The 144179-nt window shown below is 39.7% G+C and overlaps 7 protein-coding genes across 18 annotated transcripts in view; 5 read left to right on the top strand and 2 right to left on the bottom strand.

Moving 5' to 3' along the window:
- The window catches only part of znf628 (zinc finger protein 628), a 27173-nt gene extending 26018 nt beyond the window's left edge, over window positions 1–1155 (top strand). The window contains 1 exon segment of the mRNA XM_061915351.1: window positions 1–1155. This exon segment is cut by the window's left edge and continues 613 nt beyond it. Coding sequence (XP_061771335.1) covers window positions 1–875 — 875 coding nt within the window. The 3' untranslated portion in view covers window positions 876–1155.
- A 1762-nt stretch (window positions 1156–2917) lies between these two features.
- On the top strand, window positions 2918–11125 carry nat14 (N-acetyltransferase 14 (GCN5-related, putative)). Its single transcript, XM_061915350.1, has 3 exons — window positions 2918–3276; window positions 9038–9139; window positions 9206–11125. Exons 2-3 carry the CDS (start codon window positions 9059–9061, stop codon window positions 9905–9907), a joined length of 783 nt encoding a protein of 260 aa, XP_061771334.1. The 5' UTR covers window positions 2918–3276; window positions 9038–9058; the 3' UTR covers window positions 9908–11125.
- A 12830-nt stretch (window positions 11126–23955) lies between these two features.
- Window positions 23956–42524, top strand: aicda (activation-induced cytidine deaminase). Of its 2 annotated transcripts, none has more exons than XM_061915349.1 (5): window positions 23956–24180; window positions 32507–32672; window positions 32739–33021; window positions 36582–36677; window positions 42298–42524. In XM_061915349.1, exons 1-5 carry the CDS (start codon window positions 24035–24037, stop codon window positions 42303–42305), a joined length of 699 nt encoding a protein of 232 aa, XP_061771333.1. In that variant the 5' UTR covers window positions 23956–24034; the 3' UTR covers window positions 42306–42524. The 2 variants fall into 2 exon arrangements, with proteins under 2 accessions (XP_061771333.1, XP_061771332.1); XM_061915348.1 differs by having other exon boundaries at window positions 23979–24180; window positions 36562–36677.
- A 3058-nt stretch (window positions 42525–45582) lies between these two features.
- Window positions 45583–65722, top strand: necap1 (NECAP endocytosis associated 1). 4 transcript variants are annotated; one of them, XM_061915346.1, is made up of 8 exons: window positions 45583–45731; window positions 52750–52850; window positions 56752–56856; window positions 56922–57003; window positions 57095–57203; window positions 62204–62357; window positions 64309–64424; window positions 65565–65722. In XM_061915346.1, exons 1-7 carry the CDS (start codon window positions 45631–45633, stop codon window positions 64416–64418), a joined length of 762 nt encoding a protein of 253 aa, XP_061771330.1. In that variant the 5' UTR covers window positions 45583–45630; the 3' UTR covers window positions 64419–64424; window positions 65565–65722. The 4 variants fall into 4 exon arrangements, with proteins under 4 accessions (XP_061771330.1, XP_061771328.1, XP_061771329.1 ...); XM_061915344.1 differs by having other exon boundaries at window positions 64306–64424; XM_061915345.1 differs by having other exon boundaries at window positions 64309–65722.
- Window positions 65721–85169, bottom strand: mfap5 (microfibril associated protein 5). The gene is made up of 7 exons (XM_061915347.1): window positions 85075–85169; window positions 77509–77571; window positions 77414–77437; window positions 75717–75752; window positions 74701–74788; window positions 66482–66555; window positions 65721–66408 (listed from the first exon to the last, which is right to left on the bottom strand). Exons 2-7 carry the CDS (start codon window positions 77549–77551, stop codon window positions 66305–66307), a joined length of 369 nt encoding a protein of 122 aa, XP_061771331.1. The 5' UTR covers window positions 77552–77571; window positions 85075–85169; the 3' UTR covers window positions 65721–66304.
- Window positions 85170–98693: 13524 nt separating this feature from the next.
- On the bottom strand, window positions 98694–110497 carry sbk3 (SH3 domain binding kinase family, member 3). 2 transcript variants are annotated; one of them, XM_061915342.1, is made up of 4 exons: window positions 110109–110250; window positions 105196–105343; window positions 101239–101441; window positions 98698–99889 (listed from the first exon to the last, which is right to left on the bottom strand). In XM_061915342.1, the coding sequence occupies exons 1-4, from the start codon at window positions 110112–110114 to the stop codon at window positions 99137–99139; spliced, it is 1110 nt and encodes a 369-aa protein (XP_061771326.1). In that variant the 5' UTR covers window positions 110115–110250; the 3' UTR covers window positions 98698–99136. The 2 variants fall into 2 exon arrangements, with proteins under 2 accessions (XP_061771325.1, XP_061771326.1); XM_061915341.1 differs by lacking the exon at window positions 105196–105343 and having other exon boundaries at window positions 98694–99889; window positions 110109–110497.
- A 21374-nt stretch (window positions 110498–131871) lies between these two features.
- Window positions 131872–144179, top strand: part of epn1a (epsin 1a) — a 40669-nt gene continuing 28361 nt past the window's right edge. For 6 of the 7 annotated variants that reach the window (XM_061915331.1, XM_061915328.1, XM_061915329.1 and 3 more), the window contains exon 1: window positions 132033–132269. The gene's annotated coding sequence lies outside the window, so the exon portion shown is untranslated. The other variant, XM_061915326.1, reaches the window with a different exon arrangement.

Here is a 144179-nt window from a genome sequence, read left to right as displayed (position 1 = left end):
CAACGCACAGCATCCCGGCCAACTCGCTACTGCGCCGGCCCATATTGGGGAAGCGCAAGCACATAGCGAGAGGGCGGCGCGGGCGCAAGGCGAAATCGGCGCTTCAGAAAAGCGCGGTGGAGAGCGTGCCTCCGGCGGCTCCGCCCGAGAACACGGCGCAGGCGGTGCCGGCGAGGACCGAGAAGCAGTTCGTGTTGTGCTTTGAAAAGGAAAGACGCGCAAAAGAGGGGGCGGACGTCGGCGAGGGAGGCCAGTCGTACGTGCTGCGCTTCCAGGAAGACCACGCCTCCTCGGAGGCGGCGGCGGCGGAGGACGGGAAGCTGGTGCTGCAGTTCGAGGCCGACGCCCAGGAATGTGCGGCGGACAAGGCCTCGGGAGGCAAAGAAGGCGTGATGTCGCTCCTGCAAGAGTGGGGCGGGGACAAGCCGGCCGAGGACCACGCGGGCGAGGCGGAGGGCGGGTCCTTCGTCTTGCATTTCCACGCCGAGGACCAGGAGAGCGACCGCTCGCCGGGCGCCTTCCCCCCGGACGGCGGCGCGGAGAGCCAGGGCGTGATGTTCCAGGTGGGCGACGAGAGCAAGGACGCCGAGGAGGGCCTCCGGATGATCGCCCTGATAGAGCGCGAAGGCGACGCCGAGGACGAGGACGCGGCGGGCGGCGACGCCGGCGCCAGGAGCATCTTCCAACTGGAAGGCGGGGAGGAAATAGTCATCATCGAAGTCAGCACCAGCGGCTTGATGGAGAGAGCCGCCGACGCCTCACAGAGCGATCTCCCAGACGATGTTAAGGAGAAGTCGGCGAAGGAAAAGGACGACTCGGAGGAGCGCACAGGAAGTGAAGCTTTACCTCAAACATGCACTTCTCTTACCAACTGAAATGTCCTCGCTATCGTGGGCTGTGAGTGTTGGCACTTTACTTTCACTTTCACATTCTGATGCACGCATGCAGTCGGAACACAACTCTTGGAATGCCTCGGCGCCACATTTTAGAATGTTATACATTCAAGGAGGCGGGGCTTGAACGTTTTCAACAGGCGCTGATATTAGATGACATGACACGGTGTATGAATAAATATGCTTTTGTCAGTACGTCAATGGTCAGATGTGTTCATATTTGTTTAAATTAGCATATTAAATCGCATTGATTACTGTTTTATTTTGTTGTCACTGCTGGATTCATTTCCGCATGCGTCAAAAAGCAACGGTTGTTTTCTCTTTGACGGTAGTTTTAACCAAATCTATTTTTTTACACAACAGTTTGCCAGTAAAAAAAAAAGTGTTATAAAAAACATAAAATATCGTTTATCCGTCCACATCTATCATTCACATTTTTAGGCCACTGTTTATAATCTTTACTTGGCACCCACAATGCATTGCGAAACAAGTCCATTGTAACGCACGTAATAAAAACTAGTCCATTCTTCAAAAAAAAAATGTATATTAAGGTATTCTTGTAAAAAAAAAAATGGATTCAATGGTCAGATGTGTTCGTATTAGCATAATAAATCGTGTTGATTACTGTTTTATTTTGTCACTGCTGGATTCCTTCTGCGCATGCGTCAAAAAGCAGCGGCTTTTACCTTTTTGACGGCAGTTTTAACATAATCTATTTTTTACACAACAGTTTGCTAATAAAAAACATTAAATAAAATGTATCCATCCACATCGATCAATATTCACATTTTTAAGCCGCTGTTTATCATTTTTACTTGGCACCCACAATGCGAAACAAGTCCATTGTCGTAACGCACATAATAAAAACTACTCCATTCTTCAAAAAAAAAAAATATATTATGTTATTCTTGTAAAAAAAAATGGACTCAATGGTCAGATTTGTTCTTATTAGCATAATAAATCTCAACGGTTCCTGTTTTGTTGACATTGCTGTATCCTTTTGATCATGCGGCAAAAGGACAAGCACCTTGATGGCAGTTTTAACAAAATATATTTTTTACTCAACAATTTGACAATAAACTGAAGTATTTAAAACATAAAATAAAATGTATCAATCCACATCGTTCATTATTCCAATTTTAAGCCGCTTTTTATCATCTTTAATTGGCACCCACAATGCATTGCGAAACACCAGTCGACGTAATTAAATAAACTTGCTTTTCAAGCACATAATTAAAAGTACTCCATTTTTCATGTATGATTTGTTTCATCATGGTATTTATCCAAATGAAAAATGGACTCAATGGTCTGAATGTGCTTATATTTGTTCATAATAGCGTAATAAATCTCAATGATTTTATGGTCTGTTATTTTGTCGTCACTGCTGGATCCATGTGCGCACGCGCAAAAAAGCAGTGGCTTTCACGTCACAGTTTTTACAATAAACATATTTTTTACACAACAGTTTGCCAATAAACTGAAGTATATAAAAAACATAGAATAACATTCATCCACCCACATTGTTCATTATTACATATTTTAAGCAGCGCTTTATAATCTTTAATTGGCACCCACAATGCATTGCGAAACACGAGTCGATTGACGTAACTCAATAAATTTGCTTTTCACGCACGTAATTAAAAGTACTCCATTTTTCCAAAAATAATTTTTAATATGTAGTTTTGTAAAAAAAATGAAATCATGTTCATATTTGTTCATATTAACGTAATAAATCTCAATGATTTTATCGTCTTCCGTTATTTTGTAGTCACTGCTGGATCCATGCACGCATGCGCAAAAAAGCAGTGGCTTCTACGTAACAGTTTTAACGAAAAATATATTTTTTTACACAACAGTTCACCAATAAACTGAAGTATATAAAAACATAAAATAACATTTATCCATCCACTCCGTTCATTATTCGTTTTGTTAAGCTGCCCTTTATATTTTTAACTTGGCACCCACAATGCATTGCGAAACACAAGTCCATTGAGGTAACGAAATAAACTTACTTTTCACGCACGTAATTAAAAGTATTCAATTTTTCACTCATGATTTTTCATCATTATGTTATTTTTCTTAGAAGATAAAAATAAAATAAAAATCGCACTCAAGAGACGTAAAAGTGTTATGTTTGCGCATGCGTACAGATCAGGCAGCCCGGTAAATCGGGCAGCGCGAGCTATTCCCGTACCGAGTTGTGCGTAAAACACGTACCAAACCTGCCGTAGGCCGCTATGTGCTCGGAGTAAACTGCGTAGTTCGTACCAAGAATAGCTCATTTACGGCCGAACAACTGCGGCCGTGTAATCGAACGTGCCGAGCCAAAAAGCCAACATTTGAACATTTTGTCGACATATCTCACGGTGTCACGGCGAAGCGGGTAAGCATGTTCACTCTGGGTAATGACGGTCATGTGAGCGACGTTTCTGGCGTTAGATTTGGACTTGTTTGCTTCTTGTTCACCAGCTCTGATTCATGTGTGATAACAATGAATATTTTCAGCGCATTAATTCGTCTTATCATTAATAGTTCGATACAGTACCGATTGCCGATGCCCGGGAATTGGCACCTGCACTCGACGGTACCGACTTTCGCCAATTTTGTGTGTGGTGACAAATAGTGCTGGTTTTCATGGCCAATTTCCCCAAATCGATTCTACGTTTAAATTGTGAAAATATGTTACAAAATATTAAAGTACACAATTTTTACATTCATTATAAAAATATATATTTTTTTATTTTATTGTGAAAGCTATTTAATTTATATTATGCATCTGGGATCTGTTTTGCCAGAAATTAAGATATTGGTCGTTATTAAAAAGTGTTAATTGTTTATTAATAAAATCACATTTCGTTTGAAATGTTAATGTTTGTACTTATTGCAACGCACGGCAAGTAAACATTGTTTACGTTAGACAACAAGTAAACATTGTTTATGTTAGACAACAAGTAAACATTGTTTATGTTAGACAACAAGTAAACATTGTTTATGTTAGACAACAAGCACAAATTTTGTCCATGGTAAACAAACATTGTGTCTTGCAAAAAGTAAACATTGTGTTTATGTTTAACAACAAGTAAACAGTGTTTATGTTAGACAAGAAGTAAACATTGTTTATGATAGACAACAAGTAAACATTGTTTGTGTTAGACAACAAGTCCATGTAAGCAAGTCAACATTGTGTCTAAGAACAAGTAAACATTATGTTTATGTTTAACAACAAATAAAATATTGTTTATATTAGACAACAAGTAAACATGGTGCCAATGGTAAACAAGTAAACATTGTGTCTAACAAGAAGTAAACATTTTGTTTATGTTAGACAACAAGTAAACATTGTTTATGATAGACAACAAGTAAACACTGTTTATGTTAGACAACAAGTAAACATTTGGCCCCTGGTAAACAGGTCAACATTGTGTCTAACAACAAGTAAACATGTTTATGTTTAACAACAAGTAAACATTGTTTATGTTAGACAACAAGTAAACATTTTGTCCATGGTAAACAAGTAAACATTGTGTCTACCAACAAGTAAACAATATGTTAATGTTTAACAACAAGTAAACATTGTTTAAGTTAGACAACAAGTAAACATTTTGTCCATGGTAAACAAGTAAACTCTGTGTATAACAACAAGTAAACATTATGTTTATGTTTAACAACAAGTAAGCATTGTTTATATTAGACAACAAGTAAACATGGTGTCCATGGTAAACAAGTAAACATTGTGTCTAACAAGAAGTAAACATTGTGTTTATGTTAGACAAAAAGTAAACATTGTTTATGATAGACAACAAGTAAACAATGTTTATGTTAGACAACAAGTAAACATTTGGCCCCTAGTAAACAGGTCAACATTGTGTCTAACAACAAGTAAATATTATGTTTCTGTTCAACAACAAGTAAACATTGTTTATGTTAGACAACAAGTAAACATTTTGTCCATGGTAAACAAGTAAACATTGTGTCTAACAACAAGTAAACATTATGTTTATATTTAACAAGTAAACATTGTTTATGTAAGACAACAAGTAAACATTTTGTCCATGGTAAACAAGTAAACGTTGTGTCTAACAACAAGTAAACATTATGTTTATGTTCAACAACAAGTAAACATTGTTTATGTTAGACAACAAGTAAACATTTTGTCCATGGTAAACAAGTAAACATTGTGTCTAACAACAAGTAAACATTATGTTTATGTTTAACAAGTAAACATTGTTTATGTAAGACAACAAGTAAACATTTTGTCCATGGTAAACAAGTAAACATTGTGTCTAACAACAAGTAAACATTATGTTTATGTAAGACAACAAGTAAACATTTTGTCCATGGTAAACAAGTAAACGTTGTGTCTAACAACAAGTAAACATTATGTTTATGTTTAACAATAAGTAAACAGTGTTTATGTTAGACAAGAAGTAAACATTGTTTATGATAGACAACAAGTAAACATTGTTTGTGTTAGACAACAAGTAAACATGTCCATGTAAACAAGTCAACATTGTGTCTAAGAACAAGTAAACATTATGTTTATGTTTAACAACAAATAAAATATTGTTTATATTAGACAACAAGTAAATATGGTGCCCATGGTAAACAAGTAAACATTGTGTCTAACAAGAAGTAAACATTTTGTTTATGTTAGACAACAAGTAAACATTGTTTATGATAGACAACAAGTAAACACTGTTTATGTTAGACAACAAGTAAACATTTGGCCCCTGGTAAACAGGTCAACATTGTGTCCAACAACAAGTAAACATGTTTATGTTTAACAACAAGTAAACATTGTTTATGTTAGACAACAAGTAAACATTTTGTCCATGGTAAACAAGTAAACATTGTGTCTACCATCAAGTAAACAATATGTTAATGTTTAACAACAAGTAAACATTGTTTATGTTAGGCAACAAGTAAACATTTTGTCCATGGTAAACAAGTAAACTCTGTGTATAACAACAAGTAAACAAAGTGTTTATGTTTAACAACAAGTAAGCATTGTTTATATTAGACAACAAGTAAACATGGTGTCCATGGTAAACAAGTAAACATTGTGTCTAACAAGAAGTAAACATTGTGTTTATGTTAGACAAAAAGTAAACCTTGTTTATGATAGACAACAAGTAAACAATGTTTATGTTAGACAACAAGTAAACATTTGGCCCCTAGTAAACAGGTCAACATTGTGTCTAACAACAAGTAAATATTATGTTTATGTTCAACAACAAGTAAACATTGTTTATGTTAGACAACAAGTAAACATTTTGTCCATGGTAAACAAGTAAACATTGTGTCTAACAACAAGTAAACATTATGTTTATGTTTAACAAGTAAACATTGTTTATGTAAGACAACAAGTAAACATTTGGTCCATGGTAAACAAGTAAACATTGTGTCTAACAACAAGTAAACAATATGTTTATGTTTAACAACAAGTAAACAGTGTTTATGTTAGACAACAAGTAAACATTTTGTCCTTGGTAAACAAGTAAACTTTGTGTATAACAACAAGTAAACATTATGTTTTTGTTTGACAACAAATAAACTTGTTTATGTTAGACAACAAGTAAACATTGTTTATGTTAGAAAACAATTAAACATTGTGTTTTTGTAAACAACAAGTAAACATTGTGTTCATAGTAAACATTGTCTAACGACAAGTGAACATTGTTTTTGTTTAACAACCAGCAAACATTGTGTCTAACAACAAGTAAACATTGTGTTCATAGTAAACATTGTCTAACAACAAGTAAACATTGTGTTCATAGTAAACATTGTTTAACAACAAGTAAACAGTGTGTTTTTGTTAAACAACAAGTAAACATTGTGTCTAACAACAAGTAAACATTGTGTTTATGGTAAACAACAAGTAAACATTGTTTATGTTGGACAACAAGTAAACATTGTTTATGTTTGACAACAAGTAAACATTGGGTCTAACAACAAGTAAACATTGTGTTTATGTTAAACAACAAGTAAACATTTTGTCCATGGTAAACAAGTAAACATTGTGTTAATGTTAAACAAGTAAACATTTTTTATGTTAGACAACAAGTAAACATTGTGTCTAACAACAATTAAATATTGTGTGTATGTTAAACAACAAATAAACATTGTTTATATTGGACAACAAGTAAACATTTTGTCCATGGTAAACAAGTAAACATTGTGTTCATAGTAAACATTGTTAACAACAAGTAAACACCGTGTTTTTGTTAAACAACAAGTAAACATTGTGTTCATGGTAAACAACTAGTCAACATTGTTTATCTTAGACAAAGAGAAAACATTGTGTTTATGTTAAACAACAAATAAACATTGTGTTTATGTTAGTTATGATGTTCTTTACAAGTGTATGTACACTTTTGACCACGACTGTACACCACGGACCGCAGTATCCGGCAGTCCCACAGACTGGGGAGCTCCCTGTCAGACCAGTCTCTGTGATCCAGGAGACAATGGATGAACTGGTAGCTCATCTCGGATGGCGACGGGTTCGCCTACAGGAGAGAGGTTGACCGGCAGCCTCAAAAACATGGCACTGAACGCCCAGAAAACAGTGGAGATGATCATGGACTTCAGGAAAGTCAAAGCCCTACCCTGATTGACTGTCCCACCCCCATTTCCATTGTGGACTTCATCCGTTTCTTGGGTACCACCAACACCCAGGACCTCAAGTGGGAGCCGACCATCAGCTCCCTCATTAGAAGGCCCAGCAGAGGATGTACTTCCTGCGGAAGCTGAAGAAACTGAAGGTGCTGACCGAGATGCTGGTGCGGTTCTACTCGGCCATCATCGAGGAGGCCCAGCAGAGGATGTACTTCCTGCGGTAGCTGAAAAAACCGAAGGTGCCGACCGAAATGCTGGTGCATATCGGTCGGCACCTTCGGTTTCCTCAGCTGGTGCAGTTCTACTCAGCCATCATCGAGGAGGCCCAGCAGAGGATGTACTTCCTGCGGTAGCTGAAAAAACCGAAGGTGCCGACCGAAATGCTGGTGCGGTTCTACTCGGCCATCATCGAGTCCCTCATCAAGAAGGCCCAGCAGACCAAGATGCTGGTGCACTTCTACTCGGCCATTATCGAGTCCCTCATCAAGAAGGGCCAGCAGAGGATGTACTTCCTGCGGTAGCTGAAGAAACTGAAGGTGCCGACCGAGATGCTGGCGCAGTTCTACTTGGCCATCATAGAGTCCCTCACCGAGGAGGTCCAGCAGAGGCTGTACTTCCTGCGGTAGCTAAAGAAACTGAAGATGCCCATCAAGATGCTTGCGCAATTCTACTCGGCCATCATCAAGTCCCTCATCAAGAAGGCCCAGCAGAGGATGTACTTCCTGTGGTAGCTGAAGAAACTGAAGGTGCCGACCGAGATGCTGGTGCGGTTCTACTCGGCCATCATCGAGTCCCTCATCCAGGAGGCCCAGCAGAGGATGTACTCCCTGCGGTAGCTGAAGAAACTGAAGGTGGCGACCGAGATGCTGGCGCAATTCTACTCGGCCATCATCGAGTCCCTCATCAAGAAGGCCCAGCAGAGGATGTACTTCCTGCGGCAGCTGAAGAAACCGAAGGTGCCGACCAGGATGCTGGCGCAATTTTACTCGGCCATCATCGAGTCCCTCATCGAGGAGGCCCAGCAGAGGATGTAATTCCTGCGGTAGTTGAAGAAACTGAAGGTGCCGACCGAGATGCTGGTGCGGTTCTACTCAGCCATCATCGAGTCCCTCATCGAGGAGGCCCAGCAGAGGATGTACTTCCTGCGGTAGCTGAAGAAACTGAAAGTGCCGACCGAGATGCTGGTGCAGTTCTACTCGGCCAACATCCTCACCTCCTCCATCGCAGTGTGGTTCCCCGGCGCCACAGTCCGGGACAAGCATCGACTGCAGCGCATCGTACGAGCTTCTGAGTCCTCCAGGACTTGTTCTCCTCCAAGTCCAGGAGGCGTTGAGTCGGATCACAGCTGACTCTTCTCACCCTGGAAACAAACTATCCTCCCCTCTCCCCTCAGGCAGGAGACTACGGTCCATCCAGACCCACACCTCCCGCCACCTGAACCGTTTTTTCCCCCTCGGCCATCAGACACATGTAAATAAACCTCTTCTGATTCTGAAGTAAACAACAATTGTGTTGATGTTGTCCAGGTGTTGCTGGACAACATCAAGATGGGGAAGCTGGACCCGGAGGAAGTGACGCTTAGGAGGATGAAGGAGGACGACATCGAGACGGTGAAAGCTCTCGTCAAGGTGAGTGCGACAAGACGAGGCTGCACGAGTGCCGCCTGCGGGGATGTCACGGTGTTGTTTGTGCAGGAAGGCTGTGAAGGTTCCGAGAACCGCCTCATCCTTCACGTACTCACCCGGCCGCTCTGCCTCTTCCTCCTGGCCGTGCTCTCCTCCGCCCTGCGCTGCCTGCTCCACTCCTTCATCCTGGCCCTTAGCACACCCGTGCTGCTGCTCACCATCTACCTGAAGATCACCCTGCCACGCTCCACGGGGGTTCTGGGCAGCAGCCGCCCCTCCTGGGACTACGTGGGCAGCAGCTTCCGGGGCACGCACGAGGAGTCGCTGCTCCGTCCTACTGGCGGGGCGAGGCGCAGGGTCGCGCCCGCAGACCAGGACGCATCGGCGGGTAGCATGGGCCCGGAGAGGCGGCGGGCGGCCGGCCAGGTGTGGTTGGCGGAGGCGGACGGCGAGATCCTGGGCTGCCTCTTCAGGGAGAGCGAGAAGCGCCCGGGTGTCAGGAGGTTCTGCCGGCTGGTGACGGGGAGCTGGCACCGGCGGGAGGGTCTGGCTCGCCTCCTGGTCCACAGTCTGGAACGCAAGGAGAAGGAGGAGGGGGTGCGGCGGGTGTACGCGCACGTTCCTTACCTCTCCCAGGTGGGCCAGGCGGTCTTCAAGAAACTGGGGTATCAGCCGCTCGGTGAGGGCGAGCAGGAGGAAGAACAGCCGGAGGCTCCAGAAAAAGGATTTCTGGGATACCCCGTCACTAAAGTCTTCTACAAAGACTTGTGATGCAGGACCCGTTTATTGGGAGAGTGGCATTGCCAGCAACCGGAGGGTTCCTGGTTCGATCCCCACCTTCTACCAATCTCGTCATGTCCGTTGTGTCCTTGAACAAGACACGTCACCCTTGCTCCTGATGGGCGGTGGTTAGGGACCCCCCGCCATCAATGGGTGAATGTGTGTGTGAATGTGTGAGTGAATGTGTGTGTGTGTGTGTCCGTTGTGTCTTTGAGCAAGACACATCACCCTTGCTCCTGATGGGTGGTGGTGAATGTGTGTGTGTGTGTGTGTGTGTGTGTGTGTGTGTGTGTGTGTGTGTGTGTGTGTGTGTGTGTGTGTGTGTGTGTGTGTGTGTGTGTGTGTGTGTGTGTGTGTGTGTGAAAATGGGTGAATTTGTGTGTGAATGTGTGAGTAAATGGATATGTGTGTGTGGGTGGGTGTGTGTGTGTGTGTGTGTGTGTGTGTGTGTGTGTGTGTGTGTGTGTGTGTGTGTGTGTGTGTGTGTGTGTGTGTGTGAATGGGTGAATTTGTGTGTGTGTGAATGGATGAGTGTGTGAATGGGTGAATTTGTGTGTGTGTGTGTGTGTGAATGGGTGAATTTGTGTGTGTGTGAATGGGTGAATTTGTGTGTGTGTGTGTGTGTGTGTGTGTGTGTGTGTGTGTGTGTGTGTGTGTGTGTGTGTGTGTGTGAATGGGTGAATTTGTGTGTGAATGTGTGTGTGTGTGTGTGAGAGAGAGTGAGTGAATGGGTCAATGTGTGTGTGAATGGGTAAATTTGTGTGTGTGCGTGTGTGTGTGTGTGTGTGTGTGAAAGGGTGAATTTGTGTGTGAATGTGTGAGTAAATGGATGTGTGTGTGAATGGGTGAATTTGTGTGTGTGTGAAAGGGTGAATTTGTGTGTGAATGTGTGAGTAAATGGATGTGTGTGTGTGTGTGTGTGTGTGTGTGTGTGTGTGTGTGTGTATGTGTGTGTGTGTGTGTGTGTGTGTGTGTGTGTGTGTGTGTGTGTGTGTGTGTGTGAGAGAGAGAATGGGTGAACGTGGAAATAGTGTCAAAGCGCTTTGAGTACCTTAAAGGTAGAAAAGTATAACCCATTTACCATTTGATCATCATTTCATAACATTCTGTGGGCACCGATCCAGTCGATGTGAACCGATTCAGAATCGATTTTCAATTCAAACCCATTACAGCTATCTATTATTTGGTGTAATTAGGCTCCGGCACACACCCTGTGACCCCAAAAAAGGGGACAAGCAGTAGAAAATGGATGGATGGATTATGACACTTTTTCATAAGGGATTAAAAAGCTCCTTCTGCTTGCATGGAGATCTAAAATGTCTTTTTAAAAATGTATTTTTGCATAAAAAAAATTTAAAAGTATTTAAAAAATATATATTTATATATTTATTCACTTACCGTAATTTTGATTTAAAAAAATGATGAATTGAATAAGAGAAGTATTTTGAGTGTGAATGTTTTTTTTTTAGTTTAGCAGCCCTACTATTTATCAGCAAGCAGAGTATTTATGTTTACATATTTATTTCTGGTTGTCTCTAAACATGTTTGATTCCTCATTTTCACAGGGAGTTCCAAATTAAAATTTTTCTAAGTGACACCAAACTTTGAAAAAAATCTGATTCACAATCATTTATTTTTTTTCACTTTCGTACATTTTCACAAATTTTGGGGATTATTTAATATATTATTATTTCATAGTATTTTATTATTTTTATTTATTTGTTATATTAATAATGTATTGTTATTTAATAATGGTGTTATATTTTATATATTATTTCATATTTATCATATTAATATTTTATAAATTCTATATTGTATTTGTATATTAATATATGTTCCTTTAATTTTATTGCTATACCATATTTAATATATTATTGTTATTATTTGTTATATTAGTATTTATATTGTTTTATGCATGATATAATTTATTCTTATTTTAATATACTTAATCTTTTTAAAACGAATAAACAATAAAAAAAGTGAATGTCTCATATATATATATATATATATATATATATGTATATATATATATACATATATATATATATATATATATATATATATATATATATATATATATATATATATATATATATATATATCGGTCCAATATCCACAAAAAAGTATGTGATGATAAATGCTTGCATGTAAATTGTGTGATATCATGTGTGATACAAGTAATCGTGCAGTGTTTACTTGTATGTTATATCATGTGTGATACAAGCAGTCCTGCAGTGTTTTTTACTTGTGTGTGATACCATGTGCGATCCAAGGAGTCGTGCAAAGTGTTTACTTGTGTGTGATACCACATGCGATGCAAGCAGCCCTGCATAGTGTTTAATTTTGTGTGATACCATGTGCGATCCAAGGAGTCGTGCAAAGTGTTTACTTGTGTGTGATACCACATGCGATACAAGCAGCCCTGCATAGTGTTTAATTTTGTGTGATATCATGTGCAATACAAATAGTCCTGCAGAGGGTTTACTTGTGTGTGATATCTTGTGCGATACAGGCAGTCCTGCAGCGTGTTTACTTGCGTGTGATATACACAATTTCTTCTATTTTACCAAAGTCATATACAAAAGGTAAAAAGGCTTTGCTGTAGGCTACTAGGAGCTAGCAGCTACACAACAGCCAAGCACACAGTAGCACACAAGCAAGACATAGGTAATAATCACTGAACAATAAAACGTGACATTTGTCAATATAAACAATTATCAAATAGATCAGGGGTGTCCAAACTTTTTCCACTGAGGGCCGCACACGGAAAAATAAACAATGCGGGGGCCATTTTGCTTTTTAAAATTTTCAAACCATAACAAAATACTGTATATGGATTTTATTTTATTTTTTATTTTAATTTTTTTTTTTTTTACTTTTAAGGCTCCCGGGGACCATACAGGGTCTCAGTCATTAAAATGTTTAAAACAAGTCAAATTATCATTTTTAGTTTTATTTAACGTTTACACTAAATCAACTTCAGGTTGATATAAAGTTTAAAAAATATATATGCCTTTTCTGTCTTTGACAGAAAAGGCAGTTTTTTATAGTAAAACTGAAATATGCAGTATTTCCCCCACCGCCCAAAACATTCAGAAAGCAATATTTGATGTGAAGTAATTGAAGCCCTAAAAATACATTAATGCAGGAAACCATCGATTTTAATTATTATTTTTGAGTAATAACAGAGAAAAGATAAATAAAATCCCACTAAATATATTTGGGATCCAAATGGTCCCTCCATTCATTAATTGATACATTTGTAGTATTTTTATTTTTTACTTTCAACACTTAGGTTATGAGATCAACTGTCTATTTTACATTTGAACTGTTTGTTTTATGCTGTTTTTGTCAAAGAAAACATTGTATTTACAGTGTTTCCTAGCGGTGGTGTGGTCGGGTGAGGGGGGGGGGGCAGCGGCGATGACCAAGAAGAACGCGGAGTTGGAATATAATTACAACACTTTATGTCCATATTTATATAATATTTACATATTTATATAATATGTAACTACAAGCTCCATTCACAGTCAGAGTCCCATTGCTTTTATGAGCGGTCGAGCGAGTCAAAAGCCGGAAAAAAAAAAAAAAACGTATTTATTTTTTTTTTTTTCAAATTTTTTATTTGTGGCGGCCGTAATTCTTTCGTGGCGGGCCGCCACAAATAAATGAATGTGTGGGAAACCCTGATTTATATGGCAAACACACAATATATCCAATATTTTGCACATAAAACATTTCCAAGCGAAATATTTGAAGTAAATGAAGGTTTGAATAGGTCAATAATTCATTATAACACACATTTGTTAAAATTTTTTTTTTTTTTTTTTGCAATGGCAAAAAAGTTAAGATAAAGATAGACAAAACAAATACACTTTGTGTGGAAAATAATAGCAACTTTTTCTAGTTAGATTTCACCTCATTCCACTTTTTTTTTTATATGTCTTTTTTTATTTTTGCAATAAAATTTCCAGAATGTGTGGCAGGCCGGTAAACAATTATCTGCGGGCCGCAAATGGCCCCCGGGCCTCACTTTGGACACCCCTGAAATGGATATATTAGCATCTTACTCACACATGCTGTACAAAGTCTCCAAAGCAGAATAGAAAGAATCCAGTAATAAACGAGTCCGCATCGTTCAACTTACTTCGTCATGAGCATGACGTCATGAATCATTGTGGCCACTAGGTGTTGCCAAAAACAAGTTGTCAAATGTATATTGGCTGAGTCTGTGGAACATAAACATTTCTAAAAAAAAAAAAAGACTGTTTTGGATTTGTGAAAGCATCAATATTTGTGTGAAAACATAATGCTCACATATTCACCCTATTTTGGGATGTGCAGGCCCACATGTTCTATAACTTGAGTTTTTTTTTAACATTCAGGGTCTGCAGGACAATTGAATCCAAAGTTTTTGTGTGTTTAGTAGTCTGGTGTGATGTGGTCTACGTGCTTAGAAGAGCGTCATCAATTTAAATGTAAAATGTTTACAAATCAGACATTTTCTTATGTGTTCATATTTAATTCCATCTTTGTTGTTTTTTTGGACTGCAAGTAACAATCGTGACGAATGGCTTTTGTGTTTGTATTTATTTGTTGTTTATTTTGTGTCATAAAACATACAGTTGTAGATTATGATTATGATGTGTGTGTGTGTGTGTGTGTGTGTGTGTGTGTGTGTGTGTGTGTGTGTGTGTGTGTGTGTGTGTGTGTGTGTGTGTGTGTGTGTGTGTGTGTGTGTGCACTGTACATATGCATTGTGTGTACATAAAGTGATGCGTGACACTCTATGCTGTGTAGGAAGTTTGTTGTGGTTTTAATGAATGTGCAGATTCAGTTTCATCTTCATCAACCACATCTCACCTGCATCCACCTACTGTACTTTGACAGTAATGTACAGTACAGCAGCTTATATATATATATATATATATATATATATATATATATATATATAGATGGATGGATGGATATATATATATATATAAACACATAAATACAGCATATATATACACACACATACTTATATACAGTATACATACACACATACTGTATAAACAAACATACATGTATATATGTGCACACACATATACAGTATGTGTACACACATTCATGTACACACATAAACACAGTCACACACATATATTTATGTACACACACATATACAGTATATGTACACGCACATACACACACATATTTACATACATATATTTATATATATATACTCACATATATACATATATGCATACACACACGTATACAGCATCTATATACACACACAAATACATATATACAATATATATACATATACACACATTTTGTGTGTACACACACATATATAAATACACATTCTGTATATATATACACACACACATAAATATTCATACATATATACAGTACACACATACTGTATATACACACAAATATATATGCACATATATATGTACACATACATTTATATATACACAGTATACGGCACATATATAAACACATATAGATACATATATACACACATCTATATATACACACTCATATACTGTATACATGTATATATACACCCACACATATACAGTACTGTACATATAGATACACACATCTATATATATATATATATATATATATATATATATATATATATATATATACACACACACATATTGGACATATATTTACATATATTTATATATATACACAAATGTATATATATACACACTTGTATACAGCATCTATATACACACACAAATACAGTATATGTACATATACATTTACACACATTTTGTATGTACACACACATTTATAAATACACATACTGAATATATATACACACACATAAATATTCATACATATATACAGTATACACATACTGTATATACCCACAAATATATATGCACATATACATACATACACATATATATATACACATATACACACATCTATATATACACACTCATATACTGTATATACTGTATGTATATACACATATATACACCCACACATATACAGTACTGTACATATATACACACATATAGATACACACACATACATATATATATATATATATATATATATATATATATATATACTGTGTGTACACAGCCTGTCCCCCAGCGGAATTGTTTTAACCCAATGTGGCCCTTGAGTCAAAAAGTTTGGGGACCCCTGCATTAATGCATTTTATTCTTATTATTTGTGGATAGTTTTGTTTTTTTCCATCCCGACACTGTTAAAACGCTGCAGATGTCTTCAGGCGCGGGTGTTGTTGTCACAGCATGGACATAAGGCTTGTTTTACCACAACACCCATAAAATGAGTAGTAATGGTGTAACTGAAATGATTCAGATCCACGTCTTATCTTACAACTAATTGTTCTTAGATGGTTTAAAAAATATAAAAAGGAGACAGTCTTTTAAACGGCTCTTTGAAAGGAACGACTCCCTAAAGTCGGGCTCTCTAAGTTCCAAGAGCCATAAATGCATTTTCTCTCTGTCGCGGTGACTTTTTTTCTTTTTGTGTTGTTTTTGGACATTTTTTCTGCATGACTGCCGGAGAGCAGACACCTGCTCGCTGGTAACAGATGTGCGTTCACACGCTGGAAAGAAAAAAGGGTGTTTGCTACCGCTGTGCTGGTGCGCGTCTGCACGCCACCGACGTGCACGAGTGTGCGCGGGGCGGTTTTTTGTTTTTTTTGTTGTTGTTATTTAAATCGGAAAGTATGACTCGGCATGTCTGGTCTGAATATTGTGCAGCGCCGCTGGGTCACGTGACGCTGGAAAGTGACCCTGGCGGAAGTGCGGTCGCCTGGCAAGCATCAAAGGAACACCTATAAGGAATGATGTCATGTGAAGTGAATAAGACAATAACAGGATGCATTGTGGGAAATGCTTCCAGTTGCATGTCCATTGCACACACACACACACACACACACTTGTATTTCTGACCTTCTGGGGACCTGAGAAAAACGCCTCCCTCTTTCGGACCAGCCTTTCCAGATATATACAAATGTGTATTTACAACATTAATAATGTATACATACTATGCAAGTTAGTTTGATTTTCCCAAGAAAAAGGTCATAATTTCACCCCTCAAAAAATTTTACACAAAAAAAATCCTGACTTTGGAGCATTGTTCATGGACTCTGGTATTTGTCTTTCTATTAGATGCAATGGTTTTCAGTATTGGGACCATGATTTATGTCCTCACTTGTTCACACCTCCTCATATGGAAGCTACTTTTACTTGTTGATGTCTCAAAACAGGTAGCAATACAAGAACACACACACACACACACTCTTTTATTTCTGACCTTCTTAAGACCTGAGAAAAATTCCTCCCTCTTTAGGACCAGCCTTTCTAGATATATAAAGATGTGTCTTTACATCATTAATAATATGTACATACTATGCAAATTACTTAGATTTTCACAAGAAAAAGGTCCCAATTTCACAAGAAAAACTTTTTTTGCACAAAAAAATCCTGACTTTGGAGCAATGTTCACGGCCTCTGGTATTTGTCTCTCTATTAGATGCAATAGTTTTCAGTATTGGGGCCGTGATTTATGTCCTAACTTGTTCACACCTCCTCATATGGAAGCTACTTGTCCTTGTTGATGTCTAGAAATGAATAGCAATACGAGAACCCACACACACACACACACACACACACACACACACACACACACACACTTGTGTATTCCGTACCTTCTTGAGACCCGAGAAAAATGCCTCCCTCTTTAGGACCAGTCTTTCCAGATATATAAAAATTTGTATTTAAAAAATTAATATTTTATACATATTATGAAATCAGTTAGATTTTCCCAAGAAAAAGGTCACAATTTCACCCCAAAAAAAAAATTTGCACAAAAAAAATCCTGACTTTGGAGCAATGTTCACGGACTCTGGTATTTGTCTCTCTAGTAGATGCAATGGTTTTCAGTATTGGGACCATGATTTAGGTCCTCACTTGTTCACACCTCCTTATATGGAAGCTACTTTTCCTTGTTGATGTCTCAAGACGGGCAGCAATACGAGAACTCACACAATTGTGTATTTCGTACCTTCTTGAGACCCGAGAAAAATGCCTCTCTCTTTAGGACCAGCCTTTCCAGATATATAAAAATGTGTATTTTTAACATTAATAATATATTCATACTATGCAAATTAGTTTGATTTTCCCAAGAAAAAGGTCACAATCTCACAAAACAAAACAAAAATTTTGCACAAAAAAAATCCTGACTTTGGAGCAATGTTCACAGACTCTGGTATTTGTCTCTCTATTAGATGCAATGGTTTTAAGTATTGGGACCATGATTTATGTCCTAACTTGTTCACACCTCCTCATATGGAAGCTACTTGTCCTTGTTGGTGTCTAGAAACGAATAGCAATACAAGAACACACACACTTGTGTATTTCGTACCTTCTTGAGACCTGAGAAAACAGCTTCCCTCTTTAGGACCAGTCTTTCCAGATGTATAAAAATTTGTATTTAAAACATTAATAATTTATACATATTATGAAATCAGTTTGATTTTCCCAAGAAAAAGGTCACAATTTCACAAGAAAAACTTTTTTCACACAAAAAAAATCCTGACTTTGGAGCAATGTTCACAGACTCTGGTATTTGTCTCTCTATTAAATGCAATGGTTTTCAGAATTGGGACCGTGATTTATGTCCTCACTTGTTCACACCTCCTCATATGGAAGCTACTTTTCCTTGTTGATGTCTCAAAATGGGTAGCAATACAAGAACACATACACACATTTGTGTATTTCTGACCTTCTTGAGACCTGAGAAAAATGCCTCCCTCTTTCTGACCAGCCTTTCTAGATATATAAAGATGTGTCTTTACATCATTAATAATATATACATACCATGCAAATTAGTTTGATTTTCCCAAGAAAAATGTCACAAATTCACAGGAAAAACTTTTTTTGCACAAAAAGATCCTGACTTTGGAGCAATGTTCATGGACTCTGGTATTTGTCTCTCTATTAGATGCAATGGTTTTCAGTATTGGGACCATGATTTATGTCCTCACTTGTTCACGCCTCCTCATATGGAAGCTACTTTTCCTTGTTGATGTCTCAAGATGGGTAGCAATACAAGAACACACACTTTTGTGTATTTCTGACCTTCTTGAGACCTGAGAAAAATGCCTCCCTCTTTCGGACCAGCCTTTATAGATATATAAAATTGTGTATTTACAACATTAAAAATATATACAGTACATACTATGCAAATTAGTTGGATTTCCCCATGAAAAAGGTCACAATTTCACATGAAAAAACTTTTTTTACCACATAAAAATCCTGACTTTGGAGCAATGTTCACGGACTCTGGTATTAGTCTCTCTATTAGATGCAATGGTTTTCAGTATTGGGACCATGATTTATGTCCTCACTTGTTCAGACCTCCTCATATGGAAGCTACTTTTCCTTGTTGATGTCTCAAGACGGATAGCAATACAAGAATACACACACACTTTTGTATTTCTGACCTTCTGGAGACCTGAGAAAAATGCCTCTCTCTTTCGGACCAGCCTTTCCAGATATATAAAAATGTGTATTTAAAAAATTAATAATATATACATACTATTCAAATTAGTTAGATTTTCCCAAGAAAAAGGTCAAAATTTTACAAGAAAAACTTTTTTCGGACAAAAAAATCCTGACTTTGGAGCAATGTTCACGGACTCTGGTATTTGTCTCTCTATTATATGCAATGGTTTTCAGTAGTGTGACCGTGATTTATGTCCTAACTTGTTCACACCTCCTCATATGGAAGCTACTTTTCCATATTGATGTCTCAAGATGGGTAGCAATACAAGAACACACACACACATTTGTGTATTTCTGACCTTCTGGGGACCTGAGAAAAATGTTACAAAAAAAACTGAACATTTGTGCAATATTATGATAAAAGTTGGATTTTTACTCAATAACAGTTTAAATTTTACAAGAAATATTTTTTTAAAGATTCGTAATTTTACATGACAAAAGTCACAATTTTACAAGAAAACTTAAAAATGTTGGCAATGCTTTAATAATATTCAGGCTTTTACTTCCCAAAATAATGACAAAAGTCATCATCTTACTCCAAAAAATGTAAATATTTTGCAAGAACAACAAAACAAATTGTCAATATTGCGACAAAAGTCTGAATTTTAGACGACAAAAGTCACCATTTTGCAATAAAAAGTAATACTTATACATAAAATAAGTGATAATTTTACGAGAAAATATTGCAATATTACAGAAATGGAAAGAATATGACAAATTGTTCCCAATTTTATAAGAAAAAAGTTGACACATTCTGAGAAAAAGTCTGCTTTTAGTTATATTAGTTTTATTTTTTTTGTAATTGTTTTTAATCTTCTTTATTCACTTCGCGTTATTACAGTATGTCTCTATATAAAAAAAAAATCATTAATTTTGGCCAAAGGTGGAGCACTTCAACTGTTTACACACACTTGTTATTTCATATGTTGGCCTGAGGGGAACACTTTTAAAAGTCAATTTGAAAAATCCCTCCTTTTTTGGGGACCACCCTCATTATGATAGATTTCACCAGATCAAATCAGCTAAAAAATAAAACCAGCCGGGGATGAATTGGGAAGTCCTTCTTTAGCTGCCGTCTTGTTTCATCACATATTGCTGCCTTTGCACCTGTCAATGTTTAATTTTGTACGCACTTAAAATCAACAAAAAAAATCCTGACTTTGGAGCAATGTTCACGGACTCTAGTATTTGGCTCTCTATACGATGCAATGGTTTTCCGTATTGGGACCATGATTTACGTCCTAACTTGTTCACACCTTCTTATATGGAAATTACTTTTCCTTGTTGATGTCTCAAGACCGTAGCGTAGTGTATTTGTTCATCCTATGGTCACATATGGCTTGTCTTACGTCAGCACCGAAAGTGGTAAAATCAGCTGTTCACCTGCCGGGTTTTTTCGGTGATGAATATGGAAGTCCTTCTTAGCTGCCGTCTTGTTTCATCACATATTGCTGCCTTTGCATCTGTCAATGTTTAATTTTGTACGCACTTTAAATAAACAAAAAAAAATCCTGACTTTGGAGCAATGTTCACGGACTCTAGTATTTGGCTCTCTATTAGGTGTAATGGTTTTCCGTGTTGGAACCATGATTTATGTCCTAACTTGTTCAAACCTCCTCATATGGAAGGTAATTTTCCTTGTTGATGTCTCAAGACCGTACCATAGTGTATTTGTGCATCCTATGGTCACATACGGGTTGTCTTAGGTCAGCATCGAAAGTAGTAAAATCAGCTGTCCACCTGCCGGGTTTTTTCGGGGATGAATAGGGAAGTCTTTCTTTAGCTGCCGTCTTGTTTCATCACATATTGCTGCCTTTGCACCTGTCAATATTTACTTTTGTATGCACTTTAAATCAACAAAAAAAAATCCTGACTTTGGAGCAATGTTCACGGACTCTAGTATTAGGCTCTCTATTAGATGTAATGGTTTTCCGTATTGGGACCATGATTTATGTCCTAACTTGTTCAAACCTCCTCATATGGAAGGTAATTTTCCTTGTTGATGTCTCAAGACCGTACCATAGTGTATTTGTGCATCCTATGGTCACATACGGGTTGTCTTACGTCAGCATCGAAAGTGGTAAAATCAGCTGTTCACCTGCTGGGTTTTTTCGGGGATGAATAGGGAAGTCCTTCTTTAGCTGCCGTCTTGTTTTATCATATATTGCAGCCTTTGCATCTGTCAATGTTTACTGTTACATGCACTTTGAAACAACAAAAAAATCCTGACTTTGGAGCAATGTTCACGGACTTTAGTATTTGGCTCTCTATTAGATGCAATGGTTTTCCGTATTGGGACCATGATTTATGTCCTACCTTGTTCAAACCTCCTCATATGGAAGGTAATTTTCCTTGTTGATGTCTCAAGACCGTACCATAGTGTATTTGTGCATCCTATGGTCACATACCAGTTGTCTTACGTCAGCATCGAAAGTGGTAAAATCAGCTGTTCACCTGCCGGGTTTTTTTGGGGATGAATAGGGAAGTCCTTCTTTAGCTGCCGTCTTGTTTTATCATATATTGCAGCCATTGCATTTGTCAATGTTTACTTTTACATGCACTTTGAAACAACAAAAAAATCCTGACTTTGGAGCAATGTTCACGGACTTTAGTATTTGGCTCTCTATTAGATGCAATGGTTTTCCGTATTGGGACCATGATTTACGTCCTAACTTGTTCACACCTCCTCATATGGAAGGTAATTTTCCTTTTCGATGTCACAAGAAGGGTAGAAATACAAGAACGCACACATAAGTTTGGGTGGATTCCCCAAAGCAGGCACGAGAGTCTGAGGGGAGTCAAGTAGTCGCACACACCCTTGGCGAGGAGGCACCGGCCCTCTCTTGGGTTGTGGCCGGGACGTTCGGTCTGGCACATTTCACAGCTCTGGGAAAACCCGGCTGGCAGGGTGAGGTCGGACTTGCCGGTCTTCTGAGGTCTGGCGCCACCTCTAGACATTCACCAAGGTGGACCTGGTGGGACGAGGATGCCGCTCTGTGGACTAAAGCTCTCAGTAGAGATGGGAGTCATGGTTCTTTGAAGGGAGCCGGATCTTTCCTAGACATGTTCAAAAGACTTGTTCGTTACTGTAGTTTTTATTTTTATGTTGTTTTTTTTAACTTTTTAACTCTAGAACAGCTATCAGGGGGCTGCTCCTTGGTCCAGAAGCCAGGAATGGGGCTTATGTTGGATGATCTGTGTAGTCGTAGTCCATCCACCAGAAAGGATGTTGCAAAATAGTTGTATTCGACGTTGGATCCCAGGGTTGGTTGAAAAATGACCAAATTTCAACGGTCAAATCAACGTCAGAACCCAACATTGCATAAACGTATTTGTGTTGTAGATTATTGGTTGGAAGCGAACCACATGAGCTACATTGAATCCTGTCTGTTCTATTCCTTGCTTCTTGTCTTGTTTAATAGATAGTTCGGTGTTATATGTACAGTATGTGTATATGTAAGTTTGTACAGTGAATATATGTACATGTATGTGTATATGTATGTTTGTACAGTGAATATATGTACATGTATGTGTATATGTATATTTGTACAGTGAATGTATGTATGTGTATATGTATATATGTACAGTGAATGTATATGTACATGTATGTGTATATGTATATTTGTACAGTGAATGTATGTATGTGTATATGTATATATGTACAGTGAATGTATATGTACATGTATGTGTGTATATATGTATATTTGTACATGTATTTGTATATGTATGTTTGTACAGTGAATGTATATGTACACGTATGTGTGTATATATGTATATTTGTACATGTATGTGTATATGTATGTTTGTACAATGAATGTATATGTACATGTATGTGTGTATATATGTATATTTGTACATGTATGTGTGTATATATGTATATTTGTACATGTATGTGTATATGTATGTTTGTACAGTGGTTGTATACGTACATGTATGTTTGTACAGTGAATGTATACGTACATGTATGTGTATATGTATATTTGTACAGTGAATGTATATGTACATGTATGTGTGTATATATGTATATTTGTACATGTATGTGTATATGTATGTTTGTACAGTGGATGTATACATACATGTATGTTTGTACAGTGAATATATGTACATGTATGTGTATATGTATATTTGTACAGTGAATGTATGTATGTTTATATGTATATATGTACAGTGAATGTATATGTATGTGTGTATATATGTATATTTGTACATGTATTTGTATATGTATGTTTATACAGTGAAAGTATATGTACAGAATGTGTATATGTATGTTTGTACAGTGAAAGTATATGTACAGAATGTGTATATGTGTGTTTGTACAGTGAATATATGTACATGTATGTGTATATGTATATTTGTACAGTGATTGTATGTATGTGTATATGTATATATTCACAGTGAATGTATATGTACATGTATGTGTGTATATATGTATATTTGTATATGTATGTGTATATGTATGTTTGTACAGTGACTGTATATGTACATGTATGCTTGTACAGTGAATGTGTATATATGTGTATATGTATGTCTGTACAGTGAAAGTATATGTACATGTAAGTGTATATGTATGTTTGTACAGTGGATGCAGGATGTTTGTGATGACATGTCGCTTCTCAGTTACCACACACTCACACACACACACACTTTCGCTCTTTGTCACACACCCGGCGATCGACCAAGCGCATCTTTCGAAATGACTACAAAACTCGACAGGTGAGCAAAACGACGACAATTATTTACAGATTTTTGCAGTTAGCTCCTAATATTCACTTTTTGTTGACCTTTTGTCATGTCAGGACCCCAGTTTGTTGGATTTGAGTCATATTTAATCGCTTTATTTTTAAAGTCTCCCGCCAGGTTTCAGTGGTGATGGCAAATAAGTGTGGTTTGAGAAAAGAGCTGGTGAAAGTGAGACCAGCAAAAAGCCGAGCTGTCTTCTCGCTGACCCTTCTTTCTTTTTTCGGTTAACCACAAAGTATAAAAATTTACCTTTTGGTTTCGCCGATTTGATGGTGGACCTTCTTTTGTTCCTTGTGGGCGGGTGAGAAATGAGAAAGTACAGTTTGAAGTGAAGTTGTGTGTGTGATTGTCGTTTTCCAAATGTAAATAATGAAATTGTGATGTAGTTTGACACAAATGCAATGCTTCTCAATACTGTTTTCACACGCCCCCCCTTTGAATATAATTTTCTTTCACGCTCCCCCTAAATTTGAATGCCACTGAAAACTTTGATAATATTTATTCATTGACATATATTTTCCATTCAAACCACTCTATTAGGTGCGTCTGTTTATTTTCTCACGCCCCCCCTTTGGACATAATTTGTTTCACGCGCCCCCCCCCCCCCCCCCCCCCTCCCTAAATTGAAATGTCATTGAGAACCTTGATAACATTTACTCATTGACATAATTTTTCCCTTCAAATCACTCTAATAGATGTGTATGTTTAATTTCTCACACCCCCTTTTGGACATAATTTGTTTCACGCCCCCCCTCAATTGAAATGCCATTGAGAACCTTAATAATATTCATTCATTGACATATTTTTCCATTCAAACCACTCTTTATGATGCATATGTTTATTCCCCCCCCCCCCCCTCCCCCCTCACCCCTTCTGGACATAATTTGTTTCACGGCCCCCCTAAATTGAAATGCCACTGAAAACCTTGATAATATTTCTTCGATTACATATTTTCTACGTTCAAACCACTCTATTTAATGCGTATGTTAATTTTCTCATGCCTCCCTTTGGACATAATTTCTTTCACGCCCCCTCTAAATTAAAATAACACTGACAACCTTGAGAAAATTTACTCATTGACATATTTTTTCTGTTCAAACCACTCAATTAGATGTGTATATTTATTTTCTCACCCCCCCCCCCCCCCCCCCCCCCTTTGGACATAATTTGTTTCATGCCCCCTCTAAATTGAAATAACACTGACAACCTTGATAAAATTTACTCATTGACATATTTTTTCCGTTTAAACCACTCTATTGGATGTGTATATTTATTTTCTCACGCCCCCCTTTGGACATAATTTGTTTTACGCCCCCCTAAACTAAAAAGCTTTTGAGAACCTTGATAATATGTATTCATTGACATATTTTTCCATTCAAACCACTCTATTACATGCATATGTTTATTTTCTCACGCCCCCCTTTGGACATATTTTGTTTCACGAAATTGAAATGCCACTGAGAACCTAATAATATTTACTCGGTAACATATGTTTTCTGTTCCAACCAGTCTATTAAATAAATGGTAAATGATAAATGGGTTGTACTTGTATAGCGCTTTTCTACCTTCAAGGTACTCAAAGCGCTTTGACACTACTTCCACATTTACCCATTCACACACACATTCACACACTGATGGAGGGAGCTGCCATGCAAGGCGCCAACTAGCACCCATCAGGAGCAAGGGTGAATGGTCTTGCTCAGGACACAACGAACGTGACGAGGTTGGTTCTAGGTGGGATTTGAACCAGTGACCCTCGGGTTGCGCACGGCCACTCTCCCACTGCGCCACGCCGTCCCTAAATACGTATGTTTATTTTCTCACGCCCCCCCCTTCCCCTTTGCACATATTTAGTTTCACCCCCCTCTCAATTGAAATGCCAATGAGAACCTTAATAATATTCATTCATTGACATATTTTTCTGTTGAAACCACTCTATATGATGCGTATGTTTATTTTCTCACACCCCCCTTCTGGACATAATTTGTTTCACGGCCCCCCCAAATTGAAATGCCACTAAAAACCTTGATAATATTTTTTCAATGACATATGTTCTACGTTCAAACCACTCTATTTAATGCAAATGTTAATTTTTTCATGCCCCCCTTTGGACATAATTTGTTTCACGCCCCCTCTAAATTGAAATAACACTGACAACCTTGATAAAATTTACTCATTGAAATATTTTTTCCGTTCAAACCACTCTATTAGATGTGTATATTTATTTTCTCACGCCCCCCTTTGAACATAATTTGTTTCACGGTCCCCTAAACTAAAAAGCTATTGAGAACCTTGATAATATGTATTCATTGACATATTTTTCCATTCAAACCACTCTATTAGATGCATATGTTTATTTTCTCACGCCCCCCTTTGGATATATTTTGTTTCACGAAATTGAAATGCCACTGAGAACTTTAATAATATTTACTCGGTAACATATGTTTTCTGTTCGAACCACTCTATTAGATGCGTATGTTTATTTTCTCACGCCCCCCTTGCCCCCTTGGACATATTTAGTTTCACCCCCCCACCCCCCTCAATTGAAATGCCACTGAGATCTTTAATAACATTTACTCGGTAACATATGTTTTCTGTTCAAACCACTCTATTAGATGTGTATATTTATTTTCTCACGCCCCCCTTTGGACATGATTTGTTTCACGCCCCCCTAAACTAAAAAGCCATTGAGAACCTTGATAATATGTATTCATTGACATATTTTTCCATTCAAACCACTCTATTAGATGCATGTGTTTATTTTCTCACGCCCCCCTTTGGACATAATTTTCTGTCACGCTCCCCCTAAATTTAAATGCCACTGAAAACGTTGATAATATTTACTAATTGATTTACTTTTCCGTTCAAACCACTGTATTAGAAGTGTATTTTTATTTTCTCACGCCCCCCTTTGGACCTCATTTGTTTCACGCCTTCCCTAAATTTAAATGCCATTGAGAACCTTGATAATATTCATTCATTGACATATTTTTCCGTTCAAATCACTCTATTAGATGCATATGTTTATTATCTCACGCCCCCCATTGCGACATAATTAGTTTCACGCCCCCCTAAATTAAGAACCTCGATGATATTTATTCATTGACATATTGAAAAATGCAAATGTCACTGAAACCTTGATAATATTTACTCATAAACATATTTTTTCCGTTGGTATGTGACACACGCTAACTGAAAGCATGCTAACTTTAGCTTGTTAGCTTGCTAACATTAGCATGATAGCTCTTTGGGCTAATACAACTTGGTACGTGACACTTGTTAACTGTTAGTTTGCAAACGTTAGCATGCTACCGAGCTAATATTAGCATGCTAACTTTTTTTGTGTGCTTATTTTTCACTTTTTTCTCTATTTCCTTAGCCATACAGGTCACAGCCGTGTTACTTGATATGTGAGACATCCTAACTGTTAAGATGCCGTCGGCACACATGCTAAGTGTTAGCAGTTTAATGTGCGCATGCCAATGTTAGCATGCTAACTTTTTAGCTAACTTTACGTTTTTTTTCTCTAATTCCGCTGCCATACACCTTATAGTCATATAACTTGATATGTGTCACGTGCTAACTGATAGCATGCTAACAGTACCTTAATTGCGTGCTAACATGAGAATGATAGCTTTTTGTGCTAAATTTGCAACTGTTTACTCTAGAGACATATAACTTTGTACGTGACACTCGTAACTGTTAGCATGCAAACGTTAGCATGCTAGTGAGCTAGTATTAGCATGCTAAAAATTGTTTGGCTAATTTTTCACTTTTTCTCTACTTCCGCAGCCATACACCTCGCAGCCGTGTTACTTGATATGCGAAACCTGCTAACTGTTAGCAGGCCATTATTAGAACACATGCTAAATTTTTGCATTTTAATTTGCGCATGCTAATGTTTTAAGCTAGCCCTTTAACTCATTTTGTACAGTTACACCTGAAGCTCACAGATTCGGACACTCGGCACCATCTTAAAATTACAGCAACCTTTTTTCCTGGAGTCATTTAACATGGTATGTGACCCACGCTAACTGATAGAGCATGCTAACTTTAGCTCGTTAGTGTGCTAAATTTGCAACCGTTTACCCCGGAATCATACAACTTTGTCCGTGACACTTGTTTACCGTTAGCATGCTAGCGAGCTAATATTAGCATGCTAACTTTTTCTGTACTTGTTTTCCACTTTTTTCTCTACTTCGGCAGCCATACACCTCACAGCCCTGTTACTTGATATGTGAGACATGTGCGTATGCTAATGTTAGCATGCTAGCCTACAAACATTAACTGGCTAACTTTTTAGCTAACTTTACGTTTCTTTATCTAATTCCGCTACCATACGCCTTACAGTCATATAACTTAGTATATGACACATGCTAACTGATAGCATTCCAACTTTAGTTTGTTAGCTTGCAAAAATTAGCATTATAGCTTTTTGTGCTAAATTTGCAACCATTTACTCCTGAGTCATATAACTTGCTGCGTGACACTTGTTCACTGTTAGCATGCAAACGTTAGCATGCTAGCGAGCTAATATTAGCATGCTATTTTTTTTTGTTGCTTATTTTTCACTTTTTTCTATACTTCCGCAGCCATACACCTCGCAGACTTGTTACTTGATATGTGAGACATGCTAACTGTTAGCATGCCATTGTTAGCACACATGCTAAATGTTTTCATTGATTGATTGATTGATTGATTGATTGATTGATTGATTGCCCAGTTCAGTACATATTCCGTACAATTGACCGCTAAATGGTAACACCCGAATAAGTTTTTCAACTTGTTTAAGTCGGAGTCCATCTTAATCAATTCCTGGTAAGCACATTAAACTGTTAGCAGTTAAATGTGCGCATGCTAATGAACTGGCTAACCTTTTAGCTAACTTTACGTTTATTTTTCTACTTCCGCTGCCATACACCTAACAATTATACGACTGGGTATGTGACTCACGCTAACTGATAGCATGCTAACTTTAGCATGCTAGCGAACTAATATTAGCATGCTAACTTTTTTATGCTGATTTGTCAGTTTTTTCTCTCCATACACCTAACAGACGTGTTACTTGATATGTGAGACATGCTAACTGTTAGCATGCCCTTGTTAGCATACACGCCAAGTGTTAGCATTTCAATGTGCGCATGCTAATGTTAGCATGCTAGCACACGAACATGAACTGGCTAACTTTTTAACTAACTTTACATTTATTTTTCTACTTCCACTGCCATACACCTTACAATCATATGACTGGGTATGTGACTCACGCTAACTGATAGCATGCTAACGAGCTAATATTAGCACGCTTTTTTTTTTTGCATATTTTTCACTTTTTTCTCTACATACACCTAGCAGACGTGTTACTTGATATGTGAAACATGCTAACTGTTAGCATGCCCTCGTTAGCACACATGCCAAGTGTTAGCATTTCAACGTGCGCATGCTAATGTTAGCATGCTAGCATACGAACATGAACTGGCTAACTTTTTAACTAACTTTACGTTTATTTTTCTACTTCCGCTGCCATACACCTTACAATTATATGACTGGGTATGTGACTCACGCTAACTGATAGCATGCTAACGAGCTAATATTAGCATGCTAACTTTTTTTTTGCATATTTTTCACTTTTTTCTCTACATACACCTAACAGACGTGTTACTTGATATGTGAGACGTGCTAACTGTTAGCATGCCCTCGTTAGCACACATGCCAAGTGTTAGCATTTCGATGTGCGCATGCTAATGTTAGCATGCTAGCATACGAACATGAACTAGCTAACTTTTTAGCTAACTTTACGTTTATTTTTCTACTTCCGCTGCCATACACCTTACAATCATATGACTGGGTATATGACTCACGCTAACTGATAGCATGCTAACTTTAGAATGCTAGCGAGCTGATATTAGCATGCTAACTTTTTTTTTGCATATTTTTCACTTTTTTCTCTACATACACCTAACAGACGTGTTACTTGATATGTGAGACGTGCTAACTGTTAGCATGCCCTCGTTAGCACACATGCCAAGTGTTAGCATTTCGATGTGCGCATGCTAATGTTAGCATGCTAGCATACGAACATGAACTAGCTAACTTTTTAGCTAACTTTACGTTTATTTTTCTACTTCCGCTGCCATACACCTTACAATCATATGACTGGGTATATGACTCACGCTAACTGATAGCATGCTAACTTTAGCATGCTAGCGAACTAATATTAGCATGCTAACTTTTTTATGCTGATTTGTCACTTTTTTCTCTCCATACACCTAACAGACGTGTTACTTGATATGTGAGACATGCTAACTGTTAGCATGCCCTCATTAGCATACATGCCAAGTGTTAACGTTTCAATGTGCGCATGCTAATGTTAGCATGCTAGCATACGAACATGAACTGGCTAACTTTTTAGCTAACTTTACGTTTATTTTTCTACTTCCGCTGCCATACACCTTACAATCATATGACTGGGTATGTGACTCACGCTAACTGATAGCATGCTAACGAGCTAATATTAGCATGCTAACTTTTTTTTTGCATATTTTTCACTTTTTTCTCCACATACACCTAACAGACGTGTTACTTGATATGTGAGACATGCTAACTGTTAGCATGCCCTCGTTAGCACACATGCCAAGAGTTAGCATTTCAATGTGCGCATGCTAATGTAAGCATGCTAGCATACGAACATGAACTGGCTAACTTTTTAGCTAACTTTACGTTTATTTTTCTACTTCCGCTGCCATACACCTTACAATCATATGACTGGGTATATGACTCACGCTAACTGATAGCATGCTAACTTTAGCATACTAGCGAGCTAATGTTAACATGCATTTTTTTTTGTGTTGATTTTTCTCTTTTTTCTCTACATACACCTAACAGACGTGTTACTTGATATGTGAGACATGCTAACTGTTAGCATACCCTCGTTAGCACACATGCCAAGTGTTAGCATTTCAATGTGCGCATGCTAATGTTAGCATGCTAGCATACAAACATGAACTGGCTAGCTTTTTAGCTAACTTTATGTTTATTTTTCTACTTCCGCTGCCATACACCTTACAATCATATGACTGGGTATGTGAGTACCGCTAACTGATAGCATGCTAACTTTAGCATGCTAGCGAGCTGATATTAGCATGCTAACTTTTTTTTGTGCATATTTTTCACTTTTTTCTCTACATACACCTAACAGACGTGTTACTTGATATGTGAAACATGCTAACTGTTAACATGCCATTGTTAGCACACATGCTAAGTGTTAGCATTTCAATGTTTGCATGCTAATGTTAGCATGCTAGCATATGAACATGAACTGGCTAACTTTTTAGCTAACTTTACGTTTATTTTTCTACTTCCGCTGCCATACAACTTACAACCATATGACTGGGTATGTGACTCACGCTAACTGATAGCATGCTAACTTTAGCATGCTAGCAAGCTAATATTAGCATGCTAACTTTTTTTTGCATATTTTTCACTTTTTTCTCTACATACACCTAACAGACGTGTTACTTGATATGTGAGACATGCTAACTGTTAGCATGCCATTGTTCGCACACATGCTAAGTGTGTTGATTGATTGATTGATTGATTGATTGATTGATTGATTGATTGATTGATTGATTGATTGATTGATTGATTGAAACTTTTATTAGTAGATTGCACAGTTCAGTACATATTCCGTACAATTGACCACTAAATGGTAACACCCGAAAAGGTTTTTCAACTTGTTTAAGTCGGGGTCCATGTTAATCAGTTCCTGGTAAGCACATTAAACTATTAGCAGTTGAATGAGCGCATGCTAATGAACTGGCTAACCTTTTAGCTAACTTTAAGTTTATTTTTCTACTTCCGCTGCTATACACCTTACAATCACAGGACTTGGTATGTGACTCACACTAACTGATAGCATGCTAACTTTAGCATGCTAGCGAGCTAATATTAGCATGCTAACTTTTTTTTGCTGATTTTTCACATTTTTATCTACATACACCTAACAGACATGTTGCTTGATATGTGAGACATGCTAACTGTTAGCATGCCCTCGTTAGCACTCGTGCTAAGTGTTAGCATTTTAATGTGCGCATGCTAATGTTTTAAGCTAGCTCTGTAGCTCTTTTTGTACAGTTGCACCTAAAACTCAAGGATTCGGACACTGGGCACCAGCTTAGAAGTACGGCGGCTTCCGGCGACCCTCGGCCTTAGGTCCGGGGCACAGATAGCAGGCCAATGAATGTTTTAGTTTGAAATGTTATCTTTGAAATGTGCTTATATATCCAACTTCCATTGCTTGAAGCGTGCTTTTGCCGGCCAACAAGTTCATCTACCACTACGAGAACATGCGCTGGGCCAAGGGCCGCAATGAAACCTACTTGTGCTTTGTGGTCAAGAGGCGAGTGGGGCCCGACTCGCTGTCCTTTGACTTCGGACACCTGCGTAACCGCAACGGCTGCCACGTGGAGGTGAGGCGGGGGATCCGGAAACACGGGAGAACACCGTTTAATATCGGGCTGGTCCTTGTTGTTCAGCTCCTGTTCATGCGCTACCTGGGGACCCTGTGCCCGGGCCTGTGGGGGAGCGGCGCTGCCGGCGGCCGGAGGCGGAGCTACTCCATCACTTGGTTCTGTTCCTGGTCTCCGTGCGTTAACTGCGCCGTGGCTCTGTCGCGGTTCCTCGGCCGGATGCCCAACCTGCGCCTCAGGATCTTCGTGTCCCGCCTCTATTTCTGCGACCAGGAGGACAGCCGGGAGAGGGACGGCCTGCGGTTGCTGCGAAAAAACGGGGTCCAGATCACGGTCATGAGTTACAAAGGTAGTTCCACTTTCAGCCGATATGGTACCATTTCCCTGATAACTAGGAATCGATATGTGAATATATAAATACAATCTATTATACAGCATTATTCACATGTGAATAATAGTCTATTATACAGCATTATTCCCGTGTGAATAATATAAATACAGTCTATTATACAGCATTTTTCACATGTGAATAACAAATACAGTATTATTCACATGTGAGTAACATAATTACAGTCTATTATAAAGCAGTAGTCACATGTGAATAGTATAAATACAGTCTATTATACAGCATTATGCACATGTGAATAACATACATACAGTCTATTATACAGCATTATTCACATGTGAATAACATAAATACAGTCTATTATACAGCTTTATTCACATGTGAATAACGTAAATACAGTCTATTATACAGCATTATTCACATGTGAATAACAAATACAGTCTATTATACAGCATTATTCCCATGTGAATAATATAAATACAGTCTATTATACAGCATTATTCACATGTAAATAACAAATACAGTATTATTCACATATGAGTAACATAAATACAGTCTATTATAAAGCAGTAGTCACATGTGAATAGTATGAATACAGTCTATTATACAGCATTATGCACATGTGAATAATAAATACAGTCTATTATACAGCATTATTCACATGTGAATAACAAATACAGTATTATTCACATGTGAATAGTATAAATACAGTCTATTATACAGCATTATCCACATGTAAATAACATAAATACAGTTTATTATACAGCATTATTCACATGTGAATAACATAAATACAGTCTATTATACAGCATTATTCACATGTGAATAACAAATACAGTCTATTATACAGCATTATTCACATGTGAGTAACATAAATACAGTCTATTATAAAGCAGTAGTCACAAGTGAATAGTATAAATACAGTCTTATACAGCATTATGCACATGTAAATAACATAAATACAGTCTATTATACAGCATTATTCACATGTGAATAATAAATACAGTCTATTATACAGCATTATTCACATGTGAATAACAAATACAGTATTATTCACATGTGAATAGTATAAATACAGTCTATTATACAGCATTATGCACATGTAACTAACATAAATACAGTCTATTATACAGCATTATTCACATGTGAATAATAAATACAGTCTATTATACAGCATTATTCACATGTGAATAACAAATACAGTATTATTCACATGTGAATAGTATAAATAGTGTATTGTACAGCATTATGCACATGTAAATAACATAAATACAGTCTATTATATAGCATTATTCATAGTGAATAACATAAATACAGTCTATTATACAGCATTATTCACGTGTGAATAACTTAAATACAGTCTATTATACAGCATTATTCACATGTGAATAACATAAATACAGTCAATTATACAGCATTAATCACATGTGAATAACATAAATACAGTCTATTATACAGCATTATTCACATGTGAATAACATAAATACAGTCTATTATACAGCATTATTCACATGTGGATAATATAAATACAGTCTATTATACAGCATTATTCACATGTGGATAATATAAATACATTCTATTATACATTCTACCTTCTAACCTATTCTGAAATGTTTCAGGTAATTTAAATTACGCAAGCGAGGAATACTACTTGTACTAATTGTGATTAATCCCAACTCAAAAGTGTAATTTGTTATTGTTAAACATTGTCAAACGTTGTTAAACATTGTTGAACATTGTTTAGCATTGTTAAATATCCTTGAAAATCGTTGAACATTGTTAAATGTTGTTTAAAGTTGTTGAACATTGTTGAATATTGCTGAACATTGTTTACCATTATTTTACGTTGTTTAAATTTGTTGAACATTGTTAAAAGTTGTTTAAGGTTATTAAACGTTAGTAAAAACCGATGTTGAACGTTGTTAAACGATGTTGAAGATTTTTGAATGTTGTTAAACGTTGAATATCGTTGAACGTTGTTAAACGTTGAATATCGTTGAATATTGCTGAACATTGTTTACCATTGTTCATCATTGTTAAACGTTATTGAACGTTGTTGAACGTTGTTAAACGTTGTTGAATATTGTTGAACATTGTTGAATATTGTTGAACATTGTTGAATATTGTAAAAAATTCTTTACCATTGTTGAATATCGTTGAACATCGTTAACCATTGTTTAACATTGTTAAACATCATTGAATGTTGTTGAACGTCGTTAAACGTTGAATACTGTTTACCATTGTTTAACGTTGTTTAAATTTGTTGAACGTTGTTGAACATTGTTGAACATTGTTAAACGTTGTTGAACGTTGTCGAACATTGTTGAATATTAATGAACATTGTTGAATATCGTTGAATGTTGTTTACCATTGTTATACATTGTTTAAAGTTGTTGAACATTGTTGAACATCGTTTAACATTGTTTAAAGTTGTTGAACATTGTTGAATATTCTTGAACATTTTCAAACATTGTTAACAATTGTTAAACGTTGTTTAACATTGTTGAACGTTGTCGAACGTTGTTGAATATGAATGAATATTGTTCAGTATTGTTGAACATTGTTGAACATCGTTGAACATTGTTTACCATTGTTTAACATTGTTATACGTTGTTTAAAGTTGTTGAACATTGTTGAATATTGTTGAACATTGTTGAACATTGTTGAACATTGTTGAACATCGTTGAACATTATTGAACATCGTTGAACATCGTTCAAAATTGTCGAACACTGTTGAATATTGTTGAACATTGTTGATCATTGTTGACCATTATTAAACATTGTTAAACCATATTGAACGTTGTTAAATGTTGTCAAACATTGTTAAACATCGTTAAACGTTGTTAAACGTTGTTAAACATTTTTGGACTTGTTGAACGTTGTTAAACATTGTTAATTGTTGTCAAATGTTGTTAAACATTGTTTAACGTTGTTATACATCGTTAAACATTGTTAAACGTTTTAAAACGATGTTGAACGTTGTTAAACGATGTTGAACATTTTTGAACGTTGTTAAACGTTAAACGTTGTTAAACGATGTTGAACGTTGTTAAACGTTGAATATCGTTGAGTATTGTTGAACATTGTTGAACATCGTTGAACATTGTTGAACATCGTTTAAAATTGTTGAACATCGTTGAACATTGTTGAACATCGTAGAACATTGTTGAACATTGTTTGAAATTATTGAACATTGTTGTATATTGTTGAACATTGTTGATCATTGTTGAACATTATTAAACATTGTTAAACATTGTTAAACAATGTTGAACGTTGTTAAACATTGTTGAACAATGTTGAACGTTGTTAAACATTGTTAAACGTTGTCATACATTGGTAAACGTTGTTGAACTTGTTGAACGTTGTTGAACTTGTTGAACGTTCTTAAACATTGTTAAACGTTGTTGAACGTCATTGAACGTTGTTAAATGTCATTGAACATCGTTGAACATTGTTTATGTTGTTAAACATTGTTGAAGGTGAAAGAAGTGTAAAAAAGAGAAAGAAGAACATTCCCTGTGTACGTTGTGGACTTGTCCTCAGACTTCTTCTACTGCTGGCAGACCTTCGTGGATCACAAGCACAGCTCCTTCAAGGCCTGGGACAGTCTGCAGCAGAACTCTCTCCGACTGTCCAGGAAACTCAAACGCATCCTTCAGGTACTGCAGCTAACTGACCGCTACACAACCCCCGAGTTAGTTTGTGCCTCATTCTTGTGAGAACCCTGCGTGCGACTGTAGCGTTAGGGCAGGGGTGTCCAAATGTTGTTGTTTTTTTTGTTTTTTAAATTCATTCAATGCTTACATCGCTAGATGAACTTCAGATCTATCTGTTGTTATACTTCTTTTTTTTCTTCTTTTTTATGTTTGTTTTTACGGCAAAAACACAAAATATGTAATATTTCCCCCAAAATATTCTCAAAATATTGGTACTTGGAGCCTTAAATCGATCAATAATTCATGACAATATAGTTTTTTTTGTTTTTTTAAGTAGATAAAAAACACATCATTATGAGATACAAAGTCATATTTGTGAGATAAAATGGTAAAGAATGAGATGAAAATAGTCATATTTGTGAGATAAAAATGCATAGCTGAGATTAAAAAAGTGATAAATACATAATTATGAGATACAAAGTCGTATTTGTGAGATAAAAGTGTTAAAGAATGAGATGAAAATAGTCATATTTGTGAGATAAAAATGCATAATTGAGATTTAAAAAGTGATGAAAATACATAACTATGAGATACAAAGTTGTATTTGTGAGAGACAAATAGATAATGTTGAGACACAAAGTCATATTTGTGAGATAAAAACACACAATGATGAGATACAAAGTCAAATTTGTGAGATAAAAAAACATAATTATGAGATACAAAGTCATATTTGTGGGAAAGATAATGCATAATTACGAGAGTTTTAAAAAGTCATATTTGTGAGATAAAAATACAAAATTACGAGATACAAAGTCATATTTGTGAGATAAAAATAAATAATGATGAGATACAAAGTCATATTTGTGAGATAAAAATGTTAAAGAATAAGATGAAAATAGGCATTTTTGTGAGATAAAAATGCATATCTGAGATTAAGAAAGTGATGAAAATACATAATTATGAGATACAAAGTCGCATTTGTGAGATACAAATGCAGAATTATGAGACACAAAGTCATATTTGTGAGATAAAAACACACAATTATGAGATACAAAGTCATATTTGTGAGATAAAAACACACAATTATGAGATACAAAGTCAAATTTGTGAGATAAAAATACATAATTATGAGATACAAAGTCATATTTGTGAGAAGATAATGCATAATTACGAGAGTTTTAAAAAGTCATATTTGTGAGATAAAAATACAAAATTATGAGATACAAAGTCATATTTGTGAGATAAAAATAAATAATGATGAGATACAAAGTCATATTTGTGAGATAAAAATAAATAATTATGAGATCCAATGTCATATTTGTGAGATGATAATAATAATAATCATGAGATACAAAGTCATATTTGTGAGATAAAAGTAGATCATTATGAAATACATAGTCATATTTGTGAGATGATAATGCATAATTATGAGATAAAGTCATATTTGTGAGATAAAAGTACATAATTATGAGATACAAAGTCATATTTGTGAGTTAAAAATGTTAAAGAATAAAATGAAAATAGTCATTTTTGTGAGATAAAAATGCATATCTGAGATTAAGAAAGTGATGAAAATACATAATTATGAGATACAAAGTCGTATTTGTGAGATACAAATGCAGAATTATGAGACACAAAGTCATATTTGTGAGATAAAAACACACAATTATGCGATATAAAGTCAAATTTGTGAGATGAAAATACATAATTATGAGATACAAAGTCATATTTGTGAGAAGATAATGCATAATTATGAGAGTTTTAAAAATTCATATTTGTGAGATAAAAAAATCTAAATTACGAGATACAAAGTCATATTTGTGAGATTAAAATACATAATTATGAGATTTTTTAAAAGTCATATTTGTGAGATAAAAATAAATAATTATAAGATACAAAGTCATATTTGTGAGATAAAAATACATCATTATGAGATACAAAGTCATATTTTTATATGTATCTGAATGCATATATACATATATATACTGTGTATATATATATATATATATATATATATATATATATATATATATATATATATATATATATATATATATATATATATATATATATATATATATATATATATATATATGTGTATGTGTATACAGCTCTCTGAGCTGCCACCTTACCGTGGTAGAGGAGTTTGCGTGTCCCAATGATCCTAGGAGCTATGTTGTCCGGGGGCATAAAGCCCCCTGGTAGGGTCTCCCAAGGCAAACAGGTTCTAGGTGAGGGATCAGACAAAGAGCAGCTCGAAGACCTTTATGAAGAAGAAAAAGCATGGACCCAGATTTCCCTCGCCCGGACGCGGGTCACCGGGGCCCCCCTCTGGAGCCAGGCCCGGAGGTGGGGCGCGATGGCGAGCGCCTGGTGGCCGGGCCTGTTCCCATGGGGCCCGGCCGGGCACAGCCCGAAGAGGCAACGTGGGTCACCCCTCCAATGGGCTCACCACCCATAGCAGGGGCCATAGAGGTCGGGTGCAATGTGAGCTGGGCGGCAGCCGAAGGCAGGGCACTTGGCGGTCCGATCCTCGGCTACAGAAGCTAGCTCTTGGGACGTGGAACGTCACGTCACTGGGGGGGAAAGAGCCTGAGCTAGTGCGCGAAGTCGAGAAATTCCGGCTGGATATAGTCGGACTCACTTCGACGCACAGCAAGGGCTCTGGAACCACCTCTCTCGAGAGGGATTGGACCCTCTTCCACTCTGGCGTTGCCGGCAGTGAGAGGCGACGGGCTGGGGTGGCAATTGTTGTTTCCCCCCGGCTCAAAGCCTGTACGTTGGAGTTCAACCCGGTGGACGAAAGGGTAGCCTCCCTCCGCCTTCGGGTGGAGGGACGGGTCCTGACTGTTGTTTGTGCTTATGCACCAAACAGCAGTTCAGAGTACCCACCCTTTTTGGGAACACTCGAGGGAGTACTGAAAAGTGCTCCCTCGGGTGATTCCCTTGTCCTACTGGGAGACTTCAACGCTCACGTCGGCAACGACAGTGAAACCTGGAGAGGCGTGATTGGGAAGAATGGGCGTCCGGATCTGAACCCGAGTGGTGTTTTGTTATCGGACTTTTGTGCTCGTCACAGTTTGTCCATAACAAACACCATGTTCAAACATAAGGGTGTCCATATGTGCACTTGGCACCAGGACACCCTAGGCCGCAGTTCCATGATCGACTTTGTAGTTGTGTCATCGGATTTGCGGCCTTATGTTTTGGACACCCGGGTGAAGAGAGGGGCGGAGCTTTCTACCGATCACCACCTGGTGGTGAGTTGGCTGCGATGGTGGGGGAGGATGCCGGACAGACCTGGGAGGCCCAAACGCATTGTGAGGGTCTGCTGGGAAAGTCTGGCAGAGTCTCCTGTCAGACAAAGTTTCAATTCCCACCTCCGGAAGAACTTTGGACATGTCACGAGGGAGATGCTGGACATTGAGTCCGAGTGGACCATGTTCCGCACCTCTATTGTCGAGGCGGCAGATCGGAGCTGTGGCCGCAAGGTAGTTGGTGCCTGTCGGGGCGGCAATCCTAAAACCCCTTGGTGGACACCAGCGGTGAGGGATGCCGTCAAGCTGAAGAAGGAGTCCTATTGGGTCCTTTTGGCTCATAGGACTCCGGAGGCAGTGGACAGGTACCGACAGGCCAAGCGGTGTGCAGCTTCAGCGGTCGCGGAGGCAAAAACTCGGACATGGGAGGAGTTCGGGGAAGCCTTGGAAAACGACTTCCGGACGGCTTCGAAGCGATTTTGGACCACCGCCCGCCGCCTCAGGAAGGGGAAGCAGTGCACTATCAACACCGTGTATGGTGCGGATGGTGTTCTGCTGACCTCAACTGCGGATGTTGTGGATAGGTGGAAGGAATACTTCGAAGACCTCCTCAATCCCACCAACACGTCTTCCTATGAGGAAGCAGTGCCTGGGGAATCTGTTGTGGACTCTCCTATTTCTGGGGTTGAGGTCGCTGAGGTAGTTAAAAAGCTCCTCGGTGGCAAGGCCCCAGGGGTGGAAGAGATCCGCCCGGAGTTCCTTAAGGCTCTGGATATTGTGGGGCTGTCTTGGTTGACAAAACTTTGCAGCATCGCGTGGACGTCGGGGGCGGTACCTCTGGATTGGCAGACCGGGGTGGTGGTTCCTCTCTTTAAGAAGGGGGACCGGAGGGTGTGTTCCAACTATCGTGGGATCACACTCCTCAGCCTTCCCGGTAAGGTTTATTCAGGTGTACTGGAGAGGAGGCTACCTCGGATTCAGGAGGAACAGTGTGGTTTTCGTCCTGGTCGTGGAACTGTGGAACAGCTCTATACTCTTGGCAGGGTTCTTGAGGGTGCATGGGAGTTTGCCCAACCAGTCTACATGTGCTTTGTGGACTTGGAGAAGGCATTTGACCGTGTCCCTCGGGAAGTCCTGTGGGGAGTGCTCAGAGAGTATGGGGTATCGGACTGTCTTATTGTGGCGGTCCGTTCCCTGTACGATCAGTGCCAGAGCTTGGTCCGCATTGCCGGCAGTAAGTCGAACACATTTCCAGTGAGGGTTGGACTCCGCCAAGGCTGTCCTTTGTCACCGATTCTGTTCATAACTTTTATGGACAGAATTTCTAGGCGCAGTCAAGGCTTTGAGGGGTTCCGGTTTGGTAACCGCAGGATTAGATCTCTGCTTTTTGCAGATGATGTGGTTTTGATGGCTTCATCTGACCGGGATCTTCAGCTCTCGCTGGATCGGTTCGCAGCCGAGTGTGAAGCGACCAGAATGAGAATCAGCACCTCCAAGTCCGAGTCCATGGTTCTCGCCCGGAAAAGGGTGGAATGCCATCTCCGGGTTGGGGAGGAGACCCTGCCCCAAGTGGAGGAGTTCAAGTACCTAGGAGTCTTGTTCACGAGTGAGGAAAGAGTGAATGGTGAGATTGACAGGTGGATCGGTGCGGCGTCTTCAGTAATGCGGACGTTGTACCGATCCGTTGTGGTGAAGAAGGAACTGAGCCGGAAGGCAAAGCTCTCAATTTACCGGTCGATCTACGTTCCCATCCTCACCTATGGTCATGAGCTTTGGGTTATGACCCAAAGGATAAGATCACAGGTACAAGCGGCCAAAATGAGTTTCCTCCGCCGTGTGGCGGGGCTCTCCCTTAGAGATAGGGTGAGAAGCTCTGCCATCCGGGAGGAACTCAAAGTAAAGCCGCTGCTCCTTCACATCGAGAGGAGCCAGATGAGGTGGTTCGGGCATCTGGTCAGGATGCCTCCCGAACGCCTCCCTAGTGCACGTCCAACCGGTAGGAGGCTACGGGGAAGACCCAGGACACGTTGGGAAGACTATGTCTCCCGGCTGGCCTGGGAACGCCTCGGGATCCCCCGGGAAGAGCTAGACGAAGTGGCTGGGGAGAGGGAAGTCTGGGTTTCCCTGCTTAGGCTGTTGCCCCCGCGACCCGACCTCGGATAAGCGGAAGAGGATGGATGGATGGATGGATGGATGGATGGATGGATGGATGGATGGATGTGTATATATATATACTGTATATATATATATATATATATATATATATATATATATATATATATATATATATATATATATATATATATATATATATATATATATATATATATATACGATGACATCATCATAATTCTGTCCCTCTTTAGGACGATGAGATGGAAGATTTAAGCGACGCCTTCAAGCTGCTTGGACTGTGAGACATTTTCATGGCTGCTAAGTGACGTCATCACTACAGCGGCTGACCTCAGAACAAAGAAACTGGTTTTATTTTGTAAAAATGTGGTGTTACTAACTCAAACAACGGCCAAAAACAACCTTTTTTTTGTATACGTCACGTCTTGTTATTATTGTAAAATATCCAATAAATGCTTTCTTGTGCTGTGGTTTTTCATTCACTCCAGACTTTCTAATAACACATATTTTTTTATTACACAGGCAAGTTTTATTTTCAATTAATTTAAAATAAAAGGGATGCGTAAAATTTAAGTCGCCTATAATATAGTACAAAAATATTTTTTAAATATATGTAAAAAATGGAATAAAATAAGTAATTATTTAATTTGTCACCAAAATTTGGGCCAATGAGTACTAAAAGAACAACAATTAGTGATATGTACAACTTGGCTCTCCACATAACCCAATAACGACCCACATTAAAATACAGTAGCAAAGTAGGCCTAAGTATTCATTAAAAACAACGCAGACCCAACAGGCACAAGACATTGATACAATGTTGATTATGCGGATATCTTTTCAGTTTTCTTCCTGTGATTAAGAGTGCGGAGTCCGTCCTAGGCTGCCCACTAGTCTGCATTGAAGAGGTGGCTGACAGATGGATGTTGACCAACCTGACATCCGTCATGTTTTCTTTTTTTCAAGATGGCAATGCTGTAGTGGCAGCTGTGTTCTTTTTTGTGTTTTATTTTTTTGAACTCAGTGTGATAAAGCCCTTAAAAACTTTTATTTAAAGGTGTATGATAAAAATAACATTAACGAAAAATAATAATAATACGAAATTTAATATATCAAGGGTAATTCAACAAAGCCACGCTGTTGTAGCACGTGGCTTGGCATCGTCTTGCTGAAATAAGCAGGGGCGTCCATGATAACGTTGCTTGGATGGATCCAAAACCTGTATGTACATTTCAGCATTAATGGTGCCTTCACAGATGTGTAAGTTACAGTACCCATGCCTTGGGCACTAACACAACCACATACCAACACACATGTTGCCTTTTACACTTTGTACCAGATGGTTCTTTTCCTCTTTGGACGTCCAGAGTTTCCAAAAACAATTTGAAATGTGGACTCATGAGACCACAAAACACTTTTCCACTTTGCATCAGTCCATCTTTGATGAGCCCGGGCCCAGCAAAACCGACGGCATTTCTGGGTGTTGTTGATAAATGGCTTTGGCTTTGCATAGTAGAGCTTTAACTTGCACTTACAGATGTAGCGACAAACTGTAGTTACTGACAACAGTTTTCTGAAGTCTTCCTGAGCCCATGTGGGGATATCCTTTACACACGGATGTCGCTTTTTGATGTAATACCGCCTGGTGAAATTCCTAAATTCCTTGCAATAATTCATAACATCATTGATTTTAAATATTATTTTTTTGAGCAGTAAAATTTTAAAACAGTTACAGAAAATTCCTCAAATTATTCCAACATAAATGTGTTAAAAATAATGTGAACATTTTTTTTTTCACTTTTAACGTTTAAGTCTTTAAATCAACTTTAGATCCATCCGTTAATTATTTGTTTAGTGGGTTTTTTTTCAATTTACTTTTGTTTGTTTCATGCTCTACTTGTAAAATTAAATAATAATAAATAAATAAAATGTGTTTTTTGGGGGCAAAAACACAAAATAGGCAATATTTTCACTAAAAACATTTTCAAAGTGGAATATTTGTTAGAAGCAATTAAATCCTTAAATGTCTCAATAATTCATAACATCATTGATTTTAAATATTATTTTTGGAGCAATAACACTTAAAAACAAATACAAAAAATTCCTCTCTATTTATTTGAACATAAAAGTGTTTAAAATAATGTATACAATTTTTTTTATTTTACTTTTAACGTTTAAGTCTGAAGATCAACTTAAGATCCATCCATTGATTATATGTTTAGGGTTTTTTTTGCATTTACTTTTGTTTGTTTCATGCCCTTTTTGTAGTAATAATAATAATAATAATACATTTAAAAAACATTTTTTTATGGCAAAAACACAAAATATGCAATATTTGCACTGCAACATTTTCAAAGTGGAATATTAATGAGAAGTAATTAAATCCTTAAATGGGTCAATAATTCAAAACATCATTGATTTTAAATATTTTTTTTGGAGCGATAAAATTTTTTTTTAAATTACAGAAAATTCGTCAAATTACTCCGACATAAATGTGTTAAAAATAATGTATATATTTTTTTTCATTTTACTTTTAACGTCTTTAGATCAACTTTTAATGCATCCGTTGATTATAAGTTCATTTTTTTTATTCATTTACTTGTGTTTTTTTCATGACTTTTTTGTATTAATTATGATAATAATAATAATAATACTTTTTTTTTCATGGCAAAAACACAAAATATGCAAAGTTTTCACTCCAACATTTTTGAAGTGGGATATATATCAGAAGTAATTAAATCCTTAAAAGGGCCAATAATTCAAAACATCATTGATTTTAAATATTTTTTTTGAGCAATAAAATTGAAAAAAAAAAATTACAGAAAATTCCTCAAATTACTCCGACATAAATGTGTTAAAAATAATGTATATATATATATATTTTACATTTTACTTTTAACGTTTAAGTATTTTTGATCAACTTTATATCCATTCGTTGATTATAATTTTATGGTTTTTTTGCATTTACTTTTGTTTGTTTCATGCCCTTTTTGTAATAATAATAATAATAATAATAATACATAAAAAATGTTTTTTTAATGGCAAAAACACAAAATATGCAATATGTAGTGGTTTACAAAGGAGTACATTTTAAAGTATTTACGCTAGTGATCTTTTTACTTCCGTTCACGTGATTAATAATTTTTATTTATTTATTATTTAATTATTTTTTTTTATTTTTCCGTTGACGTGATCAATCTTTTTATTTATTTATTTATTTATTTTATTTTTTATTTTTTTCTGCTTGTTCCTTTTGGGGTCGCTGGTCGGCTGCATTCGGGCATGACTCTTAAATCTCTACGAATTCATTAAACCGTAATGGCAAACTTAGAAAGGCAGGTAAAATCTTTATGTTGATGTATAGTACAAATGTCGCGGTAAAGATGTTAAATATGACCATAATACTGAAGGTGAACGATAATCACAGAAAATATTTCAACAATTTGAGCATTATTTCACCTTAAAGTTAGTCAGTGAAATTGAAGTGCGCCACTACTTTGTACCCTACGGCCCACCACATTTACCAATAACAGCGGCAAGCGACTGACCCCAATTGAAACGTCAAGATGGCGACGGAGGGTCACTTCGAGTATGAGTCGGTCCTCTGTGTCAAACCTGAAGTCAACGTGTACCGGATCCCACCCAGAGCATCCAACCGGGCTATCAGGTGAGGGCGCGGCGGTGGCGGCTGCGGCGGCCGGACCGCGAGGTCGGACGAGAGGTTCCGGCGGCGACCTGATTGATGTAGCATCATGCTAACCGCTAGCATGCTGTTTGATGTAGCATCATGCTAACCGCTAATAGCCATCAGTCAATGTTTATATATATATATAGCCTTAAATATCTAGTGTCTCAAAGGGATGCACAAACCACAACACAAACCACAACGACATCCTCGGTAGAGCCCACTTAAGGGCAAGGAAAACTCACACACAGTGGGACGACAGTGACAATGATGACTATGAGAAACCTTGGAGAGGACTGGATATGTGGGCAACCCCCCCTCCCCCCCTCCCCAGGGGAACCGAAAGCAATGGATGTCAAGCAGGTCTAACATGATACTGTGAGAGTTCAATACATAGTGGATCCAACACAACCATGGGAGTCCAGTCCAAAGTGGATCCAACACAGTAGCGAGAGTCCCGTCCATAGTGGAGGCGGATCAGCAGCTCAGAGATGTCCCCAGCCTATAAACAGGCGAGCGGTCCATCCTGGGTCCCGACTCTGGACAGCCAGTACTGCATCCATGGCCACCGGACTGGACCCCCTCCACAAGGGAGAGTGGGACAGAGGAGAAAAAGAAAAACGGCAGATCAACTGGTCTAAAAAGGGGGTATATTTAAAGGCTAGAGCAGGGGTCACCAACCTTTTTGAAAACCAAGAGCTACTTCTTGGGTACTGATTAATGCGAAGGGCTACCAGTTTGATACACACTTAAATTGCCATAAATAGCCGATTTGCTCAATTTACCTTTAATAAATACATTCATATATATATTTAAAAAAATGGGTATTTCTGTCCGTCATTCCATCGTACATTTATTTTCCTTTTACGGAAGTTTTTTTTTTGTAGAGAATAAATGATGAAAAAAAAACACTTAATTGAACGGTTTAAAAGAGGGGAAAACACGAGGAAAATTACAGTTTGAAACATAGTTTATCTTCAATTTCGACTCTTTAAAATTCAACCAAAAAAAAATGAAGAGAAAAACTAGCTCATTCGAAACTTTTTTAAAAAATTTTAAAAAATAATTTATCGAACAACATTAGTAATTTTTCCTGATTAAGATTAATTTTGGAATTTTGATGACATTTTTTAAATAGGTTAAAATCCACTTTGAAATAAGATGTAAATTTGATTCTACAGATTTTTTAAATTTGCCAGAATAATTTTTTTGAATTTTAATCATAATAAGTTTGAAGAAATACTTCACAAATATTATTCGTCGAAAAAACAGAAGCTAAAATGAAGAATTAAATTAAAATGTATTTATTTTTCTTTACAGTAATAATAAAAAAAAAATACTTGAGCATTAATTTAAATTGTCAGGAAAGAAAAAGAGGGAATTTAAAAGGTAAAAAGGTATATGTGTTTTAAAATCTTGAAATCATTTTTAAGGTTGTATTTTTTTCTCTAAAATTGTCTTTCTGAAAGTTATAAGATGAAAAGTTAAAAAAAAAAAAAAAATTATTTAAACAAATGAAGACCAAGTCTTCAAAATATTTTCTTGGATTTTCAAATTCTATTTGAGTTTTGTCTCTCTTAGAATTAAAGATGTTGAGCAAAGCGAGACCAGCTTGCTAGTAAATAAAAAAATAAAAAAAATAGAGGCAGCTCACTGGTAAGTGCTGCTATTTGAGCTATTTTTAGAACAGGCCAGCGGGCGACTCATCTGGTCCTTATGGGCTACCTGGTGCCCGCGGGCGCCGCGTTGGTGACCCCTGGGCTAGAGTATACAAATGAGTTTTGAGGTGAGACTTAAATGCTTCTACATTTGCATTATACAGTCTGATGGCTGTCGGTATGAAGGACCTCCTGTGTCGTTCCGTGTTGCATTTTGGGAGTCTGAGCCTTCCACTGAACGTGCTCATTCTCTCCGCAAGGTCCGAGTGTAGTGAATGGGAGGTGTTGTCCATAATGGCTAAGAGTTTTGCTAGACTTCTCCTCTCTTGATACCACCGCCAGAGAGTCTAGCTCCACTCTTACCAAGTTACTGGCCTTCTCTACCAGCTTGTCCAGTCTGTTTGTGTCCCTCGCTCTCAGCCCGCTGCCTCAGCAAGCCACGGCGTACAAGAAGGCGCCCGCCACCACCGACTCGTAGAACATCTTCAACATTTTTGTACAGAGGGTCTCAGCGTGTTTTGACTAGGGATGAACCAAATAATTGGTAATCGAATATATTCGGCCGAATATGGCAAAAAAAGCCACATTTGGCCTTCGGTGGAATGAGTTAAAAGCAAGGCCGAATAGTCGCGTGTGACGCAATGATGCAATTTTTTGACGCGGTGACGCAATCAACCAAGGTGCAGTGACGTGGTTACGTAACCCGGCGCCTTACTGAAAAATGTCAGCAGTGTGGAGATATTTTAAAGTCTCGGAAAGTGACAAAAGTATTGCACTTTGCAAAGAATGTTCAGCCAAGCTGTCTTGAGGTGGTGCCTCGTGGCCGACGTCTTTGAGAGGACGAAAAAGTTTGTGACTGACAGTGCCAAAGCAAACGGAATCACAAAGAAAGTAATGGAGTTTATGGCTTTGGATGATCAACCGTTTAGTGTTGTACAGGACATTGGCTTTCGGAGACTCATGGAGCACATTGAGCCCCGTTACACGATACCGAGCAGACATTGTGTGTGTTTGCTGTTTACAATATTAGCCTGTTGTGTAAGCTACCTGTATAAGTGTATGAGGTTACAAGCACACACTTACCGAGATTTACTGGGGCCTCTGTTTACATTATTAGCCTGTTGTGTAGGCTACCTGTATAAGTGTATGACGTTACAAGCACACACACTTAATTGAGATTTACTTGAGCCTTCTGTTTACATTATTAGCCTGTTGTGTAGGCTACCTGTATAAGTGTATGATGTTACAAGCACACACACTTAATTGAGATTTACTTAAGCCTTCTGTTTACATTATTAGCCTATCTACTGTGGCTAAGCAGACTTTTGCCGAAAGGACAATAATTCATTTGTTGTGGGTTTATCCACTTTAATGCACTTTATTTTTTTTGGGAATGCATGTTTTGTTTGAAGGCCTAATATAAATGAAAAACTTTGTGCTTTCTCTGAAAAGCAAAGGCTACCTCGAATATTAATAAAATGTCGATATTCAATAATAATTCACTTTATTTGAAAAACATGCCTAAAAATGTATTCTAGGCTATTTATGCAATATAAAAAAAATTGTGAAAAACTGCAATAATTATTCGGTATTCGGCCTTCAGCCAAGCGTTTAAATTTTATTCGGCTTCGGCCACAAATTTTCATTTCGGTGCATCCCTAGTTTTGACCCATCCAGCTTGTTGTCGATGTGTACTCCGAGGTATTTATAATCCTCAACCATGTCCACATCCACCCCCCTGATGTAAACAGGGGTCACCGGAGTACTCCTCGTCCTTCCCAGGTCCACAACCAGCTCCTTGGTCTTCGTCACATTGAGCTGGAGGTGGTTCTTTCCACGCCATGTGACAAAGTCCTCCACCAGTGCCCTGTATTCCTCGTCATCACCATCCCCAATACACCCCACTATCGCAGAGTCATCAGAAAACTTCTGAAGGCGGCAGGACTCTGACTGATAGTGGAAATCGGTGGTGTAAATGGTGAAGAGGAAGGGGGAGAGGACGGTGTTGCTGACCAGCCTGTCAGACACACAGTCCTGCAGTCGAATGTACTGTGGTCTGTCAGTCAGGTAATCTACAACCCAAGACACCAAGGGGGCCTCCACCTGCATCTTCTCCAACTTCACACCCAGTAGCCCAGGCTGTATAGTATTGAAAGCACTGGAGAAGTAAAAAAAACCTTACCCACACACTGCTTGCAGGCTTGTCCAGGTCGGTGTGGGCTCGGTTCAGTATGCTGTTTGATGTCTCATCATGCTAACTGCTAGTATGCTGTTTGATGTCGCATCATGCTAACTGCTAATATGCTGTTTGATGTAGCATGATGCTAGCTGCTAATATCTTGTTTGATGTAGCATCATGCTAACTGCTAATATGTTGTTTGATGCAGCATCATGCTAACCGCCAGTATGCTGTTTGATGTAGCATCATGGTAACCGCAAGTATGCTGTTTGATGTAGCATCATGCTAACCGCCAGTATGCTGTTTGATGTAGCGTCATGCTAACCGCCAGTATGCTGTTTGATGTAGCATCATGCTAACCGCTAATATGCTGTTTGATGTAGCATTATGCTAACCGCTAGTATGCTATTTGAGCTAACCTCTTGTATGCCCTTTGATGTAGCATGCTAACCACTATTATGTCTTTTGATGTAGCATCCAGCTAGCATGACGTTTGTTGTATGTGTGTGCAATACATACACTATTACAGAAAACTACATTCACAATTGTGGTTTGTATTTACGATTCAGCCAATATTTTTATTTTGTTGTGATTGGCAGTCCTGTATCCGCAGACATACGATATATTGCCAAAAGTATTTGGCCACCCATCCAAATGAGTGTGAAATTTGGTGGAGGAGGAATTATGGTGTGGGGTTGTTTTCCAGGAGTTGGGCTTGGCCCCTTTAGTTCCAGTGAAAGGAGCTTTGAATTAGGGCTGGGCGATATATACGATATATCGCAGGTTTGTCTCTGTGCGATATAGAAAATGACTATATCGTAATATTCGAATATACGTTCACACGCAGGACTTTTAGCTGCGGGCGTACACTTCAGGCTCTCCTCGCTCTTTCCTGTCTCTCCTTCTCACAGACAATCAGGCTTACATACGTCACACGTCACATACACACCCTCGCAGGGCAGAGGCAAAAAAAAAAAAAGGGCAGAGAGGTAGCGACGTGGCTAATGTTAGCCGCTAATGTAGCCGTACGAGAGAAAAAAAAGGTTTCGGATCTGGAAACAAATGAAGTAAGACTTAATTCCCAATAAAAACAGCAGGGATTTCATCGTCTGGCAGTGGTTCGGCTTCAAGTGGGAATATGTCGAACAGACAACCGTAATTTGTCAAGTGGGGGGCAAAAGCGTTGCTATAAACAGTAGCATTACTGCTAATATGTAGCATCGTTTGTGAAGTCACTTGCTAGAGAATGAAGAGAATTTCATAACCTTAGTAACATACCACATAATGAAGGACAAATACTATTTGATTTCCTGTTATGCAACTAATTTTTATTTGACACTTAAAATGTCTCTGACAAGCTTGCAATTTATGTTTTGGAAATGACTTGAATGTTTGTGCCATTGCTTAATAACTTTAATAAATACACTTTTGGTCAATTGACTTAGTTGTGATTTCCCTCTCTGCATGAAAGTTTAAAAGTAGCATATATTAATGCAGTATGAAGAACTATGTTTTAATGTAGACACATAGAGTCATCATACTGCTGTGATTATATGCATCAGGTGTTCATTCAAGCCCAAGGCAAAATATCGTAATATATATCGTATATCGCGATATGGCCTAAAAATATTGCAATATTAAAAAAAGGCAATATCGCCCAGCCCTACTTTGAATGCTCCAGGATAACTAAACATTTTGGAAAAGTCCATGCTCCCAACCTTGTGGGAACAGTTTGGAGCGGGCCCCTTCCTCTTCCAACACGACCGTGCACCAGTGCACAAAGCAAGGTCCATAAAGACATTGATGACAGAATCTGGTGTGAATGAACTTGACTGGCCTGCTCAGAGTCCTGACTTGAACCCGATAGAACACCTTTAGGGGGGAATTAGAACGGAGACTGAGAGCCAGGTCTTCTCCACCACCATCTGTGTGTGACCTCGCCAATGCGCTTTTGGAAGAACGGTGGAAAATTCCTATAAACAAACTCCGCTACCTTGTGGACAGCCTTCCCAGAAGAGTTGAAGCTGTAATAACTGCAAAAGGTGAATGACATCATATCGAACCCTATGAGTTGGCAATGGGATGGCACTTCAAGTTAATATGTGAGTCAAGGCACCGACCGGAGATGTTGACATGTGGACCGGTGTTGGGTACCACCAACCGGAGATGTTGCCATGCGGAGTTTCAAGCACTCTTCATTCTCTAACGGGGGACTTTTCCAAATGATGCTACAAATGAGCAGTGGTGCTACTTTTTGCAGCAACGCTTTTGCCGCATACTTGACATATTACGGTTGTCTGTTCAACATCTTCCCGCTTGAAGCCAAACCACCGCCAGACGATGGACCTCCTGCTGTTTTTCTTGTTGCCAGATTGGAACCTTCTCTCTCTCGTCTTACCGCCTGCACGGCTCCGCTAGCATCACAGCTAACGTTACCCATGCCGCTACCTCTCTGCTCCGCGAGGGCGTATACGCATGGGACTTATGTAAGAAGGTGCGCTTGCTGTCTGTGAGAAGGAGAGACAACAGTGGGAATGCCTGCAGCTAAAAGCAACTGCGTGAGAACATATACTCCAATATCACAATATAGTCATTTTCTATATAGCACAGAGACAACCCCGCAATATATTGAGCAAATCGATATATGGTCCGGCCCTAGCTGCTATCCTTCTTTGTGTGGACATTGTTGAATGTCATGTGATGTACGGATGTACTTAGTGGACGCCGTAAGTTTTTGCTGTCGTCCAGCAATCCGTTTCTGTTTAGCATTACTTTCGTTTTGCATAGCCGCTGCCTTTTTCCTTTCCCTTTTTGTTCATTTTTGGGGGTTTTTACCGCTGTGGTCTGCATTTTGGGATCACAACAAACCGTCCCCGTCTCACCCGACACATTCCGACTTTTTACAATGAACTAGTTGCTGCCACCTACTGACATGGAGTATTGCGTGGTTGTCCTGCCGAGTTTTACACAGCACAGGCACTAAGCCACAGCACATTATTTGCAGATTATAATTATTGATTCGCAATCCATCTTTTTCCGCTTATCCGAGATGATTGATTTGCAAAAAAAAAAAATTTGGACCAATTACTAGTGTGCCACGACAGTGGTTGAAAAACACTGCTCTGCTCTATGCAATTAATGTCTGTATGCTTGTGTTTCCCAGGGCTGCTGATTGGAAGCTGGACACTCCTGATTGGTCGGGACGCATGCGAGTGGTGGCGAAGGGAAAAGTGGCCTACGTGAAACTTGAGGACAAAATATCAGGTGAGCGAGAATGAGGCAAGGCCTGAAGTCTTTATTGTGCCGTACAGCAAAATAAAACGCCTTAGAATTGGCCTCGGTTCTGCTCCATGATGAGCTCCCCCCTGATTCATTATCTATGCACGCTCAATATTATTATTATTATTTCCTCTCCTTTAATGGGCTCGGCACACACATCGAGTAAACTTTCAGTTGCCATACCCGTCAAGGCGGAACAACCCAGGTGGACAAAAGCATGAGAGACGGGCGACCGTTTTAGGGATTGCTTCGACCTTTATTTACCCCGGTTCTCTCTCTCCAGAGCTACACTGCAAAAAGTGAAATCTAAGTAAGATGAAATATCTCAAATAAGGCTGATATTTGCTTATTTTCTGCCTGATAAGTTAATTCTTCTCACGAAGCAGATTTTATGTTGGAGTGTTTTACTTGTTTTAAGTGTTTTGGTCCTAAATGATCTCAGTAAGATGTTACAGCTGAGATTTGATGACCTACCATATTTTTCGCATTATAAGTCTCTCTGGAGTATATGTCGCACCGGCCGAAAATGCATAATAAAGAAGGAAAAAAACGTATAAGTCACATTTTTGGGAGAATTTATTTGATAAAACCCAACACCCTGAACAGACATTTGAAAGGCAATTTAAAATAAATAAAGAATAGTGAACAACAGGCTGAATAAGTGTACGTTATATGAGGCATAAATAACCAACTGAGAAAGTGGCTGGTATGTTAACGTAACATATTATGGTAAGAGTCATTCAAATAACTATAACATATAGAACATGCTATACCTTTACCAAACAATCTGTCACTCCTAATCGATAAATCCCATGAAATCTTCTTCCTCGATGTCTCTTCTAAACAACTCTGCCGACTCCAAGGGTATGCGCCGCTACTTCTTGTCGTTTTTTGCTGCATATTTCACTACGACCAGCTTGTAATTTGCAGTACATGATTTCCTTTTCGGTGCCATTTTTGTTCAGCCCTTCTCAGTTTCTATAGGTTACCGCCAACGATGAAATGATCCATTTAAATAGCTACAGCAGTAGCATATAGCAGTTAAATGGTAAATGGGTTGTACTTGTATAGCGCTTTTCTACCCCTTTTTAAGGAGCCCAAAGCGCTTTGACAGTATTTCCACATTTGCCCATTCACACACACATTCACACACTGATGGCGGGAGCTGCCATGCAAGGCGCTCAGGACCCATCAGAGGCAAGGGTGAAGTGTCTTGCCCAAGGACACAAATGACGTGACTAGAATCGTAGAAGGTGGGGATTGAACCAGTAGCCTTCCGATTGCTGGCATAGCCACTCTACCAACTTCGCCATGCCGTCCCATGATCCACAATGCACTTCTACCATGACCCTCCCCCGCAGAATTCTTATTGGCTGACGTGTATGTGACGATTCCTGACGGGTGTGTGACGATTGCTGACATTTTCTTCGTCTCTTCCGCGAATGAGATAAATAATATTACCGTATTTTCCGCATTATAAGGCGCACCTAAAAACCTAAAATTTTCTCAAAAGCTGACAGAGTGCCTTATAATCCGGTGCGCCTTATATATGGACCAATATTGAGCCACAATAAGCAGTAGAAAATGGATGAATGGAGGTCTCGCAGCTACAATAAGCAGCCGCCAACTTAATTTTCCCCCGTAGAAGAAGAAGCGCGCGGTGCATGCTGGGATATATGACTGCGGGAGGCGTGCCGTTTCTGTGTGTTTATGTAAAGACCCAAAAATGGCTCCTATTAAGAGACATGCTTCCGACGCAAAGTTTAAACTCAAGGCGATCAGTCACACAGTAGAACACGGGAATAGAGCAGCAGCGAGAGAATTTAACATTAACAGCAGCGACACTGACTCGTTTAAAGACGACTTCGACGAGACGTCCATGTTGGATGCCGTATTCGCCCAACTGTTTGATTTAAACACTGAAGAAGAAGAATTTGAGGGATTCGTGGAAGAGGAATAACTTAATAAAGTGAGTTTTATATGTTTATTTTGTGTGTTGTGTTGTGTTGTGTTGTGTTGTGTGACATTATCGTTTGAGCAACATTGAGTTATTGATATAATATTGTTTTGCACTATTTCGAGTGTTACTATATTGTGATTGCACTAACGTTTGATTTACCGTAACAGTATCAGACTGTTTTTTACGTGTTTTTTGAATCGGGGAAAATAATAAAACAGCTGTTTATTCATTTTGGGAGTGAACGGAGTTGTCAGAACGCTGGTTTGTAATCTATTAAAAAAGTTTGACTGACCTATCCGACTGTTTTGTTGACATTCTAAAGCAGGGGTCACCAACGCAGTGCCCGCGGGCACCAGGTAGCCCTTAAGGACCAGATGAGTCGCCCGCTGGCCTGTTCTAAAAATAGCTCAAAAAGGCAGCACTTACCGGTGAGCTGCCTCTATTTTTAAAATGTTATTTATTTACTAGCGAGCTGGTCTCGCTTTGCTCGACATTTTTAATTCTAAGAGAGAAAAAACTCAAATAGAATTTGAAAATCTCAGAAAATATTTTAAAGACTTGGTCTTCACTTGTTTAAATAAATTCATTTATTTTTTTACTTTGCTTCTTACAACCTTCAGAAAGACAATTTTAGAGAAAAAATACAACCTTAAAAATTATTTTAGGATTTTTAAACACATACCTTTTTACCTTTTAAATTCTTTCCTCTTCTTTTCTGACAATTTAAATCAATGTTCAAGTAAATTAATTTTTTTTATTGTAAAGAACAATAAATACATTTTAATTTAATTCTTCATTTTACCTTCTGTTTTTCTGACGAAGAATATTTGTGAAATATTTCGTCAAACTACTTATGATTGAAATTCCAAATAACTATTCTGGCAAATCTAGAAAACGTGTAGAATCAAATTTAAATCTTATTTCAAATTCTTTTGAATTTCTTTTAAAATTTTTGTTCCCGAAAATCTAGAAGAAATAATGATTTGTCTTTGTTAGAAATATAGCTTGGTCCAATTTCTTATATATTCTAAGAAAGTGCAGATTGGATTTTAACGTACTTAAAACATGTCATTAAAATTAATCTTAATCAGGAAAAATTACTGATGATGTTCCATAAGTATTTTTTTTTTTTTTTTTTTTCAAAAAGATTCGAATCAGATAGTTTTTTCTTTACATATTTTTCGGTTGAATTTTGAATTTTAAAGAGTCGTAATTGAAGATAAACAATGTTTCAAAATTAAATTTAAATTTTTTTCGTGTTTTCTCCTCTTTTAAACCGTTCAATTAAGTGTTTTTTTCATTATTTATTCTCTACAAAAAAACCTTCCGTAAAAAGAAAAAAATGTACGATGGAATGACTGACAGAACTACCCATTTTCTTCATATATATAATAGATTTATTTATTAAAGGTAAATTGAGCAAATTGGCTATTTCTGGCAATTTATTAAAATGTGTATCAAACAGGTATCCCTTCGCATTAATCAGTACCCAAGAAGTAGCTCTTGGTTTCAGAAAGATTGGTGACCCCTGATCTAAAGGATGCATAACGCAACCCCAGCCTCTAATGTAGTATATATTCTTTTTTTTTTAATTAGTTTTTTTAAATAGGCCATTCATCGAATGTGCGCCTTAGTGCGCCTTATAGTGCGGAAAATACGGTATTTGATATTTTACGGTAATGTGTTGATAATTTCACACAAGTCGCTCCGGAGTATATGTCGCACCCCCGGCCAAACTATAAAAAAAACTGCGACCCTTAGTCCGAAATATACGGTATATTGAGTAAACTCCATGCAGGTGACACCAAACACCAGGCAGGTAGAATATGCCATTGACGTGCATTATCGCGATTGGACGGAAGTATTAAAAGCTATATGAATTATATGGTACGTTGTTTATACCCTACGTGTGGTGGCACCCTGCAGGAGAGCTGTTTGCCCAGGCGCCCGTGGATGAGTATCCTGGCATCGCCCTGGAAACAGTGAGCGACTCGAGCCGATACTTTGTGCTCCGCATCCAGGATGATAACGGTGGGTGCTTAGTGTTCTGTTGTTGTTGTCGCATGAGCATCATTTGACACCATTTCTCTTCGCAGGCCGCAGTGCCTTCATTGGCATCGGGTTTGGGGACCGAGGGGATTCCTTTGACTTCAATGTTGCACTGCAGGACCATTTCAAGTATGTCAACAATTGCAGTTCTAAACACATACTTGGGCTTTACTCAGTTATTTTGAATATATTTGTGTGTTGATGACTCTGGTGTTTTCAGGTGGGTCAAACAGGAAGATGAGTTCAGCAAACAGGCCCAGGCTCCAGACTCTACTCCAAAACTAGACCTGGGCTTCAAAGAGGGCCAAACCATCACACTCAACATTGGGGTAACAACAATGGCGGCACCATGGAAATTAAAACTACTTTTGTCCCATTTCAAAACTATTTCCACATATCATGGCGAGGGTGTATATTTATTCCATCTGCAGATTAGGGTAAAACATTTTTAAAAATATGTCATTAAAATAATCGAGTATGCTATTGCTGAAAACTATCTAACTGTATAAATGTTTTATATTGGTCTATAGATTATTGGTATTTAATGATGTATGTGTGTGTGTATATATATATATATATATATATATATATATATATATATATATATATATATGTGTATATACGTATGTGTATATACGTATGTGTATATACGTATGTGTATATACGTATGTGTATATACGTATGTGTATATACGTATGTATATATATATATATGTGTGTGTGTATATATGTTTATATATATGTATGTGTATGTATATATATGTACAGTATGTGTGTGTGTGTATATATATATATATATATATATATATCTTATATATATGTTATGTTATATATATATAGTTATATATATATATATATTAGGGGTGGGCAAATTAATGCGTTAATTACGAGTTAACTCATCAATCTATTAACGCCGACAATTATTTTATCGCACATTTGCGTATGTTGTTTACATGCTTTTATTTTGTTAACGCCTTTTCTTAACAAGATGGCGTCGCCCGGACGAGGGGCTCTTGGTAAAGATGGAACATTTGGCAAAAATACCGGACAATTCTGCAAATTTCATGGCTGGCTTACAGCGTGGTCACTCCGGGATCACTTACGACCGCCAGACAATTCTGGATGTGGATAGATCGGGCTGTTTTGGACTGAATGACACGTGCTTGCTAGACCGGCTAGCTAGCATGGGAATACTTTGCCGGCTACATCCAGCGGCCTGTGAAGCAGCGGAGTATATGTGTTGTCTGTCTATTTATGAATAATGCAGACGACGAGTGTTGGCTGAGTTCTTAACGTTTGCTTTCAGAGCGTGCATATCACAACATACAAGATGCCGTCATGGCGACACAACCTATACCGGGCTACCGCGTCACTCCTGTTGCATGCTGGGTAGGGTAGTTCTTTTTTCCCTGGCTCATAACATCACAATATAGTACCACGTATATGATGCGTTCAGTTTATCAAAGCACCAAGCAAACAATCGGAAAATTCCCATCATATCAATTCCTAGATATGGTCATAATTATTTTAAGTGCACTACGCAGAATAAACACAACATTAATAATATTGCTACTACGGATTATCTGATCAAAAATTCCCTAAATCAGCCCACTACCTATAATATAGTTTTTTTAAACATAAGATCCCTGATAAAAAAAAAATGTTTCTGCTGTTAATTTAGAAAATGGCTGTTCAGATGTTATGATTGTGGCTCAGAGATTTGTATGTAGATTATATTTATTTTCCATAACAAACAGGATAACTTAAATACCCTGGCAGTGGCAATAAGCTTAAATGTTTGTATTTACATTTTTTGAGTTGATTTTCATAAAATGTGCTATTTAACTGCTACTGTTTACAAGGACTGATTTAAATTGTGTTTGCACAACAAATGTTTTGGCGCTTTTGTTCATGTGGGAGAATATTCCAATAAAGGTGCACTACACACTTCTTTCGAATTCATTATTGGGCTTTGCGTATACAATGCAGTTAATCGCGATTAATCGGAGAAATAGTGCGATTAACTTTGATTTAAAATTTTAATCGTATATATATATATATATATATATATATATATATATATATATATATATATACATACAGTCAAGAAAATAAGTGTTTGAACTCCCTACTATTTTGCAAGTTCTCCCACTTAGAAATCATGGAGGGGTCTGAAATTTTCACAATATGTGCATGTCCACTGTATGAGAGATAACCTAAAAAGAAAAATCCAGAAATCACAATCTATGATTTTTTAACAATTTATTCGTGTGATACAGCTGAAAATAAGTATTTGAACACCTGTCTATCCGCTAGAATTCTGACCCTCAAAGACCTGTTAGTCCGCCTTTAAAAGTCCTCCTCCACTCCACTGTATTATCCTGAATCAGATGCAGCTTTGTGAGGTCTTTTACTGCATATTGACACATGTCCACCCTATACAATCAGTAAGACCCAAACATTCAGCATGGCTAACTGCAAAGAGCTGTCCAAAGACACCAGAGACAAAATTGTACAACTCCACAAGGATGGAAAGGGCTTTGGAGAAATTGCCAAGCAGCTTGGTAAAAAAATGTCCACTGTTGGAGCAATCATTAGAAAATGAAAAAAGCTAAACATGACGGTCAATCTCAATCGGAGTGGAGCCCAATGCAAGATATCACCTCGTGGGGTCTCAATGATGCTTAAAAAGGTGAGGAATCAGCCCAGGACTACACGGCAGGACTTGGTCAATGACCTGAAAAGAGCTGGGACCACTGTGTCCATGGTCACTGTTGGTAATACACTAAGACGTCATGCTTTGAAATCATGCATGGCACGGAAGGTTCCCTTGCTTAAATCAGCACACATTAAGGCCCGTTTTAAGTTTGCCAATGACCATTTGGATGATCCAGAGGAGTCATGGGAGAAAGATTTGTGGACAGATAAGACCAAATTTGACCTTTTTGGTCATAATTCCACTATGCGTGTTTGGAGGAAGAAGAATGATGCGTACCATCCCAAGAACTCCATCCCTACTGTGAAGCATGGGGGTGGTAGCATCATGCTTTGGGGTGTTTTTCTGCTCATGGGACAGGACGACTGTACTGTATTAAGGAGAGGATGACTGCAGCCATGTATTGTGAGATTTTGGCCAAAAACCTCCTTCCCTCAGTCAGATCATTGAAGATGAGTTGTGGCTGGATCTTCCAAAATGACAATGACCCAAAGCACACAACCAGGAAAACCAAGAAGTGGCTTTGTAAGAATCATATAAAGGTTCCGGAGTGGCCTAGCCAGTCTCCAGACCTAAATCCAATTGAAAATCTTTGGAGGGAGCTGAAATTCTGTGTTACTCAGCGACAGCCCAGAAACCTGACTGATCTAGAGAAGATCTGTGTGGAGGAGTGGGCCAAAATCCCTCCTGCAGTCTGTGCAAACCTGGTGAAGAACTATTATCTTACTTATTATTATTATTATTTTCTTCACTGTGTGTGTGTGTGTGTGTGTGTGTGTGTGTGTGTGTGTGTATATATATATATATATATATACACTGTATGTATGAATATATATATATATATATATATATACTGTATATATACACACACATATATACATATGTATATATACATGTGTGTATATATGTATGTATGTGTGCGGATATATATATATATATATGTGTGTGTGTATATATATATATATATATACACTGTGTATGTATATATATATATATATATATATACACACACATATATATACATATGTATATATACATGTGTGTATATATGTATGTATGTATGTGTGTGGGTATATATATATATATATCCATCCATCCGTCTCATCCATCCATTTTCTACCGCTTATTCCCTTTCGGGGTCGCGGGGGGCGCTGGCGCCTATCTCAGCTACAATCGGGCGGAAGGCAGGGTACACCCTGGACAAGTCGCCACCTCATCGCAGGGCCAACACAGATAGACAGACAACATTCACACTCACATTCACACACTAGGGCCAATTTAGTGTTGCCAATCAACCTATCCCCAGGTGCATGTCTTTGGAAGTGGGAGGAAGCCGGAGTACCCGGAGGGAACCCACGCATTCACGGGGAGAACATGCAAACTCCACACAGAAAGATCCCGAGCCTGGATTTGAACCCAGGACTGCAGGACCTTCGTATTGTGAGGCAGACGCACTAACCCCTCTGCCACCGTGAAGCCCATATATATATGTATGTATGTGTATATATATATATAGAATGTGTATATATATACAGTATATGTATGTATATATGTATGTATATACTGAATGTATATGTGTATATATATATATATGTATATGTGTGTATATATATATATGTATGTATGTATATGTGTGTATATGTATGTATGTGTGTATATATATATATGTATGTATGTGTGTATATATATATATGTATGTATGTATGTATATGTGTGTATATGTATGTATGTGTGTATATATATATATATGTATGTATGTGTGTATATATATGTATGTATATATATGTATGTATATATGTGTGTATATATATATGTATGTATGTATATGTGTATATATATGTATGTATATATATATATATGTGTGTGTGTGTCTATGTATATATGTATGTGCATGTATATATATGTGTATGTATACAGTATATGTGTATATATATGTATATATGTGTATAAATATGTATGTATGACTTATTTTTAACACTTTTGAATCCCTTATTTTAATGGGATATTTTTCAAAACTTGTTGCACAAAAAAATATGTTTTTGTGAATTACTGACTTATTTAAGGCCTCAATGACTTAATGCACATCAGATATCCATTTAGGACATTTTGGAGGGATAATTTTATATAGTCTGTTTTTGCCATTTAAGAATATTTTTCATTAAAAAAAATAATAATAAAAAAAGGTGCATAAATTATTAAAACAACTTCATATTGACAGATCACAGATCTGAAGTTAATCTAACGATTTAAGCATTGGGAATAAAACAACAATATTTTAGTAATTTATTCGGGTTCCCGGGACCAAACTAGAGGATCCCTAAAAGTTAAAAACATCTATATATTGTATTTGTTCTGAAGTTGAAAAATATCAAAATGGCAACAGCATGCTTTAGTTTCCTAGTGTGTGGACTTACACACGTTTAAGGCGATTACAGACATCTAGCGCCTCCTGTTGTTGTTCTGTGCCTCATCTCTTTGTTCAAGTAAAATTTTTATCTTTTTTATGGGCGCCAGCCAGCCTTTTGTCCAATCCACCTGTCATATTTCACACAAATAGTCACCTGTAGCTGCCAGATTGTACATGTGTTTACACATCACATGTCATTTCTTCCAGCAATCCAAAAAAAAGGACCGGCCTCGTCCACAGAGTTCTGGTGGTTTTGGAATCCTTCCACCTCCACCAGGAGGCAAGCTAGCCCCGCCCCCTTCTTCATCCAGATCTAATAACCACAACGTGCAGCAGACACCTGCAGGAGGAAATGACACAGGTGAGTAATTGGAAGCTGCCTGTCTTGTATTTGTCTCCTTTCCTGTCAGGAGTGTATTTAGTGGACTGTTGACTCACCACACGTCAGCTTTTTCTTTGATTAATAACTACAGTAGCCAGATCTCTACTGGTTGCAAAGAAACATTTTTGCCCAGCTGTTGGCCACATTTACTGTCTACATTATGTACACGGCGTACATAATGTAGACTGTACATAAAGTACACAATGTCGCTCGCTACTTGTCCCACGTTTATTTAAAAAAATTTGAAAAAAAACTTCAAGCCTTGTCCAGCTGTTAACTGAAGTGTACTATTTATGTTTACAGCACATTTACTGCAAATGTTACCTATCGGCCTTCTTGACGACTAATAATTGCATCGGTGGCTAAGAAGACATAATATTTATATAATATGGACATACTATGGATGTAATATGGACATAATATTTATATAATAAGGATATAATATAGACATACTATGGACATAATATGAACCTAATATTGATATAATATGGATAGAGTGAGGACATGATATAATATGTATATAACATGGACATAATATGGATATAATAAGGACATATTGATATAATATGGACACAAGGACTTAATGCAGCCACCGCTGCTGCTCACTGCTCCCCTCCCCTCTCAGGCAGTGGAACAAGGGGATGGGTCAAATGGACATACTAAGGAGATAATATGGACGGACTAAGGACATAATACGGATATAATATGGACATAATATGGATACAATACAGACATAAGAATATAATATGTCCATAAGGATATAAAATGGACATAATATAGGCAAAATATGGATATGATATGGATTTAATATGGACAAGGATATAACGTGGACATAATATAGATATAATTAAAAAAAAAAAAGGACATGATATGGATTTAATATGGACATTAGGATATAATATGGACATAAGGAGATAATATGGACTAAGGACATAGTATGGATATAATATGGACATTATATGGATACAATTTAGACATGAGGATACAATATGGCCATAGTGATATAAAATGGACATAATATGGATATGATATGGACATAATATGGATACAATAAATAAGTATTTAATATGGACATAAGGATATAACGTGAACATAAAATGGATATAAAGAAATAAGGACAGGATATGGATTTAATATGGACATTAGGATACAATATGGACATAATAAGGAGATGATATGGACTAAGGACCTAATACGGATTTAACATGGACATAATATGGATACAATATAGATATGAGGATATATTAGGGACTTAATCATATAACATGGACATAATATGGATATGAAATGGACATAATATGGATTCAATATGGAAATAAGGATATAATATCGACATAGGGAGATAATATGAACTAAGGATATAATATGGACATAATATGGATACAATATAGACATGAGGATATAATATGGACATGATATAGGCATAATATGGATGTAATAAATAAATAAGTACATAATATTGATTTAATATGGACCTAAGGAGACGATATGGACTAAGGACATAATACGGGAAAATGATGGACATAATATGGATACAATATAGACATAAGGGTATATTATGGACATAATAAGAATATGTAATGGACATAATATAGGTATAATATGGATATAATAAAGAAATAAGGACATAATATTGATTTAATATGGACATAAGGATATAATATGGATGTAATCTGGACATAATATGGTCATAAGGATATAATATGGACATAAGATAAATTTAATATGGACATAAGGATGTAATATAGACATAATAAGGATTTGATATGGACATAAGGACATCATAAGGATATAATACAACGTAACAAACATTATAGAAATGATTCCAGAGATAAGAAACTGTAGGTTTGAGTGACAGCTGGGTTACTATGGTAACCATATTAGTCTGGAGCTTCACTCTAATAAATGTGAATGTCATCTTCACCAGCAGGTTGTCTGCTGGATCTGGACTCCAGTAACTCCAACTCTGTGACATCATCAAACCCTCTTGCTGTCACCACCAGCTCAGACCTGTGGGGGCACTTTGACCCCCCCAACTGAACCAAGGTTCTCTCGCTCTCTCAAGCTTCTTTTCTCATTTATCTTTTGAGTTTCCTGTTTCATCTCTCTCTCTCTCGCTCTCTCTTTTTTTTTCTCATCCTCTTGAGCTCTTTCTTTTTCGCTCTCTAAGGGAGTCTTTTTTTATTTATTTATTTATTTTTTCCCCTCATGCTCTATTTTTACGCTCTTTCCTTTATTCTATTTTTTTCGTACTCTCTTTTTTTTTCACTCTTTCTCTTTTCCTGCTTTTTCTCTCTCTCTCTTCCCTTTTTTTGCTCTTTTTTGACTGTTTTTCTTTGGCTCTCTCTTGCACTCTTCTCGTGCCCTCTTTCCTCATGCTCTCTTCCACGCTCTCTTCTCCCTTTCTCTCTTTTTCTCCTCTCCCTTCTGAGTAACATTATGCAGCACTTTGGCGAGGTTGCTTTCCCTGACCGCTCCCTGCCGCGCAGGGTACAGAAAGCCCCTCCCCCCAGTTGTAGTTGTAACGATCAACAATAACAGTAATGATAATATTAATAATAATATTAATTCCACCTTCTGAGTCACATTTTAGAATTTAGTCTTGCCGTCTTGTCGCGCCCCTCCATCTAACTGTGAACACGATGTAGAAACGTTATGAAGGGCAATGCAGTGAACAATGAATGCATTTTCTGTACAGAGAATATTTATTTGAAATATGTACATATATATACATACATATATTTATGTGTCGTAGCCTCATATTTTTTGTCCGTTTGGCAGTAGGTTTCATTTCATGACCCGTCTCTAGCACCCTCTAGTGGCGTGTCTGTGCACAGCAGTAATAGTGCCGCTTGTAACTGTTGTATGTGAGGAAGCAGATGATTGGTGGTTTATCTTAACGAGGACAAATTTAGAGGAAGGCCGCTAAGCCCGGCTTAGTCATTTGCGAAGGTCGTGACCTCTGTCCCACTTAGCGACGATGTCATCGTCTTTTATCCCGAAGGATGTGTTTTTATTAGTTCACCATTAGTAGAATAAATGTTAATGTTGTAACTGACCACTTCTGAAGTCCGGGTTGGAACGTGAGTTTTTGTTGGGACCAAGCTTGTATTTTTAAGACGCTTGCTTTTTTTTTTTTTTTTTTTTTGTGTTATTGTTGTCGTGATTATTGTCGTTTACATGCAGATGGATAATGCTGAGTCGCTTGTTTTGTGAGGGGAAGTGCAATGAAGAAGATCATTCTAACCCTGACCGAGTCTTTTACTCCCACCTAACGTGATCTCTTGTCCCACAATGTGCGTATGGAAATATGCAAACGTATAAATAATGTCACCACAAACAAACCGCCATATGTCTTTTTATTTCTCCACAGAGACAAAAAGTCTCTTTTGGGGTGAATATCATAAGAATACATTGTGACGTTATGACAAGAATCATCTACGGTGTGATTATGAAATAATATAGATTATGGGGTGTCCTAACTTTTTCCACAGGCAACGGCACAGTCAAAAATCAAAGCGTGCAAGGTCCAGTTTGGTATTTTTCATCCTTAAAATCAATACAAAATTTCATTTTTTTTTATCCTGTAGGACAAAACTTTTACTATATATATATATATATATATATATATATATATATATGACCCGATCCACAGTAGGTTTTGCCTCATTCCTGTGAGAATCCTGCGAGTGGGTGAAGCGAGAAGGAGTGGGGGTTGTGCTAGCTGCAGTGTGCTCAGACCACCACCAGGTGGCATCACTGAGCAGATCTTATCGTGGATGAAAGTCAATATCGGTGCGTTCTTCGCTCCGGTTTAAAGCGAGGGACGTAATCCAGACGCGGTGTGGATGATTTATGACACTTCTAAAGTTAGCCCGCAGGTGTCCAATGTTGGACTTTGGACTTTTGGGCCCGGGACACCACGTTCAGGCCCAGGTTTTAAGGTCGCCGCGGCGATGGCGACAGCGCTTCCCGCCGGGTGACCTCTGGACGCGTCGGGGCCAGCCGGACAGTTCCCTGCAGATCTCGGCTATGGGACGGGGAGAAAAGAAGGGTTATTGCAAATGGCCGCCGGAGAGTGTAAAGGTGACCTGGTGGCTCGCCTCGGACGTCCTCGTCGTGCCGACACACGGTCCTGGAGCAGATCTCCTTGTTGATCACGTAGACCCGGGGCAGGCTGCGGCACAAACAAACAAGAGAAAACTTCTGAAGTGAAAACTGTTCACTGCGGGGCTGGACCGCAACTTTACAGAAAAAAAATGTTTTTATCTTTTGTGACGCTACCACAAACGTGTAAAGATGGACGCAAAAAGTTTGATAAAAACAGAAAATAATGAATTAATAATACATAATATGTAATGTTATAAACAATACTTATATGTAATAATACCTCATACTGAATTTGAACATACATAAACAGTAATATGTGATAATATAAATAATACCTAGGTAATAATACCTGATATAAATTAATTAATAATACATAAGTAATCCGAAACGATACAAACAATACTTGTTAATTCATTGTTATGATGTATTATTACATAACACAAATATGTGGTGATATAAACGATACCTATGTAATATATCACAATGAATTAATACGTAACAATATAAACAATACGTATGTAATAATACATCATAATAATTAATAATACACAAATATGTGATAAAAACAATACCTGTGTAATATCTCATAATGAATTAATCCGTAACGATATGAACAGTACTTATGTAATAATACCAGATAATGAGTTAATACATGAATAACTAATGTGATATAAACAATACCTATGTAATATAATACCTCATAATAATAAATTACTAATGTAACGACATAAATGAACAATACATATGTAATAATACATCATAATAATGCATTAATAATACACAAATATTTGACAATATACACAATATCTATGTAATACCTGTTAATGAATTAATAATACATAAATAAATAATGTGATGCTATAAACAATACCTATGTAATAATAATGAATAAAAAAGTAACAATATAAACAATATGTATGTAATAATACATCATAATTAATTAATACACAATTATGTAATATAAACAATACCTATGTAATAATACATCATAATAATTGATTACACATACATAATATGTAATGATATAAACGATCCCTATGTCATAATATTTAATAATGAATTAATAATTCATAAATGATTAACGTGATGATATAAGAAATACCTAAAAATAAATTATACATAAATAGTATTATGTTGTGTTGTAAACAATACCTATGTAATATCTCATAATGAATTTAAAATGTCACGATATAAACTATACGTATGTAATATTACATCATAATAATTTATTAATACACAAATCTGTAATGAGCTAAACAATACCTATGCAATATCTCAATTATTAATTACACATAAATAATTGATATGTAATGATATAAACTATACCTATGTAATATCTCATAATTAATTAATAAATGATTAATATATATATAATATAACTCCTCTCTGAGCTGCTACCTTACCGTGGTAGAGGAGTTTGCGTGTCCCAATGATCCTAGGAGCTATGTTGTCTGGGGGCTTTCATGCCCCCTGGTAGGGTCTCCCAAGACAAACAGGTCCTAGGTGAGTGATCAGACAAAGAGCAGCTCAAAGACTTCTATGGAATTACAACAAAATGAACCCAGATTTCCCTCGCCCGGACGTGGGTCACCGGGGCCCCGCTCTGGAGCCAGGCCCGGAGTTGGGGCACGATGGCGAGCGCCTGGTGGTCGGGCCTGTCCCCATGGGGCCCGACCGGGCACAGCCCGAAGAGGCAACGTGGGTCATCCCTCCAATGGGCTCACCACTCATAGGAGGGGCCATAGAGGTCGGGTGCATTGTGAGCTGGGCGGCAGCCGAAGGCAGGGCACTTGGCGGTCCGATCCTCGGCTACAGAAGCTAGCTCTTGGGACGTGGAACGTCACCTCACTGGGGGGGAAGGAGCCTGAGCTAGTCCGCGAGGTAGAGAAGTTCCGGCTGGATATAGTCGGACTCACCTCGACGCACAGCAAGGGCTCTGGAACCAGTTCTCTCGAGAGGGACTGGACCCTCTTCCACTCTGGCGTTGCCGGCAGTGAGAGGCGACGGGCTGGGGTGGCAATTCTCGTTGCCCCCCGGCTCAAAGCCTGCACGTTTGAGTTCAACCCAGTGGACGAGAGGGTAGCTTCCCTTCGCCTTCGGGTGGGGGGACGGGTCCTGACTGTTGTTTGTGCTTACGCACCAAACAGCAGTTCAGAATACCCACCCTTTTTGGGAACACTCGAGGGAGTACTGGAAAGTGCTCCTCCGGGTGATTCCCTTGTCCTACTGGGAGACTTCAACGCTCATGTTGGCAACGACAGTGAAACCTGGAGAGGCGTGATTGGGAAGAATGGTCGCCCGGATCTAAACCCGAGTGGTGTTTTGTTATTGGACTTTTGTGCTCGTCACGGATTGTCCATAACAAACACCATGTTCAAACATAAGGGTGTCCATAAGTGCACTTGGCACCAGGACACCCTAGGCCGCAGTTCCATGATCGACTTTGTAGTTGTGTCATCGGATTTGCGGCCTTATGTTTTGGACACTCGGGTGAAGAGAGGGGCGGAGCTTTCTACCGATCACCACCTGGTGGTGAGTTGGCTGCGATGGTGGGGGAGGATGCCGGGCAGACCTGGCAGGCCCAAACGCATTGTGAGGGTCTGCTGGGAACGTCTGGCAGAGTCTCCTGTCGGAGAGAGTTTCAATTCACACCTCCGGGAGAACTTTGAACATGTCACGAGGGAGGTGCGGGACATTGAGTCCGAGTGGACCATGTTCCGAACCTCTATTGTCGAGGCGGCTGATTGGAGCTGTGGCCGCAAGGTTGTTGGTGCCTGTCGTGGCGGTAATCCCAGAACCCGTTGGTGGACACCAGCAGTGAGGGATGCCGTCAAGCTGAAGAAGGAGTCCTATCGGGTTCTTTTGGCTCATAGGACTCCGGAGGTAGTGGACGGGTACCGACGGGCCAAGCGGTGTGCAGCTTTAGCGGTCGCGGAGGCAAAAACTCGGACATGGGAAGAGTTCGGGGAAGCCATGGAAAACGACTTCCGGACGGCTTCGAAGCGATTCTGGACCATCATACGGCGCCTCAGGAAGGGGAAGCAGTGCACTATCAACACCGTGTATGGTGCGGATGGTGTTCTGCTGACTTCGACTGCGGATGTTGTGGATCGGTGGAGGGAATACTTCGAAGACCTCCTCAATCCCACCAACACGTCTTTCTTTGAGGAAGCGGTGCCTGGGGAATCTGTAGTGGACTCTCCTATTTCTGGGGCTGAGGTCGCTGAGGTAGTTAAAAAGCTCCTCGGCGGCAAGGCCCCGGGGGTGGATGAGATCCGCCCGGAGTTCCTTAAGGCTCTGGATGCTGTGGGGCTGTCTTGGTTGACAAGACTCTGCAGCATCGCGTGGACATCGGGGGCGGTACCTCTTGATTGGCAGACTGGGGTGGTGGTCCCTCTCTTTAAGAAGGGGGACCGGAGGGTGTGTTCCAACTATCGTGGGATCACACTCCTCAGCCTTCCCGGTAAGGTTTATTCAGGTGTACTGGAGAGGAGGCTTCGCCGGATAGTCGAACCTCGTATTCAGGAGGAACAGTGTGGTTTTCGTCCTGGTCGTGGAACTGTGGACCAGCTCTATACTCTCGGCAGGGTTCTTGAGGGTGCATTGGAAGTTTGCCCAACCAGTCTACATGTGCTTTGTGGACTTGGAGAAGGCATTCGACCGTGTCCCTCGGGAAGTCCTGTGGGGAGTGCTCAGAGAGTATGGGGTATCGGACTGTCTTATTGTGGCAGTCCGCTCCCTGTATGATCAGTGTCAGAGCTTGGTCCGCATTGCTGGCAGTAAGTCGGACACGTTTCCAGTGAGGGTTGGACTCCGCCAAGGCTGTCCTTTGTCACCGATTCTGTTCATAACTTTTATGGACAGAATTTCTAGGCGCAGCCAAGGCGTTGAGGGGTTTCGGTTTGGTGGCCACGGGATTAGGTCTCTGCTTTTTGCAGATGATGTAGTCCTGATGGCTTCATCTGGCCGGGATCTTCAGCTCTCACTGGATCGGTTCGCTGCCGAGTGTGAAGCGACCGGAATGAGAATCAGCACCTCCAAGTCAGAGTCCATGGTTCTCGCCCGGAAAAGGGTGGAGTGCCATCTCCGGGTTGGGGAGGAGACCCTGCCCCAAGTGGAGGAGTTCAAGTACCTAGGAGTCTTGTTCACGAGTGGGGGAAGAGTGGATGGTGAGATCGACAGGCGGATCGGTGCGGCGTCTTCAGTAATGCGGACGTTGTATCGATCCGTTGTGGTGAAGAAGGAGCTGAGCCGGAAGGCAAAGCTCTCAATTTACCGGTCGATCTACGTTCCCATCCTCACCTATGGTCATGAGCTTTGGGTCATGACCGAAAGGATAAGAACACGGGTACAAGCGGCCGAAATGAGTTTCCTCCGCCGGGTGGCGGGGCTCTCCCTTAGAGATAGGGTGAGAAGCTCTGCCATCCGGGAGGAGCTCAACGTAAAGCCGCTGCTCCTCCACATCGAGAGGAGCCAGATGAGGTGGTTCGGGCATCTGGTCAGGATGCCACCCGAACGCCTCCCTAGGGAGGTGTTTAGGGCACGTCCAGCTGGTAGGAGGCCATGGGGAAGACCCAGGACACGTTGGGAAGACTATGTCTCCCGGCTGGCCTGGGAACGCCTCGGGATCCCCCGGGAAGAGCTAGACGAAGTGGCTGGAGATAGGGAAGTCTGGGCTTCCCTGCTTAGGCTGCTGCCCCCGCGACCCGACCTCGGATAAGCGGAAGATGATGGATGGATGGATGGATGATTAATATGTGATAATATAAAAAATACCTAATAATGAATTAATAATATATAAATAAATATGTAGTGTTATAAACAATATCTATGTAATAATACCTCATAATAATGAATAAAACATGTCACAATATAAACAATACATATGTAATAATACTTCACAATGTTTTAATAATACACAAATATGTGATGATATAAACAATACCTCTGTAATATCTCATACTAATGAATTAATTACACATAGATAATTAAAATGATATATATGATACCTATGTAATAATATCTAATAATGAATGAATAATTCATAAATTATTATGTGATGATATAAAAATACCCAATGAATTAATAATACATAAATAGTATTTAGTGTTATAAACAATACCTATGTTATAATACCTCATAATGATGAATAATAATACATCAATAAATAGTATTTATTGTTATAAACAATCCCTATGTAATAATACATCATGAGTAATAACAATACATAAATAAATAGTATGTATTGTTATAAACAATACCTATGTAATAATACCTCACAATACTGAATGAATAGTACATTAAAAAATAGTCATATGTAGTGTTATAAACAATACCTATGTAATAATACCTCGCAATAATGAATAGATCGTACATAATCATATGTAGTGTTATAAACAATACCTATGTAATAATACCTCACAATACTGAATTAATAGTACATAAAAATGGTCATATGTAGTGTTATAAACAATAACTATGAAATACCACATGATGGCGGTATTGTCTCCAGATCCTTTCAGGTGTCCTGATTGAGGGAGTTTTCTGACTTCTTCCTTTGATTTACAATTCTTAACTTCTTTTTACACTTGTATGAACATGCACGTTACATTGTTACATTTTTTTGAAGGTCAGACATCTTGAAAATGACATTTTATTTGTATTTGACCTTGTTTTTATACTTCAAGTGTTATTTAGAGCTGCTTGATATATGTCCACCTTCTTAAAGGGGAAGCAGCTGTGCTTATCCTGGCCTGCCATGCCATTACAGCCTGCCACATCATTTAATTTGATCCTCCACGTCACTAATGTGGCCTGCCATACCATTACAGCCTGCCAAATCATTCAATGTGGCCTGCAATACCATTAAAGCCTGCCACGTCATTTAACGTGGTCCACCACATCATTAATGTGGCCTGCCACGTCATTACGTTGCCTGCCACATCATTACGTGGCCTGCCATACCATTACAGCCTGCCACATCATTTAAATTGGTCCTCCACGTCCTTAATGTGGCCCGCTATACCGTTACAGCCTGCCACATCATTTAACGTAGCCTGCCACATCATTTAATGTGGCCTGCCATACCATTACAGCCTTCCACATCATTCAATGTGGTCCGCCACTTCATTAATGTGGCCTGCCACATCATTAATGTGACCCATCATACCATTAAAGCCTTCCACATCATCAAAGTTGCCTGGCACATCATTAATTTGGCCGGCCATATCATTAATTTGGCCTGCCATACTAATAAAGCTTGCCACACTATTAAAGTTGCCTGCCATACCATTAAAGCCTGCCCCATCATTAAAGCCTGCCACGTCATTAATTTGATGCCCCACATCACTAAAGCCTGCCACATCATTTAATGTGGTTCGCCACATCATTAAATTGACCTGCCATACCATTTAAGCGTGCCACATCATTTATGTGGCCTGCCATACCATTAATGTGGTTGCCATGTCATTTAATGTGGTCCGCCATACCATTAAAGCCTGCCACGTCATTAAATTGACCCGCCATACCATTAAAGTCGCCTGCCATTTCATTAAATTGGCCTGCCATACCATTAAAGCCTGCCACATCATTAATGTGGCGTGCCATACCATTAAAGCCTGCCACATCATTAAATGTAGCCTGCCACACCATTAAAGCCTGCCATATCATTAAATTGGCCTGCGATACCATTAAAGCCTTCCACATCATTTAAGGTGGTCCGCCACACCATTAATGTGGCTTGCCATTCAATAAAGCCTGCCACATCATTAATTTGGCCTGCCATACCATTAAAGCGTGCCACGTTATTAATGTGGCCTGCCATACCATTAAAGCCTGCCACATCATTAATGTGGTCGGCCACATCATTAAAGTGTGCTGCCATTTCATTAAAACCTGCTACAGCATTAAATTGGCCTGCCATACCATTAAAGCCTGCCACATCATTGAATGTGGTCGGCCACATCATTAAAGTGGTCCGCCACATCATTAAGGTGACCTGCCATATCATTAAATTGGCCTGCCATACCATTAAAGCCTGCCATATCATTTAATGTGGGCGGCCACATCATTAAAGTGTGCTGCCATTTCATTAAAACCTGCCACATCATTAAGGTGGCCTGCCATACCATTAAAGCCTGCCACATCATTAAATGTGGTCGGCCACATCATTAAAGTGGTCCGCTACATCATTAAGGTGACCTGCCATATCATTAAATTGGCCTGCCATACCATTAAAGCCTGCCATATCATTTAATGTGGGCGGCCACATCATTAAAGTGTGCTGCCATTTCATTAAAACCTGCTACAGCATTAAATTGGCCTGCCATACCATTAAAGCCTGCCACATCATTAAATGTGGTCGGCCACATCATTAAAGTGGTCCGCTACATCATTAAGGTGACCTGCCATATCATTAAATTTGCCTGCCATACCATTAAAGCCTGCCATATCATTTAATGTGGTCGGCCACATCATTAAAGTGTGCTGCCATTCAATAATACCTGCCACATCATTAAGGTGGCCTGCCATACCATTAAAGCCTGCCACCTCATTTAATATGGTCTGCCACATCATTAAAGTGGCTTGCCATACCACTAAAGCCTGCCACATTATAAACGTGGTCCGCCACATCATTAAGGCCTGCCACTTTCTTTAACGTGGTCTGCCATACCATTAAAGCCTGCCATATTGTTAATTTGGCCTGCCACGCCATTAATTTGGCCTGCCACACCATTACAGGCTGCCACTCCATTTAAGGTGGTCTGCCACATCATTAATGTGGTCCGTCACATCATTAAGGTGGCCTGCCACATCATTAATTTGGCCTGCCATACCATTAAAGCCTGCCACCTCTAAAGTGTGCTGCCATACCATTAAAACCTGCCTCGTCATTAAAATTGCCTGCCACATCATTTCACTTCCTCCGACACATCATTAAAGTGGCCTTCTGAGTGCGGCCAGAATTGCTAAGTGGCCCTCAATAAAAACGAGTGACACCCCTGATCTAAAAGAAAAAAAAAAGTTGGCATTCACAAATTTCCATGGAATGATGAATTCATTGGAACTAAACCGCCCTCCAGTGGCAAACTTAGGAATTGCGTGATTATTTTCTCATTTTGACAAACATTTAGTGTTTTTCTTGGCTGGCTGGTGTGAACATGAAGAAGTGAATTCTCATGAATTTTCATGCTTCAATCATGTTAAGAGTCACCTGTAGAGGCACAGCCCCCCGATGCACCTCTTGATGGGCCGATGCACCGAGTACATCCTGGTGCAAGGATACATCTCCTCCCTGCAGTCTGCACACACACACACACACACACGCACACACACACACACAGTGGTTATCATTTGGAATGGGGACCAGATGTTTGTTCATGACTTGTGGGGACCACCCTTTCTACAGGTTGTGGGGGCATTAAAACAAACTAGGTAAAATGGCCACTGGCCAGTTAGCTCATGCATATCTTTAAATCTCTGGATTGATACACACACACACACACACTCACACACACACACACACACACACACACACACACAGTGGTTATCATTTGGAATGGGGACCAAGTGTCTGTTCATGACTTGTGGGGACCACCCTTTCTACAGGTTGTGGCGGCATAAAAAAATGAGGAAAATGGCCACTGCTCAGTTAGCTCATACAAATCTTTAAATCTCTGGATTGATACACACACACACACACACACAGTAGTTATCATTTGGAATGGGGACAAAGTGTTTGTTCATGACTTGTGGGGACCACCCTTTCTACAGGTTGTGGCGGCATAAAAAAATGAGGAAAATGGCCACTGGCCAGTTAGCTCATGCACGTCTTTAAATCTCTGGATTGATGAAGTAATGTGCTGATCAATCTTACTGGGGACCCTGGGGAAAAATAGTTAATATGGTTCATGGGGACCAAATTCAATTAATTTTGCATAATTCACACACATTTGTTCGTGACTACTGAGGACCTTTTAAAAAAAGAAAAATTTCAAATTAAATATGACATGATCCTCAGAATACAGACTGGATCCGACTATCATTTAAAAAGATTTCCCTTTATAAAAGGGACCTGTTTTTTTTTTTTTTTTGTGCCCATACCGTCAGAGGTCCCCTAAAGGTGTAAACAGAGCGATGTCCCCATTAAGTCAGCATTGCCAGAACACACCCCCACACACTCTAATGCCAGATGAAAAGGACCACGGCACGCAGCGTTGGTCTACCTACCGGCTGGCAGGTTTCCAGCAGGAGGCGGAGTGATCTCTGCAGACAGAAGGTAAACATAGAACATTAAGACTAGAAGTTTAGAAGCAACATAGATCATTAGAAGTTTAGAAGCAACATACACCACTATGAGTTTAAAGCAACATAGAATAAAGAACTGAAGTCTAAAGCAACATAGAACATTAAAAGTTTAAAGCAACATAGTACATTAGGAGTTTAGAAACAACATAGATTATTAGAAGTTTGGAAGCAACATAGGACATAAGTTTTAAGCAACATAGGACAGAAGTTTAGAAGCAACATAGGACATTCGAATTTTAAGAGCAATATAGTACATTAGAAGTTTAAAGCAACATAGATCACGAGAAGTTTAAAGCAACATAGGACATTAGAAGGTTAGAAGCAACATAGGACATTAGAAGTTTAACGCAAAATAGAACACTAGAAGTTTAGAAGCAACATAGTACAGAAGTTTACAAGCAACTTAGAACATCAGAATTTAAGGAGCAATATAGTACATTAGAAGCTCATAGCAACATAGAACATTAGAAGTTTAGAAGCAACATAGACCATTAAGAGTTTAGAAGCTACATAGATCAGAAGTTAAAAGCATTGTAGTACATTAGAGGTTTAAAGCAACATAGGACATGATGACTAGCAGTTTAGTAACAACATAGAACAATACAAGTTAAAGCAACATAGTACAAAGACAGAAGTTTAATAGAACATAGAACATTAGAAGTTTAAAACAACATAGGACATTAGAAGTTTAAAGCAACATAGGACAGAAGTATACACGCAACATAGACCAATAGAATTTAAGGAGCAATATAGTACATTAGAAGTTCAAAGCAACATAGAACATTAGAAATTTAGAAGCAACATAGTAGAAGTTTAGAAGCAACATAGACCATTAGAAGTTTAGACGCAACATAGATCAGAAGTTTAAAGCATTATAGTACATTATAGGTTTAAAGCTACATGGAACATGATGACTAGCAGTTTAGTAACAACATAGAACAATACAAGTTTAAAGCAACATAGTGCAAAGAACATTAGTGGTTTAATAGAACGTAGAACATTAGAAGTTTAAAGCAACATAGGACGTTAGAAGTTTAAAGCAACATAGAACATTAGAATTTAAGGAGCAATATAGTACATTAGAAGTTCAAAGCATCATAGAACATTAGAAGTTTAGAAGCAAGTTTTAAGCATTGTAGTACATTAGAGGTTTAAAGCTACATAGAACATGATGAATAGCAGTTTAGTAACAACATAAAACATTACATGTTTAAAGTACAATGAACATTAGAAGTTTAATAGAACATAGCGGTTTGATAGAACATAGGACATTATAAGTTTAAAGCAACATAGTACATTAGAAACTTAAAAGCAACATATAACATAAAACAAGTTTATAGAACATAGCACAATCAAAGTTTAAAGCAACATAGCACAAAGAACAGAAGTTTAAAGCAACATAGACCATTAGAAGTTGAGAAGAAACAGAGACGTTAGAAGTGTAATAGTGCATAGACATTAGAACTTTAGAAGAAACTTAAAACAGAAGTTTTGAAGAAACTTATAACCTTAGAAGTTCATTAGAACATTAGAAGTTTAGAAGAAACAGAACATTAGAAGTTTGATAGAACATGGAACATTAGAAGTTATGCGTGAGGGCAGAAGAAGGAACTTGTTACCGCTGTCCTGAGTCTGAACTCCAGCTGTGGAAGCAGAAGAAAAAAAAAGTGGATGAGTGCAACATAATTGATTGTGTGCTGTTTGGCAGCGTTACCATGGAGACCACAGAGCAGGAGGACGACTGGAAAGATTCCCATGACTTCTTCTTCTTCACCGACTGCAAGCACCAGAAGACTTTGCATCCGTAATGTTGCAACACTCCATTTTATACATGCACTTCTCTCAAAGATGGTCAAAGTAACTAATCTTGTAAAATAAGGTTAAAACAAAAAAATGGTAAATAGATATTAAAAAGGTACAATAGGGTGAATAAAAGGTATACCACAGTAAATAGTTTTTAGGGTAATTAAGTCACAAAAAGGTGAACAGAAAGTCAACTAAGATGAGAAAAGTTTAAATAAAAGCTATAGAGAAGGTTTAAAGGTTAAAAATACAGTAAATAAAAGGAAAAAGGAAGGTAAATGAAGCTTAATAAAAGGTTAAAATAGGTAAAGAGAAGGTAAAATAAATAAAAAGGAAGGTGAAAAAAGAAAAAATAATCAAGAAAGGGTAGTAGAAGATAAATAAAAGGTAAACAAAAAAGGTTTTAAAAAGGTTAAAAAATGGCATATAAAAGTTAAAATACAGTAAATAAAGTATAAAAAAAATAGTTAGGTAAATGAAGCTTAATAAAAAGGTTTAAAAAAATGTAAAGGAAGGTAAAATAAGTTTGAAAAAAAGGAAGGTCAAAAAAGAAAAAAATAGTGAAGAAAGGGTAGTAAAAGATAAATAAAAGGTTAAAAAAGGTTTAAAACGGTTTAAAAAAAGATGTATTATAGTTAAAATACAGTAAATAAAAGGTAAAAAAGAAGGCAAATGAAGCTTAATAAAAGGTTAACAAAAGGTAAATAAAAGGTAAAATCGATTGTACTTTATTGATTCCTTCAGCAGAGTTGAAATGGATGGTTAAAGAAGGTTAAACATTGTTTTAAAAGGTCAAGAGAAGGTAAAAGAAGGTGAATTTAACAAAAGGCAACACAATGTAAAATAGAAGGTAAAAAGAAAGTGAACAGAAGTCAAAAATCCGCTAAATATCGAGCAAAAAACAAGGTAAATGAAATGTAGAATATAAGGTAACAAAAACGGAAAAAAAGGGAGTACAAGAAGGTAAATGAAGTTTAATAAAAGGTTAAAAAAAAGGTAAAGAGAAGGTAAAACAAGTTAAAAAAAAAAGAAAAAATAGTCAAGAAAGGGAAGATAAATAAAAGGTAAGAAAAAGGTTTAAAAAAGGTATATAAAAGTGAAAATACAGTAAATAAAAGGTTTAAAAAAGATGGTAAATGAAGCTTAAAAAAAGGTAAAGCGAATATAAATAAAGGGTAAAATACAGTCAATACTAGGTGGATAGGATGGTTGAAGAAGGTAAATAAATGTCGAAAGTTGTAAAAAATGTTAAAAGGTAATAGAAGGGGAATTTAATAAAAGGCAACATAGGGTAAATACAAAGTAAAATACAAAATAAAATAAAGTTAAGAGAAGTCAAAATAAGGTAACTATCAAGTATCCATCCATCCATCTTATTCCGCTTATCCGAGGTCGGGTCGCGGGGGCAGCAGCCTAAGCAGGGAAGCCAAGACTTTCCTCTCCCCAGCCACTTCGTCCAGCTCCCCCCGGGGGATCCCGAGGCGTTCTCGGGCCAGCCGGGAGACATAGTCTTCCCAACGTGTCCTGGGTCTTCCCCGTGTACTCCTACTGGTTGGACGTGCCCTAAACACCTCCCTAGGGAGGCGTTTGGGTGGCATCCTGACCAGATGTCCGAACCACTTCATCTGGCTCCTCTTCATGTGGAGGATCAGCGGCTTTACTTTGAGCTTCTCACCCTATCTCTAAGGGAGAGCCCCGCCACCCGGCGGAGGAAACTCATTTCGGCCGCTTGTAACCGTGATCTTGCCCTTTCGGTCATAACCCAAAGCTCATGACCATAGGTGAGGATGGGAACTTAGATCGACCGGTAAATTGAGAGCTTTGCCTTCCGGCTCAGCTCCTTCTTCACCACAACGGATCGATACAGCGTCCGCATTACTGAAGACGCCGCACCGATCCACCTGTCGATCTCACCATCCACTCTTTCCTCACTCGTGAACAATACTACGAGGTACTTGAACTCCTCCACTTGGGGCAGGGTCTCCTCCCCAACCCGGAGATGGCACTCTACCCTTTTCCGGGCGAGAACCATGGACTCAGACTTGGAGGTGCTGATTCTCATATAATCAAATGTCAAGTAAAAAAAGGTAAATAAAAGGTAAACATTGGTAAATACTTCCCTTCCTGTCTTGGTGCTCTTTTTTTGTCAGTATTTCCTGTGCTCCCAACATGACAGAATGATCCAGCCAACAAGTGAACCAACATGACAGAATGATACAGCCAACAAGTGACCCTGTGGGGACTTCTACAGACAAACTTTTTGCCTTGATTGGCACATGGCTGCGTTTTTCAACTTCTCCCGAGGTTCCTCTGCAAGCTCCTTCGCACCCACCCCTGTCATCTGTTGTACTTTTTGGGGACGTCTGGGATCCGTACCTTGAGGGGGAGCCATGAGCAACTGTGGAGGCAGAGCAACTTCCTGCTCCAGTGATGTGGTCCGCAAAACTGCTACCATGCCTCCCAGCTTGGATTACCTCATACGGGACCTCTTTACTATTACTCACTCCTGCTTTGGTGAGGTCGTCCACGATGCCGCCCCCATTCCGTCCTGTCCTGGTGAACCGCCACGTGTCTATCGTCACCTGATTTTCCTCCTGCGTTGTTGCCACCACTCTATCTCCCGGCAGAGTCTCCAAACTACAGCAGCCCGCACTCAACCACTACGCTGTTTACCTATGCGCCCGTGCAGCAGTCGACCTCTAAGCCGTCCCTCCAAAGAGTGGCCCCTGCGCCCAACCTCCACACAGGCAGAAAAGATGCCAACCCAACGCTCACCTTTCCTCCTCAGCAGCAGAGACAGGCACACTAATTGCAAGAGTCCACTGCGCCAAGAGCAGAAAGACCCGAGACCTTGGCGTGGACCTCTGCTGATGCTGGAGCATTCATGCTGCTCTGCTCATCCTCCTCTCCGCTAACTGCCAGTGGTCCAACTGGCTCTTCCCCGCTGGCTGCAAAGACACATGGCCTGGATTGGCCATTTGTGGCAGTTGGAGGACCCACCGCCAGTCCTCACTTCACCTGGCCTTGAAGTTGGACCTTTTCTGTTTCATCTGGAACTGCCTTATAGTGTCTGGAATCCATTATGTGAGAGGAACATTCTGTCATGATGCCACATGACAGTTTGGATTACGTTTGTTATTTTCCTATGTGTAGAATCACTTCCCTTCCTGGTGCTCTTGTTTTGTCTATTTCCTGTGCCCCCAACATGACAGAATGATCCAGCCAACAAGTGACCCTGTGGGAAATTCTACCGACAAACTTTTTGCCTTGATCGGTACATGGATACGTTCTCCAACTTCTCCTCAAGTTCCTGTCCAAGCTTCTTCACACCCATCCCTGCCATCTGTTGACATCTTTGGGGACGTCTGGGATCCGTACCTTGAGGGGGAGCCATGAGCAACAGTGGAGGCAGAGCTACTTCCTGCTCCAGTGATGTGGTACCATGCCTCCCTGCTTGGATGACATTATACGTTCTCCAACTTCTTCTCAAGTTCCTGTCCAAGCTTCTTCACACCCATCCCTGCCATCTGTTGACCTCTTTGGGGACGTCTGGAATCCGTACCTTGAGGGGGAGCCATGAGCAACTATGGAGGCAGAGCTACTTCCTGCTCCAATGATGTGGTACCATGCCTCCCTGCTTGGATGACCTTATGTGGGACCTCTCTACTATTACTTACTACTTCTTCGGTGAGGTCGTCCACGATGCCGCCCCCGTTCCATCCTGTCCTGGCGAACCGCCACCTGTCTATCCCCCAGCGGGGTCGTCATTTGTTTTTTCTCCTGCATTGTTGCCACCTCTCTCTCTCCCGGCGGAGTCGTCGCTGATACTTCATCCCCTTATGTCATTGCAGCTTTTTCTGACGAGAGCGGCCCGCACTCAACCACTACGCTGGCCACTTAGGCGCCCGTGCAGCAGTCGACCTCTAAGCCATCCCTCCAAAGAGTGGCCCCTGCGCCCAACCTCCACACAGGCAGAAAAGATGCGCACCCAACGCTCGCCTTTCCTCGTCAGCAGCAGAGACGCACGCAGTAATTGCATGAGTCCACAACGCTAAGAGCAGAAAGACCCAAGACCTGGGCGGGGTGTTCGTTTGCGCTGCTCATTTTCTTCTCCGCTAACTGCCGGTGGTCCAGCTGGCTCTTCCCCGCTCGGTGCAAAGACACATGGCATGGACTGGCCATTTGTGGCAGTTGGACGGCCCGCCGCCATTCCTCCCTCCACCCGGCCTTGATATTGGACCTTCTCTGTTTCATCTGGAACTGCCTTATAGCGTCTGGAATCTTTTATGTGAGAGGAACGTTCTGTCATGACGCCACATGACAGTTTGGACTGTTTGCCATTTTCCTGTGTTCAGAACCACTGCCTGTCCCGGTACTCTTATTTTGTCAGAATTTCTTGTTTGGTCTCTGTGTTTTGAAGTCTCTGTTCCTCGTCCTTCCAGCCCACCTGTTCCTCATGGTTAATTAGTTCCATTTAGTACCACCTGGTTCCTTCTTTCAGTTCTGGGTCACCGTACTTTGTAGTCTGTTTAGTATGCTTGTGTTCTGTTTAACTTTGGTCCTCCATAGCTTCTGGTGCACTTCCCAGCTGCACTATAGCTCGTGTTTAGTCATTAGACATACTTTTGCTGTCATCTACACTTTGGGGTCACAACGCTCACCAGAACGGGACAGGAACAACTGAATGGACATCCTCCAAGTCTGCAGATTCCATCATTTCGGGTTGTATCAACAAAAGGAGGACATGTTCGCCAACTCCTTTTTCTACATTGCCGGTCTTAAAAACAAGGTTGAGTTTTATGCTTAAAAAAGCTCCATTCGGATTCTACAATCACCTATGCTTTGGTTTTGACAATTCCAAGGAGCTCTGTGCCACTCAATCAGCGGTTTGTCTCTTTCTGTCAGCTCTGACTCACCGTCTTGTGGTATGTCCGCTGAAATAGTAGTGTGTACTTACTTCTTGTTGGTACACTTCGATAAGCATATTTTGCACACTGTAGTGTGTACTTATTCTGTTGGTACACTTAAGGAAGTATATTTTGTACTGTGTGGTGTGTACTTACTTCCGGTTGGTACACTTCAACAAGTACATTTTGTTGACTGTAGTATATACTTCCTGTTGGTACCCTTAAATAGTATATTTTGTATACTGTAGTGTGTACTTACTTCCTGTTGGTACACTTCAATAGTATATTTTGTATACTGTAGTGTGTACTTACTTCCTGTTGGTACACTTCAATAGTATATTTTGTACACTGTAGTGTGTTCTTACTTTCTGTTGGTACACTTCAATAAGTGCATTTTGTACACGGTAGTGTGTACTCATTTTCTGTTGGTACACTTTAGTAAGGATACTTTGTACATTGGAGTGTGTACGTACTTCCTGTTGGTACACTTTAATGAGTACAAGTTCAACAGTGTAGTATGTATTCACGTCCTGTTGGTACACTTCAGTAAGGATACTTTGTACACTGTAGTGTGTACTTACTTCCTGTTGGTACACTTAAGGAAGTACATTTTGTACACTGTGGTGTGTACTTGCTTTCTGTTGGTACACTTAAGTATACTTTGTGCACTGTAGTGTGTAATTACTTCCTGTTGGGACACTTCAGTAAGTATACTTTGTACACTCTAGTGTGTACTTACTTCCTAATGGTACACATCAGTACGTATACATTGTACACTGTAGACTGTACTTACTTTCTGTTGGTACACTTAGGTAAATATACTTTATACACTGTAGTGTGTATTTACTTCCTATTGGTACACTTCAATAGGTACATTTTGTACACTGTAGTGTGTACTTACTTTACTGTTGGTACACTTAGGTAAGTATGGACTTACTTCCTTTTGGTACACTTAAGTAAGTATACTTTGTACGCTTGAGTGTGTACTTAGTTCCTGTTGGTACACATCATTGTACACTGTAGTGTGTACTTACTTTCTGTTGGTACACTTAGGTAAGTATATTTTATACACTGTAGTGTGTACTTACTTCCTATTGGTACACTTCAATAAGTACATTTTGTACACTGTAGTGTGTACTTACTTTCCTGTTGGTACACTTAAGTAAGTATACTTTGTACGCTTTAGTGTGTACTTACTTCTTGTTGGTACACATCAGTATGTATACATTGTACACTGTAGTGTGTACTTACTTTCTGTTGATACACTTAGGTAAGTATATTTTATACACTGTAGTGTGTACTTACTTCCTATTGGTACACTTCAATAAGTACATTTTGTACACTGTAGTGTGTACTTACTTTCCTGTTGGTACACTTAGGTAAGTATACTTTACACACTGTAGTGTGTACTTACTCCCTGTTGGTACACTTAAGTAAGTATACTTTGTACGCTTTAGTGTGTACTTACTTCCTGTTGGTACACATCAGTATGTATACATTGTACACTGTAGTGTGTACTTACTTTCCTGTTGGTACACTTAAGTAAGTATACTTTGTACGCTTTAGTGTGTACTTACTTCTTGTTGGTACACATCAGTATGTATACATTGTACACTGTAGTGTGTACTTACTTTCTGTTGATACACTTAGGTAAGTATATTTTATACACTGTAGTGTGTACTTACTTCCTATTGGTACACTTCAATAAGTACATTTTGTACACTGTAGTGTGTACTTACTTTCCTGTTGGTACACTTAGGTAAGTATACTTTATACACTGTAGTGTGTACTTACTCCCTGTTGGTACACTTAAGTAAGTATACTTTGTACGCTTAAGTGTGTACTTACTTCCTGTTGGTACACATCAGTATGTATACATTGTACACTGTAGTGTGTACTTACTTTCTGTTAGTACACTTAGGTAAGAATATTTTATACACTGTAGTGTGTACTTACTTCCTATTGGTACACTTCAATAAGTACATTTAGTACACTGTAGTATGTACTTACTTTCCTGTTGGTACACTTAGTTAAGTATACTTTATATACTGTAGTGTGTACTTACTTCCTGTTGGTACACTTAAGTAAGTATACTTTGTACACTTGAGTGTGTACTTACTTCCTGTTGGTACACATCAGTATGTATACATTGTACACTGTGGTGTGTACTTACTTTCAGTTGGTACACTCAGGTAAGTACATTTTATACACTGTAGTGTGTACTTACTTTCTGTTGGTACACTTCAAATTAGTATACTTTGTACACTGATCGTTCCATGATCTAGTAAACAATCTTGTAAACATTGTAGTAAACAATGTAGTAATCAATCTAGTCAATCTTCTCGTAAACAATCTTGTAAATAATCTAGGAAACATTCTAGAAAACAATCTAATACACAGTACAAGTGACAAAGTACAAACTATGTTCTAGGATCTACATCAGTACAAGTTTGAGTCCAACTTGTGAGTTCTCTGGAAAGAATGTGTTGTTGTTGTTGTTGTTGTTGTCATTAAGCAAGAATCCTCAACAAAGTTTGGTGAAAATCATGCAGGAACGAAAAGATACTCACAAGTTTGCTGTTTGTCCAACCTGACAATCTTTTGTCCTCTTGTTGTTTTCTCCTTCTCTTTCTCTCCTCCTCCCTCCTCCCTTTTTTATTACAGCCATTCTTTCATTTTGGATCCAGCCCGGTTCTGCCCCGATTACTCGATATCATCATACCTTCCATGCTGATTCTAGCACGTTACTTCTTTTCAGCACATTCAAACACACAGATACCAAACAAGTAAGGATACTGTATGTGCTTGCATGTAAGTCTGTGATATCATGTGTGATACAAGCAGTCCTGCAGTGTGTTTACTTGTTTGTGATATCATGTGCGATACAAGTCATCTTATGACATGTTTACTTGTGTGTGAAATTGTGTGCGATACAAGCAGTCCTGCTGCACATTTACCCGTGTGTGATGTCATGTGCGATACAAGCAGTCCTGCAGTGTGTTTACTTCTGTGTGATATCATGTGCGATACAAGTAGTCCTGCAGTGTGTTTACTTGTGTGTGATATCATGTGCGATGCAAGTAGTCTTGTGACGTGTTTCCTTGTGTGTGAAATTGTGTGCGATACAAGCAGTCCTGCAGCACATTTACCCGTGCGTGATATCATGTGCGATACAAACAGTCCTGCAGTGTGTTTACGTGTGAGTGACATCATGTGCGATACAAGCATTCCTGCCCAGTATTTTTTTTTGTGTGTGGTATCATGTCTGATAGAATCTGACCTGCAGCATGTTTACTTGTGTGTGATATAATGTTTGATACAAGCAGTAATGCAGCGTGTTTACTTGTGTGTGATACCATGTTCAATACAAGCAGTTTCAGTGTGTTTACTTGTGTGTGATTTGTGTGATGCAAGCAGTCCTGTAGCGTCTTTACTTGTGTGTGATATCATGTTCGATACAAGCAGTTTCAGTGTGTTTACTTCTGTGTGATTTGTGTGATGCAAGCAGTCCTGTAGCGTGTTTACTTGTGTGTGATATCATGTGCGATACAAGCACTCCTGTGGCGGGTTTATCTGTCTGTGATATCATATGCGATACAAGCAGTCCTGCGGTGTGTTTACCTGTGTGTGATATCATGTGCGATAAATGCAGTCCTGCGGCGTGTTTATTCGTGTGTGATATGTGCGATACAAGAAATATTGTGGCGTCTGTACTTTTGTGCAATACAAGCAGTTCTGCAGTGTTTTTACTTGTGTGTGATATTGTGTACAATATAAGCAGTCCTGCAGCGTGTTTACTTGTGTGGGATATCATGTGCGATACAAGCACTCCTGTGGCGGGTTTATGTGTCTGTGATATCATATGCGATAAAAGCAGTCCTGTGGTGTGTTTACCTGTGTGTGATATCATGTGTGATAAACACAGTCATGCGGCGTGTTTATCCGTGTGTGATATGTGCGATACAAGAAATATTGTGGCGTCTGTACTTTTGTGCAATACAAGCAATCCTGCAGCGGGTTTACTTGCGTGTGATATCACGTGCGATACAAGCCGTCCTGCAGTGTGTTTACGTCTGTTTGATATCATGTGTGATACAAATAGTTATGCAGTGTTTTTACTTGTGTGTGATACAAGAAGTCCTGTAGTGTGTTTGCTTGTGTGTGACATCATGTGCGATACATGCAGTCTTCCGGCGTGTTTACTTGTGTGCTATATCATATGCGATACAAACCGTCCTGCAGTGTGTTTACTTGTGTGTGATATCATTTGCGATTCAAGCAGTCCTGTGGCGTGTTTGCTTGTGTGTGATATCATGTGCGATACAAGCAGTCCTGCAGCGTGTTTACTTGTGTGTATCAGGTGTGATACAAGCAGTCATGTGGTGTGTTTACTTGTGTGTGACATCAGGTGTGATACAAGCAGTCATGTGGTGTGTTTACTTGTGTGTGACATCATGTGCGATACAAGCAGTCTTGCCACTTTGTTATTTTTGTGTGGTGTCATGTCTGATACAATCTGTCCCTGCAGTGCGTTTACTTCTGTGCGATATCATGTGCGATACAAGCAGTCCTGTGGCGTGGTTGCCTGTCCGTGATATCACGTGCGATACAAGCACTCCTGTGGCGGGTTTATGTGTCTGTGATATCATATGCGATAAAAGCAGTCCTGTGGTGTGTTTACCTGTGTGTGATATCATGTGTGATAAACACAGTCCTGCGGCGTGTTTATCCGTGTGTGATATGTGCGATACAAGAAATATTGTGGCGTCTGTACTTTTGTGCAATACAAGCAATCCTGCAGCGTGTTTACTTGCGTGTGATATCACGTGCGATACAAGCCATCCTGCAGTGTGTTTACGTCTGTTTGATATCATGTGTGATACAAATAGTTATGCAGTGTTTTTACTTGTGTGTGATACAAGAAGTCCTGTAGTGTGTTTGCTTGTGTGTGACATCATTTGCGATACATGCAGTCTTCCGGCGTGTTTACTTGTGTGCTATATCATATGCGATACAAACCGTCCTGCAGTGTGTTTACTTGTGTGTGATATCATTTGCGATTCAAGCAGTCCTGTGGCGTGTTTGCTTGTGTGTGATATCATGTGCGATACAAGCAGTCCTGCAGCGTGTTTACTTATGTGTGTATCAGGTGTGATACAAGCAGTCATGTGGTGTGTTTACTTGTGTGTGACATCAGGTGTGATACAAGCAGTCATGTGGTGTGTTTACTTGTGTGTGACATCAGGTGTGATACAAGCAGTCATGTGGTGTGTTTACTTGTGTGTGACATCATGTGCGATACAAGCAGTCTTGCCACTTTGTTATTTTTGTGTGGTGTCATGTCTGATACAATCTGTCCCTGCAGTGCGTTTACTTCTGTGCGATATCATGTGCGATACAAGCAGTCCTGTGGCGTGGTTGCCTGTCCGTGATATCACGTGCGATACAAGCAGTCCTGTGGCGTGCTTACCTGTCTGTGATGTCATGTCCAATACAAGCAGTCCTGTGGCGTGGTTACCTGTATGTGATATCATGTGTGATACAAGCTGTCCTGCAGCATGTTTACTTGTGTGAGATATCATGTGTGATACAAGCAGTCCAGCAGTGTGTTTACTTGTCTCATGTCATGTGCGATACAAGCAGTCCTGCGGCGTGTTTACTTGTGTGCGATACACGCAGTCCTGCGGCGTGTTTACCTGTGTGCGATATCATGTGCGATACAAGCATTCCTGTGGGGTGTGTACTTGTGTGCGCGATACCCATATGTTACCCAGGCGTTTAGCCACGCGATACCGACACGATATTCTACACCACCAAATAGTAAAAACGTTTCTGAATCCTGCTGGTATCGTGTCTGATCAATTACTCAAGGCTCACATATCGATAGCTTATCGAACATGAAAACACCTGTATCGGGACCCCTGGAATTTAAACAGCGGTATTTGCGAAGCTAATTTTTTTGTCTTTTTTTTTGTCGTAAGTTTTAGACACACACACACACACACACACACACACACACATACGTGTTTTGCCTACTTTGTGTGGACCCATGTTTGGTCAGTAGGTTGTGACCAGTTCCCCCCGCGACCCCAAAAAGGGAATAAGCGGTAGGAAATGGATGGATGGATGGTTGTGAGGGCCCCCCTTTCCACTATAGCTAGAATGATGAAAAAATATATATCTAGTGCACTCAGGCTGTAAATCAGAGCCTGTTGGGAACGTGACACACACACACGCACGCACGCACACACACACACACACACACACACACACACACACACACACACACACACACACACAGAAATGTCTTGCTTACTTTGTGTGGACCCACGTTTGGTCAGTAGGTTGTGAGGGCCCTCCTTTCCACTATAGCTAGAATGATGAAAAAATATATATCTAGTGCACTCAGGCTGTAAATCAGAGCATGTTGGGAACGTAACACACACACACACACTCACATACACACACACACACACACATACACTTGCCTACTTTGTGTGGACCCACGTTTGGTCAGTAGGTTGTGAGGGCCCCCCTTTCCACTATAGCTAGAATGATGAAAAAATATATATCTAGTGCACTCAGGCTGTAAATCAGAGCGTGTTGGGAACGTAACACACACACACACACACACACACACACACACACACACTTGCCTACTTTGTGTGGACCCACGTTTGATCAGTAGGTTGTGAGGGCCCCCCTTTCCACTATAGCTCGAATGATGAAAAAATATATGTCTAGTGCACTCAGGCTGTAAATCAGAGCCTGTTGGGAACGTGAGTGACACACACACGCACACACACACACACACACACAGAAATGTCTTGCTTACTTTGTGTGGACCCACGTTTGGTCAGTAGGTTGTGAGGGCCCCCCTTTCCACTATAGCTAGAATGATGAAAAAATATATATCTAGTGCACTCAGGCTGTAAATCAGAGCTTGTTGGGAACCTAACACACACACACACACACACACACACACACACACACACACACACACACACACACACACAATCGGGGCTACACGAGGGGTCAAGGGTGTGTGTGTGGGAGGGGAGGGGTGTAACGAGGTCAGTGTCAGACGTCGATGACAGTTTGACGGATGAGACGAAAGGAAAGAAGGACGATCCATCCCGGCCTCACGTCAAGCCGTCACCCAAAAACCAAAGATGACCAGAGACCGGGGTGGGCGGGGCTTAAGTCTGCCAACATGCCTGACAGTAAACACAGGATAAACTCCTGGCTGCCTCATTACACGCATGCCTTTTTATTTGCGGCATGCAGGACCCCTCCGACCCCCTGGGGGACTTTTTCAGGCGCTGCATTTCTGCGCCCCGCAGGGAAATGTTGCCGCCTTCCAGCCAGGGAAAAGATCCTGCTGGACCTGGTCTAGGAGAAAGTGATCCTGCTGGACCTGGTCTAGGAGAAAGTGATCCCGCTGGAGGTGGCAGCCAAACATGACAGAGAAAGTTCGGACTCCGAAGCGTAAATTTGACCTCTAGCGCTGCAGAAAAACATTTCAGACATTTGAAGACTTTTTATTTCCTTGAATCCGACTCTTATGTGACTTTGGCTTCTGCACGCACACTCTATGTGCTGCCTCACATGTTGTACTTTGTACGATGATGACGTTACTCACAGGTTACACTCGTGTTACACACTAAAAATTCAAGGGCTGTCACAGCATGTTCTTTCCGTCAATGTTGGCTAAAGTATGTGAGTATTTCGTAACACGCGTTTCTCACACGTTACATACTTGTTACGCACGCGTTACTCAAGCGTTGTACTGTTGTTGCTCACGCGCTACCTACGGGTTATGCCATTGCTCAGGCGTTACACAGTTGTTAGTGACGTTTTACTCAAGCGTTACACCCACATCACTCACACTTTACTAATGCATCACTCACATGTTACACACTTGTTACTCAGGCTCATGCGCTAGTCAGGTGTTGTGCTGTTAATCAGGCGTTACACATTTGTTAGTCATGTGTTAGTCATGTGTTACTTGCGTTAGTCAGGCATTACTCGCACGTTTACTAATGCATCATGTTACTTCCGCCCTACTCTCATGTTACCTACTTGTTACTCTGGCATGACTCCGGCTCATGCGCTACTCAGGTGTTGCGCTGTTAATCAGGCGTTACACATTTGTTAGTCAAGTGTTATTCATGTGTTACTCACGCGTTACTCCGGCATTATTCGAATGTTTACTAATGCATTATGTTACTTAAGCCTTACTCACATGTTACACACTTGTTGCTCACGCGCTACTCACACGTTATGCCGTAACTCAGGCGTTACACACTTGTTAGTGACGTGTTATTCACGCGTTACACCCATATCACCCACGCTTTACTAATGCATCACCCACATGATACTTATACCTACTCACATGTTACACACTTGTTACTCTGGCTCATGCGCTACTCAAGTGCTGCACTGTTACACACCTGTTAATCAGGCGTTACACACCTGTCAGTCAGAAGTTAGTCACGTGTTACTCACGCGTAACTCAGGCATAACTCGCACGTTTACTAATACATCATGTTACTTGCGACTTACTCTCATGTTACACACTTGTTACTCTGGCATGACTCAGCCTCATGCGCTACTCAGGTGCTGCGCTGTAAATCAGGTGTTACACACCTGTTAGTCACCTGTTAGTCACGTGTTACTCACGCGTTACTCAGGCATTATTTGCATGTTTACTAATGCATTATGTTACTTACCCCTTACTCACATGTTACACATGTGTTGCTCATGCGCTACTCACACGTTATGGCATCACTCAGGTGTTACACACTTGTTAGTGACGTGTTACTCACGCGTTGCACCCACATCACTCACATGTTACACCTACTCAAGTGTTACACACTTGTTACTCAGGCATTACTCAGGCGTCACACACTTGTGGCTCACGCGCTACTCATGCGTTACTCAGGCGTTGTGCTGTGAATCAGGCATTACACACTGGTTAGTCACGTCTTATTCACGCGTTAGTAACATGTTACTCATGCGTTACTCAGACATTACTCGCACGTTTAGTAATGCATCATGTTACTTACACCTTACTCACATGTTAAACACTTGTTGCTCATGCGCTACTCGCACGTTATGGCGTTACTCAGGTGTTACACACTTGTTAGTGACGTGTTACTCACGCGTTGCACCCACATCACTCACATGTTACTTACACCTACTCAAGTGTTACACACTTGTTACTCAGGCATTACTCAGGCATTACTCAGACGTTACACACTTGTGGCTCACGTGCTACTTATGAATTACTCAGGCGTTGTGCTGTTAATCAGGCGTTACACACTGGTTAGTCAGGTCTTATTCACGCGTTAGTCACATGTTACTCATGCGTTACTCAGACATTACTCGCACGTTTAGTAATGCATCATGTTACTTACGCCTTACTCACACGCTCATCACACGTTACGCCGTTACTCAGGCGTTACACGTTTGTTAGTGATGTGTTACTACACGCACATCAATCATGCTTTACTAATGCATCACTCACATGTTACTTACATCTACTCAAATGTTACACACTTGTTACTCAGGCGTTACACACTTGTTGCTCACACGCTACTCAGGCATTACCCGCATGTTTGCAAATGCATCATGTTACTCACGCCTTACTCACATGTTACACACTTGTTGCTCACGTGCTACTCACAGGTTACGCCGTTACCCAGGCATTACACACTTGTTAGTGACGTGTTACTCACGCGTTAGTCACGCTTCACATCCACATCAATCACACTTTACTAATGCATCACTCAGATGTTAGTAACACCTACTCAAATGTTACACACTTTTTACTCAGGCATTACACACTTGTTGCTCACGCGCCACTCAAGCATGACTCAGGTGTTGCACTGTTTATGAGGCGTTACACACTTGTTAGTCACGTGTTAGTCACGCGTTACTCAGGCATTACTCGCACGTTTACAAATGCATCATGTTACTAACTTCTTACTCACATGTTACACACTTGTTCCTCAAGCGCTACTTACGGGTTACGCCGTTACTCAGGCGTTACTCACTTGTTAGGGACGTGTTACTCACGCTTTACACCCACTTCACTCACGCTTTACTCATGCATCACTCACATGTTACTTACACCTCCTCACATGTACACACTTGTTACTCGGGCATTACACACTTATTGCTCACACCCTACCCATTCATTACTCCGACGTTGCTCTGTTAATCAGGCGTTACACACTTGTTAGTCACGCGTTACTCACGTGTTAGGCATTACTCGCACATTTACAAATGCATCATGTTACTTACGGTTTACTCACATGTTACACACTTGTTTCTCACGCGATACTTACGCGTCACGCCGTTACCCAGGCGTTACACACTTGTGACGTGTTACTCACCATTACTCACGCGTTCCACCCACATCACTCACATATTACTTACACCTACTTACATGTTACACACTAGTTGCGCTGTTAATCAGGCGTTACACACTTGTTAGTCACGCATTACTCACGTGTTGCTCAAGCATTACTCACACGTTACATCCACGTTACTCATGCTTTGCTCAATAATCACTCACATTAAATACAGTACACCTTAGTCACATGTTATACACTTGTTACACACACGTTACTCAGGCAATACTAATGTGTTACTCATGCAATACACACTTGTTACTCAGGTGCTATTAACCAGTTACGTGTTAGTCACGTGTTACACATTGCTCAGACATTACTAACTTGTCGCTCATTACTCAAGCATTACTCACGTGTTGCCTACACCTTACTCATGCTTTACTCCGGAATCACTCACATGTTACTTACCCCTCACTCGCATGTTGCACACTTGTTACTCAAGCGTAACTCGGGCATTGCTCATGTGTTACTCACGCATTCCACAATTGTTACTCACGTGCTACACACGCGTTACACAATTGCTAATCCCGTGTTACTTACGTGTTAGTCACGTGTTGCTCACGTTACCCAGACATTACCAACGCGTTATTCACGCTTTACTTAAGAATAACTCGCATGCTACTTACGCCTTACTCACATGTTACTCACACGTCAATCACACTTTATTTACATGTTACTCACACTTTATGCAGACGTTATTTGTATGATGCTCACATGTTGATCAGATGTTACTCATGTGTCACACACGTGTTACACACTTTTACCCATACGTTACTTCCATGTTACTTAAACATTACTCAGGCATTACTCACGCGTTACACATTACTCACATGTTATTCCTGTTACTCATGCGTTACTCACATGTCAATAACAAGTTTACATGTTACTCACACTTTATTCAGACCTTACTTGTATGATACTCACATGTTACTCACGTTATTTACATGTTACTCACACTTCATTCCGACGTAACTCGTATGATACTCACATGTTACTCATACGTTACTCACACATTATTTACATGTTACTCACCTTATTCAAACGTTACTTGAATGATACTCACATGTTACTCACACATAATTTACATGTTACTCACACTTTATCCAGATGTTACTTGTATGATACTCACACGTTACTCACACGTTATTTACATGTTACTCACACCTTATTCAAACGTTACTAGTATGATACTCACATGTTACTCACACATAATTTACATGTTACTCACACTTTATTCAGATGGTACTTGTATGATGCTCACGCATCACTCCCATGTTATTCACATGTTACTCACACTTTATTCAGATGTTACTTGTATGACGCTCACATGTTAATCAGATGTTACTCATGTGTTACCCACGTGTTACACACTTGTTACTCACACGCTACTCACGCGTTACTCCCGTGTTACTTACGCATTAGTCACGCGGCACTCACGCGTTACACACGTTACTCTCACTTTGAAGTGTTATTTTTTTGTTAGTATGATAATTATTATTGTTGTTATTATTATTATAAAAAAGTATAAACTATTTACCAAGAGTTTGTCAAGAAGACAGATAAGTGTCAGCAGGTCTGTGAGTCTTAGCACTGCACAGATAGTGGCAGCGAGGTGATGATGTGCACGCTGCCTAAATAGATAGAGCGGGGCTCTATTTATAAAGCATGCAGAGTGGCCTTTAGCCGGGCTTCGCGTGGACATTGCTGACCTCCATGTTGCACCTTACCTACACACTCCTGACTCTGCTAACTTGCCTCAATCCAAAAGTCGAGTCCTGTTTAATGACTTCCTGTCGGTTGCATTGTTTTTATTTACTGCTGCTAAACGGCGAGGATTGCGACGTTAAAATCAGCTGCACATGATTTACCGCCAGCGTGTCCTCGAGGGAGAACCCTACATTCTTGTGGGGGCGCAGTAACCGGAGAGGCGGCCATTTTTCAACCACTGATTGTCCGCCTTTTGACAGATGGAGGACAAGTGCTAAGTATGGACGTCAGTCTGCAGTGTGTATGTGTGTTTATGTGTGTGTTTGTGTGCGTGTGCGCGTGCTTGTATTTCTACCCTTCTTGAGACATCAACAAGGAAAAGTGACTTTCATATGTGAACAAGTTAGGTCCCAATACGGAAAACCGTTGCATCTAATAGAGAGCCAAATACTAGAATCCATGAACATTGCTCCAAAGTCAGGACTTTTTTGTTGATTTGATGTGCGTACAAGGGTAAACACTGACAGGTGCAAAGGCAGCAATATATGATAAAACAAGACGGCAGCTAAAGACGGACATACCTATTCATTATGCTACAATGCTAAATGTCACATGCGACTAGTACCAAAATATATTACTCCGAGGTGTGTACTGGAAAAAATTGTTTCAAATGCTAGCATGCTAACGTAACATGCATCCCGGACTAAAATATGACCGAGGTGTATACCTACAAAATTAGCTAAAAATAAATAAATAAAGCTAGAGGGGGGGGAAATGTTTTTCACGCTAATGCTAAAATGCTAGCTGTTACATGCGACTAGTACCAAAATATATTACTCCGAGGTGTGTACCTGAAAAAATTATTTCTAATACTAGCGTGCTAACATTAAAATGCATGCCCGGACCAAAATATGACCGAGGTGTATACCTACAAAATTAGCTAAAAATAAATAAATAAAGCTAGAGGGAGGGAAATGTTTTTCACGCTAATGCTAAAATGCTAGCTGTTACATGCGACTAGTACCAAAATATATTACTCCGAGGTGTGTACCTGAAAAAAAAAATTCTAATACTAGCATGCTAACATTAAAATGCATGCCCGTACCAAAATATGACCGAGGTGTGTACCTACCAAATTAGCTAAAAAATAAATTAATAAATAAAGCTAGAGGGGAAAAAATAAGATTAGCACACTAATGCCAAAATGCTTTCACATGTGACTAGTACCAAAATATATCACTCCGGGGTGTGTACCGGAAAAAGTTGTTTCAAATGCTAGCGTGCTAACGTTAACATGCATCCAGGACCAAAATATGACCGAGGTGTATACCTACAAAATGATCCAAAAATAAATTAATAAATAAAGCTAGAGGTGGGGGGGGGGGAATAAAATTAGCACACTAATGCTAAAATGCGAGCTGTTACATGCGACTAGTACCAAAATATATTACTCCGAGATGTGTACCTGAAAAAATGATTTCAAATGCTAGCGTGCTAACGCTAACATGCATCCAGAACCAAAATATGACCGAGGTGTGCACCTACAAAATTGGTTATAAAACTAGTATTGTTGGTCTCGTAACAAAATATTTTACGCTGAGGAGCATACCTGTAAATTTTGCAAAAAATGCCAACATGGTAATATTAAAATGCTAACGATTGTGTAATAAAAATGAGTTTTGGGCTGGCTGTAAATGGCCCCCAGGCCGCACATTACCAGCCTTCCAATTTTATTGCTAGAAAGTACACAAAGTGGAAGGCAAAGTACTGCAAATATACTGTAAGTATGGAAGTAAAGTCTACTGTAAATGTCTGCACTTGACGTCAGATTTTCCGACTGAGTCTTTTTTTAGTGGAAGTGGGGACCGCCTGTTGCACTTCAGCGTACTTGACACATTTCCATTTTTTTACCAGCTGAATTTATAAAACGCACACATTTGCTCACAAACTTTTATTTAATAAAATTGTCTGCATAAATGAATGTAAAAAAAAATAATTGGTTCCCAAAATTGAAAACACAAAAAATGTGTTTCCAAAAATTAAGTGTGGAAAAAAAGTCTTAATAATAAAAACACAAATTGATCGCCATAGCACACACATATATATATACACACAAACATAAATATATATATATATATATATATATATATATACATATATATATATATATATATATATATATATATATGCATATATATATATACATATATACTTATATATATATATATATATATATATATATATATATATATATATATATATATATATATATATATATACACATACATACATATATATACATGTATTTATTTATATATACACACATATATACGTATATACTGTATACATGTAGATATACATATACAAATATATAAATACATACATATAATGTGTATATATACACATATATATATACATATATACATACATATACATATATATCTACATATATATACATATGTACATACATACATATATGTATATGTGTATATATGTATGCATGTATGTATACATATATATATATATAAGTGTATATATGTATGTGTATATATATGTGTGTATCATATATATATATATATATATATATATATATATATATATATATATGAATAAATATATATATAAATATATATTTGTGCGTATATATGTATTTATAATTTATCGTCTTTTTAAACAGTCACACAATGACATCGAATGATGCAATTATAAGGATAAATACATTTTTCCAACACATAAAACATGTAATTACAACCGTAACATCTTATATACAAATAGTTGCTACATTAACATTATGCAAATGAGGCCGTTCCCCAATATTGTGGCCACTTTATGTGAGCTGCACACTATTAAGCAATAATAAAACATGAGTGAATAAAGCATCATCATCAGTATTGCAGTTGATAAAGACAGTTATATAATACACGGCTGAATACTGCATGTGTACATGTCTACTGATATTAGCATTATTATTATCATAATTATTCCATTATCATTATTATTTACTTATTTTAATTTAAAAAATATATATATTTTTTATTTATGTATTAATTATTTGAACTGAGAGAATATGTTCATAAATGTAGTAGTTCACAATGAAAGCACATATCAAATGAAAACAATACATAATGGTCCGTTTTTTTAATTTTTTTGTATTTTTCGTGTGCAAAAAGGAGTGTGATGAAGTGAGACTTATTTACTGCCACTCTTTATTTAGTCATTGCATTTTTACATCATTATTATTATTGTCATGTACAATGGTTAATTTGCTGTTCCTATTGCAATATGTTAATAAAAACATTTCATTTGAATTCAACAATCTCTTTCAGATGCATTTTCTAAAAGATGGAAAAAGCATTAACAATACCTAAATATTAGGCGTGAAGAAAAATATCGATTCACATCCGAATCGCAATTGTTATTCATCCGGATTCTACATATATATATATAAATATATTTATATATAAATGTATTTATGTATATGTATATATACATAAATATATATACATATTTTATTTGTATTATTTTTTTATTTTTTGTTGTTTTTTTTGTTATGTTTGATTTTTTGTTTGTTTTGTTAAGCCATCTCCATAGTTTGTTCATCTGGATTCTAAATCAATATTTTCCAAAATTCATTAAAACACATATATATATATATTTATATATATATATATATATATATATATATATGTATATATATATATATATATATATATATATATATATATATATATATATATATATATATAAAATACTCATTATACACACATACGTGTATATGTATATATACACAAACATATATAAATATATATATACACATATGTGTATATATATATACAAATTATATAACTATATATATATACATATATATGCATGTATATACGTATATATACATATGTATGTATATATGTAAATATATACACAAATATATGTATGTATATATGTAAATATATACACAAATATATGTGTGTGTATATTTATATATATATACACATATAAATGTATGTATATATATACATATATGTGTATGTATATATATATATATATATACACAAATACATGTATGCGTATATATATATTAGGTATTAATAAATGTATATTAATAGTCAATAAATATATTTTGATGCATTATCTTACTCTTGTATTAATGCTTAATAACTATATTTTAATACATTATTATCTTAGTATTTTGTTATTGCTTAACAAGTATATTTCAATGCATTATTATCTTAGTGTTTTATTAATGCCTAATAACTTCATTTTAATGCATTATTATCTTAGTGTTTTATTAATGCTTAATAACTATTTTAATGCATTATTATCTTAGTGTTTTATTATTGCTTAACGAGTATATTTTGATGCATTTTTATCTTTGTGTCTTATTATTGCTTAACAAGTATATTTTAATGCATTATTATCTTAGTGTTTTATAATTGCTTAACAAGTAAATTTTGATGCATTAGTATCTTAGTGTTTTATTATTGCTTAACAAGTATATTTCGATGCATTATTATCTCTCCCGCCTTGCCTCCCTCACCAGCTCCTCCCGCACTCCGGCGCCGGCCTCCCGTACTTTCCTGGCCTCCCTGTCGGCCTCCTCCGCCCTCCTGCTCTCCTGCCACTGCGTCTCCATCAGCCAGGGTCCGCCCAGGTAGCTGAGGACCTCCTCGGGGGTCCCTCGCCGCCGGGGCTCCGGGTGGAGCAGCTGGCGGAGCAGCGCCATGGCCAGCGGGCTGAGGGCGTGGAACTGCGACGGAGGAGGGTTGTTCCTGTGGTTCTCCTTCATGACGCTGTAGCAGTCGGCCTCCTGCTCGCCGCCGCCCTCGCCGTCGCCCTGGCGCTCGAACCAGGCCTTGTAGCGTCTGTAGTTGGGGTCGTGGGCGGTGCTCTCCTCCCAGGGGAAGCAGCCGGTCAGCAGGCAGTAGGTGAGGACCCCCAGAGCCCAGCTGTCGATGCAGGTCTCCACCGTTATCCAAATGAGCTCCGGGTCCTCCTCCCCCGCCGCCTTAGCCTCATCCCGCGCCTTGGCGGGCGCCACCTCGGGGGTGCAGAAGGGTGACTCGTACCAGACGGCGTAGACGCGGGAGCCGACGGCGCGGGTCAGGCCGAAGTCGCCCAGTTTGACCCAGCGGCACGAGCCGTCGCACAGGAAGATGTTCTCGGGTTTGATGTCCCGGTGCACGAAGCCCAGGGAGTGGAGGTGGGTCACGGCGCCGCTCAGCTGCGCCATCACCCTCTGGACCCGCTCCTCCTCCAGTCCCACCTGGACACACATCACCCTGTGCATCAGCGGGGCCAAACACATACCACAAAACAAGGTATGCAGTCGCCATGTTGCTATCGTTTTAATACTGATACAATGTTTATCTAAGATGGACTGATGCAGAGTGGAAAAGGTGTTCTGTGGTCTTGGATATCAGTGTGTAAAGGACATCACCACATGGGCTCGGGAACACTTCAGAAAACCACTTTCAGTAACTACAGTTGGTCGCTACATCTGTAAGTGCAAGTTAAAACTCTACTATGCAAAATGAAAGCCATTTATCAACAACACCCAGAAAACGCCGCCGGCTTCGCTGGGCCCGAGCTCATCTAAGATGGACTGATGCAAAGTGGAAAAGTGTTCTATGGTCTGACGAGTCCACATTTCAAATTGTTTTTGGAAACTGTGGACATCGTGTCCTTCGGAATAAAGAGGGAAAGAACCATCCGGATTGTTCTAGGTGCAAAGTGTAAAAGGCAGCCTGTGTGATGGTATGGGGGTGTATTAGAACCCAAGGCATGGGTAACTCACATCTGTGAAGGGATCATTAATGCTGAAAGATACATACAACATATGTTGCCATCCGATCAACATTATCATGGACGCCCCTGCTTATTTCAACAAAACGATGCCAAGTTTGGACACCCCTGATTCGAGGTACAGTACATATCATCAAAAGGTTCAGAGAATCTGGAGAAATCACTGCACATAAGCCATGATATTACACGCCTTCGATCTCTCAGGCAAAAAAACACATCAGTGTGTAAAGGATATCACCACATGGGCTCGGGAACACTTCAAGAAACCACTGTCAGGAAATACAGTCGGTTTCTACATCTGTAAGTGCAAGTTAAAACTCTACTATGCAGAGCGAAAGACATTTATCAACAACACCCAGAAACACCACTTATTTCAACAAAACGATGCCAAGTTCGGACACTCCTGATCCAAGGTACAGTAAAAATCCTCAAAAGCTTCAGAGAATCTGGAGAAATCACTGCACGTAAGCCATGATATCACGGACCTTGGATCCCTCAGGCGGTACTGCATCAAAAAGCCACATCAGTGTGTAAAGGATATCACCACGTGGGCTCAGGAACACTTCAGAAAACCACTGTCAGTAACTGCAGTCGGTCGCTACATCTGCAACTGCAAGTTAAAACTATACTATGCAAAACGAAAAACATTTATCAACAACACCCAGAAACGCTGCCCCTGCTTATTTCAACAAAACGATGCCAAGTTTGGACACCACTCAGCCGAGGTACAGTACACTTACTAAAGATGAAAAAAAACTTAATTATGAGTTAACAATGCGATTAATCACATTTGAATGGTTCCCAACTGACCTCCGACACGATGACGCTGTACAGGTCGCCATGGAGACCGGCCTGCTGGGCGAAGACGTAGTGCGACGGCGTGGAGAAGAAGATGCCCAGCGCCCGGGTCAGGGACGGATGCGTGCAGTAGGACAGCGAGAGGTTGTACTCCCGCAGGAAGGAGGTGAGCGAGGTGGAGTGGCGCGGGAAGAACTTGAGGGCCATGGGCGTGCCTGCGGGCCAGACGTCACATGACACAAACGCCTTTAAAAAGCCTCATTAAAGTGTCAAACGTTTGCGCGCGCCAAGTTTCATCTCGAGGGGAAACCCGAGCTCGGATTAGAAATGCACTTTGCGGGTCCACTTTGTACGCTTGTGTTACTTCCTGTGCTGCACAACAGCAGCTGGGGGGCACATTGAGACGTAATGAACTTCCAAACTGTCAGCGCCTGCTAAGTTAACGTCTAAAAACACTTTGTGGTGGGCGACACCACTCGTAATGATGGTGTTGACGCAGCGGGACCCCAGGTTGCAGGGACGGTAGGCGATGTGCAGATAAGAAAAGTTTTTGATTAGGCCAGGGGTGTCCAAATGTAATTTTTTTAACGGCCCCACCGCACATTTTAAAAATAAGATTGAAAAATCTTTAAAACTTAAAAAGTGATATAAAGGAGCAAACGGATGAAATGTAACAAGAAAATGTTGCAATGTTTACTCTAATAACACAAAGCTGCCATGCAGGCTGTTTCTTTCTTTAAAAAATAATAATGAATCAAAATCAATGTCATCGTGAATTACTGACCTATTCAAAAAAATTATGTCATGTTAAATTTTCCACTTTGAGATATTTTGTGGGGAAAATGTTGCATATTTTGTGTTTGCCATATAAAAAACGGAGCTGTTTTTTTTCAAAGAAGGGCCTAAAATGAACAAAAAAAACCATAAACAACAATAAAACTTATAATTGACGGATAGAGCTGAAGTTGATTTCGAGATTATTGTGTTAAAAGTAAACAGTAAAAAAATGTATAATTTATTTTTTAACACTTTAATGAGTAGGACCCCTTTGGATCCCCAATAATTCAAAAAATAATAATGAAGTAAAATCATTGGGGTTATTAGTTATTGACTTTTTTAAAGCTCCAATTAATATATAGTATCAAATATTCCACAAAAAAAATATTGGGTGATAATTTGCATATTTTGTGTTTCTTTCGATCAAAAAACAGGGTTTTCTTTGACAAAAAGAACATACAACTTAAATCTTTAAAATCATTATATTGACAGATGGACCAAATGTTGATCTGGTGATGATTTAAAACTTGAATAATAATAAAACAAAATTAAACTGAATAATGACACATTTTTTATGTTTTTTTGACCAAAACCCTTTGGGGTCCCCGGGATCAAGTTTGAGTGGAGGCCTAAATGTGTATTGTTTATACATATATTGTATTGCTTTTTAAAATAGAAAAATGTAAAAATGGCCCCCGCTTGCTTTGATTTTTTCAGTCTGCGGCCCTAAGTGGAAAAAGTTTGGACACCCCTAGATTAGGCAATGTTGTGTGAAAATATGTATTTATGTACTCTCTTAGAACTGGGGGTGTTTAACCTTTTTGATTTCGGGGTCCAACTTTTCCACTGCACAGAGGCCCAAGGCCCGCTTAAATACTCTTGATTTTAATGCTATTCAATAACGATCTCCAACCAGTTTAACAGGATCAAGCCATATTAGAGGATCGTTTTTAGACTTAGACAAACTTTATAGATCCACAGGTGAAATTGTTCCGCACAGTAGCTCAGCTACAAAGGATGGAAAGGGTAAAGATGGACAGGATAATGCAGTTATAAAATAGTCTAAATATGTACCATAGTAGCGAAATAAAATGTAACATGATGTACATATGGCGCCAAAGATTATTATCAAGGTTTAGGTCAGGCTGATCACAAATATAAATGCTAATCAAATATACCACAAAAGAAGGGACTGAAAAATACATACATATATACAGTACATATATACATATGTATATATATATATATATATACATACATATAGGGACGGCGTGGCGCAGTGGGAGAGTGGCCGTGCGCAACCCGAGGGTCCCTGGTTCAAATCCCACCTAGTACCAACCTCGTCACGTCCGTTGTGTCCTGAGCAAGACACTTCACCCTTGCTCCTGATGGGTGCTGGTTGGCGCCTTGCATGGCAGCTCCCTCCATCAGTGTGTGAATGTGTGTGTGAATGGGTAAATGTGGAAGTAGTGTCAAAGCGCTTTGAGTACCTTGAAGGTAGAAAAGCGCTATACAAGTACAACCCATTTATCATTTATAGATCCAAACTAAATTATTAATAAGAAATAAAGATATATAACGATATATGGTTTCTTAAATAAACTGCCAATAAAGTAATAAAATGCAGCTTTACCACTTTAGTCATCATTTTTGTGCTATATATATATATATATATATATATATATATATATATATATATATATATATATATATATATATATATATATATATATATATATACACGTGTAATGTGTATATATGCATATATGTAAATACATGTATCTGTGTATATATATATATTTTTTTGATATATGTATTTGTATATGTGTATATATATATATATTTTTTTTAATATATGTAAATACATACAGTTAGTTTTTTATATGTATGTGTATATATATATATGCATTTGTATACAGTATATATATGTGTATATATATATACATGTATGTATGTATGTATGTACATATATATGTATATATTTTTTATATATGTTTATATGAATATATGTATACAGTATATATATACACATATACGTATTTTTTTACATTTGTATATGTATATTTTATATATTTATATACATATATTAGTTTATATATATATATATATATATATATGTGTGTGTATATATACAGTGTATATATACATGTATGTATGTATGTATGTATATGTATATCTATGTATGTGTGTATATATGTATGTGTGTATATATATATATATTGTATATATATACAGTATATATGTATGTATGTGTGTATGTTTGTATATATATGTATATATATATATATATATATATATATATATATAAATAAATAAATGATAAATGGGTTGTACTTGTATAGCGCTTTTCTACCTTCAAGGTACTCAAAGCGCTTTGACACTACTTCCACATTTACCCATTCACACACACATTCCCACACTGATGGAAGGAGCTGCCATGCAAGGCGCCAACCAGCACCCATCAGGAGCAAGGGTGAAGTGTCTTGCTCAGGACACAACGGACGTGACGAGGTTGGTACTAGGTGGGAATTGAACCAGGGACGCTCGGGTTGCGCACAGCCACTCTCCCCACTGCGCCACGCCGTCCCACGCCGTGATATATATATATATATATATATATATATACACACACATACATACATACATATATATACAGTATATATGTATGTATGTATGTATGTTTGTATATATATATGTATATATATATATATATATATATATATATATATATACAGTGCTCAATGCCGGGGTAGAGTGGAATATACGTTAAATCAGGGAAAATTTGGACCAAAGCACCACCGTTTTATGTTGTCGCCCACCAGGAAGTGTTTTAAACGTTGGGGGAAAAATCCTAACACAACCTTTTTAAACATGAATAATTATCTAAATTGCTAGCAAAAAATGTTAGCATGCTAACGGTGATATGTAAACATAAGGACACTTAGCATACTTCCAAAATACCGCCAAGTATTAAAATCCATGTTTTTTTTGTTTAGGTTAAAAAACAAACAAAAAAAGCTAAAATACTAGCATTATAATAGATGTGTTAGCATAAAGTAGCATTTTTATATAAATCTAGTATTTTTCCTGATTCATCGGAATTAGTTCGATACCAAAATTCCCAGTATCGCCCCACCCCGCCGACAAAGCACTTCCTGTCCCCGCCTCCCTTTCTGCGGGGCGGCCGCTGACCTTTCTTCCTGTGCACGGCCAGCATCACCTTCCCGTATGAGCCTTCTCCCAGCAGCTTCACCACCTGGAAGTGCTCGGCCACTTTAAGGCTGGACAGGGCCTGCGCTGACAGGAAGCAGCGCTCGTGCAGCTCCTCCGCAGCCGCGTCCTGCCAATCAGTATCCATACTCAGTATGATATCATCTTGCCGCTGGTAACCACATCAACGTATCGCACAGCTTTGTGCTAATCACCATTTTCTTTTTCTGTTTTATTTTAAAGATAAAATATGGATTAAATTTAAATATATCTGTTGACATAGTTTTAATTTGTTCATGTTTCATACCTTTTTAGTCAAAGAAAACTCAGTTTTTATGGCAAAACCAATTGTGGTCAACGTTAAAAGGCCTAGGGACCCAAAATGGTCTCAGTTTAAAAAAAAATAAAAGCAAGTCATACATTTTTTTTTTATTCAAACGCTAAAATATAGATCAAATTTGGATCTATCTGTTGACGTACTTTTATTTTGTTCAGGTTTCATACATTTTTGGTCAAAGAAAACTCAGTTTTTATGGCAAAACCAATTGTGGTCAACATTAAAGGGCCTAGGGACCCAAAAGGGTCTCAGTTTTTAAAAAAATAAAAGCAAGTCATACATTTTTTTTTTTATTCAAACGCTAAAATATAGATCAAATTTGGATCTATCTGTTGACGTAGTTTTATTTTGTTCAGGTTTAATTTATTTTTGGTCATAGAAAACTCAGTTTTTATGGCAAAACCAAAAGGGTCTCAGTTAAAAAAGTGTTAAAACCAAGTCTTTTTTTTTATTTTAAGGATAAAATATAGAATAAATTTAAATATATCTGTTGACATAGTTTTAATTTTTCATGTTTCATACCTTTTTAGTCAAAGAAAACCCAGTTTTTTTTTATGGCAAAACCAATTGTGGTCAACGTTGAAGGGCCTAGGGACCCAAAAGGGTCTCAGTTTAAAAAAAATAAAAGCAAGTCATACATTTTTTTTTTTAATTCAAACGCTAATATATAGATCAAATTTGGATCTATCTGTTGACGTAGTTTTATTTTGTTCAGGTTTCATACATTTTTGGTCAAAGAAAACTCAGTTTTTATGGCAAAACCAAAAGGGTCTCAGTTAAAAAAAGTGTTAAAACCAAGTAGTTTTTATTTTATTTTAAGGATAAAATATAGATTAAATTTAAATATATCTGTTGACATAGTTTTAATTTGTTCATGTTTCATACCTGTTTAGTCAAAGAAACCCAGTTTTTATGGCAAAACCAATTGTGGTCAACGTTAAAGGGCCTAGGGACCCAAAAGGGTCTCAGTTTAAAAAACAAATAAAAGCAAGTCATACATTTTTTTATTTTATTCAAACCGTAAAATACAGATCAATTTTGGATCTATCTGTTGGCGTAGTTTTATTTTGTTCAGGTTTCATTTATTTTTGGTCAAAGAAAACTCAGTTTTTATGGCAAAACCAAAAGGGTCTCAGTTAAAAAAGTGTTAAAACCAAGTCTTTTTTTTAATTTTAAGGATAAAATATCGATTAAATTTAAATATATCTGTTGACATAGTTTTAATTTGTTCATGTTTCATACCTTTTTAGTCAAAGAAAACCACCAATTGTGCTCAACGTTAAAGGGCCTATGGGCCCAAAAGGGTCTCAGTTTAAAAAAAAATAAAAGCAAGTCATACATTTTTTTTTTTTTTTAAACGCTAAAATATTGATCAAATTTGGATCTATCTGTTGACGTAGTTTTATTTTGTTCAGGTTTCATTTATTTTTGGTCATAGAAAACTCAGTTTTTATGGCAAAACCAAAAGGGTCTCAGTTAAAAAAGTGTTAAAACCAAGTCTTTTTAAAAAATATATATATTTTAAGGATAAAATATACATTAAATTTAAATATATCTGTTGACATAGTTTTAATTTGTTCATGTTTCATACTTTTTTGGTCAAGGACAACCCAGTTTTTATGGCAAAACCAATTGTGGTATGTGTATATATATCCATCCATTTTCTACCGCTTATAGCCTTTGGGTTCGCGGGGGGGCGCTGGTACCTATCTCATCGCAGGGCCAACACAGATAGACAGACAACATTCACACTCACATTCACACACTAGGGCCAATTTAGTGTTGCCAATCAACCTATCCCCAGGTGCATGTCTTTGCATATATATATATATATATATATATATATATATATATATATATATATATATATATATATATATATATATTAGGGTTGGGCAAATTAATGCGTTAATTACGAGTTAATTCATCAATCTATTAACGCCGACAATTATTTTAACGCGCATTTGCGTATGTTGTTTACATGCTTTTATTTTGTTAACGCCTTTTCTTAACAAGATGGCGTCGCCCGGACGGGCTTCGGCGTCGAGGAGCTCTTGGTAAAGATGGAACATTTGGCAAAAATACCGGACAATTCTGCAAATTTCATGGCTGGCTTACAGCGTGGTCACTCCGGGATCCCTTACGACCCCCAGACAATTCTGAATGTGGATAGATCGGGCCGTTTTGGACTGAATGACGCGTGCTAGACCGGCTAGCTAGCATGGGAATACTTTGCCGGCTACATCCAGCGGCCTGTGAAGCAGCGGAGTATATGTGTTGTCTGTCTATTTATCAATAATGCAGACGTGGCGTGTTGGCTGAGTTCTTAACGTTTACTTTCAGAGCGTGCATATCACAACATGCAAGATGCCGTCATGGCGACACAACCTATACCGGGCTACCGCGCATGCTCGTCACTCCTGTTGCATGCTGGGTAGGGTAGTTCTTTATTTCCCTGGCTCATAACATCACAATATAGTACCATGTATATGATGCGTTCAATTTATCAAAGCACCAAGCAAACAATCGGAAAATTCCCATCATATCAATTCCTAGATATGGTCATAATTCTTTTAAGTGCACTACGCAGAATAAACACAACATTATTAATATTGCTACTACAGATAATTTGATCAAAAATTCCCTAAAACAGCCCACTACCTATAATATAGGTTTTTTAAACATAAGATCCCTGATAAAAAAAAAAAATGTTTCTGCTGTTACCTCAGAAATTGCCTGTTCAGATGTTATCATTGTGGCTCAGAGATTTGTATGTAGATTATATTTATTTTCCATAACAAACAGGATAACTTAAATACTCTGGCAGTGGCAATAAGCTTAAATGTTTGTATTTACATTTTTTGAGTTGATTTTCATAAAATATGCTATTTAACTGCTACTGTTTAACAAGGACTGATTTAAATTGTGTTTGCACAGCAAATGTTTTGGCACTTTTGTTCATGTGGGAGAATATTCCAATAAAGGTGCACTACACACTACTTTTGAATTCATTATTGGGCTTTGCGTATACAATGCAGTTAATCGCGATTAATCGGAGAAATAGTGCGATTAACTTCGATTAAAAAAAGTAATCGTTGCCCAGCCCTAATATATATATATGTGTGTATATATATATATATATATATATATATATATATATATATATATATATATATATATATATATATATATATATTATCTGAGATAGGCTCCAGCGCGACCCCGAAGGGAATAAGTGGTGGAAAATGGATGGATGGATGGATATACTGTATAAATGTGTGCGTGCGTGTGTGTGTGAGTGACTGTGTGTGTGTGTATGTATATATATGTATGTATATTTATATGTGTATATATGTGCGTGTGTATGTAAATGTGTATATTCATACATATATACTGTATATACACATTCTGTATATATATATATATATATATACTGTATATATATCTGCTGTATATTAAAATGTGTATATATAATGCAATTTATTTTATATATATATATATATATGTGTGTATGTATATTTATATATGTATATATGTGCGTGTGTATGTAAATATATATATATTCATACATATATATACTGTATATATATATCTACAGTATATTAAATGTGTATATATAATGCAGTTATCATATATGTTATATATATATGTATGTTTAATTATATATGTATATATGTGCGTATGTATGTAAATATATATATTCATACATATATATATATACTCTATATATATATATATACTGTGTATATATATATATATATATATATATATACTGTATATATATATCTACTGTATATCAAAATGTGCATATATAATGCATTTTATATAATATATATATATGTATGTATATTTATATATGTATATATGTGCGTGCGTATGTAAATATATATATATTGTGTATATATATATATATACTTATATATCTACTGTATATTAAAATGTGTATATATAATGCAATTTATTTTGTTATATGTATTTATTGTAGATATACTGTAACTATTAAAGGATTTGTGCATGCATTTAAAAACTATATATATATATATATATATATATATATATATATATATATATATATATATAATCACAAAACTGGCTATTAACCCAGCATGAGGCTTTGTTTTGAACTGCCTATTTGCTCATTCTTTTTAAGATATTTTTTTCATCTATCGTTTGTTTAAGTATATTTCATCTTTTTATTTCAAATGATGTTCCAATCAGTCTTCTACCTCTGCACCTAAGCTTCTTGACATTTGTACTGCTCTTTGTATTTTTTCGACTTTTCAAAGGGTTTTATCAATCAAGTTGATATGGTGTGGAAAACCGTTCAAATATTCTTGCAGTCATCTTTTGTTGTTGACTTTTCTATTTCTTTGTTTTGTATTTAATCATTGCTTTATATGTGAGTTGGTCGTCCCGCACTGAAGCGAGGGCGATTGTTTATCGGGCGACATCGCCAGGCGACGGTAAACATTGCACCGCTAAACAGGACTAACGCGAGGAAATGAAAGGCTGACAAAACATGACCATCATATTGCAAAGGCAGCCTGCTACTACTCACTGTCATCTTCCTCTCCCAGATCCCGGCGGCCAACTTTTGCGTGGGTGGATCGAGACCAAGTCTTCCGTAAGGTTACACGGTGACCGAGTTCTGTCCCTGTCCTGTCCGACTGTGGGGAACAAGAGTGTCCGCAGCCCTCCTGCTGCTTTGAAAGTATTTCAAAGGTCTGAGCCGCCATGCCCCCCCCTCCTGGCCACACTCTTGCCCCCTGTTTCCAATCTGTCACCTCCAGCCTTCCTGTCACTCTCTTCCTTCTCTTTCCATCTTCTCCTCCGCGCCCGCCTGGAATTCCTGCTTTAATCAGCAGGAATGGCGGAATGGACGGCGTGGGCCAACAGGCTGTAGTCCTGATCCCCCGCCTCTTACGGGGATTACGGAGTACAGTTAAGCGCGCCTTGATTGTCCAAGACCGCTCCTGCTCTCATGTCACTTTCAGGCCGCGTCCGTCACCGCGGGCGACGTAATGAAGACGTGAAATATGTCACGCCGCGTTAATGCCTGCCCCCGCCGTTTGGGGACCTTTGCATCCAGAAACCTCTTCCAGCTCAAAACTTTCATCTCGTCTTTCTCCCGGCGGAATTATGCAACTCTTCATATTTAATCCTGCGCCACTTTAAACTCTTATTTACAGTCTTGCCGTTATATAAACAAACCCTAAACCCAGTGAAGTTGTCACGTTGTCTAAAAGGTGAATAGATAACACAATACAATCATTTGCAAAACATTTTCAACTTAAAGGCCTACTGAAATGAGATGTTCTTATTTAGACGGGGTCCATTCTATGTGTCGTACTTGATCATTTTGCGATATTGCCATATTTTTGCTGAAAGGATTTAGTAGAGAACATCGACGGTAAAGGTCGCAACTTTTGGTCGCTAATAAAAAAGCTTTTTCTGTACCGGAAGTAGCAGACGATGTGCGCGTGACGTCACGGGTCGTGGAGCTCCTCACATCTGAACATTTTTTACAATCATGGCGATTCGGACCGAGAAAGCGACAATTTCCCCATTAATTTGAGCGAGGATGAAAGATTTCTGGATGAGGAAAGTGAGAGTGAAGGACTAGGAAAAAAAAAACTAGACAGCAGAGCGATTCAGATGTTATTAGACAAATTTATGTTGCGATCCGCTGCTCAGATCTACACTATTTATTTTTCCATTTTGTATATTTCTCCGACTCCTTATTTCCTGTTTGCTTTGTCACCATGGTCACTCATCAGTCCACCTGCTAGTCTCGCCCCGCACACCTGTTACTAATTATCACCCTCCTATTTAAGCCAGCCTTTTCTGTTCATTCGGTCTGGGTTCATAAATTGCTCTCATGCAACAAGTGACGACTGCTACTTTTTCTACGTTTATTCTCGCTAGCTCATATGCTAAGCCACCTGCCTTTTCTTAGCTCACATGCTAATTGTTTTTGTTTTTACATTTTTGTACTTTCATGCCAAGTTTAGTTTTGTGATTGTATTTGCTAGTTTTCATACTAGCGTTTTTGGTTTTACTGTGAGGACTGGTGGGCATGGTAATGCCGGGTTTGTCCCTCCGTGGATGCGTTGACGTGAACACAACAAAGGTAGGATCTTAAAATATTTATTTAACAAAAAGAGAGCTCTGAACAGAAATACTGGAGCTAATAAAAAGGCAAACCAAAAACGCTAGTATGAAAACTAGGAAATACAAACAGAAAACTAAACTTGGCATGAAAGCACAAAAACAACGGTGGAAGCATCCTACGGTCGGGGGCGGCCGGTGGGAGGAGTCAAGAGAGTCGCGGCTGCCTCTTTGACAGCTGCAGGAGGAACGACGCAAACTCGCCGCTCATGTCTACGGTAAGAGCCAACTTATTACCGCCATTTTCTCACCAAAACCTGCTGGTTGACATGTGGTAGGGAACCATGTCCGCTAGACCGCTCTGTTCCTTAGTAAAGCTTCACCGTCATCTTTCGGGAATGTAAACAATGTAACACCGGCTGTGTTTGTGTTGCTAAAGGCAGCCGTATTACACCGCTACCCACCTACATCTTTCTTCCTTGACGTCTCCATTATTAATTGAACAAATTGCAAAAGATTCAGCAACACATATGTCCATAATACTGTGGAATTATGCGATGAAAAGAGACGACTTATAGCTGTGAACGGTGCTGGAACAAAATGTCCTCAACAATGCGTGACGTCAGGCGCACACGTCATCATACCGTGACGTTTTAGCATGATACTTCCGCGCAAAATTCAAAATTGCAATTTAGTAAACTAAACCGCCCGTATTGGCATGTGTTGCAATGTTAATATTTCATCATTGATATATAAACTATCAGACTGCGTGGTCGGTAGTAGTGGGTTTCAGTAGGCCTTTATAGTCAATCGAATATACTGCAAAGACAAGATACTTAACTTTACGACTGGACAAATGTGTTATTTTTTGCAAATATTAGCTCATTTGGAATTGGATGGCTGCAGCGTTTTTCCAAAAAGCTGGCACAAGTGGCAAAAAGACTGAGAAAGTCGAGGAATGCTCATCAGACACTTATTTGGGACATCCCACAGGTGCATCCATCTTCTTCCGCATATCCGAGGTCGGGTCGCGGGGGAAGCAGCCTAAGCAGAGAAGCCCAGACTTTCTTGTACCCAGCAACTTTGTCCATCTTTTCCTGGGGGATCCCGAGGCGTTCCCAAACCAGCCGGGAGACGTAGTCTTTCCAACGTGTCCCGGGTCTTCCCCGTGGCCTCCTCCCGGTCGGACATGCCCGAAACGCCTCCCTAGAGAGGTGTTCGGGTGGTATCCTGACCAGAAGCCCGAGCCACTTCGTCCAGCTCCTCCCGGGTGATCCCGAGGCGTTCCCAGGCCTGCCAGGAGACATAGTCTTCCCAACGTGTTCTGGGTCTTCCCTGTAGCCTCCTACCGGTCGGACGTGCCCGAAACACCTCCCTAGAGAGGCGTTCGGGTGACATCCTTACCGGAAGCCCGAGCCACTTCGTCCAGCTCCACCCGGCTGATCCCTAGGCATTCCCAGGCCTGCCAGGAGACATAGTCTTTCCAACGTGTTCTGGGTCTTCCTTGTGGCCTCCTACCGGTCGGACGTGCCCGAAACGCCTTCCTAGGGAGTAGTTCGGGTGGCATCCTGACCAGATGTCCGAGCCACTTCGTCCAGCTCCTCCCGGGGAATCTCGAGGCATTCCCAGTCCAGCCGGGAGACATAGTCTTCCCACTTGTCCTGGGTCTTCCCTGTGGCCTCCTACCGGTCGGACGTCCCCGAAACGCCTCCCTAGGGAGTAGTTCGGGTGTCATCCTGACCAGAAGCCCGAGCCACTTCGTCCAGCTCCTCCTGGGGGATCTCGAGGCAATCCCAGGCCTGCCAGGAGACATAGTCTTCCCAACGTGTTCTGGGTCTTCCTTGTGGCCTCCTACCGGTCGGACGTGCCCAAAACGCCTTCCTAGGGAGTAGTTCGGGTGGCATCCTGACCAGATGTCCGAGCCACTTCCTCCAGCTCCTCCCGGGGAATCTCGAGGCATTCCCAGTCCAGCTGGGAGACATAGTCTTCCCAACGTGGGGGCAGTATAGCTCAGTTGGTAGAGTGGCTATGTCAGCAACTTAAGGGTTGCAGGTTCAATTCCCGCTTCTGCCATCCTAGTCACTGCCGTTGTGTCCTTGGGCAAGACACGTTACCCACCTGCTCCCAGTGCCACCCACACTGGTTTAAATGTAACTTAGATATTGGCTTTCACTATGTAAAGCGCTTTGAGTCACTACAAAAAAAGCGCTTAATAAATATAATTCACTTCACTTCACTACATCTGTAAGTGCAGGTTAAAGCTCTACTATGCAAAGCGAAAGCCATTTATCAACGACGTCCAGAAACTCCGCCGGCTTCTCTGGGCCCGAGATCATCTAAGATGGACTGATGCAAAGTGGAAAAGTGTTCTGTGGTCTGACGAGTCCACATTTCAAATTGTTTTCGGAAATATTCGACATTGTGTCATCCGGACCAAAGGGGAACCGAACCATCCAGACTGTTATGGACGCAAAGTTCAAACGCCAACATCTGTGATGGTATGGGGGTGCATTAGTGCCCAAGGCATGGATAACTTACACATCTGTGAAGGCACCATTAATGCTGAATGGTTTTGGAACAACATATGCTGCCATTTAAGCGCCGTCTTTTTCATGGACGCCCCTGCTTATTTCAGCAAGACAATGCCAAGCCACATTCAGCACGTGTTACAACAGCGTGGCTTCGTAAAAAAAAGAGTGCGGGTGCTTTCCTGGCCCGCCTGCAGTCCAGACCTGTCTCCCATGGAAAATGTGTGGTGCATTATGAAGCGTAAAATACGACAGCGGAGACCCCGGACTGTTGAACGACTGAAGCTCTACATAAAACAAGAATGGGAAAGAATTCCACTTTCAAATCTTCAACAATAAGTTTCCTCAGTTCCCAAACGTTTATTGAGTGTTGTTAAAAGAAAAGGTGATGTAACACAGTGGTGAACATTCCCTTTCCCAACTACTTTGGCATGTGTTGCTGCCATGAAATTCTAAGTTAATTATTATTTGCAAAAAAAAAAATTAAGTCCGAGTTTTAACATCAAATATCTTGTCTTTGTAGTGCATTCAATTGAATATGGGTTGAAAATGATTTGCAAATCATTGTATTCCGTTTCTATTTACATCTAACACAACTTCCCAACTCATATGGAAACAGGGTTTGTACAAATCTATTCGTTGACTTAAAGTTGTATTTATTCTTATTATTTAGGCCCTTTTAGTCAGGAAAAAGAAACCCTGTTTTTATATGCAACATTTTTCACACAAAATATTTTAAAGTGAAATATTTGTCGTGGAATAATTGCCGCCTTAAATAGGGTCAATTATTCATAACAATGTGGATTTTTATTTTGATTGACACATTTTTAACACTTTAATGACTGAGACTGTGACGTCTCGGTGGCATTGTGGTGACGAGTTCTCTCGTGGGTGCAGCGAAGATGGAACACAGCGTGAGGATAAGGATAATGATTTATTTACACACTAAAGAACACTAAAAAACAGACTAGGAAACAAAACACTTTGCATGAAGGCACTAACAAACAAAACAACAGAACTAGCCTGGAAGCTAGAAAGAACAGAAAGCGCTAGCGTGAGAACTAGGGAAAAGAACAAACAAAATTAGCGTGGAAGCTAATCGAGCGCTAATAGTTACCAAAATGCTGGAATGCGACGTCATCTGTCGTGTGGGAGCAAACAAGAGTCCAAGACTGAATGTCAAACAAAGGCGGGCATATATAGGGAGATAAATCAGGAGGCAGGTGTGCGTGATCACACGGAAGGCAGGTGACACAAGTGCGTTGCTAGGACAACACAAATAAACCAGGAAGTTCCACAAAGAACTGAGGAAGACAAATACTAGACAGAATGTGATGTCAAACAGAACCAAAACCAAGAATACGCCGTGATCCAAGATGTTGATCATGAGAGAGACCCTTTTGTTCGATCCTTCAGGCGGTACTGCATCAAAAAGCGACAGTGTAAAGGATATCACCACATGGGCTCAGGAACACTTCAGAAAACTACCGTCAGTAACTACAGTTGTTCGCCGCATCTGTAAGTGCAAGTTAAAACTCCACTATGCAAAGCCAAAAGTCATTTATCAACAACACCCAGAAACGCCTGGCCTTTATTTGCCCAGGTCTGCTTTAGAGGGTACACATGTGGTATGTTATCTATGCTGGATTTTCCCAGGAGCATGTTATTATTATTATTATTATTATTATTGTTGTTGGCTGCCAGCTGGCTGCTACTTAGCAGCATCTGCAGGCGGACACTCAACACCCTCCTCCTCTTTCTGTGCCGCCCCTGCTCGTACATACCACTGCACTATTATTGTTGCCGTTATGCAACACAAACACAAGCTGCTATCACAACCGGCCCCGACGAGCTCGGGTTACTGCCCCTTGCTCAGTCCCCCCCCCCCCATGGCGAGCACGTCGTCGCTCTGTGATGTTACTCGCCCACCCCGCCGTCATCCTAAACGCAACCGTTATCGCCTCCTACCAGCTTGACGCCGTATACAAATATGAGTCGTGCACATAATGCGGGCGAACACGCACGTACGCCATCATCAGTTTTCTTTCTGCCGACTTTTTTTTTTTTTTCAGCTGCTGTCGACAGAAAAATGACGGATGCACTCAATCAGATGCAATCCGACCCTTTAAGTATGGCGATGAGGGTCACAAGTGTACATACTTGTCAACGTGCATGCCGGACACCAGTCGGATCTTAAGTGACAATCAACGCATCATTTCTGCAAAACCCCAATAGCAGTGAAGTTGTCTCCTTGTGTAAATGGTAAATAAAAAACAAATACAAATCCTTTTCAACTTATATTCAATTGAATAGACTGCAAAGACAACATACTTAACGTTCAAACTGAGAAAATGGGTTATTTTTTGCAAATATTATTGTCAGAGTTTGTTGGTGACGAACCCCAAGATGCAGAGAAGGAGGAAGGCATTTTTTCAGGTAAACATGAGTTAATAAAATACTAGAACAAGAACAAACAAAAGGGTACTAACAAAAGGCGCGCACAAGGGGGATAACAAACTTGGTTAAGAACAAAAACACTTACTGTGACACGACAGAAGTAGTCAAAGCTAGAAGCGACAAGATAGGTAGTGGTGACATCGACACGACACCACACGACACGACAGGAGCGACAATAATCCAGCACGGACTGGAGGAGAAAACAGGTCTAAATAGGAGAGGGCTGATTGACACCAGGTGTGGCCAGGTGCCAATCAGCTGCAGCTGAGGGGACACAGCACTCCGGGAGACAAACAGGAAACCGAACCAAAATAAGAGAACTGATGGTGAAGTGAAGTGAACTATATTTATATAGTGCCTTTTCTCTAGTGACTCAAAGCTCTTTACATAGTGAAACCCAATATCTAAGTTACATTTAAACCAGCGTGGGTGGCATTGGGGGCAGGTGGGTAAAGTGTCTTGCCCAAGGACACAACAGCAGTGGCTAAGGTGGCGGAAGCGGGGATCGAACCTGTAACCCTCAAGTTGCTGGCACGGCCGCTCTAACAACCGTTGAACCCCAAGATGCAGAGAAGGAGGAAGGCATTTTGCAGGTAAACATGATTCAATTAAAATACTAAAACAAGAACAAACAAAAGGGTACTAACAAAAGGCGCGCACAAGGGGGATAACAAACTTGGCTAAGAACAAAAACACTTACTGTGACACGACGGAACTATGGCATGAACAGAGTGAACAGAAGTCGTCAAAGCTACAAGCGACAAGATAGATAGTGGTGACATCGACACGACACCACACGACACGACAGGAGCGACAATAATCCAGCACGGACTGGAGGAGAAAACAGGTCTAAATAGGATAGGGCTGATTGACGCCAGGTGTGGCCAGGTGCCAATCAGCCGCAGCTGAGGGGACACGGCACTCAGGGCGACAAACAGGAAACTGAACCAAAATAAGAGTGCTGACAGTGAAGTGAAGTGAACTATATTCATATAGCGCTTTTTCTCTATTGACTCAAAGCGCTTTACATAGTGAAACCCAATATCTAAGTTACATTTAAACCAGCGTGGGTGGCATTGGGGGCAGGTGGGTAAAGTGTCTTGCCCAAGGACACAAGGGCAGTGACTAAGATGGCGGAAGCGGGGATCAAACCTGCAACCCTCAAGTTGCTGGCACGGCCGCTCTACCAACCGTTGAACCCCAAGATGCAGAGAAGAAGGAAGGCATTTTGCAGGTAAACATGATTCAATTAAAATACTAAAACAAGAACAAACAAAAGGGTACTAACAAAAGGCGCACACAAGGGGGATAACAAACTTGGCTAAGAACAAAAACACTTACTGTGACACGACGGAACTATGGCATGAACAGAGTGAACAGAAGTAGTCAAAGCTACAAGCGACAAGATAGGTAGTGGTGACATCGACACGACACGACAGGAGCGACAATAATCCAGCACGGACTGGAGGAGAAAACAGGTCTAAATAGGAGAGGGCTGATTGACACCAGGTGTGGCCAGGTGCCAATCAGCCGCAGCTGAGGGGACACGGCACTCAGGGAGACAAACAGGAAACTGAACCAAAATAAGAGTGCTGACATGAACTAAAGACAGGAAATACTACACACACACACACGGAGGAAAAACTAAAACAGAACCAAACTGTCAGGGGAAAGCCTGACAATTAATACTCATTTGGAATTGGATGCCTGCAACATGTTTTAAAAGAGCCGGCACAAGTGGCAAAAAAAGTTACTGCATCTGCGATGAGGTGGCGACTTGTGCCCTGCCTTCCGCCCGATTGTAGCTGAGATGGGCTCCAGCAACCCCAAAGGGAATAAGCGGTAGAAAAGGGATGGATGGATGTAACTGCATATGTCAGCAGACTAAATTAGGAGCCTTTGCTTATTTACTTAAGTTGTCTTGTATGATCAAAATTGCAAAAATAAAACATATGTTTTATGTACCCTAAGATTTTGTGTTAAAATAAAGCCAATAATGCAATTTTTTGTGGTCCCCTTTATTTAAAAAAGTATCGAAATAATTTTGCTACCCGATACCAAAATATTGGTATGGGGACAACACAACAAAAGTAGTATTGGTGCCAAAAAAAATAAAAATAGATTTTTGAATGAATTGCGATTCTTAATCTTAATGATACTTAATCGAACCAAAAAAAATCCCCCTAAAAATCTGTCCTGTCCAGCCACTTTATATAGCTTCTGTATAGCTCGGTTGGCGGACTGGACGTGCCAGCGACTTGAGGGTTCCAGGTTCGATCCCCCGCTTCCACCACCATCTTAGTCACTACCGTTGTGTCCTTGGGCAAGACACTTTACCCACATGCTCCCATTTATCAACAACATCCAGAAACGCCGCCGGCTTCTCTGGGCCCGAGATTACACTTTGCCCACCTGCTCTCGGTGCCACCCACAATTGTGTTGACTTGTGGTCCCCAGAAAGACTAGTGGGTTGTTGTGGCAACCAGTTAATGGGGATCCTTAATAAAAAATAAAAATAAAATCACACTGGTTTAAATGTAACTTAGATATTGGGTTTCACTATGTAAAAGCGCTTTGAGTCATTAGATAAAAGCACTATATAAATATAATTCACTTCACTTCACCCACCTGTTCCCAATTAGCCTGCACACCTGTGGGATGTTCCAAATAAGTGTTTGATGAGCATTCCTCGACTTTACCAGTATTTATCGCCACCTTTCCCAACTTCTTTGTCACGTGTTGCTGGCATCAAATTCTAAAGTTAATGATTATTTGCAAAAAAAAAAAAAATAGTTTATCAGTTTGAACATCAAATATGTTGTCTTTGTAACATATTCAACTGCCATACAGATCACACTGAAGGTTGTGATATAAAACAACTTTAACACTCTTACTAATATGTGCCACACTCTGTGAACCCACACCAAACAAGAATGACAAACACATTTCGGGAGAACATCGGCTCTGTAACACATTATAAAAGCAACATAACAATTACCCAGAATGCCATGCATCCATGACTCTTGGCTATATTATACACCAGTGGTTCTCAACCTTTTTTCAGTGATGTACCCCAGTGAACATTTTTTTAATTCAAGTACCCCCTAATAAGAGAAAAGCATTTTTGGTTGAAAAAAAGAGATAAAGAAGTAAAATACAGCACTATGTCATCAGTTTCTGATTTATTAAATTGTATAACCGTGTAAAATATTGCTCATTTGTAGTGGTCTTTTTTTAACTATTTGGGGAAAAAGATATAAAAATAACTAAAAACTTGTTGAAAAATAAACAAGTGATTCAATTATAAATAAAGATTTCTACACACAGAAGTAATCCATCCATCCATCCATCCATCATCTTCCGCTTATCCGAGGTCGGGTCGCGGGGGCAACAGCCTAAGCAGGGAAACCCAGACTTCCCTCTCCCCAGCCACTTCGTCTAGCTCTTACCGGGGGATCCCGAGGCGTTCCCAGGCCAGCCGGGAGACATAGTCTTCCCAACGTGTCCTGGGTCTTCCCCGTGGCCTCCTACCGGTTGGACGTGCCCTAAACACCTCCCTAGGGAGGCGTTCGGGTGGCATCCTAACCAGATGCCCGAACCACCTCATCTGGCTCCTCTCGATGTGAAGGAGCAGCGGCTTTACTTTGAGTCCCTCCCGGATGGCTGAGCTTCTCACCCTATCTCTAAGGGAGAGCCCCGCCACACGGCGGAGGAAACTCATTTCGGCCGCTTGTACCCGTGATCTTATCCTTTCGGTCATGACCCAAAGCTCATGACCATAGGTGAGGATGGGAACGTAGATCGACCGGTAAATTGAGAGCTTTGCCTTCCGGCTCAGCTCCTTCTTCACCACAACGGATCGGTACAACGTCCGCATTACTGAAGACGCCGCACCGATCCACCTGTCGATCTCACGATCCACTCTTCCCTCACTCGTGAACAAGACTCCTAGGTACTTGAACTCCTCCACTTGGGGCAGGGTCTCCTCCCCAACCCGGAGATGGCACTCCACCCTTTTCCGGGCGAGAACCATGGACTCGGACTTGGAGGTGCTGATTCTCATTCCGGTCGCTTCACACTCGGCTGCGAACCGATCCAGTGAGAGCTGAAGATCCCGGTCAGATGAAGCCATCAGGACCACATCATCTGCAAAAAGCAGAGACCTAATCCTGCGGTTACCAAACCGGAACCCTTCAACGCCTTGACTGCGCCTAGAAATTCTGTCCATAAAAGTTATGAACAGAATCTGTGACAAAGGACAGCCTTGGCGGAGTCCAATCCTCACTGGAAATGTGTTCGACTTACTGCCGGCGATGCGGACCAAGCTCTGGCACTGATCGTACAGGGAACGGACCGCCACAATAAGACAGTCCGATACCCCATACTCTCTGAGCACTCCCCACAGGACTTCCCGAGGGACACGGTCGAATGCCTTCTCCAAGTCCACAAAACACATGTAGACTGGTTGGGCAAACTCCCATGCACCCTCAAGAACCCTGCCGAGAGTATAGAGCTGGTCCACAGTTCCACGACCAGGACGAAAACCACACTGTTCCTCCTGAATCCGAGGTTCGACTATCCGACGTAGCCTCCTCTCCAGTACACCTGAATAAACCTTACCGGGAAGGCTGAGGAGTGTGATCCCACGATAGTTGGAACACACCCTCCGGTCCCCCTTCTTAAAGAGAGGAACCACCACCCGGTCTGCCAATCCAGAGGTACCGCCCCCGATGTCCACGCGATGCTGCAAAGTCTTGTCAACCAAGACAGCCCCACAGCATCCAGAGCCTTAAGGAACTCCGGGCGGATCTCATCCACCCCCGGGGCCTTGCAGCCTAGGAGCTTTTTAACTACCTCAGCAACCTCAGCCCCAGAAATAGGAGAGCCCACCACAGATACCCCAGGCACCGCTTCCTCATAGGAAAACGTGTTGGTGGGATTGAGGAGGTCTTCGAAGTATTCCTTCCACCTATCCACAACATCCGCAGTCGAGGTCAGCAGAACACCATCCGCACCATACACGGTGTTGATAGTGCACTGCTTCCCCTTCCTGAGGCGGCGGACGGTGGTCCAGAATCGCTTCGAAGCCGTCCGGAAGTCGTTTTCCATGGCTTCCCCGAACTCTTCCCATGTCCGAGTTTTTGCCTCCGCGACCGCTGAAGCTGCACACCGCTTGGCCTGTCGGTACCTGTCCACTGCTTCCGGAGTCCTATGAGCCAAAAGGACCCGATAGGACTCCTTCTTCAGCTTGACGGCATCCCTCACCGCTGGTGTCCACCAAGGGGTTTTAGGATTGCCGCCCCGACAGGCACCAACTACCTTGCGGCCACAGCTCCGATCTGCCGCCTCGACAATAGAGGTGCGGAACATGGTCCACTCGGACTCAATGTCCAGCACCTCCCTCGTGACATGTTCAAAGTTCTTCCGGAGGTGGGAATTGAAACTTTGTCTGACAGGAGACTCTGCCAGACGTTCCCAGCAGACCCTCACAATGCGTTTGGGCCTCCCAGGTCTGTCTGGCATCCTCCCCCACCATCGCAGCCAACTCACCACCAGGTGGTGATCGGTAGAAAGCTCCGCCCCTCTCTTCACCCGAGTGTCCAAAACATGAGGCCGCAAATCCGATGACACAACTACAAAGTCGATCATGGAACTGCGGCCTAGGGTGTCCTGGTGCCAAGTGCACATATGGACACCCTTATGTTTGAACATGGTGTTTGTTATGGACAAACTGTGACGAGCACAAAAGTCCAATAACAAAACACCACTCGGGTTCAGATCCGGGCGGCCATTCTTCCCAATCACGCCTCTCCAGGTTTCACTGTCGTTGCCAACGTGAGCGTTGAAGTCTCCCAGTAGGACAAGGGAATCACCTGGGGGAGCACTTTCCAGTACTCCCTCGAGTGTACCCAAAAAGGGTGGATACTCTGAACTGCTGTTTGGTGCATAAGCACAAACAACAGTCAGGACCCGTCCCCCCACCCGAAGGCGGAGGGAGGCTACCCTTTCGTCCACCGGGTTGAACTCCAACGTACAGGCTTTGAGCCGGGGGGAAACAAGAATTGCCACCCCAGCCCGTCGCCTCTCACTGCCGGCAACGCCAGAGTGGAAGAGGGTCCAATCCCTCTCGAGAGAAGTGGTTCCAGAGCCCTTGCTGTGCGTCAAAGTGAGTCCGACTATATCTAGCCGGAATTTCTCGACTTCGCGCACTAGCTCAGGCTCTTTCCCCCCCAGTGACGTGACGTTCCACGTCCCAAGAGCTAGCTTCTGTAGCCGAGGATCGGACCGCCAAGTGCCCTGCCTTCGGCTGTCGCCCAGCTCACATTGCACCCGACCTCTATGGCCCCTGCTATGGGTGGTGAGCCCATTGGAGGGGTGACCCACGTTGCCTCTTCGGGCTGTGCCCGGCCGGGCCCCATGGGAACAGGCCCGGCCACCAGGCGCTCGCCATCGTGCCCCACCTCCGGGTCTGGCTCCAGAGGGGGGCCCCGGTGACCCGCTTTTCTTCATAAAGGTCTTCGAGCTGCTCTTTGTCTGATCCCTCACCTAGAACCTGTTTGCCTTGGGAGACCCTACCAGGAGGCTTTATGCCCCCGGACAACATAGCTCCTAGGATCATTGGGACACGCAAACTCCTCTACCACGATAATCATCAACTTAAAATGGGGGATTGTAATAGAGATCCATCTGGATTCATGAACTAAATTCTAAACATTTCTTCACAAAAAAAGCAATCTTTAACATCAATATTTATGGAACATGTCCACAAAAAAATCTAGCTGTCAACACTGAATATTGCATTGTTGTATTTTATTTCCACAGTTTATAAACCTACATTCATATTTTGTTGAAGTATTATTCCATACATATATTTATAAAGGATTTTTCAATTGTTGCTATTTTTGGAATATTTAAAAAAAAATCTCACGTACCCCTTGGCATACCTTTAAGTACCCCCAGGGGTACGCCTACCCCCATTTGAGAACCACTGTTATACACCCTGCTAGCACCAAACCCCGCCCCCCGTGCGTCGGTTGAGGCGCGTGTGTAATATAGCCAAGAGTCATTGATGCATGGCATTCTGGGTAATTCTTATGTTGCGTTTATAATGTGTTACAGAGCTGATGTTCTCCAGAAATGGGTTTGTTATTCATGTTTGGTGTGGGTTCACAGTGTGGCGCATATTAGTAAGAGTGTTAAAGTTGTTTATATCACAACCTTCAGTGTAACCGGTATGGCTCCTCGTACGAGGAGCAGCGAGATGCATGCGTCCGGCCGGTACGCAGATAGCATGGTGTAAATGCGGGCGATATGACATGTTGTAAAGCAGTGGTCCCCAACCACCGGTACTAGGCCGCAGAAAAAAAAAAGTTAAAAAATTTTTTTTTTTTTCAATTTATTTTATTTTATTTTTTTGCCGCATGCCTTTAATAAGCGCAGGGGTGAGAAGAGGTTTTAAAATGATTAACGCCTGCTTACTTTTACCGCATGCCGAGAAGAGGTTTTAAAATGATCAGCGCCTGCTTACTTTTACAGCATGCCTTTAATGAGCGCAGGGGTGAGAAGAGGTTTTAACATTTGTAGCGCCTGCTTACTTTTACAACATGCCGAGAAGAGGTTTTGAAATTATTAGAACCTGCTTACTTTTACCGTATGCCTTTAATAAGCGCAGGGGTGAGAAGAGGTTTTAAAATTATTAGCGCCTGCTTACTTTTACCGCATGCCGAGAAGAGGTTTTATAATTATCCGCGCCTGCTTACTTTTAACGCATGCCTTTAATAAGCGCGGGGTGAGAAGCGGTTTTAAACTTATTAGCGCCTGCTTGCTTTTACCGCATGCTTTTAATAAGCGCAGGGGTGAGAAGAGGTTTTGAAATGATTAGCGCCTGCTTACTTTTACCGCATGCCGAGAAGAGGTTTTTAAATTATCAGCGCCTGCTTACTTTTACCGCATGCCTTTAATAAGCGCAGGGGTGAAAAGCTGTTTTAAAATTATTAGCGCCTGCTTACTTTTACCGCATGCCGAGAAGAGGTTTTAAAATTATTAGCGCACTCCTTCTACATTTGTAGAAAACTCCTGTGGATGTACTACCAGTCTGTGGTTGCCAGTGTTCTGTTCTACATGGTAGTGTGCTGGGGGGGCAGTACATCTAAGAAGGACAGCTCCAGACTTGAGAAACTGATCAGGCGGGCCGGTTCTACAATCGGAATGAAACTGGACTCACTGGTGACGGTGGCAGAGAAGAGGACTGTTGACAAACTAGTGAGCATCCTGGATGATGCCAGTCACCCTCTGCATAGCGTTATCAGTAGCCAGAGGAGCCTGTTCAGTTCTAGACTGCTTCATCCCAAGTGCAGGACTAATAGACTCAAGAACTCCTTTGTGCCACACGCCATTAGACTGTACAACTCCTCTCTGGGACGGGGGACGGGGGGTATTAGGATGACAGGGGATGCAAAACATTAACAGTGCAATACGTTTTCATAACATGGTCACTACTGCCTACTTTGTCTTGTTATATTCTTATTGGGGACGGCGTGGCGCAGTGGGAGAGTGGCCGTGCGCAACCCGAGGGTCACTGGTTCAAATCCCACCTAGAACCAACCTCGTCACGTCCGTTGTGTCCTGAGCAAGACACTTCACCCTTGCTCCTAATGGTTGCTGGTTGGCGCCTTGCATGGCAGCTCCCTCCATCGGTGTGTGTGAATGGGTGAATGTGGAAGTAGTGTCAAAGCGCTTTGAGTACCTTGAAGGTAGAAAAGCGCTATACAAGTACAACCCATTTATCATTATTTCATTTATTTTACTGTTATATTGTTATTCCCATTGTTTTTATTCTTTTTGTAATATTTCTCTATTTTGTTTCAATTTAAACCCCCATTATTTACTTTTTACTTTTTTCTTTAAATTGACGTCAACTCTGTACACTGCTGCTGGAATTTTCATTTTCCTGAAGGAACTCTCCTGAAGGAATCAATAAAGTACTATCTATCTATCTATCTATCTATCTATTACTTTTACCGCATGCCTTTAATAAGCGCAGGGGTGAGAAGAGGTTTTAGCATTATTAGCGCCTGCTTACATTTACCGCATGCCAAGAAGAAGTTTTGAAATTATTAGCGCCTGCTTACTTTTGCCGCATGCCTTTAATAAGCGCAGGGGTGGGAAGAGGTTTTAAATTAATTAGCGCCCCGGCGTCTATTCAAGGAAATATGGTATATATATATATATATATATATATATATATATATATATATATATATATATATATATATATATATATATATACATATATATATATATATTGTAGTATGAGTAATAGAGTAATATTCAGCCATGAGACATGACAAGGCAGACAACAATAACACCTGTCACAAAAGCCTTTTGTGCCAGTGATAATCGCCTCCATTGTCAGGGTTTATCTGCCTGAGATGAATGTTTCCAAAGCAGTGTCACTACCTTCTTGCACCAGGGTCATCATCCTGCGGCCCCCCCACCCCAAAAAGGGATAAAGAAGAGATACGACGGGTGCAAATTGGGAACACACACACACACACATTTATGCATGACATCTGTTCCGTGTTGTTCCCCTCTACGGGGCTTAGTTGTGTATTATTTATGGATCCGCAGACAAACGGCTGCGGGCGGGTACAGTTAGTCCGAGGATGTCGCGGTGCGGAGGGATCACGCCACGACCGCCGGCCTTGTCACAGCTCGCATCGTTGGCGTGCCTACATGTACTAATGACTGACGCATCAGGCGGGGCCAAAGTGCGTCCCCGGGGGTCTTTTGCAGCCCACATATCATTTTTATCGGCCAGCGAAACATTTTAAAAATACTATTACTATCACTAAAACCTAGGGTTTGAACTTATAAAACTTATAGACGAACTTACAAGCTTATAAATGTATAGATTTATCTTCCTTGGCGGCTGGCTATGAAGTAAACAGTGTCTGCAGTGTTATTGTCTGTGCTATTGTGCCATCGTGTGGACAAGTTTGCACACTGCAGGTGCTGCATTGTCCTTCGTTTTAAGACTTTTTAAAAAAATATATATATATATTTACATAGCTCGGTTGGTAGAGCGGCCGTGCCAGCAACTTGAGGGTTGCAGGTTTGATTCCCGCTATCGCCATCCTAGTCACTGCCGTTGTGTCCTTGGGCAAGACACTTTACCCACCTGCTCCCAGTGCCACCCACACTGGTTTAAATGTAACTTATATATTGGGTTTCACTATCTAAAGCGCTTTGAGTCACTAGAGAAAAGCGCCATATAAATATAATTCACCTCACACTTAAATCGACCTGAAATACAGTTTCCATTCGGTCTTTTAGCCGTCCATAGCGTTTTTACTCGTACGGATTCTTCTATCATCAATCCAAAGTGGCGCCATTTGTGGACCACAGCAATTATTTTACATTTGTAAAAAATAAAGCATTAACAAATAAAATAAATCAAATAAAAAGCTGTATGAAAGAGCAAACAGATGACATGTAACAAGAAAATATTTTAATTTCGACTCTAATAAACTGCTATTGCTAAAAAAAAGAAAATACCGTAACTTCCGGACAATAAGCCGCTACTTTTTTTCCTACGCTTTGTACCCTGCAGCTTATAAATCCGTGCGGCTGATTTGTAGAGTTTTTTTCCTTGACGGTTGGCTATAAAGTAAATAGTTTAGAAAAAACAAACAAATATATGTTATTGTTTGTGCAATGGCGACATCTTGTGGACAAGTTTGCACACTGCAGGTGCTACATTGCCCTTCTTTTTTTTTTTTTTTTTTTTATTCTACCTGGAGTACAGTTGACGTTCCGTCTCTTAGCCGTTCATAGCGTTTCTACTCATATGGATTCTTTGATCATCAATCCAAAGTGGCGCCATTTGCCGACCACAGCAATTTTTTTTACATTTGTAAAATATCAGCGTTAACAAATAAATAAAACAAAATAAAAAGTGTGATAAAAGTGCAAACAGATGACATGAAAATGTTTTCATTCCGACTCTAATAAACTGCCATTGCTCAAAAAATATCGTAACTTCCGGACGATAAACCGCGCCTTTTTTTTCCTACGCTTTGCACCCTGCAGCTTATAAAATGGTGCGGCTAATTTATAGAGTTTTCTTCCTTGACAGTTGGCTATAAAGTAAATAGTTTAGAAAAAAAAGACAAGAAAACCCACTAAATATGTTATTGTTTGTGCTATGGCGTCATCTTGCGGACAAGTTTGCACACTGCAGGTGCTACATTGCCCTTCTTTTTCTTTTTCTTTTTTTTTAATCTACTTGAAGTACAGTTGACGTTCGTCTCCTAGCCGTCCATAGCGTTCCTACTCATATGGATTCTTTGATCATCAATCCAAAGTGGCGCCATTTGCCGACCACAGCAATTTTTTAACATTTGTAAATAAAAAAAGACATTAACAAATAAATTAAACCAAACAAAAAGTGTGATAAAAGCGCTAACAGATGGCATGTAAGAAGAAAATGTTATAATTTAGACTGTAATAAACTGTCATTGCTCAAAAAATAGTGTAAATTATGAACGATAAGCCACTGCTTTTTTCCTACGCTTTGTACCCTGCAGCTTATAAATCCGTGCGGCTGATTTTTAGAGTTTTCTTCCTTGACAGTTAGCTATAAAGTAAATAGTTTAGAAAAAAAAACAAGCAAACCCACTGAATGTGTTATTGTTTGTGCTATGGCGCCATCTTGTGGACAAGTTTGCACACTGCAGGTGCTGCATTGTTGACGTTCGGCCTTCTAGCCGTCCATAGCGTTACAACTCGCATGGATTCTTCTATCATCAATTCAAAGTGGCGCCATTTGCCAACCACGGCAATTTTTTAACATTTGTAAAAAACAAAAACCTTAACAAATAAATAAAACAACAAAAAAAGTGGGATTAAAGAGCAAACAATGACATGTAACAAGAAAATATTTTAATTTTGACTCTAACAAACTGTTATTGGAAAAAATAAAAAAATACCGTAACTTCCGGGCGATAAGCCGCGACTTTTTTTCCTACACTTTGTACCCTGCAGCTTATAAAATGGTGCAGCTAATTTATAGAGTTTTCTTCCTTGACGGTTGGCTATAAATAATTTAGAAAAAAAAAAACAAGCAAACCCACTGAATGGGTTATCGTTTCTGCTATGGCGCCATCTTGTGGACAAGTTTGCACACTGCAGGTGCTCTATTGCCCTTTGTTTGTTTTTTTGTTTTTGTTTTTTAATCTACCTGAAGTACAGTTGACATTCGGCCTTCTCGCCATCCATAGCGTTTCTACTCGCATGGATTCTTCTATCATTCTTCCAAAGTGGCGCCATTTGCAGACTACAGCAATTTTTTAAACATTTGTAAAAAAAAATAAACATTAACAAATAAATAAAACCAAATAAAAAGTGGGATGAAAGAGCAAACAGATGACATGTAACAAGAAAATATTCAAATTTTGACTCTAATAAACTGCTATTGCTAAAAAATAATATTGTAACTTCCGGACAATTAGCCGCTACTTTTTTTCCGACGCTTTGCACCCTGCAGCTTATAAAACGGTCCGGCTAATTTATAGAGTTATCTTCGCTGACGACTGTATCACAAAAAACAAATAAATACATAAAATAAAAATTCATGAGTGGTGGCCCGTTTGTCGGTTTTCTTTACACTCTTGAGCGGGAAAACAAAGGTTTAAGGTGGGGGGACGGGAAGATGAGGGCGGATGGTCTCCTTCCTCGTCTGCTGCTCCCAGTCTGTGGAACGCTCTCCCTGACCACCTGAGGGTACCACAGACTGTGAATGCTTTTAAAAAAGGCTTATAAACCTTTCTTTTTAGATATAGGCATACTAGCTTTAGCTATTAGGCTGTATAGTTTTTATTTTTTTTTATTTTTATTATTATTCTTTTTAATACACTGTAGCCCTTTGACTTCCAAAGACATGCACCTGGGGATAGGTTGATTGGCAACACTAAATCGGCCCTAGTGTGTGAATGTGATTGTGAATATTGTCTGTCTATCTGTGTTGGCCCTGCCATAAGTTGGCGACTTGTCCAGGGTGTACCCTGCCTTTCGCCCGATTGTAGCTGAGATAGGCGCCAGCGCCCCCCGCGACCCCGAAAGGGAATAAGCGGTAGAAAATGGATGGATGGATGGATGGATGTTGCCCTTTGAGGTTGTTTGCTCAATGTAAAGTGCTTTTTACAAATACAATATATTATTAATATTATTATTATTGAGTCTCAGTTTGAAAAAATAATCAGTTGTATCATTTTTCTTTTTGATAAAAATCGAAAACGGGTCGCAGAGACTCGAACACCACACACACACACACACACACACACACACACACACACACACACACACACACACACACACACACACACACACACACACACACACAAACAAACAATACATCAAATAAAAATTCATGAGTGGTGGCCGGTTTGTCGGGTTTTTTTAACACTCTTTTTCAGTTTTGACCCAAGTCGTGTGTGTGACTTTGATGTTGGTGCCACAAGCGGAAAAACAAAGGTTCTGGTGGGGGGGGGGGACTGGGTGGAGGGCGGATAGTCTCCTTCCTCATCCACCGCTTCCAGTCTATGGAATGCTCTCCCTGACCACCTGAGGGCACCACAGACTGTGAATGCTTTTAAAAAAAGGCTTAAAAAAAACATCTTTTTAAAAAGCATATAGATATATGCATGCTAGTTCTAGCTATTAGGCTGTTCTAGTTTTTATTTTTATTATCTTTTTATTATTTTTCTTTTTTAATAAGCTGTAGCTCTTGGAGGTTGTTTGCTCAATGTAAAGTGGGGGTAGATGGTGGATAGTTTCCTTCCCTGCCCGCCGCTCCCAGTCTATAGGTTGCTCTCCCTGACCACCTGAGGGCATCACAGACTGTAAATGCTTTTAAAAAAGGCTTTAAAAAACCTTCTTTTTAAAAAAGCCTTTTTTTCTCTTGGATAAATGATGAATTAAATAAATGGGTTGTACTTGTATAGCGCTTTTCTACCTTCAATGTACTCAAAGCGCTTTGACACTACTTCCACATTTACCCATTCACACACACATTCACTCACTGATGGAGGGAGCTGCCATGCAAGGTGCTAACCAGCACCCATCAGGAGAAAGGGTGAAGTGTCTTGCTCAGGATACAACAGACGTGACGAGGTTGGTACTAGGTGGGGATTGAACCAGGGACCCTCAGGTTGCGCACGGCCACTCTCTCACTGCGCCACGCCGTCCCTAATATATGCATACTAGTTCTAGCTATTGGGCTGTTCTATTTTTTTTTTTTATTATCTTTTTACACACACACACACACGCACGCACGCACGCACACACACACACACACACACACAAATTCATGAGTGGTGGCCCGTTTGTTTTTGTTTTTTTTCACACTCAATGTGGGTTCTTCCGAGGATGTCGTAGTCGTAGTGGTTTGTGCAGTCCTTTGAAACATTTTTGATTTAGAGCTATATAAATAAACATTGATTGATTGATTTTCAGTTTTGACCCAAGTCAAAAGTTGGCGTTGGCGCCACGAGCGGGAATACAAAGGTGGCGGTGGGGATTTGGAGTGGGGTATGAGATGGTGGATAGTCTCCTTCCTTGTCCGCAGGTTGCTCTCCCTGACCACATGAGGGCATCACAGACTGTATATGCTTTTTAAAAAAGGCTTAAGAACCCTTCTTTTTAAAAAAGCCTTTTTTTCTCTTAGGGTATATGCATACTAGTTCTAGCTATTAGGCTGTTCTAGTTTTTGTTTTTATTTATTTTTATTTATTTTTATTTTCTTTTTACACTCACACATAAACAAACACAAACAAATAAATACATATAACAAAAATTAATGAGTGGTGGCCCGTTTGTCGGTTTTCCTCGTCTACTGCTCCCAGTCTTTGGAAAGCTCTCCCTGACCACCTGAGGGCACCACAGACTGTGGATGCTTTTTTTAAAGGGCTTAAAAAGCCTTCTTTTTAAAAAAAAGCCTTCTTTTTTTTTTATATATATGCATACTAGTTTTTATTTGTATTATCTTTTTCACGCATACACACACACACACACACACACACACACGCATACACACACACACACACACACACACACACACACGCATACACACACACACACACACACACACACACACACACACACACACACACACACACACACACACACAAAATGAATGAGTGGTGGCCCGTTTGTTGGTTTTCTTTACACTCTTTTTGAGTTTTGACCCTTGTCGTGTGCGTGGACGTTGGAGTTGGCGCCACGGGCGGGAAAACAAAGGTTCCGGGGGCTGGGGTCTCCTTCCTCGTCGAGAGCGGAAGCGGAAACTCGGCCATCTCCTCCTCCTCCATCCAGGCTGCACCAGGGTCAGTCCTCTCTCACTGTTGGATCTCTCTCTCTCTCTCTCTCTCTCTCTCTCGTCCACGCACGTCCACTCCGCGTGTCCCGTGGTCACGTGGCATTTAAAAAAAACAAAGTAAAAAAAAAAAAGAGGCGAATATGTGCTGCTTTTGGAGCTGGCGTCGCCTTGCAGTCGCCAACTGGCGCCAGCTTAGCTAAGTGCTAGCGAGCTAATCTCTCCAAGTGCTACCTTTTCGCCGCTCACGCTGGTAGGTGACTTACTAAACACTATTTTTATATTTTAATTGTGCTTTAATAATGCTGCTTGAAGGGCAACCTACTTTTCCCGGGCCTTGTTTGGACTTTGACAAAGTCCAAACATTGCTAGCCTAACTGGGCTTAGCATGGGGGCTAACAGCTAGCGCCCCACTGACAGGAGCTTCATTTATGTGACTAATAACGCTTTTTAGTCCGTTTTAAATACTTCCACTTAAGCAATTATTGAGTAAAATGGTGGTATTTCGTCAGGGTTTTAGTGCCAAGTTGGTAGGTGTGTCAAGGCAGGCTGCACTTGCCACTTTCTTTTACTAACCCCGTTTCCATATGAGTTGGGAAATTGTGTTAGATGTAAATATTAACGGAATACAATGAATTGCAATTAATTTTCAACCCACATTCAATTGAATGCACTACAAAGACAAGATATATCATGTCCAAACTCATAAACTTAATTAGTTTTTTGCAAATAATAATTAACTTAGAATTTCATGGCTAAAACAAGTGCCAAAGTAATTAGGAAAGGGCATGTTCAACATTGTGTTACATCACCTTTTCTTTTAACAACACTCAAACGTTTGGGAACTGAGGAAACTAATTGTTGAAGCTTTGAAAGTGGAATTCACTCCCAATTTTGTTTTATGTAGAGCAGGGGTCGGCAACCTTTCCCACTCAAAGAGCCATTTTGACCCGTTTCACAAAATAAAGAAGACAATGGGAGCCACAAAACTCTTTTGAAATTTAAAATTAAATAACACAGCATAAAGAGTTGTTGTTTTTTTTGCTTTGTGCTTTGTGTATGTATACCAGGGGTCTTAGACACACGACCCGCAAATTTGATGTTAGTACGGCCCGCGACTTTTTATATGAATGCCGCTTGACAGCATTACGCTTGTCATCACGAATTTTCGAAGCAACTATTCTCGCGATAATCTGCTGATGGGCAACCAGATAACAAAAACAAGAGCGGGATATGAAGCCAATGTCTTTGACACCTTCTACAACATGTTTAAATGCCTTGCCAGCCCAGTAACATGATATGTGTGGCTTCTACAGATACACATACTAGACTGCAAGGCATATTTGGTCAACAGCCATACAGGTTACGCTGAAGGTTTTGATATAAACAACTTTAACACTCTTATTAATATGCGCCACACTGTGAACCCACACCAAACAAGAATAACAAACACATTTCGGGAGAACATCCTCACAGTAACACAACATAAACAGAAAAGAACAAATACCCACAATTCCATGTAGCCCTGACTATTGTAGTGGCGTTCTGTACAAATTTAGTGTTGTTTTGATATGTCATCTTAGTGACATCATGCACAAATATTGCACTCAAAGCTTGTTTTAAAATGTCTGACAATCTTGCACTTTCTGTTTTGGAAATGATATGAATGTTTGTGCCACTGCTTAATAACTGTTTAATAAATACACTTTTGATAAATTGACTTAATTGTGAATTAGGGCTGGGCGAGATATCGATATACGCGATATATCGCGGGTTTGTCTCTGTGCGATACAGAAAATGACTTTATCGTGATATTCGAGTATACGTTCTCACGCAGTTGCCTTTAGCTGCGGGCATTACACTACAGGCTCTTCTTCACTCTTTCTTGTCTCTCATTCTCACGGAGACGTAAAACAAGCGCACCTTTTTACATACGTCACATACGTATAACGCCCTCCGGAGCAGAGAGGTAGCAGCATGGGTAACGTTAGCTGTGATGCTAGCGGAGCCGTGCGAGTGGTAATACGAGCGAAAGAAGGTGCCAATCTGGTAACAAATGAAGGAAGAATTAGTTCCCAAGAAAAACAGCAGCGGTGGTTCGGCTTCAAGTGGGAATATGTTGAATAGACAACTTTAATTTGTCAAGTGTGGGGCACCTAAAGTAGCATTACTGCTAATATGTAGCATCATTTGAAAATTCACCTACTAATAACTGTTTAATAAATACAGTTTTGGTCAATTGACTTAGTTGCCACACTGTGAACCCACACCAAACAAGAATAACAAACACATTTCGGGAGATCATCCTCATAGTAACACAACATAAACAGAACAGAACAAATACCCACAATTCCATGCAGCCCTGACTCTTCCTGGCTATATTATACCCACCCCGCACCCCCCCTGTGCGTCAGTTGAGAGTGGGCGGGGTTGGGGGCCGGGGGTGTATAATATAGCCAGGAAGAGTCAGGGTTGCATGGGATTGTGGGTATTTGTTCTGTTTGTTCGCATTAATGTTAAGAAGTTTTTTATTTATTATTGGTTAGCTTCAGAAAAACAATGTTATTAAAAATAATAAGAGACTTATTATAATCCAAAAATGTTGGCCTTACTTAAAAATGCACGCATTTAGTTGTATTCAGTGTTAAAAAATATTATATGGCTCTCACGGAAATACATTTTAAGATATTTGGCTTTCATGGCTCTCTCAGCCAACAAGGTAACCGACGCCAGTTTTACGGTGTTGATGTGGAAATAGTTGCTTCGGCATTTTGTGTGTGTAGCACCGAACGGAGATGTTGACATGCAGAGTAGTCACTCTTCATTCCCTCGCTGGTGACTTTTCAAATGATGCTACAAATTAGCAGTGCTGCTACTTTTTGTAGCAACGCTTCTGCCACATAAATGTTCAACATCTTCCCGCTTGAAGCCAAACCACTGCCAGCCGTGCTGTTTTTCTTGGGAATTAATTATTTCTCGTATTACCACCCGCAACACTCCGCTAGCATCAACACTCCGCGGGAGCGTGTGACGTTACTCACGTGACAGTATGTGATGTGTGTAAGAAGGTGCGCTTGTTTTAAGTCTCTGAGAAGGCGAGACAAGAAAGAGGAAGAAAGGCATGCAGTTTGATTGCTGCAGCCAAAAGCAACTGCATGAGAACGTATACTCGAATATCACGATATAGTCATTTTCTATATCGCATACAGAGACAAATCCGCGATATATCGAGTGAATCGATATATCGCCCAGCCCTAGGTGTGACTATCCTTTAATAGCAATCACAATATCACTTATTGTCCTTTTTGAAGTGAATTATATTTATATAGTTTGATTTTATTTCGAACATGCAAGCATACAACATGATAACATCACAATTTCCAGTTTCTCCTTTAAAACATGTTCGAAAAGGAGTAGGAAGAAGCAGAGCTTATTTAGTCCTGCCCCTTTTATCTTACATAACAGTTGCTAAAACCTTTGCTCACTTCCTGTTCTCAATATACTCCATAAGTAATCACAATAGAAATGAATAATAATTGGTGACATAAGTTATATTTCACTGCGATGAGGTGGCGACTTGTCCAGGGTGTACGCCGCCTTCCGCCCGATTGTAGCTGAGATAGGCGCCAGCGCCCCCCGCGACCCTGAAAGGGAATAAGCGGTAGAAAATGGATGGATGGATGGAAGTTATATTTCATGCGATGAGATAAGTAAGATTATTTTGAGAATGAAAGAATGGATGGACGAATACATTCAGAATGTTCATCATGGTTCTTCAATGTCAATCAATCAATGTTTATTTATATAGTCCTAAATCACAAGTGTCTCAAAGGGCTGCACAAGCCACAACGACATCCGCGGTACAGAGCCCACACATGGGCAAGGAAAAACTCACCCCAGTGGGACGTCAATGTGAATGAGTATGAGAAACCTTTGAGAGGACCGCATATGTGGGCAGCCCCCCGCCAGGGGAGACCGGAAGCAATGGACGTAGAGTGGGTCTAACATGATATTGGGAAAGTCCAGTCCATAGTGGATCTAACTTAATCGTGAGAGTCCAGTCCATAGTGGATCTAACATAATCGTGAGAGTCCAGTCCATAGTGGATCCAACATAATAGTGAGAGTCCAGTCCATAGTGGATCTAACATGATAGTGTGAGATCCCAGTCCATAGTGGATCTAACATACTACTGTGAGAGTCCAGTCCATAGTGGATCTAGCATTATAGTGTGAGAGTCCAGTCCATAGTGGATCTAGCATTATAGTGTGAGAGTCTAGACCAGTGGTTCTTAACCTGAGTTCGGTCGAACCCTAGGGGTTCGGTGAGTCGGCCTCAGGGGTTCGGCATAGTCTCCGCCACGGAGATAAGGACACATCCGACTTATCAAGTAAATAAAAACTTCTCCCTATCAGCGTATTAAGGATACCCCCAAACAATATTCCAACTAATTTTCCATCTGATTTGCAGGTTTTGTGATTGATTGATTCAAACTTTTACTAGCAGATTTCAAAGGGAGAGAATACATTATATGAAACAGTACAGTTTACACAGTACATATTCCGTACAATTGACCACTAAATGGTAACACCCGAATAAGTTTTTCAACTTGTTTAAGTCGGGGTCCACATTAATCAATTCATGGTAATGTGTGTAAGATGTGTAATTTGTTGTGAGTTCATGCACTGTGTTGGTTTTGTTCTTTGAAAAAGGTGATGTTTATGCACGGTTCATTTTGTGCACCAGTAAAAAAACAGATATCATTTTCTTGAATTTGAAAAAAAAAACATTTTATTTTTCGCTAAAGAAGGGTTTGGGGAATGCGCATATGAAACTGGTGGGGTTCGGTACCTCCAACAAGGTCAAGAACCACTCACTGGTCTAGTCCTTAGTGGAGCTAACTCAATAGTGTGTGAGTCCAGTCCATAGTGGAGCTAACATAATAGTGTGGGAGCCCAGTCCATAGTGGATCTAACATAATAGTGTGGGAGCCCAGTTCATAGTGGATCTAACATAATAGTGAGAGTCCAGTCCATAGTGGATCTAACATAATAGTGAGAGTTCAGTCCACTATTATGGACTGAACATAATAGTGAGAGTTCAGTCCATAGTGGGACCAGCAGGAGACCATCCCGAGCGGAGACAAGTCAGCAGCACAGAGACGTCCCCAACCGATGCACAGGCGAGCGGTCCACCCCGGGTCCCGACTCTGGACAGCCAGCACTTCATCCATGGCCACCAGACCTGTGTTCCCACTAGGGAGAGGGGGGCAGAGGAGAAAATAAAATAGATGGCAGATCAACTGGTCTAAAAAGGTTTATTTAAAGGCGAGAGTATACAAATGAGTTTTAAGATGGGACTTAAATGCTTCTACTGAGGTAGCATCTCTAACTGGGCATTCCATGGTACTGGAACCCGCATAGAAAACGCTATATAACCCGCAGACTTTTTTGGGGCTTTGGGAATCACTTATAAGCCGGAGTTCTCTGAACGCATGTTTCTTGCCGGGACATATGGTACAATACAATCGGCAAGGTAGGCTGGAGCTAGACCGTAAAGTATTTTATACGTAAGTAGTAAAACCTTAAAGTCACATCTTAAGTGCACAGGACGCCAGTATAGGTGTGTATATATAGGTACATATGTATATGAATATACCTACTCAGTGGCCTAATGGTTAGTGTCCGCCCTGAGATCGGTAGGTTGTGAGTTCAAACCCCGGCCGAGTCATACCAAAGACTATACAAAAATGGGACCCATTGCCTCCCTGCTTGGCACTCAGCATCAAGGGTTGAATTTCCATAAATGATTCCCGGGCACGGCACCGCTGGTGCCCACTGCTCCCCTCACTTCCCAGGGGGTGATCAAGGGGATGGGTCAAATGCAGAGCACAAATTTCACCACACCTAGTGTGTGTGTGACAATCATTGGTACTTTAACTTAAAGGTACATACAGTATAGGCGTAACATGATCAAACTTTCTTGTTCTTGGCAAAAGTCTAGCAGCCGCATTTTGTACCAACTGTAATCTTTTAATGCTAGACATAGGGAGACCCAAAATTATACGTTACAGCAATCGAGACGTTATGAACGCATGAATAATGATCACAGTGTTGTTAGTGGACAAAATGGAACGCATTTTAGCGATATTACGGAGATGAAAGAAGGCCATTTTAGTAACACTATTCATGTGTGACTCAAAGGAGAGAGTTGGGTGGAAGATAATACCCAGGTTCTTTACCGAATCGCCTTGTGTAATTGTTTGGTTGTCAAATGTTAAGGTGATATTATTAAATAGATGTTGGTGTCTAGTAGGACCGGGTTCTTTTTCTTTGTACTTTGTAAACACTGTAAGTTTGAAGAGTTTCTTGAAGTGGATAATATTAGTTCTTTGTTTGATTGCTTTGCTTAATCCATTCCATCATTTAATTCCACATACAGATATACTGAAGGTCTTAAGTGTTGTACGTGCGTACAAATGTTTTGAATTACATTTTTCTCTAAGATTATATTTCTCCTTTTTAATTTGAGAAGAATTGTTGTATAGTCTTGGGTAGCAGGTTATAGTTTGCTTTGTGTATAATTTTAGCTGTTTGAAAATTCACTATGTGGTGGAATTTCAGTAAATTTCATTCAATAAATGAAGGATTGATATGTTCTCTATATCCAACATTACGTATTATTCTAACTGATCTTTTTTGTAACACAGTTAGTGAATAAAGTGTACTTTTGTAATTATTTTCCCCATATTTCTACACATTAACTCAGATATGTAACACTAGTGAGCAGTTGAGAATATGAAGTGATTTTTGGTCTAGAACATGTTTTGCTTTATTCATTATTGACGTGTTTCTTGCTACTTCATGTTGTTTATTTTTTTACGTGAGATTTCCACTTCAATTTAACATCAATCATTATTCCTAGAAATGTGGTTTCATTTACTCTTTCCATTTCTGTTCAGTCTATTTGTATTTGTCTTCTACTGTTACCAAATAGCATTATTTTAGTTTTACTGAGATTCAACCATAGTCTGTTTTTGTCAAACCATCTTTTTAATTTGTTCATTTCTTAAGTACTTTTCTCTAGTGACTCAAAGCGCTTTTACATAGTGAAACACAATATTTAAGTTACCTTTAAACCAGTGTGGCTGGGCACTTGGAAGCAAGGTGGATAAAGTGTCTTGCCCAAAGACACAACAGCAGTAACAAGGATGGCGGAAGCGGGGATTGAACCTGGGACCCTCAAGTTCCTGGTACCGCCTTTTTTTGCTGCTACTTTGCGGCAAAAGTGTAGGCTCTTATCAATGTTGACTTGTCTGAACTTTGGTACACACACCCATGTAATGGCCCGCGGTTGTGCAAATAGTTTGAAGTAGGGCTGAACGGTATGGCCTTGTTTTAATATCTTAATATTCTTAGGCCATGTCACGATACATATTCGGATTTTTTAAGGAACACTTGATGCATATAATTACAGCAGTGTGATGATTCTATGTGTCTACGTTAAAACATTCTTGTTCATACTGCATTACGATATGCTCATTTTAAACTTTCATGCAGAGAGTCAATTTACCCAAAAGTGTATTTATTAAACAGTTATTAAGCAGTGGCACAAACATTCATGTCATTTCCAAAACAGAAAGTGCAAGATTGTCAAAGACATTTGAAAACAAGCTATTAGTGCACTTTTTGTGCATGATGTCACTAAGATGATATATCAAAACAACACTAAAGTGCACTTTTTGTACAGAACGCCACTACAATATTTTAAAACAAGCTATTATTGCACCTTTGTGCATGATGTCACTAAGGTGACATATCAAAACAACACTATATTAAAGGCCTACTGAAATTATATTTTCTTATTTAAACGGGGATAGCAGGTCCATTCTATGTGTCATACTTGATCATTTCGCGATATTTCCATATTTTTGCTTAAAGGATTTAGTAGAGAACATCGACGATTGGGGGGGGGGGGCAATGACCAAGAAGAACGCGGAGTTGGAATATAAATACAACACTTTATGTACATATTTGTATAATATTTACATATTAATATAATATGTAACTACAAGTTCCATTCACAGACATAGTCCCATTGCTTTTATGAGCGGGCAAGCAAGGCAAAAGCCGGGGAAAAAAATAAAAATATTTTAATTTTTTTTAATTTGTGGCGGCCGTAATTTTTTCGTGGCGGGCCGCCACAAATAAATGAATGTGTGGGAAACCCTTTGTTGCAATGTTAATATTTCATCATTGATATATAAACTATCAGACTGCGTGGTCGGTAGTAGTGGGTTTCAGTAGGCCTTTAAAGTCCAGTTTTTGTACAGAACGCCACTACAATAGTTTAAAACAAATAAAGTGCACTTTGTGCATTATGTCACTAAGATGACATATCAAACCAACACTAAATTAAAGTGCACTTTTTGTACAGAACGCCACTACAATAGTTTAAAACAAATAAAGTGCACTTTTGTGCAAGATGTCACACAAGATATTTCAATAAGTGTCAAATAAAAATGAGCTGCATAATAGGAAATCAAATAGTGTATGTACTTCTATGTGTTTTTAACTTTTTAACTGCTTTTTAAGTAACAAATTGTTCTTAGGTTAATTTGTATTTACTTTTTCAATGTGTATTTTACTACTGTTGTAAATGTTATTTTTTAGTCTGTCCTTTGCCTCTATTTCTTTATGGTGTTGGCCCTGCGATGAGGTGGCAACTTGTCCAGGGTGTACTCCACCTTCCGCCCGATTGTAGCTGAAATAGGCTCCAGTGCCCCCCACAGCCCCGAAGGGAATAAGCGGTAGAATACGGACAGATGGATGTACAGGCCTTTGTTCTTTAACTGTGGTTGCTTTTTAAAGGGCTTTATAAATAAATATGATATGGTATGTGGTAGGTTCCTGTGGACGTTATCTCCTGTTGTTGACTATTTTTTTCATTTGGTGTTGATGTGGAAATGGTTGCTTGGGCATTTTGTTGGTGTGGCGCCAGCCGGAGATGTTGACATGCAGAGTTTCAAGCACTCCTCATTCTCTAGCGGTTGACTTTTCAAAAAATGCTACAAATTAGCAGTGGCGCTACTTTTTGTAGCAACTCTTTTTCCGCATACTTGTAAAACATCTTCCCGCTTGAAGCCAAACCACCGCCAGACAATGGACCCTGTGCTGTTTTTCTTATGAATTAATTCTTCTTTCATTTGTTACCAGATTCGCACCTTCTCTCTCTCTTTCTTATATCCATATCCTTTCTTATGAAGAGAAATTACCTCCTCTCTTGACTTCTTTAACCACTCCCTGGACTTCACCATGTTGCAACTACACCTTTGACCATCTACAAGAAGCTGAGCGTCAGTCTTTTTCAATCAGTTTAATTGTTGCTCGTTGTGGTTCTAATCGCATCTACAGGTGTTTTCAACACCTGCTTGAAAAGACCCTATTCAAATTCTGTTCTTAAGAGTTATGATTTTCAAGGGGTTGAATAATTTTCTCAATGAGATATTAAGAGAAATGACAGTTTGGTATGTAAAAAATATAATGTTGTAATTCAAGTTGCATTTGTCTATTTAATGCATATTTTTTTATATGACTATAAACAACATACGGAATAAATGTCCAACTTGCTAAAACACGAAAATTGTGTGGGGGTTGAATAATGTTGATCACAACTGTAGTGCAATGCCCGCAGCTAAAAGCAAATGCGTGAAAATGTATACTTAAATATCACAATATAGTCATTTTCTATATCGCACAGAGACAAACCCGCAATATATCGAGGGTATTCGATATAGCTCACAGCCCTAGCTGCACAATAGGAACTCAAATTGCTTATGTCCTTCGCTATGTGGTAGGTTACTGCGGACTTTATCTCCTTCTGTTTTTGACTATTTTTTGTTGATGTGGAAATGGAAGACGCCAGGCTCAATTGGGTCAGTGCTGGTTGCTTCGGCGTTTTGTCGGGCGTGGCACCGGCCGGGGATGTTGACATGCAGAGTTTCAAGCACTCCTTATTCTCTAGCGGGTGACTTTTCAGTTGATGCTACAAATCAGCGGTGCTGCTACTTTTTGTAGCAACGCTTTTGCCGCATACTTGACATATTACTGCTGTCTGTTCAACATCTTTCCGCTTGAAGCCAAACCACCGCCGCCAGCCGTGCTGTTTTTCTTGAGAATGAATTCTTCTTCCTCCATTTGTTACCAGATTGGGACCTTCTCTTTCTCGTTTTACCATTCCCAGGGCTCCGCTTGCACCACCAGCCACTGCTAACTTTACCCAATGCCGTTACCTCTGCTCGGCGAGGCCAAATGGCGTTGCCCGCACCACAGTATGTGACATATGTAACAAGGAGCACTTGTTTTATGTCTCTGTGAGAGGGAGAGACAAGAAAGAGTGAGAAAAGCCTGTAGTGTAATGCCCGAGGCTAAAAGCAAGTGCGTGAGAAGGTATACTCGAATACTCACGAAATAGTCATTTTCTATATTGCACAGACAGACCCATGGTATATCGGGTATATTTGATATATAGGCCCAGCCCTACTTTGAAGTACCTTTAAAGTCAACAGCCTGCTTGCAATCTAGTAGAAAGTATGTTTTGGAGGTCGTCTGACAATGTTAGGTCCTGATATCATATCTAGGAAGCACTGATGAGCTATGATGTTCGCTTGGATGACTTGTTTGGTATTACGGGGTGTGGTTAAGTACTTTTAGCTGCTAGAAAAAAATTGAACTGCTATAAAACAGCATTTTAGTTGGTGGAATAAGAGTTTTGTAGGCAAACAAGGACACGTAGTTTGGTTTGCCTGCTTTAGTGCGCATACGGGTAGCAGGAGAAACCACACCTAAACAGAAAGAGATAAGAGTTTGGTGTGTCCTAGGGTTGTACAGTATACTGATAGATACCAATGAATCATTATCAGTCCTATACCGCCTCTAAAAAGTACCGGTCCGCCGTCGTCACATCATGTCATTGCTGGTTTACAAGCAGAAGAGCATGTTTGGCAGCGCACGGGGTACTTACAAACAGACACAGTGTGTAGACAGAAAAGGGAGAACGGACGCATTTTGGTTTAAAAAGTAAAGATAAAGGTGAAGTGAGAACACTGAAACACCCGCAGGAGGAGGCGCAACTCAGTATTCTTCTTCCTCCAAACACGACGAGTTGAGTTTGTACCAAAAAGTTCTATTTTGGTTTCATCTGACCACATGACATTCTCCCATGTGCTCTCTGGCAAACTTCAGACGGGCCTGGACATGCACTGGCTTAAGCAGTCTGGCACTGCAGGATTTGATTGCCTGTCGGCGTAGTGTGTTACTGATGGTAACTTTTGGTACTTTGGTCCCAGCTCTCTGCAGGTCATTCACCAGGTCCTCCCGTGTGGTTCTGGGATTTTTGCTCACCGTTCTCATGATCATTTTGACCCCACAGGATGAGATCTTGCGTGGAGCCCCAGATCGAGGGTGATTATCAGTGATCTTGTATGTCTTCCATTTTCTGATAATTGCTCCCACAGTTTATTTTTTCACACCAAGCTGCTTGCCTATTGTAGAGTCACTCTTCCCAGTCTGGTGCAGGTCTACAATTCTTTTCCTGGTGTCTTTCGACAGCTCTTTGGTCTTGGCCATAGTGGAGTTTGGAGTCTGACTGTTTGAGGCTGTGGACAGGTTATACAGATAATGACTTCAAACAAGTGCTATTAATACAGGTAACGAGTGGAGGACAGAAGAGCTTCTTAAAGAAGAAGTTAGAGGTCTGTGAGAGCCAGAGATCTTCCTTGTTTGAATTGACCAAATACTTATTTTCCACTATAATTTACAAATAAATTGTTTAAAATTCCTACAATGTGAATTCCAGGATTTTTTTTCACATTCTGTCTCTCACAGTTGAAGTGTACCTCTGATGACAATTACAAACGTCTGTCATCATTTTAAGGAGGAGAACTTGCACAATCGGTGGCTGACTAAATCCTTTTTTGCCCCACTGTATATATTATGTTGGTGTTTACTTGAGTCTTATTGCCATCATAGTACGGTCGACACTTATCTCTTATGTTTGCCTGCCATCTACTGGTCACACTTATCATTACACCATGTACCAAATAAAATTGCTTCGAGGTTGGTAAGCAAAACCAGCATCATTCCGTGCATTAGGTGCACCGGGGA

The sequence above is a fragment of the Nerophis ophidion genome, linkage group LG11 (genome assembly GCF_033978795.1).
Source record: "Nerophis ophidion isolate RoL-2023_Sa linkage group LG11, RoL_Noph_v1.0, whole genome shotgun sequence".
NCBI lineage: Eukaryota > Metazoa > Chordata > Actinopteri > Syngnathiformes > Syngnathidae > Nerophis > Nerophis ophidion.
The sequence above is the reverse complement of the archived record's forward strand: the minus strand, read 5'-3'. Positions and strand labels throughout refer to the sequence as shown.

What these genes read in the sequence shown, in the direction of transcription:
- necap1 (XM_061915344.1), top strand. Translation starts at nt 45,631, where the DNA reads ATGGCGACGGAGGGTCACTTCGAGTATGAGTCGGTCCTCTGTGTCAAA. An exon ending in GCATCCAACCGGGCTATCAG is followed by an intron (nt 45,732 to 52,749) that starts GTGAGGGCGCGG and finishes TGTGTTTCCCAG; the next exon opens with GGCTGCTGATTGGAAGCTGG. An exon ending in GCACTGCAGGACCATTTCAA is followed by an intron (nt 57,004 to 57,094) that starts GTATGTCAACAA and finishes TGGTGTTTTCAG; the next exon opens with GTGGGTCAAACAGGAAGATG.
- nat14 (XM_061915350.1), top strand. Translation starts at nt 9,059, where the DNA reads ATGGGGAAGCTGGACCCGGAGGAAGTGACGCTTAGGAGGATGAAGGAG. An exon ending in CGGTGAAAGCTCTCGTCAAG is followed by an intron (nt 9,140 to 9,205) that starts GTGAGTGCGACA and finishes TTGTTTGTGCAG; the next exon opens with GAAGGCTGTGAAGGTTCCGA.
- aicda (XM_061915348.1), top strand. Translation starts at nt 24,035, where the DNA reads ATGTTTGTACAGTGGATGCAGGATGTTTGTGATGACATGTCGCTTCTC. An exon ending in ATGACTACAAAACTCGACAG is followed by an intron (nt 24,181 to 32,506) that starts GTGAGCAAAACG and finishes CATTGCTTGAAG; the next exon opens with CGTGCTTTTGCCGGCCAACA. An exon ending in AACTCAAACGCATCCTTCAG is followed by an intron (nt 36,678 to 42,297) that starts GTACTGCAGCTA and finishes GTCCCTCTTTAG; the next exon opens with GACGATGAGATGGAAGATTT.
- mfap5 (XM_061915347.1), bottom strand. Translation starts at nt 77,551, where the DNA reads ATGGGAATCTTTCCAGTCGTCCTCCTGCTCTGTGGTCTCCATG. An exon ending in AGTTCAGACTCAGGACAGCG is followed by an intron (nt 75,753 to 77,413) that starts GTAACAAGTTCC and finishes TTCTGTCTGCAG; the next exon opens with AGATCACTCCGCCTCCTGCT. An exon ending in TGCTGGAAACCTGCCAGCCG is followed by an intron (nt 74,789 to 75,716) that starts GTAGGTAGACCA and finishes GTGTGTGTGCAG; the next exon opens with ACTGCAGGGAGGAGATGTAT.
- sbk3 (XM_061915341.1), bottom strand. Translation starts at nt 110,286, where the DNA reads ATGGCGGCTCAGACCTTTGAAATACTTTCAAAGCAGCAGGAGGGCTGC. An exon ending in TCTGGGAGAGGAAGATGACA is followed by an intron (nt 101,442 to 110,108) that starts GTGAGTAGTAGC and finishes TCTGGCCCGCAG; the next exon opens with GCACGCCCATGGCCCTCAAG. An exon ending in ACAGCGTCATCGTGTCGGAG is followed by an intron (nt 99,890 to 101,238) that starts GTCAGTTGGGAA and finishes ATGTGTGTCCAG; the next exon opens with GTGGGACTGGAGGAGGAGCG.